The sequence below is a fragment of the Schistocerca serialis genome, chromosome 7 (assembly GCF_023864345.2).
Source record: "Schistocerca serialis cubense isolate TAMUIC-IGC-003099 chromosome 7, iqSchSeri2.2, whole genome shotgun sequence".
NCBI lineage: Eukaryota > Metazoa > Arthropoda > Insecta > Orthoptera > Acrididae > Schistocerca > Schistocerca serialis.
In genome coordinates, this window is record NC_064644.1 from 206,797,514 (window position 1) to 206,941,692 (window position 144,179).

The following is a 144,179-nucleotide window of genomic DNA, read 5'->3' on the forward strand; positions in this document are numbered from 1 at the left end:
CAACGACGAGGAAACGATAATTGTACAGTAACCTTGTATGAAGGTATCTCTGATTAATGGCTAACAGTATTACTGGATTAATACAGTTCAATATTTCTTCATCACAAACATTTATATCCCTTCCATTCCATGATTTTCTCGATACTTCTCATATTAATAATTTGTAGATATTAAGACAAAAGCTATAGAGGATATATTTGGTTTCCAAAGAGAGAAATGCGCTTCAGCAGTTAACAAATACTGAGCATAAGTGAGTGAAATTTTGCAGCCAAAAGCGAAACGCGTGCAGAAGTGGCTGTGTGTGACAGATGAGATCTTTGTCGAAGATAGAGACTTATATCTAGGGGTGTGTCTACAGAGAATCAAATATTTAAGCACGAGTGGGGGAGGAGTATATGGAGTGCTGTCTTTCTGATAAGGCTCACATTCTCAACAGACCACTTAACGGTTGATTTCAAAGACCGCCATTGAGAGGTGGTCGAGCGTTGTTTCGATCGTTCGAATATTCTCGTAGATCCTCAACTACGCACACGTTGCCAGTCTTCGGCGGATCAAGAAGTGAGGAGTCTATGGAAGGTGACTGTGGCTGCATCAAGACGGCTCAGCAAAAGTCAACATTATTGATGTAACGAGCTGGGGCTGACACAGGCTTGTGCCCTCGTCCAGTGGACAAAGCGTGACGTCAACCCATAGCGATTTGACAGCCAGTGCAGTGGAGAATGCCGTGCCTCGAGAAGACGCACAAAGCTGAGGTGGCGTGTTGACATTGTGGTGCGCTAGTGGCCAGACGATAACAGCCCAGCATTTTTGCAGGGCGAAGCCACTGTGGTTAACGCAGTTCGTTATTGGAAGTAGCCCATCATGTTCACAGGGCACGGTGCTATCGAACTTTGGACTCCAGGCGATGTAACTGGTGGCAAAAATGATGGTTTAGAATATTTGTTGTTTTGTTCTTTTGCTTTTTGCTTTATTAATATTGCTACATGAATACTTTTAGCACCTAGAAGAACGGCGTTAGCGAACTACCTAGAAGGAGCGCTAACGTTCAGTTTGACGTGTGACGTTAATCTTTATTTTTTTCAGTTTAACTCGTTAAATTAATTCAGTACGGTGTCTTTAAATGTCACTAGTATATTGTTCTCACGCTACTGATGTGTTATGCTTAAATTTTCCTATAGAAACTATAGTTAATTAAAGGAAAAAGGGACTGAGGGATACACCGTAAATACAATATTCATAAAAACTAAAAATATTACTAAAATTACAAATCCAGATAAACATATAATTACAAAATGTCGCTTTTATTCTAAGACTTGATCTGAATCAAAACCCCAAGCAACCCGTAAACACGTTTCTCTTAGGAAACGAAAAGAAAAAATCCTCGTAAACTGCTATGTCACTTTCGAGAAAATAACCTTGCCTTTCTCTGTGACATGTTTTCAGTCAAAGCCACCATGTTTATCGAAAGGTATTGTACACCAGTACTGAACAGTTTCCACACATCGATCAAACATGAATTTCTTGCACTCGACATGCACATTTTAAGCTTTATTTGAATATCTGCATCCTGGAAAGTCTTCCGCACTGGTATCCTATACACTGAAGCGCCAAAGAAACTGGTATAGACATTCTTATTCAAATCCAGGTATACGTAAACAAAATACGGCGCTGATGTCGGCAACAAGTGTCTGGCGCAGTTATCAGATCGGTTACCGCTGCTTGTTACAGTAGGCGCATCTCCGAGGTAGCGATAAAGTGAGGATTTTTCCGTATCACTATTTCGCGAGTGTACCGTGAATATCAGGAATCCGGAATAACATCAAATTTCCGACATCGCTGCGGCCGGAAGAAGACCAGAAAGAACGGGCCCGACGACTACTGATGAGAATCGTTCAATGTGACTGAAGTGCACCCCTTCGGCAAACTGCTGCACATTTCAGTGCTGGGACGTCAAAAAGTGTTAGCGTGCGAACCATTCAATGAAACATAATCGATATGGGCTTTCGGAGCCGAGTGCCCAATTGTATACCATTGATGACTGCACGACACAAACCTTTATCCCTCGCCTGTGCCCGTCACCACCGACTGTTGATGACTGGAAGCATGTTGCCTGGTCGAACGAGTCTCGTTTTAAATTGTGTCGAGCGGATGGACGTGTACGGGTATGGACACAACCTCATGAATCTATGGACCCTGCATGTCAGAAGGAGACTGTTCAAACTGGTGGAGGCGCTGTAATGGTGTGGGGCGTGTGCAGTTGGAGTGATATGGGACCCCTGATATGTCTAGATACGAGTGTGACAGGTGACACGTACGTAAGCATCCTGTGTGATCATATTCATCCATTAATGTCCATTGTCCTTTCAGACCGACTTGGGCAATTCCAGCAGGACAATGCGACACCCCACACGTCCAGAGTTGCTACAGAGAGGCTCCAGCAACACTCTTAAGAGTTTAAATACTTCCGCTGGGCACCAAACTCCCCAGACTTGAACATTATTGAGCACATCTAGGATGCGTTGCCAAGTGCTGTTCAGAAGAGATCTTCACCTCCTCGTGCTCTTAACGATTTATGGACAGCCGTGCAGGATTCATGGTGTCAGTTTCCTCCAATACTATTTCAGACATTAGTCGAGTCCATGCCACATCGTGTTGCGGCACTTCTGGGTGGTCGCGGGGGCCCAACACGATATTAGGCAGGTGTATCAGTTTCTTTGGCCCTTCAGTGTATATTCCAGTAGTCACAGCGAATCTATGAATAGGCCCTTTCCTCAATTATACTTACAAAAGAAGATTTCTCCTGATAATGTGGGAAGAAACATTCGCCAGGTAATTTTTCTCCTGTTGTTCCCTGTAAAGGATCCGTACTCCGATTTCGGCAAGGTCTAGCAAGTTGAAAAAGTGAGCATAGGTCATCTACGATAGCCATACTGGACAGCGTACGGACGAGAGATCTGGTCCAGAATATTAGTTCCAGATTTTATGGAAATGCAGTAACTCAGCTGAATGAAAACACCATTGCACCGTAATAATGAGACAGTAAACTTCCGCACAGCTCAACATATTGACAGATCACAGCAACTACAGCATGTCGACCGTTTCACTAAATAAAGTAAAATGTAAAGAAAAAGAGGGAACGAGATTACAACGATGAAATAAAGTAAGCTAAGAGGCATGAGACCTAAAAAATATCACTCTGGTCAAAATGACCGGCTGCCGTCCTTTAAGGTAAAAATTCTTATAATCAGTTCAGCTTTTGTAACTGCTGTTTGTCTTTTACAGAAATTATAAGCCTTACAAGTATATTAAAAGTAACGAAATACAAGCCCTCTAATTTAAATCTTAAGCTGTTTGATAATTATTACACTACACTTACAAGTTAGATTTACCTTTCCAGTCTTTCTAGTGTTAATTTATTATGCAAAAGTGTTAATGTAGGCTTGATATTCTTTGCAATGCTTTTGTGAAGCGCGCTGTGTGAAACCAAATGTAACATGCAACACTGTTGGATGAACTGTGATATCGATAGTTGGCAGTCGGTGGTGTACGCGCATGTGTTGTATAATCGTGCTAGACCGAAGCACACGATAATGTATGACCGCTTTCTTACTGTTCGGTCACTGTACAAACCAAATTTCGCCGTGGATGTCATGAAATCAAATGTTAGACTTTGATTACTGTAAACGTCATTGAGTGATTATCGTAAGAGATAAGGGCACCGTACGAGGCTTCTGTTCCATAAACTGCACGTTAACAGACTCCAGGGACTGATATTGGAGAAGATACAAACATATGGAAATGAAGAGTGCTGGAAAGAACTCGCAGGACTAGACCCAACACATCCTAGCATGTGGAAGCTATACAGACACTTCATCAGGAAGACAAACTACATTCCTACTCTACAAGGCCCAGACGGCCTGTATACTTTGCGAAGGAGAAGGCACAGCTTACGGCCGCAACACTTGCAGCATCTTTCATGCCAAATCTGTTTACATCAGATCCAATATTCACACTTGAAATGGACCAGAAGGTTACACGACTTTTAGCCCAACCCTAGCAGAACGAGATCAGACATACTAGTACAAATAAAATCACATTTGCTATGAAGCAGACTAGAATGCTAGGAAGGCCCCTGGTCCAGATGGCATCCAAAACCTTGTTCTTTAGGAGTTCTCGGATTGAGCTGTAGAATACCTTACATACATAACGAATGCTATCACGCAACATCAACGCTTCTCTGAAGTTTGGAAGGCAGCCAAAGTTCTCATGTTTAGGAAGCCATGGAAAGAACACTCCCTCCCACAAAATTAGCGCCCCATCAGTCTGCTGTGCTCGCTCATCAAGATTGTCGAGGAGGTAATACTGAAATGCATCACTAGGCACTGCATCGGCAAAGACACACTAGGACTGGAGCAATTCGGCTTAATCAACCTCCAGTCAACAACACAGCAACTCCTCCGCGTAATTGAATATATAACACACGGTCACCACATGGGCAAGCCACGGGGGCTGTGTTCCTGGACATCGAGAAAGCTTTAGATCGTCTCTCGCACAACGGCCTCATACGCGTACTAAGCGATGCTGGTTTCCCCAATGGGCTTGTACGTCTCTTACACTCATATCTCACCAAGAGATGTTCCGACACTGAAGTACAGGACAAACAGTCATGAGTACCACAGGGAAGCATACTGGGTCCCATCTTGTTCAACCTCTACATAAATGATCTCCCAGCAAGACAAAACACGACGTTAGCCATCTACGTGTATGACACAGGCATCCCTGGGCCAGATTGGAAACCATAGAAAGTAAATTCACGATTACAGACAACACTCAGAACTGTCGAGCCTTGGTTCGAACGATGTCGTATTAAACATCGGCAAGTAGGAAGCAGTTCTGTTCACACGCAGACCGAATCTACTGAGCACACATCAACACTGTAGACAAGTAACACTACATGCACACCCAGTATTTTTCCGAGAGAAAGTTAGATACCTCGGTGTCCTGAGTGGACCGGAAACATACATGGGGAGACGACAAAGACTATGTTACCAAGAGAGCGCACGCGAAGCTAAAACAACCCTTTCCTATGCTCAACAGGAAAAGCACACTAAATAGGAGAATACTGATGTCCATAAACATGACACTGGTCAGACCTCTGATGATGTACGCAGCTCCCGTCTGGGGACACGCAGCTCCTACACGCCTGCGCCGCCTGCAGGTCAACTGAACAAAGTGCTACATATCATTAGCAACGCTCCCCGTTACACTCGCACCGCGGATCTTCACAATGAATACTGCCTTGATACCTTCAAGGAAGTATTCAACAAACTCACCACACGACTATACAGGCACTCGAGATTCTCTAACAGTCTTTTCATTCTTAAACTGGGAAACTATCTTTATGACAATAGGTGGAAGCAAAACCACCTACGGCGAGCTAACACACAGAAGCGATAACGTCGGCAAGCCCTTACACATCAATAATATTGACTGGACATGCAAGCTGCTATCACAGACAACCAACGGGTAACAGCAGGGAAACCGATAAACTCTCACACCAATGCACAAAGAAGCTGCCGACATTACCCTGCACTATGTATCTGGTATATGATCTATCGGACACTAACCGATTGCGAACTCAGGTGTTACACGTATGCTGATGCTGGCCGAGAGAACAACGCCGCTGTCGGTCTGTAGCCGCCGAGTGACAACGCTTAGCAACGTCAACTGTACCCACCTTTACGATACCCACTAATAACTTACCTAAACCTTGCGTGATCTGTCTGTCGCTGCTATCAAGCATTCCGCTACTGCTGTTACTGCCTGACCAGATTATCGCAGAGGGTTTTTTTCCTTGGCTCTTGCCATGGCACTTTTCTCTCTGCCCTTCAAACCCCAACCCATCGTTCAAATTTCGACCCAATCTATATTTTAGGTTAATTTCCATGTTTCGAGCCAGTTAGAAAGAGCTTCCAAGGTTGCAGAAAATTACAGATCCCCCTCACAGATGAGCGGGTATTAATGGTGAACCAGACCATAACCAGATGTATGCAAACATCGCAGTACCACATCCCGCGAAGACCTCACGTGGTGAACGCCAACTCCTATGCAGAGATGGCAGTAGGCCTTCTGTGGTAGGCGTCATGCCGGTGGGAGAGTGGAGAGGCTCCACCCCAAATTAAATAATATACGAACAGCAAAATGCCGTGGTCATGTATTTCATGAACAAAATGACCACGGCAATTTGATTTATGCATCTTATTGGTGGCAGTCGTAAATAATGTGATAGGTATAACCTTCTGAAGAAGGGCATTAGGTGCCCGAATCCAGCAAAAAAATTAAATTTCCATTTTGCAGTTGGTTGCTTATTATTTCGTTATATGCAGCTGCAGTTACTGAGGATGGATAAAATACTCAAGACCTTTTACATAATGTGAAGCACAATCAAAGATGGTAAAATAGTCTGTATTAAACTGAGTAAAAGTCCAAAGCTGTAATAGCTGTTTATTGCGTTTTTCCCTGTATGATGATCCACTTCATATCGTAGAGTTATATCTTCGGGTCATATAAAACTAATACATAATATGCTATGACTTCAAAGGTGCAAGTGCCCATAAAAACATGTCACTCTTCGGTAACTTGTTTCAGTGTGTGGCTTGCGCTGTAACGTGCAGTTCTATCTGACGTGCCAGTTTACTATGTTGACGATTCCCAAGCATTGCCTCTCTTAATTGTTTATTTCCCCGCGGATACCGACGATGGTTTCCATCTTATCAGACGTGGTTTGTAATGTGCTATCCTAGCTCGTCTTTTGATACAGTTTTAGAGATGTTTTACTGATCATGCATGGTTCGGATCGGATGTCTATCTGCCGGTTCATCCGTTGTTTTACCGACGAATGACATGCTTTTATGCGCACTTTCACGTTGGAAGTCGTGGCACATGAAGTTTTATATGACCTGAAGATCTATTTCCATGGTTAAGCTCTCTGCTGAAACACTGCGTATGATGTGTATACTTCAGGCATGTAGCTAGGGCACGGCGGTAAAGGACGCCTTCCTCGGTGGTGTTCCCACGCAAACGCTGTTCCGTGGAAAAAGCGGAAAAGGAAGAAGGGCAAAACAAAGGGAGTAAAGTAAGGGTGGGGTAAAAGTGGTTAGAAGAAGAAGAGGAAGAACAAGAACGGAAAAAATTGGAAGGCATTAAAATGGGAATGGGGTGAAGATGTACGAAATGAAATCATCAAGTGATTGGTTGTTGTGTTTGTCATGGGTGTGAGTTGATCAGCTATGAGGCCATGAATAAGGAATCATGTTTTCCTTGGCAACAATGCGGCTTTGGGCTGTGTGTGGTCCCGTGTTGTGAACTGTATCGTTAAATAAGAAATTACTGAGAATGACTACATTTTACTTATTGACTAGTCGAATACATTGGAACTGTGAATTCTGATTCAAAAGTCTTCAAAAATGCTGTCAGCATTTCCAAGCTGAAACGTACAATCGGATAATCTCAGTTAATTTTCTGAATAATTAGGATATTCTTAAGTGAACGAGCAGATGGGGACTGTAGTGAATGTGAAAGGTTCAATAGTGCAATGTACCCACGCAGTAGGCCTTCGACTAAAGATATTCGACGCACACTTTGTCTCCAGTACCTTACAGTTAATGGAAACAGGAAACCAAGGAGGCTGGCAAACGCATTTCTTGCTTCATTCAGGATTCGATCTGCTGAACGTGAAACAGGTGTCGTTCACATTCATCTATGGACAGAAATAAATAAGTGGATCCATATCGTTCAAAGAAATTTAGGTTTTAACTCAGTGACCCTCCCGTCAATCAGCCAATGGATTCTGAAGCGCTGGGTGGACGAGGTTCACTCTCCTAGCCTATGTTCTTCTCTCGACGTGTAGCAGCATTGGTACCCATGGATTAGGAAAGTGTGGAAACTACTGATTGAGTGATAAATACATTACAAAAACATATTTATTAAAAATTTCGCAGCTCAGCAAATTAAAATTGTGTGTTCTACGAGCAGTATGTGCCCACCCACTGGTGAGGCTAAAGCAGGTAACTCCCACAAAGCTTTGAAACTGTTTGAAGCGTGTGACGGAGATTTTGCCCACATTGAAAAAACGTAGGGACTGTGAGAATGCCGGAGTGTCAAGTATCTACGGGACTAATAGAACTTACTAAGAACGCTACAACTAACACTTCAGTTTTGGTTACTGCGCTCCAGTTTGACAGCACGAGGACCCTTTTTTTTCTTAAAAAAAAAGGCTGCGGTACACATTTTAACTCAACGACAGTGAATCTTCCCAAATGTAGTTGGATTCAAGTGAAAAAAGTACCTGATGTCGTCAAGACGAGAAAAGTGTTTATCCACCTTTATGACTGGAGCACCTACAAGATTTTAAGGAAAAGAATTATCAGTGACCTAATAAAGAACTTTGTTTTACCGTCACAACAATCTGAAAACAACTTGTCAGTTAAAAATAAAAAGGATCTGCAACAGATGCTGCCATATTTGAAAGTAGTGAACAGAACACTTTTCGAACAGTTAAATGTTAAATTTGCCTTCTGTACTTTAAAATTAAAGGAAGGATTAAAAATAATTTAGTCACAGGATAGTGTATCAGTAAAATGTTTATTATTTAGAAAACGGATAAATGCTTACGTAGTTTTGCCGATAATTGTATAATACTTAGAATAAAATATTTATTTTCAATGATAAAAGGAACGGAGATTGAAAAAAAATTGCAATAGTTGTGAGAGTCCTGTTGTAGACAATAACCTAAAAACATTGTTGAGATTTCTTCATTAATATCATTGTCAAAACAAAAAACTGAATTATTCGGAATCAGTTTCTTGACACTTAGCCTGTTACTGATTTACACTGTACAATTGCCTTTTATCATCAGACAGTTCATAAGAACAAATTAATAAGCTGAAACATAATTATTGAAACTAGCACTAATCTATTATTAAACTTCTCTTAAAACAATTATTGCCCCAACAGCAAAGAAGTTGACTGAATTAAAAATCAGTTGAACAAATTAAACAGTTATTGACAAGACCATCAAGTAAGCTTTCAGAATTGAAATTACACCACATAGAGAAGAATAGTCAAAAGTTCAAATCTTTGTGGAACGTGACTGTACAGCTGAGAATTCTACTGAGATCTCAATTTTAAAGAAAAACTCCACCATAAATGTAGGTAATTGTATCACAAAACAGATTTTTAACCATCAGTATCTTACACCAGCAATGAGCATAATCGTATATTGAGCAAATTATGCCTACTTCATCTCACTGCCAGATCCACGTTAGAAATTATTAATATCAACCAAAATTATTAGAAACAACTCCTTCCGTTTTTCAATACTAGCTCAGTTTCCAGGTACCGTTCGTTACATGCAAATACTCGTCTGATCGGTTTTCTCTCTCATACAGTATATAAAATAGCTCATAGTAGATCTTAAACAACGCTGTGCTAGGAAAGGCACTGTAATATTCGACTAATGTATGCACCCAGGGAAGTTTGCAATTTTACTAAGGTTACCAGCATACACTGGGGGGGGGGGAAAAAAAAAAAGCTTCTGCAATGCAAGTGTGCAAGTGTACATGATAATCTCAGATGGAGCACCAAATCTAGCAATTCCTTGAAGAACAATTACCGTATTAGACAGCAAGAAGCCACAAGCAGGGACAGACCGATAATTACCCAATACTTGAAAACCCTCACTCTCCAACACCGTTAAGGTAGATACTGCCTACACGTCTTATTCGTTCACATACTTCCATGCTCGGCACGCTCCTGAGCAATATATAAACTAAGTAAACGAATTATCTGTGCTGACCGCGTGTACATCGAGACGTGCACTTTTCTCTTACCCGCCATCACTCTAACGAGCGACTCTCGGCCTTCCGTCGCCGCTCTGGCACAGATAAAGCCTCAAGTCACTCAGTAGGGTCACCTCAGTATCGAAAGAGGTTATAACCAAATTAACTTTAGTGCCGAATGCGGCATATTGGATTAAGCTTGTTTTACTAGAGAATGAATGCTGGACAACCGTCTGTCACATAAAAAATATCCACGCTACAATTGTGAAGCGCTATTATTAAAAAGATACAGAATCTACTCGCTGTCGGACATAGTCAGTGATTACTTAACAAACCGCTCAACGAAAACAGTAGAAGGTATGGTGTTAAAAAATGTTAGTAAGAACATAGGCGAAGAAGCAGATCAATCAGTAGTGCAATCATATCGTTGGGACGAACCTAAATTTGACTGATTAATTGGATTGGATTCTGCTTTTAAGATTTACATGTTCAAATCGGTATGGAAGAGTGAATGAGTGTTCTGGCTTCACATGTGTACATCAGTTAAAAATGAAAATTACAAAATGATACCAAGGAAACCGGTACAGTCTCGAGAAAAGTGAAAGAGAGAAATACGAACAATGAGGAGCAATAGCGGAGCACGACGACGCGTTACCTCTAGCCTGAAGGCCGTAGCATCCCACTATGTCATGCAGATGGCACAAAACCGATGTCTTACTGTGGTATCAACGATGCCACGGCATAGTTTCAAATGTTGGCGCTACCACGAGACACCGACGACAGCGCCCTCTAGCTGGAGCTATGCGGCTCCACGAGCATCGCTCCTGCCTCGCGCATTTCATCAGGTGCTGACAGCCAGGAAACTTCGCTTCAGTTTGCTCTCCATACGACGGGTCGAAGACTTCGCATCTGTACAAAGTTATGTATTCTTTCTCGCACCAGTAAACCACTTTTGCTCACTGCAGTATCGACGTATTTTTCCTGCTCCTTCTCCTACCCACGCGCCGCCTTCCAGGCGGGATACAAAACTTACGATCGCGAGAATCACGTACAGCGAATAGTAAACTTCGTTCTGACTTACCAAAGGCTCTCACTATGCAAGTGCATGAGGCCTTAGAGTCAGACTTTCGCCTCTGTAGCACCTACAATGAGGTCCACGGCGATGGATACCAACCACGCGGACTCCGTTGACGGCACGACGACACCAAAAGAAGCGGGGCTGAGTTACTCTTCCGCGTACTATTTCAAGACTCGGTCGCACTAAGATAACACCAGTGTGTCTTGAGGGAGGTCAGAGGAATGTTTCCATATCTGTTAGGTTGTTATTGTGTGGTGGTCGGTCACAACTGCCACCTACCTCCTATCCTGGAGTCCTTCTTCAAAATAATTGAAAGATGTATTTAGTTTGTTTCCTTCCTTGATTTTTTAAATTCATGCATTACTGACGTCTCAAAAATGTTGCTTTGCTATCTAATCGAGCATGAGCTGATACTTAGGGAAAGAATATAATGGAACGTCTTTGTATTGTTTCCTTTAAGATCGGAAACCTTTATCTCTCCATTGCGACACCCCGTATAATTTCTATACGACGTAGTTGTATGGGTGAGTGTTTTCAAAAATATCGGTGGAGGCCAGAGAAATTTCCTTCTCTCAGAGCATAGGAATATCAACCTCAATGGATCCATTCCATAGATGTCACGTAAAATAGCATCGTCAAACTAGAAGCTTTACCGCTTTTTTTCTCCTATATGTTTCTTTGGCACTTCATTGTATAACACAGGGCAATTCAAAGTGACATAATTGAGTACAATACAATCATTATACAAATCGTCGTAGGTCAGGATTATTATTTTTCCATATATTTGACAATACGTCAGTAATGTAAAAGGGTCTGCATACTAAAATGACTTAGTCACGTTAGGATACACTACAAAGAGTTTTGGTGTAAAAAGCAGTAGGACAAACACTTGACAATGTCACACAAGAGCATACGGCTGATCGTATGATATAAATGAAAGTGATTCTATAAGGTGGAGTCTAATGAAAACAAGGCAGACTATATAATGAGCATGACATGGACGTTGGTAATGCAGGTGCGTGTGTGTGTGTGTGTGTGTGTGTATGTGCTCTGTATCAGAAAAGGATAGCACGAAATCTCGCTGCTGTGCTCCATTTGTCTGTTAGACGTGCTCGATGTTAGATCAGCGCATGGGAGGTGGTAAGGGGGGAGGGGACTATGGGGTCTAGAGCCCCTCCCCCCAATGGAGTATCATATTACACTGGATAAAATGATTTCAGTAATCAGCGAATATATTACTTCAACAGATTCAATCATTCTTTTATAATTATGTAGCAATATAGGTTTCAATATATTTCAAACACATTTTAACAAAAGAATAAGAGCTGCAAATAGCTTACTATTTAAACCTATCATTTAACTTAAAATGGGCGCCCAATTATTTATTAATATACACAGGATGTATATTAATGTACTAGTACCACTTACAATAATCAAGAAAGATAAATATGCCGACTATACCTACCAACACCTAAATTGCTGACCCCAGATAAAATCTGCGAAATTGCCGGACATCTGGGTCAAATCGTATTATTTTCCAGGATACGCACATTCTGTAGACACGTTTCTAAAAAATGGCTCTGAGCACTATGGGGCTTAACTTCTGAGGTCGTCAGTCCCCTAGAACTTAGAACTACTTAAACCTAACTAACCTAAGGACACCACACACATCCATGCCCGAGGCAGGATTCGAACCTGTGACCGTAGCGGTCGCGTGGTTCCAGACGGTAGCGCCTAGAACCGCTTGGCCACTCTGGCCGGCAGACACGTTTTTACCCTGAACTCTAAAACAGTTACCAAAAACTACTTTAAGAAACTCCAAATTTTACTAGTTTGTCGGTGGGGGACCCCAACTCTCCTTTTGTTAAGCGATATGCCATTCCCCCCAACCTCCCCCCCTCCCCCCCCCCGACTTTAGCCCTCCCCCCCCTTGACGGACTTCTAGAACCGCCGCTGGATTAGTGAGTCGTGTGTTCGTTCTAGTTCATTATGGAGGCCAAGAAAGAGGAACAGCGAGGGTTAGTGCCGTTTCTGACTGCAGAAGGAGTGTCAGAAAGTGACATTCATGTCCGAATGTATGTTGTGAATGGCGAACATAGTGTCACGTGCACGGGTGTTTGCGCGTAATGAGCGATTTTGAGAAAGCCCGGTGTCACGCATAGCAATCGATGAGCACAAAACTATCTTGTCATTAAACTTTCCGTTACTGCTCCAGTGGATGCTGCCGTCAGAAGTGAGCTACGGCTTACGGTGGAATAAATTCGCCTCATGATGGGCATGTCACCGTACCACTCACGCCATCATCACAGAGTATCTGATGTTTAGGAAAATCTGTGCCCAATGAGTCCCCCACAGCTTAACGGAGGAGCAGAGGTTGAACAGAATGTCGACATCAGTGCAGCACCCACAACAGTATCACGATATGACCGGTATTGTCGCGAAAGATGAAATATGTCATATTTTGGGCCGGAGAGCAGGCAAGCGTGAGAGTCAACAACGGAAGAAAATATCCAAAGCCGAGCACGCTGGCTAATGGAAGGTCATAAAATCCTTCTCCGTGCATGCAAGGATCTGCTGACCAATTGCTTTCCGGAACACAGCCCCACATTTAACGCGCAAAGGTATGTGGAGTGGACGTTTAGCAAACATTTAAGCTCGACAGTAAGTCCACACGCCCAGGAACGTTGACGGACGGCATCATTTTGTTGCACAGAAACGTCCGCTTACATATTGCCTAGATCGTTTCGATAACTATGCGGAAATTGGCAACTGAAAACATTCTTCCTTGAAGGCACTGACCGTCTTGTTTCATTATAGGATAAATGTTTACTGCTAAAAAGAAAATCGCAACACCAAGAAAGAGTTGTGGAACGGAAAAGAAAGTGGGTAGGCGTGTTTCTACATCTCAAAGATGATGTATATTCAAATTTCGCCCAAGGTGCGTAAGAGTCGCGGTACTAGCGCCATCATAACGATTACAGATCGCTTTTAGTTTAAATATACTCGTTATCATGAGAAAGAAACTGGCGTTCCACGGATCGGAGCGTGGAATGTCAGATCCCTTAATCGGGCAGGTAGGTTAGAAAATTTAAAAAGAGATATGGATAGGGTGAGGTTAGATATAGTGGGAATTAGTGAAGTTCGGTGGCAGGAGGATCAAGACTTTTGGTCAGGTGAATACAGGGTTATACATACAAAATAAAAAAGGGGTAACGTAGGAGTAGGATTAATAATGAATAAAAAAAATAGGAGTGCGGGTAAGCTACTACAAACAGCATAGTGAACGCATTACTGTGGTCAAGATAGACACGAAGCCCATGCCTACTACAGTAGTACAAGTTTATATGCCAACTAGCTCTGCAGATTACGAAGAAATTGATAAAATGTATGAAGAGATAAAAGAAATTATTCAGGTAGTTAAGGGAGACGAAAATTTAGTAGTCATGGGTGACTGGAATTTGAGAGTAGGAAAAGGGAGAGAAGGAAACATAGTGGGTGAATATGGATTGGGGGAGAGAAAGGAAAGAGGTAGCCGTCCGGTAGAATTTTGCACAGAGCATAACTTCATCATAGCTAACACTTCGTTCAGGAATCATAAAAGAAGGTTGTATACAAGGAAGAATCTTGGAGATACTAAAAGGTATCAGATAGATTATATAATAGTAAGACTGAGATTTAGGAACCAGGTTTTAAATTGTAAGACATTTCCAGGGCAAGATGTGGACTCTGACCACAGTCTATTGGTTATGAACTGTAGATTAAAACTGAAGAAACTGCAAAAAGGTGGGAATTTAAGGAGATGGGATCTGGATAGACTGACCAAACCAGAGGTTGTACAGAGTTTCAGGGAGAGCATAAGGGAACAATTGACGAGAATGGGGGAAAGAAATACAGTAGAAGAAGAATGGGTAGCTCTGAGGGTTGAAGTAGTGAAGGCAGCAGAGGATCAAGTAGGTAAAAAGACGAGGGCTAGTAGAAATCATTGGGTAACAGAAGAAATATTGAATTTAATTGATGAAAGGAAAAAATATAAAAATGCAATAAATGAAGCAGGCAAAAAGGAATACAAACATCTCAAAAATGAGATCGACAGAAAGTGTAAAATGGCTAATCAGGAAGGCTAGAGGACAAATGTAAGGATGTAGAGACTTATCTCACTAGCGGTAAGATAGATAGTGCCTACAGGAAAATTAAAGAGACCTTTGGAGAAAAGAGAGCCACTTGTATGAATATCAAGAGCTCAGATGGAAACCCAGTTCTAAGCAAAGAAGGGAAAGCAGAAAGGTGGAAGGAGTATATAGAGGGACTATACAAGGGCGATGTACTTGAGGACAATATTATGGAAATGGAAAAGGATGTAGATGACGATGAAATGGGAGATACGATACTGCGTGAAGAGTTTGACAGAGCACTGAAAGACCTGAGTCGAAACAAGGCCCCAGGAGTAGACAACATTCCATTAGAACTACTGACGGCCTTGCGAGAGCCTGTCCTGCCAAAACTCTACCATCTGGTGAGCAAGATGTATGAGACAAAGGAAATACCCTCAGTCTTCAAGAAGAATATAATAATTCCATCCCAAAGAAAGCAGGTGTTGACATATGTGAAAATTACCGAACTATCAGTTTAATAAGTCACAGCTGCAAAATACTAACGCGAATTCTTTACAGACGAATAGAAAAACTGGTAGAAGCCGACCTCGCCGAAGATCAGTTTGTATTCCGCAGAAATGTTGGAACACGTGAGGCAATACTGACCTAACGACTTATCTTACAAAATAGATTAAGGAAAGGTAAACCTACATTTCTGGCATTTGTAGACTTAGAGAAAGCTTTTGACAATGTTGACTGGAATACTCTCTTTCAAGTACTAAAGGTGGCAGGGGTAAAATACAGAGAGCGAAAAGCTATTTACAATTTGTACAGAAAGCAGATGGCACTTATAAGAGTCGAGGGGCATGAAAGGGAAGCAGCGGTTGGGAAGGGAGTGAGACAGGGTTGTAGCCTGTCCCCGATGTTATTCAATCTGTATATTGAGCAAGCAGTAAAGGCAACAGAAGAAAAATTTGGAGTAGGTATTAAAGTCCATGGAGAAGAAATAAAAGCGTTGAGGTTCGCCGATGACATTGTAATTCTGTCAGAGACAGCAAAGGACTTGGAAGAGATGTTGAACGGAATGGACAGTGTCTTGAAAGGAGGATATAAGATGAACATCAACAAAAGCAAAACGAGGATAAAGGAATGTAGTCGAATTAAGTCGGGTGATGCTGAGGGAACTAGATTAGGAAATGAGACACTTAAAGTAGTAAACGAGTTTTGCTATTTGGGGAGCAAAATAACTGATGATGGTCGAAGTAGAGAGGATATAAAAAGTAGACTGCGAATGGCAAGGAAAGCGTTTCTGAAGAAGATAAATTTGTTAACATCGAGTATAGATTTAAGCGTGAGGAAGTCGTTTCTGAAAGTATTTGTATGGAGTGTAGCCATGTATGGAAATGAAACGTGGACGATAAATAGTTTGGACAAGAAGAGAATAGAAACTTTCTAAATGTGGTGCTACAGAAGAATGCTGAAAATTAGATGGGTAGATCACATAACTAAGCAGGAGGTATTGAATAGAATTGGGGAGGAGTTTGTGGCACAACTTGACAAGAAGAAGGGACCGGTTGGTAGGACATGTTCTGAGGCATCAAGGGATCACAAATTTAGCATTGGAGGGCAGCGTGGAGGGTAAAAGTCGTAGAGGAAGACCAAGAGATGAATACAATAAGCAGATTCAGAAGGATGTAGGTTGCAGTAAGTACTGGTAAATGAAGAAGCTTGCACAGGATAGAGTAGCATGGAGAGCTGCATCAAACCAGTCTCAGGACTGACGACAACAACAACAACTGTAACTATAGTAGCGTTAGTTACCTTTTGAGACTGGACTTGATGAGTTGATGTTAGTCAACAATGCCACTGTACATTATTGCTGGTAGTGGTGGTCACGGGAATGTACCGTCGCAAAAAAATCGGGCTTCGGACGGCCACTGGCACTATCGAGATGGAAGACCATCGTGTTCGGCATGTGGCTCTGGCGCAGTATCGACATGTTGCCTTGATCTGGTCGATCACAAGATCTGTCTCCAATGGAACACATACGGGACATCATCGGACAACAACTTCAGCATCGTTCACAACCTACATTAACTGCCCCTGTATCGACCGAACAAGTGCTACAGGCACGGCACTCCATCCCACAAACTGAGATCTGTCATCTGTACAGTACAATGCTTGCACATCTGCGTTCTTGCAATCAACATTCCAGCAGTTACATTGGTTCTTAACGTACAGGTATTTCACATTTGCAACGACTTACCTTGCGCTTAGATTAAGCTGTGATCTTGCAATGTCAGTGTCTTGAATATGTTACCTGTATAAATGTATTCCTAAAATTTCATTATTCTACGTTAAATATGTTTCAGTGTTGAATTTTTTTCCATCAGTATATTACCAATTGTAGCTATTACACTTGAAATAATAAACCGTTTATTTAATTTATTTCCGTCCGTGTCGATTTCGTTTAATCGCCTGTAATGGAAAAAGTGTCATGATGATCTCTCCATTGGCACAAGATTCCGGAATAGTTCCCCATTCGAAACTCCGGAGCGGACTACTAAGGGGAAGGTGATTATGAGAAAAAGACTGAATAATCAACGAAAGGATAACGTTCTACGAGTCGCTGCGTGGAGTGTCAGGAGCTTGAAGGTGGTATGGAAACTAGAAAATAAGAAAAGGGAAATGCAAGGGCTCAATATAGATATCGTAGGTATCAATGAAGTGAGACGGAAAGGAGCCAAGGATTTCTTGTCACAGGAGTATAGGATAATATCAACAGGATCAGAAAATTGTATAACGGGAGTCGGATTCGTTATGAATAGGAAGGTAGGACACAGAGTGTGTCACTGTGAACAGTTCAGTGATAGGGTTAATCTTATCAGTATCGACAGCGAACCAACTGCGACAACGGTACATCAGGTATGTATGTGGACGTCGCAAGCTGAAGATAAAGACATAGAGAAAGTATACGACGATATTGAAAGAGTAAGGGAGATGAGAATCTAATAGACATGGGGGACTGGAGAATGCACTTGTAGGATAAGGATTAGAAGAAAAGGTTATATGAGAGTATGGGCTTGGGACAAGGAATGAGAGAGGAGGAAGACTAACTGAGATCTGTAATAAATTTCAGCTAGTAATAACGAAAAGTCTGTTCAAGAATCGCAAGACGAGGAGATATACTTCGAAAAGGTCGGGTGATACAGGAAGTTATCAGTTAGATTACATCATGGTCAGACAGAGATTCCGAAATCAGATACTGGAATGTACCCAGGAGCAGATATATACTGAGGTCACAATATAGTAGTGATGAAGAATAGGATGAAGTTTCAGACATATTCTAAGAAGATTCAATACTCAAAGAAATGGGGTACGGAAATACTACGGAATGACGAGATACGCTTGAAGTTTTTTAAGGCTATAGATAATGCAATAAGGAACAGCTCAGTAGGCAGTAAAGATGAAGAGGAATGGACGTCTCTAAAAACGGTCATCAAAGATGTTGGATAGAAAAACATAGGTACAAAGGAGGCAACTGCCAAGAAATCCTGGGTAACAGAAGAAATACTTCAGTTGATTGATGAAAGGAGGAAGTACAAACATGTTCCGGGAAAATCAGGAATACAGAAATACAAGTCGCTGAGGAATAAAATAAATAGGAAGTGCAAGGAAGCTAAGACGAAATGGCTGCAGGAAAAATGTGAAGACATCGAAAAAGATATGATTGTCGGAAGGACAGGCTCAGCACACAGGAAAGTCAAAACAACCTTTGGTGACATTAAAAGCAACGGTGGTAACATTAAGATTGCAATGGAATTCCACTGTTAAATGCAGAGGAGAGAGCAGATAGGTAGAAAGAATACACTGAAAGCCTCTATGAGGGTGAAGATTTGTCTGATGTAATAGAAGAAGGAACAGGAGTCGATTTAGAAGAGATAGGGGATCCAGTATTAGAATCGGAATTTAAAAGAGCTTTGGAGGACTTACGGTCTAATAAGGCAGAAGGGATAGATAACATTCCATCAGAATTTCTAAAATCATTGGGAGAAGTGGCAACAAAATGACTATTCACGTTGGTGTGTAGAATATATGAGTCTGGCGAAATACCTTCTGACTTTCGGAAAAGCATCATCCACACAATTCCGAAGACAGCAAGAGCTGACAAGTGCGAGAATTATCGCCCAATCAGCTTAACAGCTCACGCATCGAAGCTGCTTACGAGAATAGTACACAGAAGAATGGAAAAGCAAATTGAGAATGCGCTAGGTGACGATCAGTTTGGCTTTAGGAAAAGTAAAGGGACGAGAGAGGCAATTCTGACGTTACGGCTAATAATGGAAGCAAGGCTAAAGAAAAATCAAGACACTTTCATAGGATTTGTCGACCTGGAAAAAGCGTTCGACAATATAAAATGGTGCAAGCTGTTCGAGATTCTGAAAAAAGTAGGGGTGAGCTATAGGGAGAGACGGGTCATATACAATATATACAACAACCAAGAGGGAATAATAAGAGTGGACGATCAAGAACGAAGTGCTCGTATTAAGAAGGGTGTAAGACAAGGCTGTAGCCTTTCGCCCCTACTCTTCAATCTGTACATCGAGGAAGCAATGATGGAAATAAAAGAAAGGTTCAGGAGTGGAATTACAATACAAGGTGAAAGGATATCAATGATACGATTCGCTGATGACATTGCTATCCTGAGTGAAAGTGAAGAACAATTAAATGATCTGCTGAACGGAATGAACAGTCTAATGAGTACACAGTATGGTTTGAGAGTAAATCGGAGAAAGACGAAGGTAATGAGAAGTAGTAGAAATGAGAACAGCGAGAAACTTAACATCAGGATTGATGGTCACGCAATGAAGTTAAGGCATTCTGCTACCTAGGCAGTAAAATAACCAATGACGGACGGAGCAAGGAGGACATCAAAAGCAGACTCGCTATGGCAACAAAGGCATTTCTGGCCAAGAGAAGTCTACTAATATCAAATACCGGCCTTAATTTGAGGAAGAAATTTCTGAGGATGTACGTCTGAAGTACAGCATTGTATGGTAGTGAAACAAGGACTGTGGGAAAACCGGAACAGAAGAGAATCGAAGCATTTGAGATGTGGTGCTATAGACGAATGTTGGAAATTAGTTGGCCTGATAAGGTAAGGAATGAGGAGGTTCTACGCAGAATCGGAGAGGAAAAGCATATGTGGAAAACACTGATAAGGAGAAGGGACAGGATGATAGGACATCTGCTAAGACATGAGGGAATGACTTCCATGGTACTAGAGGGAGCTATAGAGGGCAAAAACTGTAGAGGAAGACAGAGATTGGAATAAGTCAAGCAAATAATTGAGGACGTAAGTTGCAAGTGCTACTCTGAGATGAAGAGGTTAGCACAGGAAAGGAATTCGTGGCGGGACGCATCAAACCAGTCAGTTGACTGAAGACCAAAAAAAAAAGTGGACTCCTGACCTGTCGAGCGGAACCCGAAACCCCACCCTATGGCGCAAGTCGAGAAATCTGCAGCCCACATGGTCGCAGAACCGTCTCAGCCTCTGATTCAGACCCTCCATTCGGCTCTGTACCAAAGGTCCGCAGTCAGTCCTGTCGACGATGCTGCAGATGGTGAGCTTTGCTTTCATCCCGCTAGCGAGACTGGCAGTCTTCACCAAATCAGATAGCCGCCGGAAGCCAGAGAGGATTTCCTCCGATCCATAGCGACACACATCGTCGGTGCCGACATGAGCGACCACCTGCAGATGGGTGCACCCTGTACCCTTCATGGCATCTGGAAGGACCCTTTCCACATCTGGAATGACTCCCCCTGGTATGCACACGGAGTGCTCATTGGTTTTCTTCCCCTCTCTTGCTGCCATATCCCTAAGGGGCCCCATTACGTGCCTGACGTTGGAGCTCCCAACTACCAGTAAGCCCACCCTCTGCGACCGCCCGGATCTTGCAGACTGAGGGGCAACCTCTGGAACAGGACAAGCAGCCATGTCAGGCCGAAGATCAGTATCAGCCTGAGACAGAGCCTGAAACCGGTTCGTCAGACAAACTGGAGAGGCCTTCCGTTCAGCCCTCTGGAATATCTTTCGCCCCTGCCACACCTTGAGACGACCTCCCACTCTACCACAGGTGAGGGATCAGCCTCAATGCGGGCAGTATCCCGGGCAACCACAGTCGTAGTCCGATTGGGGGATGCGTGGGACGAGCTGGCTGTCCCCGACAAACCCCCATCCAGACCCCCACAGTGATGCCAATTGGCAACAGCTTCAAGCTGTGTGACCAAAGCCATCACTGCCTGAAGCTGGGCGCGAAGGGATGCCAACTCATCCTGCATCCGAACACAGCAGTTGCAGTCCCTATCCATGCTGAAACTGATATGCAAAGAACGTCTGAACTGATCTACAGAGAGCGCAAACAAATCGACACAATATTTAAACGGTTATTAAAATACAAGATTGCCTAGTAAATGCAGTAATGCTGCTACTTGCGCACTGCTGACACACTGCTCGGTGGCGGAATGAGACTAGGCGATTTTACACTATTCAGGTACTAAAACGCGATGCTACAACTCTCAAATACTATAATACGCCCGAAATTTATGAATTAAACAATGCAAGTACTAAAAACACGCAAAGAAATTAAGAATTAAACTATGTAACAAATGAGTGAGCTAGGAGTATACGAGTTGCTGCTGCAGCCGCTTATCCAACGGCGGCAGTGACGGACGGAGTAAGGGGGGGGGGGGGGGTAATGACATCAAAAGCGGACTACTAATGTCAAAAAGGGCATTACTGATCAGGAGAAGTCTACTAGTATCAAACATAGGCAGTTATTTGAGGAAGAAACTTATGAGAATGTACGTCTGGAGCACAGTACTGTATGGTAGTGAAACATGGACAGTGAGAAAACCGGAACAGAAGAGAATCGGAGCATTTGAGATGTTGTGCTACATAGGAACGTTGAAAACTAGGTGGACTGATAAAGTAAGGAATGGGAAACTTCTGCGCAGAATCGTAGAGGAAAGGAATATGTGGAAAACAGTGATAAGCAGAAGGGGCAGGATAATAGGACATATGTTAAGACATGAGGGAATGACTTCCGTGGTACAAAAGGGAGCCGTAGAGCGCAAAAACTGCAAAGGAAGACAGAGATTTGAATACAGCAAATTATTGAGGACGTAGGTTGCAAGTGCTACTCTGAGGTGAAGAGTTGGCACAAGAGAATAATTCGTGGTGGGCGTCACATAATCTGCAAAAATTGAACCCAACAATTTCACAGTCACACAGTTTCTCTGTGTTCTTTCAAAACATATGTTCTCGTCGTTTTAGAAGTTGCGTTCCGTTTTCGAAGTTTTGAATCTTGAATCCCCTTCTTGTAACGTAGTTCACATCCGTTTATTTCTTGTTTTCATTTGTGTGACACATTTATGTGGTATCTCGCTTGCTGTCACTATCCCTCATTTCTACTTGTGACAATAATGTATTCTTACCACAAGACTTATATTCTACAACGAATGTATAGTACGACAACTACCAAGACTAGAAAAAGAACAAACATTTCAATGACAGGATGGACAGTTCATAAAACTGAAGAAATACACAAATAAATAAATGGCGTAGAATCCGACCTGCCCGCTTCGCAGTTGAATACAGTGACCACCCTAAAATGGCTCTGAGCACTATGGGACTCAACTGCTGAGGTCATCAGTGCCCTAGAACTTAGAACTACTTAAACCTAACTAACCTAAGGACATCATACACATCCATGCCCGAGGCAGGATTCGAACCTGCAACCGTAGCGGTCGCGCGGTTCCAGACTGTAGCGCCTAGAACCGTTCGGCACCTCGATCGGCAGTGTCCACTTTAGCACGACCCCACAGCTATAACGCTTTTTTCAGTGTTGCATGTGTAAAGCTTGTACCATTCTCAGCGCCTATTAACCTTGAGAAAAATTTGATATTCATTGCCAGTTTCTTTTTCGGACGACAGCTTTAGTATTTTCGTAGTTTCTTCGCTGTCTTCAGTGTACAGCCGGAGAAGCTACGAAGCACTTCACATGTTTATTTGTAACGTGTTACGAGGTATACGGAAAGCTCAAATACAGTGTCAAGTATGAGCGACTATAAGTGGTAACCGAGTACGTATTAATTCGATGTTAGCCACCTGAGGGCTGCCGAATTTGCGTTATATCGTTCCCTCCGAAGTGCTGCGCGGGCGTGTTTACTAAATAAGCACGGAACGCTGAACGACGTGTGCCCGGTAGGGCTGAAATGCTCTGCAGGGCGGGCAACCCAGCGACTGTTTGTGTGTCCCCGGCGCAGTTTATGGAGGCAAATACGAATGTTTACATGAGTTTATCGGCAACAGTGTTTTCCGCTCCGGCAAGCGTATTGGCCACTGGAGCATTCTGTTTAGACCTCTCCCACGCCGTTTCGCTGCTGCAGTTTTTTTCATTGTCGTTGGCCGCTTTGTGGACGTGCAAGAATTTGAGAGCCATACTTCTTAGGCAGAGAACGTGATGATGGTTTCAGCTACATTTCACGTTCTGTTGCAGAAACGTCACACGCAAGAGATGTGAAGTGCTTCGTAGCCTTTTAGAGTTCCTTCGCAGTTTATGTACTTCATAGCACGCTTTGACACTTGCCTAATAACGCTACTACTACATTTTCAGAACAGGATTATTACGCGAAAAACATCTACGTTGCTTGCATAAATGCTACAAATCCTAAATTTGATCAGTGTGTGGATTACATTTGACAAATAAGGAAAATCTGATTTGTTCTGTTAACTGTTCTCCTCTGTAAATGTGTAATATTCGTATTGGCCGTGGCCTGCATTTACCAAAAACGAAAAAAGACATTAATCTGAAACAGAGTTATCATTGGGAAATGTCAGTGTTGTGTCGATGTTGGCATGATTACCATTAATTTAAAATGTTTGCGTCATCCTTCAATTCGTGGGAACAGAATCGTGTCTGAAGCATGAATGCAGTAGTGAGCTCACGTCACTACCAAGCTGGAGAGACTACATGAAGGTCTATCTGCCTAGAAAACAAAGACGATCTCTGGTAGAGTTGCCATGTTAGCGAGGGTCATTTATAATTGTTAGCAGTGCCTAGTTTGTGAATTTCAAGTGATTCATTCAGTATGCTTCAGATTGAACGTAGAAAGTGTCAGTTAGTTTCAATACAGAATAATTTCATTTCTTCTTGATAGCAAAACTGTTTAACAACTTTCTCTGACCTAGCAAGACGGCTGTGTCGTCAGGCGTCACAGCTTTGCTTCGCGGAGTAGTCGTCAGGTTGCTATCGAGTTCACAGCATGAAAGTCCGTTTTCAGCATGATCACTGGTGACGATTTATCTTTGCGCCGTGATGTTGGAGGTCTTTGGCCTACTTCTGCTACCGGAGATTGAACTACCAATGCAAATGCAGTAGTATCTCTAAACCTTGTTTCAGTGTTACTATTCCTGTTATAAACAATTTCTTGTAACAGTAAACAATATAGCAACGAAAAATTACTTTAAGAAGTAATAAAAATTAAATTCAATACTTTATCCTTACAAATAACTGCGGAGCTAATAAAACAAAGGCGTAGGTTGTATAACTGAACATTAACCTTTGTAAAAAATCGGGAGATCGTACAAAAAGTTTAAGAGCGGAGTAGTTAGCAGCCTGCAGTCGAACACTATGCATTGGGGTTCTTGATCCCTGTTTGGAATCACTGTACTTATATATGGCAATGACTAACTTCTGGTAACACCCCTCCTAGTTATTTAAATAATTTCGCGGTTCTTAAAGAACCTTGAAGAATGATTACGGAGTACCGAACACATCAATGTAATGCACTGTACAAGTTACTTCGTGAAACATAGCTACATACCTAAGAAAATGTGTCTCAGCAATTCCGCCTTCAGCAACCGATAAGAAAACTTGCTTTCACACTTGAAAGTCTGAGTGCAAAGAACGAATCATTTACTACTATTAATGTAAGAAAATTACATAAAACCCGAATTGCATTATCATTTGCATTATTTGCAACTATTAATAGGTAAAAGAGAGTGCCCTGAAACATTTATGTACAAGATAGCATTATAAATTGGCGTAAATCAATATTAAATGTTTCAGGAAAGTTGAAAAGAGAAACTGTGAACTGCAATTAAATCATCTATACTGACTACAAATTCAACAAGCAAGAACATTAGCCACTTGGTTTTCAAGATACACTTCGATTATCGGTCAACAATTTTAGTAATCATTGAAATACATATCTACGTACTCGACAGCCATAAAAATAGATAATACCTTAACTTGTAGGAGGAAGTGATACAATTGAAAAAGGACTGAAAAAAACAAAGCATGCCCCTGTAACTAGCTTCAAGCTCACGAGAAGAAGAAAGACTCTGAACTTTTGTAGCAATCATGCCTAACGAACTGTTCGTCTTCGCAAATCGTCACCAGTTTACCACACGGTATTAACGAAAATTAACAGTGCAATACAAGTAAAACAAACGTAAGCTGACTGCATCACCCTGCCTCTTTGCAATAAACTGAACGTTTTCGCCGAAACTTCGACTCTTGCTACTACAACAGTGCGTCGTCTAGGTCACACACGACTTCGGAAAACAAGTTGTCATTCGGACTCTTGGCAAGCATGGCCCAACTAACCGCCAGTTATCTGACTGGTGTGTAAGCCGCCAGAGGCAACATGTTTCCGTTGCATTTTCTCAAAGAGACATAATTCAAAGAAACTACACACGATATTGATACTGGTTGCACACTGCCTTTGCGGAATGTTAGCAAAGACTAATTCGCGAGTTGGAGGAAGCAAACCTACTGAGGGACTGAAAGAGTCGTTCAACACGCAACTTGCATCCTATGGAAAGTTGTTCAAGCCTTAGGTGGACAAATGAAGTACGAAAGGATAGATACTAGAAAGAACTGATTAGAAAAGAAACACTCACGGAAGTCCAGAAGAAGAGGGCAGAGGAAGAAAGGCACATCTGCTATTGCGACCCTCAATACCTCATTTAAAAAAAAAATCCTTATGAATACAATACAACAGTAACTATACAAAATAACCCACCACCTTAACTAATTAATGGGTCTTTATATAATAGAGAAACAAAAGCAGTTTATACTTAATTAACTGGCACAAAGCTGTGGACAAAGTTAATCTAATCTATTAATCTACTCTAATGCTTATCTACTCTGCAGCGTTATAGTTGTGCCACATGATCTACAAACCTACTTTTGTGGCCTGCTCACCGAGCTAACCAAAGTGAACGTGCCCCTGGCTCTGGGCTGGCCGAATTACTTAAAACCGCTCAGTCCCTACTCTTGTTAGTGTTGTTAGTATTCTAAGTTCTACCCTCTACTACTAATACCTACTACCTAAATTGGAAGTGCAGATTTCTGTTATTGAAAATTTGATACACCTGCCTGCCTAATTCTGTAGCGCGACGGATCCCGGCGGTAATGGCGACAGGCCACTTCCGCTCCCGGCGGTATTGGGTTGGTGCACCTCAGTCATTGCCTATTATTGTGTTATCAACCATTTTGATTTCTAATAAAATCCCTCGTGATCTTTTGTGATATCTCGTTTGCCAAATTGTTTAAGACATTGTAGGTATCTGCACGTCGTATTAAGGCATATGTGTCGCTTTACGGTAGTTGGATTCTCAATTCATGTACCACATCATCGTATAACGGGCAGTCATAGATGATGTGTTCAGGTGTACCGTCTTGAGCGCCACAGTCACACACTGGTGTTGCCCGTTCACCAAAACGACATAGGTATGTTGGATATGGTCCATATACTGTGAGAAAGTTCAGCAGACCCCTGCTTGGCTCAAAATAACTCGTTTCTAATCTCTCCTTGATATTGGGCAGCAGTTGGAATACCCTTCTCCCCGTTTCCTCATTTTCCCACAATTCTTGCCGTAACTCCTTCCCCCTTCTTCTAACATCGAGCCGGCCGCTGTGGAAGAGCGGTTCTAGGCACTTCAGCCCGGAACCGTGCCACTGCTACGGTCGCAGGTTCGAATCCTGCCTCGGGCATGGATGTGTGTGAAGTCCTTAGGTTAGAAAGATTTAAGTAGTTCTAGGGGGCTGATGACCTCAGATGTTAAGTCCCATAGTGTTCGGAGCCATTTGAACCATATAACAGCGAACTTATCCCCTACTTGTACCCCCATGACCCAGTACCACGCTGCCTGCTCCCGTATCTTTAATGGACATAGCCCCATTAACACCAGTAAGCCCCCCCCCCCCCCCCGGGAGTCGTTCGATATGACCCAGCAGAACATAATAGCATATTCCGCTGTACAGTTCTCACTGTCATGGCCGGCATCACCCTTGTGGGCCTGTGTGCCCAGATCTACTATTTACATCAGAATATTGTTATGGTAGAGTTTGATTAAACTGGGTGGCAGATGGAATCTCTTGTGACCTATGTTAATAAGATTGTTTAAAACTTGTAGGGTTCGTTGTATCGTAGTTTCTATGTCTGATTTGTAATGCCATTCCTCATCAGTTACGACTCCTAGATATCTTGACTCACGTCGCTGGAGAAGTGGTGTTCCTTCTATTCTAATCACTGGATTTCCGATAAGACTGCCTTTCAACAAGAGGAATGTGGATTCGTGTGGTGCGACCTTCAGTTTCGCTTCTTGACACCATTCAACAAGTGAGTTGTTGTTTGTTCCACTTTTGGTTCAAGGTCCTCACGGCTACGGCCGCCAACCAACAGGAGGAGTTTGTCAGTATAGGCTGTCACGTCTATCATGTCCTCGCTGAGTTGTAATTGCTCTAGTAAATGGTTCTATGTTTACATCCCAGAAGAGTGGTCCCAGAACAGATCCCTGGGGGCAACCCTTCGTGATAGCTTTACATATTTTCCCGCAGGGCGATGATAACCAGACCTCCTTGTCCTCACAATAGCTCCTTATACAGCCATAGAGGGGCCTGGGAGCGAGGGCCACCACAGGTTATCAAAGGCACCACTGATGACCACCATGATGCCTACCACATACTTGTGTGGGGCTGAGCTGCAGACCTCAGCCGCCAGGGCAGTTGCGTCAAGCGTCGAGCGTCCCAGCCAGAAGCCGAACAACCTGTCGCTTATCCTCCTCAGTATCCTGTGTGCTGTCAGTTCAAATGGTTCAAATGGCTCTGAGCACTATGGGACTTAACTTCTGAGGTCATCAGTCCCCTAGAATTTAGAACTACTTGAACCTAACTAACCTAAGGACATCACACACATCCATGCCTGAGGCAGGATTCGAACATGCGACCACAAATAAAAATCTAGTGCACTAAGGTCCCGAGAACGTGGAGACCATAATGTTGATCCTTGACGATCATTCATTTTCCTCGAAACGCTTCATTCAAATAGTTATGCACACTCATTCCAAAATGCGACAGTGCACCATCAAGCTGAAACCGTAGCTGTCACTGAACACCGAGTGGAAAGTTTTCCAAAGCGTAAGGCAAAGTATTGCTAATAAACGAACGTTACAGGTGCATTGAATTTGTCTGGCAATAGGTAAGAGACCAAAAGCATTCCTCCCACGATTGGAGCCCACAGGTTTATGCCAGCCCTCCTTGAAAGCCATGTTCACGGGTGATATGTAGGTTGTTGTGGAGGTTGCAAATACCTTCACGAGTGAAGCTAGATTCGTCAGTCTATATCACAAAATTTATTTTTTCGTTATATTCAACGTGGTGCAAAAGCCATCCACAAAACTGCACTGTCCGGTCTTCTGGCCTTGGTGTTGAGTTAATGTGTAATGATAGGGATGCAGTTGTTCGGCGGGCAACACTTCAGTGACCAGTTTTTGAGATATCTGGAACTGCCTTGCAGAAACACTTCACTGAGACGATTGGTGAATAATTTCAAGAATCGCAACCTGTGTGGAGTACCTCTGGTCATTGGACGACCTCTGTCCATTAGTTGCGGACGAAAATTACCGGTTCCCAGAAGGAATTGCTCCACGCGACGAAAACCATTCCCACCGGAATGGCGCCTTTGAGGGTACAGTGCAACATACGCAGAAGCAGCAGCGTCAGCTTGGTTAACGCCCATGCAACCAGCACCAAAAGCATGTCGACGTAGTTATTGTTTGTGTGCTACCCTACATGAAGCTGACAGGACCAGTTATGGCTGTGCACTGTGCGCTTGCGAACACATGAGTGCATCTTAATGGTTCAAATGGCTCTGAGCACTATGGGACTTAACTTCTGAGGTCATCAGTCTCCTAGAACTTAGAACTACTTAAATCTAACTAACATAAAGACATCACACGCATCCATGCCCGAGGCAGGATTCGAACCTGCGACCGTAGCGATCGCGCGGTTACAGACTAAAGCGCCTGGAACCCTTCGGCCACACCGGCCGGCTGCTGTCAGTCTGTCAGCCAATAGCTTCTCTAACAATTTCCCCAAGATGTCTTGGAGACATATAGGCCTGTAGGGTCCCGTAGTGTCATTGTTTTACCTCTTCTTTATGATGATCACATTTGCCCTTTTCCAAATTTTTGGGAATTTACCAATCCTGAGGGATTCATTAAACAATCCCGTGAGAGGTGCTATTAATTGAGCGGCGAGGAACTGTACAACCTCCACTATTATACCGTCTGGTCCTGGAGCCTTTCCGCTTTTGAGTGATTTTATGTGTGCAGCTACTTCTTCCTCTGAAAAGGGGTACACCATGGTCTCATTGCTGTACCCTTCCTGATCTTCCCTGCGGATTTGCTGTTGAAGTTCATTTTCCCCGTTTTCCTCGTCATCTGGTAACAGAGTTCTCGGGAGGACTTCAGTGGCTAGTTGATTCAATACGTATCTCTCCTAGCTCTTCATCCTTACCTCCTTCAATTCCTTTTGGAAGATTTCTTAGACTTCTCTGTATTGCAGCAACCAAAACTGTTTTTCTTGCCAGACGGCACTTCGCTGGTAGTACTTCCTCGCCCGTCTCACAGACTGGAGCATACGTTCAAGGTTGGCAGTCCATGGTGATGGGGAGGCGCAACAGCTATTCTCCTGGTTGGCACAGCAGCTTTCACCGCTCTAACTACTGACCCCACCAGTTCTTCAGCGTATCTGTCAATTTCTAAGTCTTCCTCAGGCAATGGAGGAACGTCACATTCCCGAGCTAGGCATTCCCAGTCCGTGTTATTGAAATTATATTGGATCTTCCACTCAGTAGCTCATCTGACGCTATGTCAAGGGAATAACTGACGAAAGCAAAGGATTTCTCGACCTTCTTATCTGGCCTAGGTGGAAGGAAGGAGGCACAGACTGCAGCCTGTGACACGGATAAACATGTTACTGCACCGCTCGTTATTCAATCTATTATGGCATCTGTCGCACTCTAGTGGCCACTCTATTATATTTCTTTCACTAGTATCATCAAATGTCTGTGTAATTTGCTGTATCTGCAGAAAGATATAGATAGTTTTGTAAGCGTGTTCCCTCTTCTCGCGTTTCTTATCTCACAGAAATGGTTCTCATGTGAAATTTGTGGTAAGGTTGTATGGGACCAGACTACAGAGGTCAACGGTCCCTAAGCCTATACACTACTCAATCCAACTTTAACTTACGCTATGGACAGCACAAACACTCATGCCCTCCAACGGGGGAGCCGCACGGACCGTGCTAAGGCGTTTCAGATCGTGACGCTACCCCCCACGGCAATGGTTCTCAGTGTTTACATAAATCTAGTCCATGACCACGTCTTTTAGTCCCTTAAATATTTATCTCAGTTTAGTTTATGATGGAGGAATCTTTTTGACGCTGTTATAATATACTAGCTTCTGATATACGAACACGGACGTGACTATACAAAATACTTGACCCCATCCACGAACTTCGTATTTCACGTTAGATCACAACACTTTGCGGCACCACGTATGTGTGGGATCTCATAATATTTCGTCGTTAATTGTGCAGTCTCTGATGGTGATATCTGTAATGTCACATTTTTAAAAATTCTTTTGTTGTTGCCTCTTTTTCCTGTTCCAACTGGACCCGAAGATTATCTCCAGTGCAGATTGAAAATGGTAGTCAGTAATAATAGAAGTGATACAGACAATGTTTGAATATTTGTTAAAATAAAAATCGTGCTACGTGAAACACGTACCTCTTAATGGCGGATGTTTTAGGTACGAGGAGTTTAAGAGAATGTGTGGGGCAGTTGCATGAATTCTAAATGATACGATAGAGACCAAAATGAAGTTTTGAACATTAACGGTAATTTTCTACTTTTTGTGAAAAAGGCTTCCATGATTCACGAAACAATGCTGTTATGCAACAGGATACACCAGAAATAAAGTTCCTCGGATCTGTAAAATGTTTTCGTGGATGAAACAATCAGGGCAGAAAAGAGTAAGAAATCTGTTAGTCATGTGGAAGAAAAGCCATTGGCAATACAACGTCTGCATTTATCTTACACGAGGAACCAACTGCAGCTTTACATTGTAAGCATTTGAGGAGAAGATGAGTAGGTATTTATAGTATAGGATGGTGAAATTATCCAAGGCTATATCGTTGTCTAAACCTGGGAAGTCAGAATGTGAAGACGAAGCGCTACTACAAGTTATCTACATAGGGTTTAAAATAAAAAGAAATTCTCAGAATATGGATAGTATGACATTTGTAGAAGAACCCGATGGAAACAGTAAGATTATAAGACGAAAAACGTACTGATCACATTAAATAGGGCGAAAGGCAAGGTTGGGGTCTTTTCGCCCTACTGTTCAATACGTAAATCGAAGAAACAATGACGAAATTAAATGTAAGATTCTGGTTGTTGTTTGTTGGTTTGGGCGATTGAAGGGACTAGACTGCTACGGTCATCGGTCCCTTGCTCTAAGACTTGAAAACACTGACACAGAGTAAAAACGAAAAATGGAAAAGATGACAGACTACACAGGACAAGAGAAACTGAGACAAAGACCACACAAAACGAATTAGACAAAAAAAAAGGAAAAGCCAACCACCGAGAAACATATTAAAAACTCAGGCAAAAACTGTAGGCCAGAAGCCAGACTGAGTACTAAATAAAAATAGACACTTAGGGCAAATGATAAAAGCCCCCTGCCCGAGTAAAACGCAAAACTAAGCCTGTCATGGCAGTGTCATCATGTAAAAGGGCAGGGAGCGTATAAGGCAGCGCAAATGTCTGCCTGACCACAGATAAAAGGGGGCAGGCCAACAAAATGTGGGCCACTGTCAAAGCCGCCTCGCAGCGACAGAGAGGAGGGTCCCCCCGGCGCAGTAAGTAACTGTGCGTCAGCTGGGAGTGGCCAATGCGGAGCCGACAAAGGACAACTGAGTCTCTGCGATTGGCTCGCATGGATGACCACCACACAGTCGTCGTCTCCTTGATGGCACGGAGTTTGTTAGGGGTGGTCAGACCGCGTCATTCAGCGTCCCATAGCGCGAAATCTTTGCGGCGTAAAACTGCTCGCAAATCTGTCTCTGGGAGGCCAATGTCCAGGTTTGGTTCACTGGAGGCCTGTTTGGCCAGGCGGTCAACATGTTCATTGCCTGGGATACCAACATGACCGGGGATCCACACAAAGACCACAGAGTGGCCGCAACGGGCAAGAGTATGCAGGGAGTCCTGGATAGCCATCACCAGACGAGAACGAGGGAAACACTGGTCGATAGCTCGTAAACCGCTCAGGGAATCGCAACAGGTAACGAAGGACTCACCTTAGCATGATCGGATATACTCTAGGGCACGAAAGATGGCGACCAGCTCAGCAGTAAAAACGCTGCAGCCAGCCAGCCATCGTTGTTCGTAGTGGTCCCCTAGAGTTAGAGCATAACCGACTTGACCAGCAACAATTGAACCGTCAGTGTATACAACGCCAGAGACCTGATACGTGGCTAGCATGGAATAAAAGCGGCGGCGGAAGGCCTCTGGAGGGGCCTGTACCAAGTCGAGCCAAAGGCAAGGGGGAGGAACACACCATGGGGTGTATGCAAAGGGGCCCGGAAAGGAGGTGGAACAGGGAAAACCCCAAGCCCGGAGATAAGCTCTTTGACGCGGACCGCGATCGTACAACCTGACCGGAGCCGACGTTCTGGCAGATGGACGACCGATTGCGGGAACAAAGACGATAATTTGGATGCCCGGGCAAGCCAAAAACATGGGCAGCTTAAGCGGCCAGTAAATGTTGGCGCCACAACCACAGTGGAAGGACACCTGCCTCCACAAGTATGCTGTCCACAGGGCTAGTTCGGAAGGCACCAGTGGCAAGTCATATCCCATTGTGTAGTATTGGGTCCAGCACCCCCAACGCAGATGGGGATGCTGAGCCATAAGCCAGACTCCCATAATCCAGACGGGACTGGATTAACACCTGGTAGAGCTGTAAGAGGATAGATCGGTCGGCTCCCCAACTGGTGTGGCTCAAGCATCACAGAGCATTTAGATGCCGCCAACACGTCTGTTTAAGCTGCCGAATATGAGGCAGCCAAGTCAACCGGGCATCAAAAACAACCCCCAAAAACCTATGTGTCTCCACCACAGCAAGAAGTTCGCTGGCAAGATAAAGCCGCAGCTCAGGGTGGACTGTTCGGCGCTGGCAGAAATGAATAACGCAGGTCTTAGCAGCCAAAAACTGGAAACCATGCGCTACAACCCAAGACTGCGCCTTGTGGAAAGCGCCCTGAAGCTGACGTTCAGCGGCTGCAATGCCAATATAGCTGTAGTAAAGGCAGAAGTCGTCAGCATACAAGGACGCTGAGACAGACGTTCCCAACGCCACAGCGAGCCCGTTAATTGCCATTAAAAACAAGCAGACACTTAAAACAAATGCCCCCGGCACCCCGTTCTCCTGAACTCGGGAGGAGCTATGTGAGGATGCGACTTGCATGCGGAAGGTTCGATGGGACAGAAAATTTCGGATGAAAATCGGCAGTGGACCACGAAGACTCCATCCATGAAGTGTAGAAAGGATGTGATGACGCCATGTCGTATCGTATGCCTTCTGCATGTCGAAAAAGACAGCGACCAGGTGCTGACGGTGGGAAAAGGCAGTGCGGATGGCCGACTCCAGGCTCACCAGATTGTCGGCGGCGGAGCGGCCTTTACGGAACCCACCCTGAGACGGAGCCAGAAGGCCCCAAGACTCCAGTACCCAATTCAACCGCCGGCTCACCATCCGTTCAAGCAACTTGCAAAGAACGTTGGTGAGGCTAATGGGACGGTAGCTGTCCACCTCCAAAGGGTTCTTGCCAGGTTTCAAAACGGGGATAACAGTACCTTCCCGCCATTGCGATGGAAACTCACCCTCGACCCAAATACGGTTGTAAAAGTCGAGGAGGCGTCGCTGGCAGTCCACTGAAAGGTGTTTCAGCATCTGACAGTGGATTAGATCTGGGCCAGGAGCGGTATCAGGACAAGCGGTGAGGGCACTGTGAAATTCCCACTCACTGAGTGGAACATTGTAGGATTCAGGATGGTGGGTGTGAAAAGAAAGGCTCCTACGTTCCATCCGCTCTTTAATGGAGCAGAAGGCCAGTGGGTAATTCGAAGAAGCGGAACTCAGAGCAAAATGCTCTGCCAAGCGGTTCGCAATTACGTCAGAGTCAGTACAATCTGCTCCATTCAGTGAGAGCGCAGGGATGCTGACAGGGGTTCGATAGCCAAAGAGGCGTCGAATCTTGGCCCAGACTTGTGATGGAGTGACATGGAGACCAATGGTGGACATATACCGCTCCCAGCACTCCTGCTTGCGTTGGCAGATAAGGCTGCAGGCTCGTGCACGCAGACGTTTGAAGGCTATGAGGTGTTCTATGGAGGGATGTCGCTTGTGACGCTGGAGCGACTGCCGGCGATCTTTAATTGCTTCAGCGATGTCAGGCGACCACCAAGGCACAGTCCTCCGCCGAGAGGACCCAGAAGAACGTGGAATGGCAGATTCTGCGGCAGTTACGATGCCAGTGGTGACCGAGTGAACCACCGCATCAATGTCGTCATTCGAGAGAGAGGCTCAATAGCGGCAGTGGAGGAGAACAAGTCCCAGTCAGCCTTATTCATAGCCCACCTGCAAGGGAGCCCAGAAGACGGATGCTGTGGCAGTGACAGAAAGATTGGAAAGTGGTTACTACCACACAGGTCGTCATGCACTCTCCATTGGACAGATGGTAAGAGGCTAGGGCTGCAGATAGAAAGGTCAATGGCGAAGTACGTGCCATGCGCCACACTGAAATGTGTGAAGGCTACATCATTTAAAACGGAAAGATCGAGCTGTGCCAATAAATGCTCAACGGTGGCCTCTCGACCTGTTGCCACTGACCGACCCCACAGAGGGTTATGGGCGTTGAAGTCGCCCAGTAACAAGAAAGGTGGCGGAAATTGCGCTATCAGCGCAGCCAGGACCTGCTGCGCAACATCATCATCTGGTGGAAGGTAAAGACTGCAGGTGGTAACAGCCTGTGGCGTCCACACCCGAACAGCGACAGCCTCTAAAGGTGTTTGTAGAGGGACAGACTCTCTGCGAAGAGAGTGAAGGACATAGATGGAGACGCCACCAGACACACTTTCATAAGCTGCCTGGTTCTTATAACAACCCTGTTAGCCACGGAGGGCGGGGGTTCGCATTGCTGGGAACCAAGTTTCCTGAAGAGCAATGCAGAAGAAAGGGTGAAGGCTGATAAGTTGTCGGAGCTCAGCTAGATGGTGGATGAAACTGCTGCAGTTCCACTGGAGGACGATATTATCCATGGCTCAGAAAGGTGTGAAAGGACTAGAGAGGCAGATTACGCCGCAGGGTCACCTGCTGCCTCTGATGGAGCACCTGAGCAATTGCCATCCATTGCGTCTGAGGGACCGGCGAGATCGAGGTCCTCAGCGGACACAAGAATCTCCACCTCATCCTCAGACGCAGAGCTTGTAGGTAGCGGTGGAGTAGGTGCCACCACAGGTGCCTTGGATTTACAGGTCTTCAATGTCGCTTTCTCTCGCTGTTCCTTAGGTTGCCGTTGCTGGGAGGGCTTATTGGAGTCAGTCTCTGGCACTGAAGATGAGCACAAAGCTCGACGACCAGCGACCTGTGGCTTCTTCAGCCACTGGTGGGTGTCTGCTGTGCCGCTGGTAGGAACCTGGGAAGGGAGGGACCCAAGGGATCCCTTCCGAACGAGAGAAGCTGAAGAAGAAGACTGACGCTTCTCCGGCTTAGAAGTGGGGACTGGCATCCCCGATGGCTGGGGTGGTGTGGCTCCTGGAGTAGATGGACCAGGAGCAACAGGGAGTGAAGTGCCCCCCACAATCAAGGGGGCCGGTGGATGCTGACCGATCTTAGAGCCAACCATATGTGATGATGGGAGAACCGTTGTTGCAGCAGCGGCGTAAGTCGACGTCATTGGCACAGGATGGAGCCTCTCGTATTTCCGTTTAGCCTCGGTGTAGGTCAGGCGGTCCAGGGTCTTATATTCCATTATCTTCCTTTCTTTCTGGAATATCCTACAATCCGGTGAGCAGGGGGAATGGTGTTCTCTGCAGTTAACACAGATATGAGGCAGGGCACATGGAGTATTGGGATGAGAAGGACGCCCACAATCTCGACACGTGATGCCGGAAGTACAGGGGGATGACATGTGCCCGAACTTCCAGCATTTAGAACACCGCATCGGAGGAGGGATATATGGCTTCACATCACAACGGTAATCCATCACCTTAACCTTTCCGGGTAAGACATCACCCTCGAAAGCCAAGATGAAGGCACCGGTGGCTACCTGATTATCCCTCAGACCCCGATCGACGCGCCGGACGAAGTGAACACCTCGTCGTTATAGGTTGGCGCGTAGTTCATCGTCGGACTGCAGAAGAAGATTCCTGTGGAATATAATACCCTGGACCATGCTGAGACTCTTATGGGGCGTGGTGCTAAGTGAAACATCCCACAACTTGTCACAAGCGAGTGACTGGCCAGAGGATGCTGTTTTGATGAGCACAGAACCAGAGCGTATTTTGGACATGCCCTCCACCTCCCTGAACTTGTCCTCTAAATGCTCCACAAAAAACTGGGGCTTGGTCGACATAAGCGATTCCCCATCAACTCGCGTACACACGAGGTACCGGGGTGAATATTCTCCACTGCCTTCTTTAGCCATACGGTCCTCCCATGGAGTGGCCAGGGAGGAAAATGATCTTGGTTCGTACTTCTTACCATTGAGGTTAGACCTCGATCGCTTAGAGATTGCTGGTGGAGGCCTACCAGCGAGAGATGATGTACCACGTTTCATTGCGGGTCATCCGCCCTGATGCCACCCACTCCGACCAGTGGCTCTCCCCACAGGCGCCACCCAGCCACAGCAAAGACCACTTGGCAGGATGGCCTTTGCCGGGAGTCCCGATGCCCCAGAGGGATAGGCATCTATTCCTCGGCATACGTGGGGAGATAGCAGCTCAGGCGTCAGCAGTGCAATCCCTTTGTAGTCAGGGGGCTACCACTAAGAGGGTACACGACGAACCCACCACAACGGACTGGCTACTGTGCTGGTTGTCGGGTGTCGAATATCCGTTAATAAAGGGAGCAAAGATGGAAGTGCACAATGGAGGGAACCTAGGCTACCCGGACCACACTGCAGCCAATGTGGCCGGAAGCTCAGTGTAAGTACAACTCCATGGCAAAAACGAATGTGCCAGATGTTAGGGCAAGATGGGTATAGGATGCACCACGTAAGGCGTCCTTCCCCAAATGGTACGCACTATCGGAAAAGTTGGGAAATGGAGTGGTCAAACCACTTAGTGGACCATCACATTGAAGGCTGAAACAGGTGAGACTTCTTTTAGTCGCCTCTTACGACAGGCAGAAATACCGCGGGCCTATTCTTACCCCCGAACCCGCAGGGGGGTAAGTTTCTGGAATAGGATCCAACTACAAGGTGTAAAGATATGAGTGATAAGACCATCTGATGACAGTGGTGTAGTCCCTTAAAATTAGGAAAAATTACAGGACTTATTCAGTGAATGAACTGTCTAATGAGCATGGACTGAGAGAAAACCGAAGAAATGGTTCAAATGGCTCTGAGCACTATGGGACTCAACTGCTGAGGTCATTAGTCCCCTAGAACTTAGAACTAGTTAAACCTAACTAACCTAAGGACATCAAAAACATCCATGCCAGAGGCAGGATTCGAACCTGTGACCGTAGCGGTCTTGCGGTTCCAGACTGCAGCGCCTTTAACCGCACGGCCACTTCGGCCGGAAAACCGAAGAAATACGAAAGTTGTCGGAGACTCAGAAATGAGATTAGTAATTTACTTAACAATAAAGTATATCTACCTAGTAGACGTGTGTAGCAATTCTGTTCCTTCGGGAAGAAAATAGAGTTTGGCGTGTGAAGTAATGTGATTGTAGGAAGCAGACTAACAGAAGTAAAAGACGGCATTCGTCAAGAAACCTACTATTATGAAACATTGGGCCTAATTCGAGGAAGAAATTCCTCTGAAAGTGCGCCTGGAGCAGAGATTTGTATCGAAGTGAATGATAGACCTTGGAAAAAAGGAAAACAAGGGGAGTCGAAGCGTCTGACAGCAGTACAGTGGAAGAATGTTGTGGTGTCACCGCCAGACACCACACTTGCTAGGTGGTAGCCTTTAAATCGGCCGCGGTCGGTTAGTATACGTCGGACCCGCGTGTCGCCACTATCAGTGATTGCAGACCGAGCGCCGCCACACGGCGGATCTAGTCTAGAGAGTCTCCCTAGCACTCGCCCTAGTTGTACAGCCGACTTTGCTAGCGATGGTTCACTGTCTACATACGCTCTCATTTGCAGAGACGACAGTTTAGCATAGCCTTCAGCTACGTCATTTGCTACGACTTAGCAAGGCGCCATATTCAGTTACTATAATTACTACACTCCTGGAAATTGAAATAAGAACACCGTGAATTCATTGTCCCAGGAAGGGGAAACTTTATTGACACATTCCTGGGGTCAGATACATCACATGATCACACTGACAGAACCACAGGCACATAGACACAGGCAACAGAGCATGCACAATGTCGGCACTAGTACAGTGTATATCCACCTTTCGCAGCAATGCAGGCTGCTATTCTCCCATGGAGACGATCGTAGAGATGCTGGATGTAATCCTGTGGAACGGCTTGCCACGCCATTTCCACCTGGCGCCTCAGTTGGACCAGCGTTCGTGCTGGACGTGCAGACTGCGTAAGACGACGCTTCATCCAGTCCCAAACATGCTCAATGGGGGACAGATCCGGAGATCTTGCTGGCCAGGGTAGTTGACTTACACCTTCTAGAGCACGTTGGGTGGCACGGGATACATGCGGATGTGCATTGTCCTGTTGGAACAGCAAGTTCCCTTGCCGGTCTAGGAATGGTAGAACGATGGGTTCGATGACGGTTTGGATGTACCGTGCACTACTCAGTGTCCCCTCGACGATCACCAGTGGTGTACGGCCAGTGTAGGAGATCGCTCCCCACACCATGATGCCGGGTGTTGGCCCTGTGTGCCTCGGTCGTATGCAGTCCTGATTGTGGCGCTCATATGCACGGCGCCAAACACGCATACGACCATCATTGGCACCAAGGCAGAAGCGATTCTCATCGCTGAAGACGACACGTCTCCATTCGTCCCTCCATTCACGCCTGTCGCGACACCACTGGAGGCGGGCTGCACGATGTTGGGGCGTGAGCAGAAGACGGCCTAACGGTGTGCGGGACCGTAGCCCAGCTTCATGGAGACGGTTGCGAATGGTCCTCGCCGATACCCCAGGAGCAACAGTGTCCCTAATTTGCTGGGAAGTGGCGGTGCGGTCCCCTACGGCACTGCGTAGGATCCTACGGTCTTGGCGTGCATCCGTGCGTCGCTGCGGTCCGGTCCCAGGTCGACGGGCACGTGCACCTTCCGCCGACCACTGGCGACAACATCGATGTACTGTGGAGACCTCACGCCCCACGTGTTGAGCGATTCGGCGGTACGTCCACCCGGCCTCCCGCATGCCCACTATACGCCCTCGCTCAAAGTCAGTCAACTGCACATACGGTTCACGTCCACGCTGTCGCGGCATGCTACCAGTGTTAAAGACTGCGATGGAGCTCCGTATGCCACGGCAAACTGGCTGACACTGACGGCGGCGGTGCACAAATGCTGCGCAGCTAGCGCCATTCGACGGCCAACACCGCGGTTCCTGGTGTGTCCGCTGTGCCGTGCGTGTGATCACTGCTTGTACAGCCCTCTCGCAGTGTCCGGAGCAAGTATGGTGGGTCTGACACACCGGTGTCAATGTGTTCTTTTTTCCATTTCCAGAAGTGTATTTTCAAGAATGTATTCTGAACAGATAATATTGTGAATCATGTACCGTCAAGAGCGACGTTCATCATTAATGGGTTAAGGTTAAGTATCAAACTAATTATGTCCGCTTTCTGAATTCTCATTCCTTGTCGTGTTCCAGACCTCACGTCAGTATAGTTCTTCCCTTTTCACGACAGCCTGCGTGAGATAAAACGCGTGCATTTCGGCCTCCACTCGTAACAAAGTGTTGGCTCTTCTGCTAACATAAAAGATTTTATAACGTGGCATCACTGGTAAGAAATGAGCAAGTTCTCCGAAGATTCAGCGAGAAGAAAAATATCGTGTCGTCCGATGAACGAGGTCCCATATCAAAGTTGGTACCTCACGACGGAACCACAAATAAGGACAGTCGCTCTATGACGCAGGGGAGCGGGGGCGGGCTCTGCTACAGTCGTCTGCTGCTCATGGGGCACACATCAGAATAAATGGGATAGTGTGTGGCTATCCGTTTTTCGGCAGTTAACCTACTCACTTGAGGTACCAATCCAATGTCGCTTTTAAAAATCGTTTTTGCATTAATTAGTTAAAAATTCAAATCATATAGATGTGTCCCCACTGCAGCATAAGGACGGTCTTCGACGCTAGTAATGAGAAAGGGTTATGGTAGTACAAAAGGAAAAAAAAAGGTCGAGGTGTGAAAAATGAGTGTAGGATGAAAATGAGGTGCGTTATGGAATTTTCGTCAAGCCAAACCTGAGTTAAGTTATCAAATTTGACGATCATAGTCTGCCTCCAAATCAACACATCTATATTTTGTACAGATGTCGTTGATCCAGCGCAGATGTAAAGCCCACGACGTGAGTTCGTCGTCCTTGAAGCGAAGCTGTAAAAATAACTGGTGGAGTGGCTAATGCTCTGAGTTGTTTTAATTGGTCTGATAGGTTCCAAATCGGGGATGTCACTAGTTCTTCAGTTTCATTTCTGACACACAAAGCAGATAAAGCTATAACCTGCTAACAAGACATTTTGCATACGTTCGACTACAAACTCACACATTTCGCATTTCATGTTAGAATACGTCCTATCGGGACATTAAATCAGGGAAAAAACATGTCGAGAAAAGTTGAACACTGTTACCCAAGTCTTCTCTGCTTTGTGCGCGTTGTGTGTATACTATTATCTGGTGCGTATCCGAGATCTTAATTGTGCTACCCTACCGTTCAACCTCTTGCTCCAGATTAGACTAGACGGCTCGAATCACTTCGTTTCAGAACACACTATTGGTGGAAGCCGAAGGTACACAGAGATTCGTCTGAATAGCGTTATTCTAATATTGATGAAATCTGTTATGAAAATTAGATCTGAAATTGCTATTGACAATTAGTTTGGTATGGTGGAGAGTGAAATCTGAATTATCCTTTGTTAATCAAAAATCGACCAATTTAACAAATTTGGCGCTCTAACTCCAGCGTCGACTGCCATTTATCTCATCCCGACGCTATTTCTCAAGGAATTGGTACTAACTTTACCATCTGCTGTGCCCTCTCACATCATCTCTTACGTCGTGCCTCATTTGCTGTAATATCAACCGAACTATAGAGTGAATCTTGGGAAGAAATCTTGTGGCTCTAAATCCAGAAAAATCACGGGGTTGGAATAGACTGACTTCATTACAAGACACGTTAAAAATCGATGCATATAGGAGCGACAGTTTGTTTTAGTGTTGCACTGGCAACCCACAACCCAGATTGTGACTTTCAGTCGTACTTCCGTTGACCTACACCCTTACAGCATAAGAAGCAGGTAGACGGGAAGGTTAACCACAGTAGGGTCGAATCCACGTAGCGGATTAATGACCACGGGATAGTACACCTTCCGGACTGAGTGTGGTTTTTAGGTAAATGCTGAGCTGGTCCCCGTAATTCCGCCTCAGAGAGGATACACAAAGCGCTTCAATACGATAACACATAGACCAAAGTTTACACCATTTGCAGGAAGATGGCACACCCTGTCTCCTTCCCTAAGGTTACCTTGACGACTGTGGGAGCCCCTTCCTCAGATGCACCCCGTGTACACGGTGTCCAGGAGGAATGGTCAATATTCAGGGAAATTTCAAGCAAAAAACTTCGTGTCAGACGTATGCCTTATTGCAAATGGTTTACGAGGTATCACGTATCTCGATACTGGGACATACAATGAGCTGACGAAAGTCACTGGGTAGCGATATGCACATATACAGATAGAGGTAGTATCGTATACACAAGGTGTAAGAGGGCAGTGCATTGGCGGAGCTGTCATTTGTACTAAGGTATTCATGTGAAAAGGTTTCTGACGTGATCATGATTGCATGTCAGAAATCAACAGACATTGAAAGCGGAATGTTGGTTGGAGCTAGGCGCGGGGGACATTCCATTTCGGAAATCTTTAGGGAATTCGATATTGCGAAATTCACAGCGTCAAGAGTGTACCGAGAATGCCAGATTTCAGGCAGTTCGTCTCACCACGGACAACACAGTAGCCGACCGAGAACAGTGGTGTTTGCGTCGAGTCATTAGTGTTAACGGATAAGTAACACAGCATGAAATAACCGCAGAAATCAATGCTGGACGTACGACGAACGTAATCGTTAGGAAAGTGCGGCGAATTTTGGCGTTAAAGGGCTATGACAGCAGACGACCGACGCGAATGCCTTTGCTAACAGCACGACATCGCCTGCAACGCCTCTCTTGGGCTCGTTGAGATGAGTGTGTGTTTGTGTTGTCCTCATCATTTTTGCATCATTAATGAAAGTGGCGAGATTGGACGGAGCAAAGATTGGGAATTTGTACGGGCGCTGATAACCGTGCAGTTGAGAGCTCCACAATTCAATCATTATCATCTTGGGCTCGTGACCATATCGTTTCGGCCGTAGAGGACTGGAAAACAGTGGCTCGGCCAGATGAGTCCCGATTTCAGGTGTGGTTCGACCCATGGTCCCAAACTACCAACAAAGCAATGTGCAAGCTAGTGGCAGCTCCATAATTGTGTGGGCTGTGTTTACAGCGAATAGACTGTGTACTGTGGTCCAGCTGAACCGATGATATACTGGTAATGGCAGTGTTCGACTACTTGGAGACCACTGGCAGCTATTCATGGGCTTCATGTTGCCAAAAAACGATGTTACGTCAAAGGGCCACTGTTGTTTGCGACTGGTTTCAGGAGCATTCTGTACAACTGGAGCGAAAGATTTGGCCACCCAGATCGTCCGACATGGATCCTACCGAGTATTTATGGGACATAATCGACAGGTCACTCCGTGCACGAAATACTGCATCAGCAACAATTTGGCAATTACAGTTACCTAGAGAGTTGGCTCGTTTCAATTTTTCTGCAGGGGACTTCCAACGAACTATTGAGACCATGCCACGCCAGATTGCTCCATTACGCTGGGAAAAAGGAGGTCCGACACCTTATTAGAAGGCATCCCATGACTTTTGTCATCTTACAGTATAGGCTTTGCAAATTTTATTCCGCGCACTCAGCTGAAAAGTAACTTTCCCTCGCAGATGGGAACTATCTACGCTTTTCAGAGAGGACGTGTAGTTGGGTTCAAAGAAACAGTGTATGCTTTGCAACGTCCTGTACTGGCCACGACGTTCGTAGGGAGTACTTGTAAGGCGTTCAATTCCTCCGCCAGAATTTTTAACAACTGTGGCAGTCCCGCCTTAAAGTGAGTCCCGATGTTCAGCGAAGAGGTGTCCGGAGACGCTCAGACGGCGGTGGGTTACCAACCTGTGTCCCGCTATGGTGCCGGATAACCATCCTGGGCTTTCATTTCAGTAAGATAATGCCAGCCCTCAGAGTTTCTGATGCTGACCTCGTATTTGCCAAACCCTACCTTCTCCAGCTGCGTTGCCGCATCGCTCCCCATCTGAGACCGTTTGGAGCATTACCGGTAGGGCCCTTGAACTTGCCCGGGATTTTTGACGGCCTAATGCGGCAGTCGGACTGAATGTGGCACGATATCTCTCAGGAGGACATCCAACAACTCTATCAATCTATGCCGTGCGCCCCCGGTAGCTGAGTGGAGCCGGCACGGTAGCTCAGAGTGTTCGGTCAGAGGGTTTAGCTACCCTCTGTAATAAAAAAAAACTGAGTGAACGGATCAGCGAACAACCTGAACGGGTGTCGTCGGATGTCAGCCACGAACAAATTCAACGAACAGTATAGAACTAAATGAGATTAAAAAAAGTGTTCAGCGCGACAGAATGTCAATCGTAAGGGCCGGGGTTCGATTCCCGGCTGGGTCGGAGATTTTCTCCGCTCAGTGACTGGGTTTTGTGTTGTCCTAATCATCATCATTTCACCCCCATCGACGTGCAAGTCGCCGCAGTGGCGTCAAATCGAAAGACTTGCACCGGCGAACGGTCTACCCGACGGGAGGCCCTAGTCACACGACATCAATCAATGCCGATCCCAATAGCTGATTGCATAAGAGCCAGAGGTGGACCACCGCGTCACTGGCTTGCACAAATTGTGAAACTCTTCCTGTACGTATATCATCGTATTTTGTCTGAAATTATAATCATTTCATTGCCTGTGCATGTACATCACATCGGCTGATTTCCGTCACAATTCCTTTGCCGTGTGTTGTTCTTATTCGTTTTGCTTTAGTGTGTATAATAAAATTCCTACAAAAAACGACCTATTCATTTTTTTCCCGGATGCTGATTTTTTTTTAAAAAATCCTATGGGTCTTAACTGCTAAGGTCATCAGTCCCTAAGCTAGCACACTACGTAACCTAAAGTACCCTAAGGACAAACACACACACCCATGCCCGAGGGAGGAGTCGAACCTCCGCCGGGACCAGCCGCTCGGCTAATCCCGCGCGACGCTGATGGTTTGATTGAAGAGAGTGAGGCAATACTGAAAATCTTGTTCTAGGTGGATGGATGCACTGTAGCTCAGTTAGTCTTTACAGGCCATTTCGAGGTACTTTTCTGATACGATTCGTCACGACTTTCTCTACACTACTGCCGTATGCTGGGAACAATGACAAAGTAATGAATAAGACAGAAATTATACATACATACATATATATATATATATATATATATATATATATATATATATAATGTTCTTCCGTTCGTGTGGCAGCACAATCACACAGAATTTTTTGAAAGAAGTTTCCGACATTTGATTTAATTGTTCATGTATTGTACACAGTAATGATTTGGGCTTTGTAGCCATTCTCAAGTGCAAGTTGAAATTTTGATACATGTCTGATCTTTCTGTGACTTGTATTAAACATGAAAGTTCCTGGCAGATTAAAACTGGGTGCCGGACCGAGACTCGAACTCGGGACCTTTGCCTTTCGCAGGCAAGTGCAGAGTAAAAATCCCATTCTGGAAACATCCCCCAGGCTGTGGCTAAGCCATGTCTCCGCAATATCCTTCCTTTCAGGAGTGCTAGTCGTGCAAGGTTCGCATGAGAGCTTCTGTAAAGTTTGGAAGGTAGGAGAGGAGGTAATCGCAGAACTACGGCTGTTAGAATGAGGTGTGAGTCGTGGCCGGCCTCTGGTGGCCAAGCGGTTCTAGGCGCTTCAGTCTGGAACCGTGCGACCGCTACGGTCGCAGGTTCGAATCCTGCCTCGGGCATGGATGTGTGTGACGTCCTTAGGTTAGTTAGGTTTAAGTAGTTCTAAGTTCTTGGGGACTGATGATCTCAGACGTTAAGTCCCATAGTGGTCAGAGCCTTTTGAACCATTTTTTTGTGAGTCCTGCTTCGGTAGCTCAGATGGTAGAGCACTTTCCCGCGAAAGGTAAAGGTCCAGAGTTAGAATCTAGGTCCGGCACACAGTTTTAATCTGCCATGAAGTTTCATATCAGCGCACACACCGCAGCAGAGTGAAAATCTCATTCTGTATTAATTACTTTCTGTTTCAGAAACCGTTTGGAATAGCGCACTTGTCCATATGAAACTTTTTGCTTCAAATGATTTTTCTTGTGATTTCCCTGAATATTGACCAGTCCTCCCAGGACATCCTGTATATACCCTGTGCAGTCACATTAATGTGACCATCCGTCAGTACGCCGAATAATCACATTTTGCACAGCAGGTCGCTGCGAGATGTGCAGAAAGAGGGTCAATGAGATTTTGGAAAATATCGACAGGAATGTGGAGCCATCCCGACACAAGTGCCACGTCCACGTGTACCAGGTTTCTCGGCAAACTCATCTCAATGCTCTTCGAACCACGCATATACCCTGCGAGCTGTGTGAGACGTTGCATTGTTCCGCGGAAAGGCCAACTCCACGGTCACCAAGTATAGATGTATACATGTATTCATCTATTGTACCTTCCAGAATGACGATGTCGCCCAGGGTATGCCACGAAAACATTCCTCACCTTATAAAACTCACTCCTCCTTGACCCTTCCGACGCTTGTTGCAGAGTATTAGCTTTCAGATATCTCATGCCAAAGGCCGTCTGCCCGGCGGAGCATAAAACGTGATACATCTGCAAAAGACGACCTGAAGCCATTCAGCGGACGTCCAGCTGCAGTACCCGCGTACAAATTCCAGCCCGCGTTGCCCATTAACAAGTCAGTGTGTGAGCATGAATTGTGCACCTGCGGCGGAGGTCCACACGCATCAGTTTTCGCTGAACGGTCGTTGAGGGGACACTTGGTGCTGACCTCGGTTCATCAGTGGACCCCGTTGCTCAAAATGTGTTCGTTTGTTTGCCAGTTCACATCCCCGCAACAGTCGTACACCCCAGTCATCTTTTCCGCCTCCACCGAGATGATTTATATAACCTCGACTGCTAGTGCTGCCACGTGTAATGGCTGTCGGAGCATGTATTTTTATATATAGTACCTTTATATGACCTCACATCAGTCTGTTGGTTGTTTTTTCACTGCGTCGAACAGCGTTCCTAAAAATAAGTCTCGTAATTTACTACCACCTGGTTTCTGCACGGTCGTCTCTTCACTAAGTGGACTACAACGGTTACTATAGACTAATCATTTCACGCCCACCCATCAACATCGACCTGCAGCTCAGGGAAAAATAAGCTTTAATGGGTTGCTCTTGCCACATGTACTTGAAGTTACTAACGAAACAACAAACATACTACGCCTAAAAGCTAATTACTCAGCAAATGAGGTAAATACTGATGTAATGTTCTTCAGTACACCAGTCTCTGTCACTAAAAGGTAAATATACCCGTTATAACACACATAATATATAATTTTAAATAGTATAATCTTCATCATCAGTCTTCTGATTGGTTTGATGCGGCCCATCGCGAATTCGTCTCCTGTGCCAACCTCCTGGAGTAGCACTTGCAACCTTCGACCTCAATCATTTGTTGGATGTATTTTTATCCTTTACAGCTTCCTCTATTACCATGATAGTTATTCCTCAATGTCTCAACAGATGTCCTACAATCCTGTCCCTCATTCTTGCCAGCTTTCTCCATATATTCCATTCCTCGCCAATTCCGCGCAGGACCTCCTCATTCCTTACCTAATCAGTCCATCTAATTTTCAACATTCTTCTGTAGCACCAAGGCTCGTCTGTTCTCGTATGTACAGTTGTCCAACGGTTTATTTCTCACTACATACAACTGTGCTCCACATGTACACTTTCGGAAATTTCTTCCTCCTATTACGGCCTATGTTTGATACCAGGAGACTCCTCTTAGCCAGGAATGCTCTTTCTGCCAGTTCTAGTCTGTTTTTATGTCCTCCATGTTCTGTCCGACTTGAGCTACTTTGCTGCCTACGAAGCAGAATTCCTTAACTTCATCTACTTCGTGATCATCAATCTTGACGTTAAATTTTTCGCTGTTCTCATGTATCCTACTTCTCATTATCCTCGTCTTCCTTCGATTTACTCTCAATCCATATTCTGTACTCATTCGACAGTTCATTCCATTCAGCAGATCCAGCAATTCTTCCTCACTTTCACTGAGCATAATGATGTCATCGGAGAATCTTATTATTGATATCCTTTCACCTTCAATTTTAATTCCACTCTTGAACCTTGCATAAACATTAGGGGAGAAAGGCTTCATCCCTGTCTTACACCCATTTTAATCTGAGCACTTCGTTCTGGATCTTCCAATCTTATTGTTTCCGCTTGGCTTTTTTACATATTGTACATTACCCGTCTTTCCTTATAGCTTCCCCTATTTTCTTGAGAATTTCCAACATCTTGCACCATTTCACATAGTCGAGCACTTTTGAAGGTCTTGATTTTTTCTTGGGTCTTGCTTCCTTTACCAACAGCAACGTCAGAACTGCCAGTCTAGTGCCTTTGCCTTTCCTAAAGGCAATCTGATAGTCATCTAGCAGATAGTCTATTTTATTTTCCATTCTTCTGTGTATTTTTCTTGTCAGCAACTTGGATGCATCAGATGTTAAGCTGACGGTGCGAAAACACTCTCATTTTTCAGCTCTTACATTCCACGGATTTGTCTGGATGTTTTTCCGAAAGTCAGATGTTATATCGCTAGACTAATATATTCTACATACCAATGCGGTCGTTTTGTTACCACTTCTCCCAATGATTTTAGCAATCCTGATGGAAAGTTACCTATCCCTACAACCTTATTTGATCTCTCATTTCCAAACCTCTTTTAAATGTTCATTCTAATATTAGTTCCCGTATATATTCTATTCTTTCTTCTCCTATTACGTCATCAGATTCAGAATCTAATACTGGATCCCCTCTCACTTCTATATCGACTCCTGTTTCTTCTTCCGTCACGTCGTCAGGTAAGTCTTTCCCCTTATACTAGCATTCAGAGTACCCTTTTCACCTCTTCGTTCTCTCCTCTGCATTTAACAGTGCAATTCGCATAGCGTTCTTAGTGTTACAGCTCTTGTTTTTAATTTCACCAAAGGTTGTTTTGACTCTTCAGTATGCTGAGTCAGTCCCGCTGACAATCATTTCTTTTTCGATTTCTTCACTTTTTCATGCAGCCATTTCATGTTAGGTATCCTGCACTTCTTTCTTTCCCAAGTTACATATATTTTTCTCTTGCTGAATAACCATGAATATTTTTGTACTTCTTTCTTTCATCGATCAACTAAAGTATTTGTTTTGTTACCATGGTTTCTTCGCAGTTACCTTCTTTGTAACCACGTTTTCCTCCCAACTTCTCTGATTACACTTTTTTCAGATATTCATTCATCTTAAAGTGAACTGCCTAATGATGTATTCTTTGTAGGTGTATCTGGAGCGTTGGAGAACTAATATAGAAGAAAGTCTCTCGGTTACACAACTATACACAGACGTCGGACAATGACTTCCAAAGGTGCAGCTGGCAGGTAGAGCGCCCCGGCTGGAGCGTGATCCACTGGAGACGTGCGGTGCGGTGTGGTACAGTACATTACGATGCTGCCTTAATTCAGCGGCGGCCACGATCCGCGGCGCTGCCAGTGGACGAGACGCCGGGCCGCGGCATCGTGACGGCGCGCGCGGCTCTGATGTCACTAATTGCAGGGTCCGCGGGCAGTAACTCAGTGCAGGCCTCCCCCTCCACTGTCCTCCCCCCTCCAGGTGGGCCGCCGGAACCTCCCACGTGGAGGGCGGTGGCCGCCAGCTAATAACCACCGTCGCCGACGTACGCGGCCCGCAGGATCCACTCGTGCTGTACACCAACTTCTGACAAATGACCGGATTGTAGCCACTTTCGTGCGTATCTCGTAGATGTTACCCAGCGGCATCTGCGTCCGGTATTCGTACGGACGTCTTGTGCTTCATAAAACATTGGAAACGGCGACAGACTCGAGCACTGAAGCACTTCGCAACCACACGCGGCGTTACAAGGGTCCAAATACTCTGACGTAAGGAGTCCCTTCGCTTTGCTTACGTCATCTTTCCGTTTTTCGTGACCTTCAACGGCGTTGTTGTTGTATCGTTTTGGTGGGGTCCCTACTCGTCATCTCTTGGCAAAGTCACAGCCTTAATCTCTTGATCTCAGTAGATGACGTACACCTATTTCCTGGTTGCAAAGGGGATCTGAATACTGTATCTTCAAAGAAGACCTTACCATTCCTACCTGCTGTCCATTTCGCTTTTCCATCGTGCTACTCCTGTGGCTACAAACACTCTGAGACGACATCAACTCTAAACTGACACCAGCGTTTCCTATTACGATTTCATAATTTTCAAGTGCCTGACAGTGGCTGTTTGACCATCAAACTCCTATGATGACCAATTCACTGCCTGACAGAAAATATGAAGAAACCAGAAAGGGAAGTAAGAAACGAAGTGGAACTTACGAAATAGGTACGCTATGTGATGTTATTTCAATGATTACAAAATCGAGTCAAATTGACAAAGTACTTGGCAGTATGAGCCCACTTATCAGTATAAGGTCATCCAGGGTACTGCAGAAACACGATTCATCGCTGAAAACAGTGCAACACCATTCATTAGCAGCCCTTTTTGTTGTGATGTTAATGGAAACCTACGCAGTGTAAGGTTTCATCCTCTCTGATCTGTATGCATACTATGATTCGGTGGGGATGCCACTGGACTCGCATTCGGGGTGACGACGGTGCAAACCCTCGTCTGGTCATCCGTTTAGGTTTTCTGTGATGTCCCAAAGTCGATCAAGGTAAAAACCGGGCACGTCCGATTTCTTTCCCCATCCTTGACCCAATCCGAGTCTGTGCTCCGTCTATAACGACCCCGAAGCCGACGGGGACGTTAAACCGAATCTCCCCTCCATTCTTCGATTGGGATGGGTGTAATAATGCCATTGTATTCTCTCCTGAGGCAAGCTGGCTGACAACTGTCGTAACTCGTCCTTAGTATGTTAATGGCAATGGCACGTAGCTGACCTGTGAACTGAACCCACATGTGCTCTATCAGGAACAAATCTGGAGGTCTGGCTGGCCATGGGAGTACCTCAACATCTCTCACACAATTTTTATAAATTCATGGCAGTTGTGGATCCATTGTCAAGGAAATCAGCTGATAGAAAATTGTTTTGTCTTCTACCACTATTCAACTATTCCATTTTCCTCATTTTAATATTGAATTTTTGCTACGCCACATAGCCATCGACTATACACATTCGAGGTGCACCACGAGAAAGTGGGCCTATCTCTGTACTGCACAGGAACTCCAGGAAGCCTGTGCCTGTAAAAAAATAATAATAATAAAAAAAATCAGCTAAATTCCAGATTTTTTTCCTTGCGGTGGATTTCAGTGTTACTCTTTTGTCCTCATAAGAATACTGAAGTTTCAGGACAAGTCTCAATCATCTGCGCATTTTTCTACGTTGCGTGAAATAATTCAGGGTTAAGAGTACTGCCATAACTTAATAATTGTGACGGTGCTTACGAGATACAAAACGTTTTCAAGCGCATTTCGAAATATGTTTGGTAAATGCTATAAATGCAGGAATTCTCATCTTCAGAGATAATAGCAGATTCTTCAAAAATGTTCAAATGTGTGTGAAATCTTATGGGACTTAACTGCTAAGGTCATCAGTCCCTAAGCTTACATACTATTTAACCAAAATTATCCTACACACCAATGACCGAGGGAGGACTCGAACCTCCGCCGGGATCAGCCGCACTGTCCATGACTGCAGCGCCAAGGCGCCGAAGCCATGATAAATAAGCCGCAGCGACCGTTCCCAGCTCATCAGTCGCGGTCAAACACTCTTACTTAAATTATACTAAGTGCGCTGATGTATCATTTTACTATTCTACAGAAGCGAAGCGCCCAACGTCCAAGAACACACTTCGCAACATACACACTTTATAATAAAAACTTAAGAGTTAGTTCAAAGCCGTCCGATGTGGCCGAGAGGTTCTAGGCGTTTCAGTCTGGAACTGCGCGACCGCTACGGTCGCAGGTTCGAATCCTGCCTCGTTTATGGATGTGTGTGATGTTCTTCGTTTAGTTAGGTTTAAGAAGTTCTAAGTTCTAGGGTACTGATGATCTCAGGTGTTAATTCCCATAGTGCTCAGAGCCATTTGAACCAGTCAATTCAAAGGAACAATACGATAAAAACCATGACCATACTGTCAGGACATTGAGACCACACAACACAGGATATAGGGAAGTCTCAAGTCTCCAAAGTCTAAACTTTAAAGGAACACAACGTACCACGCGACAGACGATCAGTAATTTCCCCTTTTGGATTACATAAGTAGCAGCAACCAGATATGGACGATCCAGCATCGCCATAGCGAAGAATGGTGTCACAGCTGAGTAGCGACTCTCTCTTCAGCCTATTATGACGGGTCCATGTTCTAACACTCCGTAGAAACTAATGGAACTTTTACCACCAACGTTGCCATCGGAGGCAATCCTTACATTTCACAACGGTCTCACCGTACCACAACAAGACACGGATAACCAAACGCAGCTCCTCTAGAATGGTAGGAGCTACTCTGTAGCGGTCGTTTGCATCACTTTACTACGGTGAACACACTTCGGTAGTTCTCCTTAGCAGCAAGAAGGTTATCAAGCACAGCTGTCGTCGGAGCCAGCTCTTGCAGTAACTCACAATGGCCGTGACTCAAAGCAAGACAAGGAAATCAACACGTCTCATCCAGTTTCAGAACAACGCTTTTCGCAGTGGTTACCGGCACTGTAATACGATATAAAACAACCAACAAACTAAAGAACCAACGTAGCTGACTTAGCCAGTTGTAGTCAACCACAGTGGCAACAACCCCCATCTTCTTATCTTCGGTGTGGTCTGTCGGTGTTGTCTTCTAAAGCTAGCTAGAAATAGACATTACAACGACACTATTCACCACGTGACCGATTCCGGCCAGCAAAGTTGAAGAAAGACAACGGGAACGTTCAGAGGAGCGTAACCACAAATCTTGGCTACGAATTACTCTCTCCAGTATCCTAAGTTAACTAATAACCAAAACGACGAGAAGCAACGCAGAACTAAACCACCACCGTCGTGTTTCAACACTTTCGCAGAGCTTAACGCCAACGGACACTCTTACCGGCAGCCACTATGCTGGCCAATACAACTGTGCCTCGTCGCTGCGGTGCTCCTATCCCACGCTACAGCTGTACACACCCTCACCAAGAACTAAGGCCGGTATTACACTATCAAATTTCTTTGTCAAAGATTTGATCAAAGATGTGATCCAATATTCCGTCCAATATATTGGACAAAGATCTTTGACGTAGCGCTACGAGGGGTATTACACTGTCATCAAATTTTTCGTCAAAGTTCAAGATGGCTGACAACAACTTGTTATTAACCGCAGCAGTTCTACGTACTCCAATTGCATTGTGTGCACATGCGGAAAAGAAGTGGGGGGAGAAAATGGAACCATACATACGAGGTTGACAGTCTTAAAAGTCCTGGGATTACAACTTGATAATAAATTCAGTTGGGAGGAGCACACCACAGAACTGCAGAACGCCTTAACAAATCTGTATTTGCAATTCGAGTGTTAGCAGACATAGGCAACATAAAAATGAAAAAGCTTGCATACTTTCATTGTCATATGGGATAATATTTTGGGGTAAATCTTGAAGTCAAACAAAAGTTTCCAAGGTCCAAAAGCGTGTAATACGTATTATTTGTGGAGTAAATTCACGGACCTCCTGCAGAAACCTCTTCAAAGAACTGGGTACTTCAGATTCTTGCATTGGTACGGGGGAAAATAAGAAAGAAAATGAAACTGTTGGCGGGCCAGAAGTACAGTGAGACTGTCGTTTGGACGTACGAGATTTGCAGGTTCGCTTTTTTGTTTTGTATTTCATGCCTAGATACTTCCGTAGAGATATTGTTGCATGTGGATCATTATATGTAATGATTATTACAATACATGCAACGATATGTTTGTACAGTTATCTAGGCATGAGAAACAAACAAAAAAACTATAACTCTCGTAGGCCCAAATGACAGTCTCACTATACTTCCGGCTCGCAGGTTAACTACTGCCTCTCAGTATATTTACTTCTTAATAAAATTTGTCGTAAATAATATATCTCTTTTTCCAACAAACAACTCAGTTCATACATACAATACCAGGAACAAAAATGATCTGCACAAGGACTTGAAAGCACTTACTTCAGTTCAAAAAGGGGTCCACTACTCAGGAACACTCATCTTCAATAATTTGCTAGGAAACAGAAAAAATTTAGTTAGAAATAAAGATCAGTTTAAAAGGAGCCTGAAAGACTTACTACTGGCAAACTCCTTCTACTCCATTGGCGAAATTTTTAATAGAAACAAATGATGTATTTATTCATACTATTAGTATTTTTATTTCAGCTTAAAAAAAATCGACATGTTCCACATCCACGAGGATCTCCTCAGCACGGATCTATGGAACGAAAAACTAATCTAATCTGGGTGAAGCCGTGGGTTTTACGACGACACGATAAAAGCATTCAACAAAACTTGTTACGTGAGCTTACAGTGGAAGACGTCAAGTCGTACATCAATTACTTAAGAATGGATGAGCATACATTTCTGTATGTGCTCAATGAAGTGTATCCTCATATCACAAAGCACAATTTTCACTTAAGAACTGCTACATCTTCAGAAGACAGGCTCACTATAACACTCCGATTCCTTGCTACAGGAGAGGGTTATGTTATGTTAGGTTAGGTTAGGTCAGGTTAGGTCTCCAATCTTCTTAATCTATTTTTTATTCAGGGTGCCTCACGTTGTAAAGCACCTGATAAGCTTCAGACATCTCTATTAATTCTGTAGTTGTCGGCACACACCAATTGTATTTACCGGCAATGGTTATAAAAACACTACAGACGACAGAACGCTGCAGCGATGCTAGCGCTCCGCGTGGTAACATATCGCATTGCAGTGAACAGAAGACAAGCGATTTCTTTGATCAAATATACGGCCTCGGCCTAGATTTGATCAAATATTGGACGACATTTGTCAAAGATCCCTATTACACTATCAAATATCTTTGACAAAGATATTGGACAAAGATATTGGACAAAGAAATTTGATAGTGTAATACCGGCCTAAGCGCACGCCCTAGCTTGCACTACTCCACGCTGTCGCCTTTGACGCTCTTGCGCTACCGCACCATCGCCCGCGCAGCTAGGCGCAACCAGCGCTCCGTGGAATACAGGAACTCTGGTAGAACCACAAAGGCGCGAAATGGAAATTGCTGGAGGAGGAAACCAACCGGCACAAGCTACGTGTTGTAGAATTTTCTTTACATAGTCTAGTTCCTCTTTTATTGGAACAAGTCCACCATAAGCTTGTTGATACTGACATTCGCCTCCTTCTCTGACTTACTCTCCCGACGAGCGCTTCTGTTGATGCGACATGATCCCGTGTTACACCAAACGACACGTACACGTATAATGATCAATTATCTCCCATAAATATAATTTGAAAAAAGGGGAAATGACACTTTTTCTATCTCATCGATTCAACTGCACCCCTTTTCAAATTCCAGGTCTTTTGGTACGGAAACAATATATTTAGTTAAAAGAACTGGGTCTGCAAGATGTAGACAGTTTGAGGAACATTTAAGAAGAAAAATGACTACCTCTTCGCTTAAATTCTAAGTTACGAAGTATTTTTGTTGTCATAGTCACACACTTCAATGTCGTATGTGAAGGTAGTTTATGGTATTGAAACGTTCTCATTCTGAATGTTTATGATGAAATTACTTTTATGTGGGCACGGCAATTAAAACGGATTTAATTAAATTGCAGCCTTTTACCTGCTTTAGACTGACTAAACAGCGATAGGTTTGCTCTCACGTCGTCTACAATACCATACGAATTCTGAAATCTGATGTAATGAAAATGACGTAATGCTACCACCTCAGTTACTAGATATCAAGTGTAATGAAAACTATCTCGACAGACTGTTACAGTACCGTAAACATTGTGCACGTCTGACTTCTTCAAAATTTTAATATTTTTGTCACGTACACAGAAAAAAAACTGAACACGTGCGGCGCATTAACTCAGAGATATCTACACGATTTTATATATTTTGTGTGTCTGATACCTAAAAAAATTATAATACTACAACTGCAGGAAGTATATGTTTCGTGTAGTTGAAATGTCACTGAAATACTTTTTAGATCTACGTTATTAGTTAAAGACGTTCCAATCGACAGAAGCTATTTCGTTTTGCAATCCAATTATTTTACGTGAAAGGTAGCAGGTAACATGAGTCATACAAGACTAGTTAATAAACCTCTTCAGAGTTCCGTTCCTAACTTGGAAGGATGACGAAGATACCGTGAAATAATAAAGGAGGTAAATATGAATAAACTGGTGTGCATAACTTAAACACAAAAGTACCTTTCACATGATGTATCAGTTCCAAATAACATAGGATGATGAAACTTGGATCATACACATAAAAAACTGCTGCAGTGTGGCTGGCCGGAGTGGCCGAGCAGTTCTAGGCGCTACAGTCGGGAACCGGGCGACCGCTACGGTCGCAGGTTTGAATCCTGCCTCGGGCATGGATGTGTCTGATGTCCTTAGGTTAGTCAGGTTTAAGTACTTCTGAGTTCTAGGGGACTGATGACTTCAGAAGTTAAGTCCCATAGTGCTCAGAGCCATTTGAACCATTTTTTTGCTACAGTGTAGTACAGGTGGTAAGAGAAACAAAAACGGAGGGAGACGTATAGGAATGATACTTTAATCAAAGACAGTATTAAAATGACGTCACTGCCATGTATGACGATCCCTTGCACATTACAATACGCGGAACATGGTTCTTAATAGGGTGTGGGATAACAGCGTGCCCTGATACAGGCCACTACGTCGGCAAGGAGTTCTCGTAGTAGCGAGGTTGACAACTGACCGTTGGTGCATGTTGACTTGCTGCAGTACGTCACCTCAAAGCATTCCACACGTGCTCAATAGGATTTCAGTTGGGGGAACAGATAGATAAAACCATCTGAATATCCTCTCGTTCCAAGAGCTCTTCCATGAACGCTGTTCGATATGGAAGGGCATTATCATCCATAAAAATTAAGTGAGGGCGAATGCTTACCTGAAAAGGCTCATAGCGGGAGGGGGGGGGGGGGGTGAAGGAGTACAGGGTACAGTGTCCATCCGAAGTCAGTACACCGATGCAACATTCTGCTACCTCATACCGCAACACGTGGAGCACCAGAAAGATCATGTTTGACAATTTTCCTGGGTGGATTCGCAACCTCACAAACTAAGAGATGAGAGCACTTACTGCATCCAGGAACATTTTTCAACGCGATGGTTTTCTTTTTACAGGCTTTATTGTGCGGGGAGGCATACTGTTGCATGAGTGTACTGACTTCGAAATCTTTGAACGTGGTACATTCCTCGATCAACCTTATTGTGACACTGTATTCAGCGATGTATTCGGCTCTGACTTCTTTTCTATCGGTGACACTGCCTGACCGCATCGAACAGCATAGTTTGAGGATCTCTTGGTAGGAGAGGATATTCTGCGAATGGGCTGACCTGCTCGTATGACTTGAATTCCACCGAACACGTGGGATGCGTTGGCGAGATGTTTTCAACGGCGCTGGTGCAAGAATAGAACCGCCAACAACAAGAACTCCTTTCCAACTTTGTGGCCAACGTGGGAGCATGTTGCAGACCACTAACTGCCGCCCGCGGTGGTCCTACACCCTATTAAGAACACACCATGTTGACGACCACGTCCTGTCTTTTGCAATGTCCATGGGACAGTGTAACGGTTGCCCTTGAATGAAAGTGTCATTTCTATTCATCTCATTGCGTATTTCTTTCTGTTATCTTCTACACTACACTACACTAAACTCTAGCAGTTCTTTCTATACATAGTCTAAGTTTCATGGGATTATATTACATGGGTGTGATGTATCAGGTGAAAGTTATTTTTGTCCTTAAATTTTGCACACCTATGTATTTCAAGGAATTTTTTCATCCCCATTGGGCATGAAATTTCCAAAACGATAGCTGATTTAATTTCACTAGATGTTTGTATTCTGTTACGTCGTAGAAGATGACTTAGCTAAGAGAGGGCACTCAGATCAAATGCCGAACGAGTAGATACATAAGAGTGCCATTTTGCCTAAGATATGTAAGACGTCGTGGTCTCCTGACCTTCATTGCTTACATATTCCGCCCTCACAATCATATTCCGCACATCAAGACGCTTCATCCGAACCCAAACTCGATAAGACAAAGTCAATGTTGTATGAATTCATGTAAACGATATGCAATTGACAAGTGAGCGCACCGTGGTTGAAATACTCGAGGCTGGCGTGCACACATACATTCCAGACACGACGGTGACAGAGGCTTTTAGTTCGGGAGAGAGGCCACACAACGGGACGCCAGGCCCTTCAGAGGACGACCCAGCCCATGTCGGCCGATGACTGCCCGTAGCGGACAGCGTGGGCCCGAGTGGAAGGGGGAACAACCCCGTGTTCGGCTTAAAAGCAAATTCCGCTACGTTGTTTGGGAGCGGCGAGCATACGCATTCTTTACACACAGCACGCAGTTTCAGATTTTTTTACAGGGAAACAGCAAACGCCAAACGCCAAAGCTACAAGCTTCCGGATTGGTCGCCTTAAACGAAACGTCATTCTCCCGTTTTAGAAGAGCAATGCTGATTGGCAGACGATATTTCTGACGCCTTGAGCTGAAGGAATAATGGAAGAGACCGAAAGATATACCCCTTCACGTCTGGCGTGGAGAGGCGCCGTTCCGTTGTCGCTCTCGGAGCGAGAACACGTAACGAGAGCGTGCGCGCTCGTACGTGTACTCGAAAGAGCGAGGAACAAGTCTCTCCTCAGTACTTCACAGGGAGAGCACCTCTGTCGAGAGCGAATCGTAGGGCGACTCTACATTGAGTCCTTGCGATTAAGCGTTGTTTGCTGTGTTGGCCGACACACTTACTGTGCGGTGTGAACGGACAGAGTTGTAGTTAAACGCCTGACCGGTGTACCACGCCAATAGTTAGACTAGGGACGAATAGGAATCCTTGACTTCATCAAGGCATAGGGAGAGTTTGATTGGTGAAGGTTAATCCACATAAAACGAGAGTTATTGGTCAGCAGCGAGCGGCGCAGACAGCAGTCATCGCAGCTTACGGTATTGTGCACTACAGCTATTGCGAGGCCCATATTTCCTCCACAACAGTACACTTCACTACATTTCACACGCGACAGCCTCGACCGTACCTAACAACATTCTAAAGCATAATTATTCAAGTTGAGTAGGCGCGCCTCTCAGCCATTCTGCCAAGGCAACAAGCATCTTAAATTTTGTACAGAAATTTCATTAGCGAATCCTATCCATTAAAGGTAACTTCACATCCCGAAAAGAACCAGGATATAACTTTTTCAATTCATAACAAAAAGTGTCATTGTGATTTATCAGAATTTTTGCAAAATAAATAATAACTTTCGTTAGTTCCATGTTTTTCTTACACTAACTAGCACTACTCCAGTACCCAAGTATCCCACTAGTTACGTAAGAAATTTTGTGAATTTTTGTGTCATTTCCTTACAGCGGACGACTCCAGAAGGTATTTATTGATTAAAATTTTTTAGGCATTTCTCTTTAGAACGGTAGGAGCGTCTGTCTGACTTCTGTAGTGGTGTGGGGGTGGAAATTGCATCTTGCAGGAGCCACAGGGGAAAGGGTACATCTCATATTAATCCGTTGTGCAGAATAACAGAATAACAGATCAATCCCACACCTCAGAGATATAGAGGACAATGTGGCATAATTTCTAATGTTCATAAGTAGATTTTAACATTTGTAGCTGGCAAATCATAACACCAACTTTCTTTTTCTAAGATAAAGTATATACTTTCTTCTGTACCATTGGAAAGAGCCCATCAAGAAGTTTTATAACGTAAACATCCAGTAACAAGATAGTAGCCTTACAAAACACCATCCTGCTGTCAGGAGAAGTTAAAACGTGTGTCAGTTACGTTCTTGTGTATTATGATGACTCTCATGTTAAGTGCTCTACATATTCCGTCACCATGTTTATTGAGGCGGCCGTTTTGGCCGAACAGTCTGCCGCCGGCAGTGCTGCGAAGCGGTCACGCGCCAGAGCGCTGCGGGCGGGGCGCGCACGGTGTGTTTGTGTTTACTTCGGCCGCTGTAAGTGCCGTTTTCCCTTCCAGACCACCATGGCGCACAACTATCGGAAGACGACATTACGTTTCAACTTTTGTTCCGACTTCGCCCGACCCAAGGCCCTGGAGGTAGAACGATTTATTCGCGATGAAGTTAAAATACCACCAACGGATCTACTTGGTATCCACTTGTCCATAGTTAGCAGTACCGTCTACGTCAAAATGATCAACGATGCGGCGTGCGACAAGGTGCTTCAAGAGGCAAAACGTGGACTGCGCTTCTGTCATTCCGACGGCAACGTCGGACCCATTACCGTCGATCACGCAGGTCTCGGCACACGGACGATAAGGATCTTCGAACTGCCGTTCGAACTGCCTGCAGACGTCATCATCGAGGCGCTCCGTCCCTATGGCAACGTTCTGGAACATGTTGCCGAACGATGGGTACAATTTCAAACCTATCCCGTTTTAAACGGTGTTAGACAGGTCCGCATCGAGTTGCAGAAACACGTGCCTTCCTATCTACCTATCGGAGGCTGCCGTGCCATTATAATGTACGACGGCCAACCTCGGACCTGTTCCGGTTGCGGGAAAGAAGGTCACCTACGGTCTGAATGCATTCAACGACGTGTCGCGCAGCTGCCGTTGTCGCAAGCGTCCGTCACGCCCACGATGGCCGCCCTACCGGTCACTTACGCAGCGGCTCTTGTCACGTCTACAGTTTCGTCCAGTCTGTCGCCCGGTCCTTCCGATCGGCCCGTCCCACCGTCCCAGTCACCTATGGACGGTTCGGACGTCCCACCTGACAACCTCGCCGCCGAACAGGCTCCCGCACCGGACGCTGAGGAGAACAGTACTTCTTCACAACACCTGTTTGACAATTTCATTGTACCCACCGACACCTTCGAACCAGGTCGACGCTCCTCCTTGCCGTCGTCCGACACTGAGGAACACGTGCGCAAACAACGCTCACCACGTAGGCGCAAACGCCGTCGCCGTTCACCCACGGGCTCTCAAAGCGTCGCCACCCGCGACGACGAAGACGACACCCAACCAGCCGACATTTCCACACAGAGGTCGGCGGACAACTTTCACGATGAACAAGACGTTTCGCAGGACGGGACCACCATGGAGGTCGCCACGCACAATGTAACGATCGGTGCGCCGGTTGAGACGCCTGTCTCCCCGCCGACAACTCCAGATCTCTCTCATCACGACGCAATTCCCATGGACATTGTGAAACTACCCCTTTGAACAATTATACAAGACTGTGCTTAAACTGACACACAACATTTTGTTAGCGCAACGCAATCTGACTTTCAAAATTCCCTACAAAAGAATGGCCCTGACTAACATTAAACTATACCTTTCACAAATCACTTACCTCACAAAAATCTTCGCTGCTCAAGCTACTGCAATACAGCGAGCGCCACTACTGCCAGCTAAATAAAAGATTCAAACTATGGAAGGCACTAACTACTGATAGGGATAGTTAGCAAATGAAAGATATTAATAGAGAGCAAACAATGTATTTACCTTGATATCATCATATATAAATATAGCAGTTCATGACAAATTTCAAAACTCCGCCATCTCTCTCCCCACATCCACCACTGCTGGCGGCTCACCTCCAACTGCGCAACGCTACGCGGTGTTCACATCCAGCTGCCGCTGCCCAACACTACAATGGCGAGTATTACAACAATGCAAAGCAGCCACAGACTGCACACAGCACAGCCAGTGATTTTCATACAGAGGTGGCGTTACCAATAAAAAAACCTAAACAGCCTACTTACATAGCCCCCATGCTCCCCACAAGAAATTTTACAAATTGGATTGGGCAGTGGCCAATACAGATTTGAAAAAATTTTTCATAATTACAATAACAAAGATATCAATTGCACACACTTATTGATACAATGTTGGTCAAAAGCTAAACTTTCTCACAGTCCATAAAGACAGTCCTGACCATTTATCACAGTAAAATTGCAGTGTTTTTCTCAAAGGCTGAGCAGTAAAAGAAAATGCACACAGAAGTAGTGGATTTCCATGCAGTCTTGAAGAAGTAGTGTTGTCCTTCCAACGGAAAGACAGTGCTGACTCTCGACATGCAGACAGGTAATGGTCCACAACAGAGCAAACCCACAGCAGAGTCAGTCGAAATTTTGAAGAGTATTGGTAGGTAGGTCATCACAGAGCAGACCCACTGTAGTCCTGGTAGAAATAATGGTATTGGTGGGCCATCAAAGATGCAGACCCACTGTAGTCCTTGTAGAGACGGCTAGCAGCCATCCGTTGCGACTGTGCAGGTGCACAATCATCATCGAAGAGTCTTGCGGAGAATATAGCACGTCCATAAACCACCACTTGTGCACTCACAAAGTTTTTATCTAATTGTCCTTAGAACCAGCAATGCTGTTAACCAGTCCCTTGCTGAATTATTAACACACGTGCAACACTAACAGTCCCTACTTCTCACATATTGTCCATATACTATGACCAACAGAAACATGTGCAGTGAAATGGAACTTACAAGTTAATAATAAGATGAACTGGTGTCAATTACAATTTTATAACATGAGAATACAATTACAAAGGTACAAAATACATAATTAAAGAACATAACAATACAGATAACATTTGTAGTAAAACAGGCGTTACAAAAGAATAGAAATAGACATGTACGTCAGTGTTACAGGAACTATGACATGAGTACATACATAAAAGATCAGAATAATTTTTGAAACATCAACTTCACACATGAACATTAACACAAAACAGAGTAAATAATGTCTAAACATCTTTACAAAGTAAATAACACATTATTAATGCCAATTGTATTTGAGGATAACAGTATTCCTCATCATAGTGAATGTAACTTAGTATTAGAAGAGAAAAAAGTTCTATGAAACAGTACACAGAGACAGGAAGAAAACAAATACACAAGGGTACACAAACACATAGTGTGATAACACCAATAGGAAAGGACAGGGTTCGTTTTCAGTGTAACATGTGGTACTGCAGTCCAACCCAAAACTTCATATATCTTTCCTCTTATTTCATCCTTTGTTTCCACCAAAAAAATTTTATCTAAGCATGCTTTCTGTATTTATATGTTCACACACTTCTTACCTCAACATTTATTTCCAAGAAAATCCTTCCTAAACCTGTTTTCTGTACTTTTTTTCGTATAACTTCTGAATGCATTTCTTCCAATTCATCGCAACTCATTCTCTTAGAGGCTACCCCCTCTTAAGCTAACTTAAATCTACTGAGCTCAGATACTAAACTAAGGGACGAGGCAATGCAGCAGCACATAAAACAATTAATATAAACAGCAATGAAAAAAAATGGAAGATCGCAAAGCAAGCTACAGTAAATCTAAATTACCAAGCAATTCAACATTACAACTAATATGAGGCAATGCGCAGCAAACAAAAAAATAAATCTGGCTTAGCAGAGTAACACAAATTAAAGTTCAGTAGCACTATGCCTGGCAAACAGCAGCTTATATCTAAACATGACATAGCTCAAGCAGAAAAAATATTACAGTAAAAACAACAATGCAGATAAGGGAAATGTATATTCACATCTTAATGTCTATGTAATTAAAGTGGTGCACCACAACAACTTACTGTAAAAGAAATATTACCATGTACTTGAAAAGAAAATTATGTGTCCAGTTACTGTTACTAGTCCCTTCTTATTGTTCTTTCCTTTCCAAGTGCTCCTTTTTTTTAAAGAATGTGGATTACAAAATTATCATTGAATAGATCTGTTGACAGAAAGTGTTCACATTAGCAAATGCATCTAAGTTTATTTTATAAAACTAGTGCTGTAACACAGCTGAAAAACAGGTATCAAATGAAATAAGCAATTACGCAAACCAAAGCATAAAAATATCATTCAATAGTCATGTGACATTTCATAAGTTAGTAGAAATTCTCTCAACTCTCATAGAAAGACGCTTGTCGTAATCAGGTGTGCAGATGTAAAAATATTTCTCGTCATTTCATTAGGCATTTCAGTAAATATCATAAATTACGAGCTCCACAGTATGCTTTCAACAAGGAAATGTCAATAGCGAGGATAGTGGCCTCCCCCTTTTTTTTTTCTACCTGTGCTTCCGGAAAGGCACACCCTAATGGCTTGTTCTCCAGGTGTCTGACACAGCGGTGTGCCGACGACGCACGTGCAGGTGGTCACTTAACTTTCTTACGAAATATTTACGACAGCAGTTTCCGCTACAGCGACAGTCTCATATAAAAATTTCACAGGTCGAGAATTTACGTTGCAAATGTGTTGAAACAAAATCCTATGAATATAACAGTGTCCAAAAAAATTTTCGCCAGCATTGTGATACATTCACGCATTTACACACATTTCATAACTCTTAAAGTACGATTCTTGGTTTCCAACATCCTGTTTCACAAGTCAAGAGTCCCTAACTTCTATTCATTATTCATATACATATAAACACGTAATCACATTCCTCATATATGGTAGCATCATCTTATTGACATAAACATACCTCAACAGCATAATACACATCGTCGTCATAAAAATAACATCATAACACCTCAGTCAAATCTCAAAAACGTCGTAGCTTTCTGCAATAATTTCAAAACCTAAAAAAAATTCTCTGCTCATTTCAATAGTGTCATCTACCTCAAACGTACTTTAAAATCATGCTCCCTTACCAAATACATCATTCAAAGCTCTCATAGTATCACAATGATTCCGAAAAAATATGAACAGTTTACAAAGTACAGACAAAATACAGTTTCATAAGTGTGAAGTTACCCAACTGTGTATTGCGTAAACATGTGTCACTGATGTAGTAAAAAAATGTTTATCTCTCAGTTAAATGATCAGATAGCTGTGTAATTTGTGTGTTAGAGAAATATGGTACCAATGTGTAAAGTTGTATAAGCAAATACCATATTAGCTAGGGTTCCTTGTGGTTGCCACACACATGGTACACAAAGTAAGCGTGTACCCCCCTGAGGATTAATGTAATTATACCCTCAGGTGTTACAGATTACAGCAATGGAATGAAATGTATCACGGAAAACTTTCTTTGTAATTCAAAAATCTTTAAAAATAAATGTTTTAAGTACAAAATTAATCACTCAAATACGTGTACTGTAGCGCTAAATGTTCGTCTTGTTGCAACATAATCTGTGTGGAAGTGTCGTAGTTATCGTCCTCCGAAAGCTAAGTTCTGCAGAAGTCAATGTACTTACCTCATAATACACAAAAGTGAAATGCTTTGCGTATAAATGTCTTAGTTATTACGCTTATTGCCGTGATGAGGAAAGTACTGTGCTGCAACGTATTGTTGTGCTACGGAAAAGGCAGTCTCATTGTAGCTATACCACAAAAGTTACTACTAAAACCTGTTTTACTTTCCAGAATAAAACAGAAAACTGTGCAGATATAAAACAGAAACACTGCAAAAGCAACATTGTAAATTGTCACTCATTAGTAGCGTCGTGATAAAATCGTGTAGCTGTCACATAAACTAACCACTGTGCCATCTGGTATCTCACTGAAAGTACTTTAAATCCAGAATATATTTTCAAGTAAACCAAAATGTTGCATTAAAATCTCATTAGCAGTACTGGTAAATGTTCTAAGTATGTAAGCCTTATAGTCGTTCCATAATCGTGCAACTAACAAGCAAGAATGTACACACACAATAACACTGTGACGTCTGTTCACTATAACAATGCATTCGTCATTTCTGTTTCAATAAGTTCTCTTGGTTCTTGACTGGATATTTAACTTCAAACATTGTTGCATCTTAACAGATTCTAAGTCTGACAAGCATACTAGTAATGTAAAGTGAAAAGTTTTATGGCAATGACAAAGTTAAAAAGCAGATTATCTTTCACTAAACGGTCTTACATGTGAAATGTGGTGTAAACCTTTACTCTTCCTAGTACGCAGAGTTTCAACTTCAACGCAATTATCATGTGGTATACGTCGGATTCTGTAAGGTCCATTGTAAACTAGAAAGAATTTGTGACTCAAGTGTTTCTTCTTATGTGACAATGAATGAGCTTTAATGAGAACTTTCTGACCAATATATAATTTCTTTGCATTTGCTTTACCGTGTAGTTCTCTCCTTTTGTCTGCTGCAGATTTTATATTTTTAAGAGCCAAATCAATTATGTCTTTGTGTCGAAGTTTACTTGTATTCGGGAAAGGTACAAGCTCTCTGATTCTGTTCGGTGGTTCTTCATTCTTCAGTACAAGAGTAGGTGGTAAAGCAGTGGAATCATGAGGCATTTCATTCAGCACATTTTGAAATAATTGTAGATATCTGTCCCAATGCTGATGCTTTCTGTGACAATAAAGTCTGCAAAGCTTATTGATTTCTTTCATAATCCGTTCAGACGGGTTGCAATGTGGTGAGTACAATGAAATAAAAACAGGTTTGATTTTATGATTCTGAAGCGTGCGTGACCAAACAGCAGATCTAAATTGCGGTCCGTTATCTGAAATGACTTTAGCAACGTGGCCAACTTCACGTAAGAAATTTTTAACGAAGGCGTTGGAGACAGATCGTCCAGTGGCTTTACGTAACGGAGTGAAAGAAACAAAATTTGAAGTAACTTCAACAGCGACTAGAACGTACGAAAATCCATTGGATGTTCTGACAAGCGGTCCCAAGAGATCAACAGCAGAGAATTCTTTTAATTTAGAAGGAATAATAGGAAACAACGGAGCACGATGTGAGACAGTAGATGGTTTCGCCTTTTGACAAAGTTTACAAATAGACAAGACTCTTCGAATTCTTTTTTCCATATTGTTAAAATAACAAGTCGTTCGAAGAATATGATAACATTTTCGTGGACCAAAATGTGCGTAGCTGAAATGAATGTACCAAATGAGCGTATTAACAAAATCGTCAGGAATGCAAAGTACCCATAGCTTGTCATCAACAGTGCAGCGTTTGAACAGTATGTTGTTTTTTACCAGATAATAATGCCGAATCTGTGTGTGTGTCTTTTCATGCCATTTGCTCTTGATGTCTTTCCAAATCGGATCTTTATCTTGTTCATGAGCAATGTCCTTTAAAGATGTGGTGATGAAGTTTTCAAAGGCGACTTTCTGAATGTAAAGAATACTGAAATTTTTCTCGAGGTGGCCTTCTGTGGTACTTTTCTCAAGCCCAGCCGGTGCGCGTGACAGTGCGTCTGCAACAATGTTCTCCTTGCCGGGAATGTAGACTATTGTGAAGCGGAATTCTTGCAGAAACAATGCCCAACGTTTTAACCTGTCATGATTTAATTTTAAAGACATAAGAAATTGTAATGCACGATGATCACTGTATACTTTTACGTGCTTACCAGAAAGAAAGAAACGGAATTTGTTAAATGCCCAAACGATAGCTAAAGCTTCTAATTCAGTAATGGAATAATTTTTTTCAGATTTTGTTAGCACTCGGCTAGCAAAAGCAATGGTTTTCTGAATGGTAGTGTCATTTTCTATGGCTTCTTGAAATAAATGGGCACCAAGACCGACTTTAGAAGAATCCGTGCTAAGGCAGAAATCTTGTGACAGATCTGGATGAGCTAAGATTGGCGCGTGAAGTAACGCTTCTTTCAAAGAATTGAATTCCAATTGTGCTTGTTCGTCCCAGTTCCAAATAGTATTTTTTCCAGTGAGAGAACAAAGTTTTGGTGTAACAAGAATTTGCATATTCAGAAAACGACGGTAAAAATTTACGAGACCTAGAAAACTGCGGATTTGTCTTTTTGTGGATGGAACTGGAATGGCTCTGATTGCTTCTAACTTTTCAGGATCCGGCTGTATGCCTTCAGAAGAAATAATATGTCCCAAAAACTTCACCTTTGTCCTACCGAATTCAGACTTTTCCAAGTTAACTGTAATTCCAGATTCTGCAAAAATACGTAACAAATTGTTGAGGATGCGATTATGTAGTTCCCATGAAGCTTCTGCTATTAGAATATCGTCCTCATATAAGGTGATGTGACGTTTTAAGAACTCAGGTAATATGGAATTTAGCCCGCGAATGAATGCTGCTGAAGAAATGTTCAAACCAAAGGGAAGTTTCCGAAACTGATAACAAACGCCGAAACAAAGGAAAGCTGTGTATTTTCTACATTCTGGATGAAGTTCGATCTGATAAAAGCTGGATCTGAGATCAATGGAAGACAACACTTTTACACCATTAAAACTTTGAAGAAGTTCTTTCAACGTTTGCGGCCTGTCTGTTTCAGGAATAGTGATCGTATTGATTTGTCTCGAATCTAAGACAAGCCTGATCGATCCATTTTTCTTCTCAACAACATGTAATGGATTGTTGTATGAGCTTACTGCAGGCTCAATAATGTCCTCGTCAAGCATAGATTGTATTTCTGTTCTAACACGGTCCCTATATTGTGCTGGAATTACATATGGTCTAACACAAAATTTAGTATGCTCACGAACACAAAATTGGTATTGAAATCCCTTGATTGTTCCTGTTTGATGAGTAAAAACTGTGGAATGTTGTTGTAAAATCTCAAAAAGGTCCTGCCTATCAGTGTCATTACAATTCTCAATTGTTTGAATTTTATTCTGAATTAACTCATTAATTTCAAATATGCCGTCGATATCATCCCTGTCAGTTCTTGCAGAGTGATTGTTAGTGTCTAGTTCCGTAGAAAATTCCGAACTGTTGTCCAACAGAAGGTAAAGCCGATTGATTTCTTCGTCATGGTTTGAGAGCCAATCTTCAAATTTCAAAGCTATTGACTTACCTTCCTTCTCTAAACTTATTTCAGCATCGTGAAAGTTTAAGATTGCTTTGAATTCACTCAAAAAGTCTACTCCCAATATAATTTCCGTCGACAATAATGGAACAATAAGAAAGTTTGTAGAGAAGCTGTGGCTTTGACAAAAGAATTCTAAGTTGGTTTGTTGGCGTACATCTACACTTTTTCCAAAGATTGCACCTTGTAATTTAATCTTACGTAACGGAAGTGTGGGGCAATCGTTCGATTTGTTGCATTTGCTAAAGGCTGTTTCACTAATTACTGAGATGGGACTGCCAGAGTCAAGTACTGCCGTAAATTTTACGTCATTTACAGTAATGTGAATCACAGGATATGCAATGTTGTTAAGTTTTACGTCGTGTTCCTGGAGTAAGATGTCCCTAATGTCTTCCATTTTTACGTAATTACTAGCTACGGCAGCTACGTCATCAGTTTCATAAGTACGTTTTGTTGCTGCCAGTGGTGTGAGTCATTGCCTATTGTCTCTTTGTTGGCGCGCGTCGTTATTGGGATTTGGAGACCTAACTTCTACAAATTCACCGTGACGAGAGGGCCCTGCTCTGTTTGATTCCCGCCAGTTCTGATGCAATTCAGGTCTGTCGTTACGATCATATCGTCTGTCGTCATGTCGGTAGATTCCATAGTTTCTTTCTTGTCGGTCACATGGTGGAGAATTTCTCCCTGAATCGTAACTGCGCGCTGGTCCGTTGCGTCTAAAGTTATTCTGTCTCCCTTGATAGTATTTATTTTAGTTCCCATATTGTCTGTTTCTCTTATTGTGTCTGTGATAGTCATTACCACGGAGAGGTGATCTTTCCCTGTAGTTATTACTACTCTGCCAACGGTTGTCATACGGGTGGTGTCTGTTTTGGTCACGATTTGTGTTGTGAGAATAGCCTTGTCGTGTCATGTTATTACTTCTTTCATCGCGGAATTGCGACGGATGTGACCTGTAATTGTTGTATTCCTGTTTTCGCATCCGGCGACTGTCTGTGTCAATTTCTAATTCTTGTAGGAGTCCCTGAAATGCTTCAATGTCGTCTTTGCAACGTCCTGCCAAAATAATATGTCGTAAATGTTCAGGCAGTTTGATTAAGCAAATACGGATGAGTTCTGAGGGGCTGTATGGGTTTGTCAGGTACTGATTCTTGTGCAACATGTCTTCAAAATATTTCACAAGACTGGAGAATTTAGATTGTTCGAAATGTTTCATCATTATGATGCCATGTTTTACTCGGTCTTGTGTAGCTTGTGACCAATATGCTGAGAGGAACGCATGGTAAAATTCTCCTTCACTGTGACAATCGTGAATGACCGATCGCATTCTTACAGCTGGTTCATTCTCCAAGTAGCCACACATAAATTCTAACCTGCGCTCCAATGACCAGTTGGGAGGAAAACAATGAGAGAATTGATGGAGCCATGCTTGTGGATGAATGTCGTTGCCAGAATTTTTAAATGTTTTGAATTTACGTGTAGTAATGAACAGCTTATAGTCAAAATCATCATGTCGGCGAGTCGCATATCGGTCATTGTTAGGTCGTGTCGGCCGTTCCATCTCAAAATTCGGTGCACATTGCCAATTTCTTTCATAACTTCCGAAATGCCCTGTGTTATTATTTTGTGGCTGTTCCGTATTTCTGTGTCCCTCTTCCCGTATTGGGGCGCGAGTATCCTCTGAAATACGTAATTCTTGTATTAACTGTGTCAGCTGATCTTGTACTTCCCGGATTTCTCTTTGGTGTTGCGTATTTATCTGATTTTGTTTGAATTTCCTAATTTGTTTGCGGTCTTCTGTGTCATTCACATTATCATCTACCTTCGTAGATAGATTAGTGACCTGATCCGAAAGTTCGGCTACTTTCTCCGATAGTGTACTTATTTCCTCAGTGTGTTTTTCTGAACCAAGTTTCAGAGTGTCCATTTGTGTTGAAATCGTATCTACTGTGTCCTTTAAGTTTTCTTGAGTTTTTGCAAGTTGCGTAACCGAATCGGTAGATGCAACTGAGTCAATTTTAGCTTGCAAGGTGTAGTGATTTTCATGAACAATAGTTTGCAGTTCTTTTATGGCTGCTTCATGATTCTGTAATGCATTTTCATGACGCGAAAAAATAGGTTGGAAATGCTCACAAATTTGTGTTTTTACGTCATTACAGACTTTTTGACATTTCGATTCGATGTTATGTAACTCAGTAGTTAAATCTTCACGTGTTTGTTCAAGCGTGGTGTGAAGATTTTGTTCCATTGCGTCTAACTGTTGCTGTGTTTGTCTCTGGTGTTGTTCCATTGTGTCTAACTTTCGAAGCTTTTGCTGTGTTTGTCTCTAATTTTGTTCCATTGTGTCTAACTTTTTAAGATTTTGTTCCACTGTGTCTAACTTTTTAAGATTTTGTCCCATTTGTCTCTGATTTTGTTCCATTTGTTGCATTAATTGCAATAATAATGTATTAGTGTCTGGAATCTGTTTCTCTACGCTTTTCGGCAGTGCATTTGCACCGGCAACATTCACATTTTGACAAGCAGAAAATGTGTCTTGACTTATTTGAGAAAACGGTGATGACCCAAAACCTGAATCTACAGTATTTGCGAAATTGTGTCCTGTCATTTCGGATTCCTGAGGCGAGCTGTTGCTGAGCGATCGATCGATTATGCTTCCCTGTTCACTACCTGTTTCACTGTCTACGCCATTGTTTGCAGCCCGCTCCATTTCCCTATGCACAGTTACCAAATTACTACTTTGAACGTCTGTTAATTCCTTACACAGTGGTGCTGGCAAGCTACGCTCGTCGTCACTATTATTTCTCAGTTTACTTTGGAGCCTAGTGTTACATTTTCACAGGCCATTATTGTCACAATATTTCACACGACAACACAGAAAAGCACAATTTTAAGAGCAAAAATAAAAGAACACATTAACATAGAATTGAAAATAATATCTAGTTAATTGCAGCTGCGAAATACTTTTTGCAAATCTACATGCATGCCACAACTGTTTTACTGTACAACAATGAAAGACTGCAACTACAAAGGAGATTTTCTCTACAATTACGTGCTAGCAATAAACAATAGCTACACTAATTACACAAACTACAAGAAAAAAATCAGAAGATTCCAGTGAGGTATCCTGGCAGGGTCGCCATATGAAACTACCCCTTTGAACAATTATACAAGACTGTGCTTAAACTGACACACAATATTTTGTTAGCGCAACGCAATCTGACTTTCAAAATTCCCTACAAAAGAATGGCCCTGACTAACATTAAACTATACCTTTCACAAATCACTTACCTCACAAAAATCTTCGCTGCTCAAGCTACTGCAATACAGCGAGCGCCACTACTGCCAGCTAAATAAAAGATTCAAACTATGGAAGGCACTAACTACTGATAGGGATAGTTAGCAAATGAAAGATATTAATAGAGAGCAAACAATGTATTTACCTTGATATCATCATATATAAATATAGCAGTTCATGACAAATTTCAAAACTCCGCCATCTCTCTCCCCACATCCACCACTGCTGGCGGCTCACCTCCAACTGCGCAACGCTACGCACTGTTCACATCCAGCTGCTGCTGCCCAACACTACAATGGCGAGTATTACAACAATGCAAAGCAGCCACAGACTGCACACAGCACAGTCAGTGATTTTCATACAGAGGTGGCGTTACCAATAAAAAAACCTAAACAGCCTACTTACAATTGGACAGACCCCCTTGTCCGAATGAGTTGCCTCCGCCGGACAAGGCTGCCTGTTAACATCAAAAGCGAGCCACTGCAGCTGATGGGACGGGACTTCCTGTCGGTGCCCTCCTCTTACTTCCCTTGGTGATGGTAGATGCGCGTCCACCACCACTGAAACAAACGTACCGGTTTGCCACACTGAACATCAACATGATCGGCACTGCACCCAAGCTGCAACTCCTATGTGACATGCTTCGGGCCTCTGACGTCGACGTCGCCCTTCTTCAGGAAGTACGCGTTGCCACACTACCACCAGTCTACGGGTACGACTCATACACGTCCACATGTGATGAATCAGGGCGTGGAGTGGCTTTCTACATACGCGAAGGAATCTCACTCAAGGACACTACAATCCTTCCCTGTGGAAGAGGCATGGCTGTTACCATCTTCGACACGCGCGTCATCAATATCTACGCTCCGTCTGGCTCCACGAACCGTCGGCAGAGGTCCACTTTCTTCGGACATGACTGTTTTCTGGACGCTATGATCGCCTTATCATGGGAGGCGATTTCAACTGTGTCCTCCATCCGCAGGACCAAATGCCTGGTTATTCGCCATGCCCGGCGCTGCTCACCTTAATCGACAATTTTCATCTAGTGGACGTTTGGGAGAAAATCCATGGCAATACCCCCGGTTTTACCCATTATACAGCACATTCTGCGAGCAGACTGGACCGGTTTTATGTCTCTGCCCACCTTGGCAATGAGGCCGCCCAAGCTGAACGATGGCCCCTTGCATTTTCGGACCACTGCGCCGTCACTTGCTCCCTGGCTCTGCCACCTCAGTCAGTGTGGCGCAGCAGAGGTTACTGGAAACTTAATACCTCCCTCCTTAATGATCCACACTGCCGACAATGTATTGCCACTACATGGGCGTCTTGCGAAAGACGCCTTCCGCAGTACACATCTACGTTCCATTGGTGGCTCAAATGTGCCAAATCTTCAATCAGAAAGGCCTTCATACAATGTGGCAAGGAAGCAGCAGCATGGCATCGAGACAGTAAAAATTTTCACTACGCCGTCCTCCGTGAGCTGGATGCGCTCCCTCCATCACCAGACACCCATAGGGAACGACAACGTACTAAAGCTCGTCTCCTCTCTCTTCAACGTGCACGACTGCATGGTGTCGTGGTGCATTCCCGAGGACAAGACCTCCTCCATGACGAAACCCCATCCACAATCCATGCCGCATCCGACCATAGTCGTCGTCGTCGACTTTTCGTCCCCAACATCACGACCTCCGATGGTGTTCACCACACAACACAGGCGACAGTGGTGTCTGCCTGTGTTGAACATTATCGCCAATTTTAAGATGATGAACCGATGGCGACGCCCATTCCTGATGATCTCCGTCCTTCCCCTGATCGGACCCTCACCGTAGCGGAGTCAACGTCCATGATCTCTGCAATCACCGCAGAAGAGGTGGTAGATGCGATCAACAAAGGGGCCAAGAACAAATCGCCCGGACCAGATGGTCTCCCAGTGGAGTTTTACCGGGCGTTCACCACGTTACTGCTTCCTCGCTGGACGGAAATGATTCAGGAACTCTTTACTCCGTCCTTCCCAATTCCACCTGAATTCGTCACTGGCATTCTTCTACCTGTGCCTAAACCTAAGGGAGGGTCTCATGTCTCTGCATATCGCCCCCTTACACTACTGAATGCAGACTATAAAATCTATGCACGCCTCTTAGCAGCGCGCATACGCACCGTCTTACCTACGGTCCTTTCACCTGAGCAGACTGCACGTGGTTGTGGGGCCACCTTACAAACAGCCCTAGGAGAATGCCATGACCTCATTGCACTGGCGTCGGTTTGTCGCCTTCGTGCAGCACTGGTATCCGTCGATTTCACGAGTGCCATTGATCGCGTTCGACACCCATTCCTCCTCATGGTGGCGACACGTATGGGGTTCCCATTACTTTTTGTTGATGGCATTCGCCGGTTACTACTTCCCGCGGTCTCGATGGTACAAGTCAATGGGAGGCTTGTAGGACCGATTCCTATACTCCGCTCTGTGCGTCAAGGATGCCCTATGTCTACTTTACTATATGCCATTGCACTTGAGCCCCTCATCACTGGACTTACCTCTAGACTGCAGGGCCTCACTTTGCTTGACTACACCTTTCACTGTAGGGCTTATGCGGACGATCTCCTCTTTCTCACCTGCTCCTCCACGGAACTCAATGACGTCATCCAATGGATCCACCAGTATGGACGTCTTTCTGGTAGCATTCTTAATGTCCGTAAATCGACTATGATGCACATTGGGGGCGGCCTCCCGGCTATGGTGCCGACCCCACTCCCAGTCAGTGCCACCCTTCGTTACTTGGGTATCGAATTTACGAGCTCCACACACCGCACAGTGGCCCTGGCTTACCGGCGGCTTCTGCAGTCGATTCGGCACCATGTCCGCGGTCAAGTGCACCGTAACTTAAACCAACTCCAACGTGTGTCCTATGTCAACATGTATGTCGCCCCTAAACTGGTACACGTTGCCCAGATCCTCCCAATGCCGTTACCCCTTGGCCGCCGCATCCAATCGGCCTTTGGATATTTAGTGTCAGCAGGAGCACTTTTCAAAGTCCGCTACAACACTCTAACACTGCCTCCTGCAAAAGGTGGCCTCGGACTCGTCAACGTGTGGGCACGATCTTCTGCACTCTTTGTCCACACTCTGTTGCGGCACTGGCAGGGGCCGGTCCCGTCCTTAACACACAGTCTCTTAGATATCCTCCGACCAGCTTCTCTCGATCCACCGATCATTGTGGCACCTATTTCTCCATTATTGTACCACGTCGCCAATTGTTTCATAGAACTCAGCTACGTTCGGGCCGATCTTCCAGTCACCCGTCCTCCCCGTACAAAAGATTATTATCGTTTGTTTATGGTGTCCAACCCTTGCGACCCCATGGTGCTACAGCAGCCTGACATTAACTGGCGCACGGTTTGGGGGTGTGTGCATGCCCCATTTTTACCGTCGTCTGTGTCTGCACTATGGTACGATTTAGTCTATGGAAAATTCCCGACTAATAGTCGACTTTATCGCATAGGACTGGCCACCTCCCCACTCTGCCCTGACTGTCAGCTCGAAGACACCGACGAGCACCGTCTTACGTGCCCCCTGAAACAAAACGTATGGCTCCTCATCCAACGCATCGTGGACTTTTACCTCCGTGCCCCGCCAACGACGGTAACCCCGGATTTCCTGTTGTTGCCCCAGACATTTCACTACCCTCTTGCTAAGCACCATGCCCTAATCTGGTTTCGAGAACAGGCTTTAGAATACCTCTTTCAGAGTGGTCCGCATACAGTCCTTGACTTATGGTACAAAGTTGTGACCGCGCATAGCACCCTCACCCGAAAGCCATCTTACCGACAAACTTTTGCCTGTTTCTCCGCAGCGTCTTCCTTGACCCCCCTCACAGTTGGGGTGTACCATGCCTACCTGTCACATGATGCAACACCCTTATCCACGTTCTCTTGCATCGAGCAAAAAAAAAAAAAAAAAAAAAAAAAAAAAAAAAAAAATTAACAAAAAGAAAGGAAGAAGACAGAATATGTTATATTTTGTTGTATTTAATGTTTTTCTTTTTAATATTTTTTTTGTTTAACTAACAGTCATTTGTATATGGTTAAATAGTACCTTGAAGAACTCCTGCATAGTAAATATATATATAAAAAAAGTGGTTTTAGGCGCTTCAGTCCGAAACCGAGCTGCTGCTACGGTCGCAGGTTTGAATCCTGCCTCGGGCATGGATGTGTGTGATGTCCTTGGGTTAGTTAGGTTTAGGTACTTCTAAGTTTAGGGGACTAGTGCCCTCAGATGTTAAGTCTCATAGTGCTTAGAGCCATTTGAACCATTTTTGTTTATTGAAGTGAGGTGTTCAAAAGAGTGCCCAGTATCCTAAACACACATCTCAGTACGCCTTCTAAATGCCCCGTGGACTACGTGTCAAGCAGCGAGAAACTTCCTAGATGGGCTGTTAGAAGTCATCTTGGGTTCGATTATATGCTGTGTCCCTTGCACTACCGTATAGAAGGCAGGTCGGACTGCGCTAAAGACGAAAGCGATACAGTTTGCTATGGATATTGACGTGGAACATGACGTACTCATCCATCGAATGCCGACACGATGAAAATGAGGAAGCGCTGTAACATATGTATGAAAAGGCCGAGCGCAGAATTGGGGGAGATGTTGCGGTCTTGGTGCTCGGTTCATATTTGACCTAGAGACATTTGTACAGAAACCAGATGGCAGTTATAAGAGTCGAGGGGCATGAATGGGAAGCAGTGGTTGGGAAAGGAGTGAGACAGGGTTGTAGCCTCTCCCCGATGCTATTCAATCTGTATATTGAGCAAGCAGTAAAGGAAACAAAAGAAAAGTTCGGTGTAGATATTAAAATCCATGGAGAAGAAATAAAAACTTTGAGGTTCGCCGATGACATTGTAATTCTGTCAGAGACAGCAAAGGATTTGCAAGAGCAGTTGAACGGAATGGGCAGTGTCTTGAAGGGAGGGTATAAGATAAACATCAACAAAAGCAAAACGAGGATAATGGAATGTAGTCGAATTAAGTCGGGTGATACTGAGGGAATTAGATTAGGAAATGAGACACTTAAAGTAGTAAAGGAGTTTTGCTATTTGGGGATCAAAATAACTGATGATGGTCGAAGTAGAGAGGATATATAATGTACACTGGCAGTGGCAAGGAAAGCGTTTCTGAAGAAGAGAAATTTGTTAACATCGAGTATAGATTTAAGTGTCAGGGAGTCGTTTCTGAAAGTATTTGTATGGGGTGTAGCCATGTATGGAAGTGGAACGTGGACGTTAAATAGTTTGGACAAGAAGAGAATAGGAGATTTCGAAATGTGGTGCTACAGAAGAATGCTGAAGATTAGATGGGTAGATCATATAACTAATGAGGAGGTATTGAATAGAATTGTGGAGAAGAGGAGTTTGTGGCACAACTTGACTACAAGAAGGGATCGGTTGTTAGGACATATTCTGAGGCATCAAGGGATCACCAATTTAGTACTGGAGGGCAGCGTGGAGGGTAAAAATTGCAGAGGGAGACCAAGAGATGAATACACAAAACAGATTCAGAAGGATGTAGGCTGCAGTAGGTACTGCGAGATGAAGAAGTTTGCACAGGATGGAATAGCATGGCGAGCTGCATCAAACCAGTCTTAGGACTGAAGACCACAACAACAACAACAACAAAAAAGCTGTAAGATAAGATGATAGCGAGTTTCCTTCTTTTACATCTCTGACTCTGCCTAAGATGTATTTCCCTTTTTTGTGCTATGACAGGAGCTTTTGTCTTTCTGAAGTACGTTCTGTTTGAGCTTCAATACCCACGATCGTTATGTCGTCTTAGTCGTCGCTGATTTTGAGCGGTGTCGTGAGACGTGAACAGCCGACCTGCACCGGCGGACCTGCCCACTCGGTGGCGATAGATTCAGCGTAACGTGAAACCTGGCTGCCCCTTGACAGCTGGGAGCCGCCCAGCTCCTGGAGAGTTTTATCCTGCAGCCGGCTGTCGATCAATGTTTGCCCAGACGCCGTGCCGCGCAGAGCCGTCAGGCCTCTCTCAAGTTTCGCTGTCCCGTCCACTCGTGAGCCCGGCCGGCTAGAGTGCCTTTCGGAATTGGCCATTGAGTCGGAGTTATACAATACCCTCCGGACCTCGGCAACTTCCGCTGTTCTTCTTGTGCCACTCTGGCGATTCCGGGACGGTTTAAGAAATGCCGAATTTGCAGAACTAGAAGTACGCTGTTACTTCTTGAACCAATAAACTGAAATCGCCAGGGTCCCATCAAATAATTCGGGCTATCTAACTTCTTCAGGCTTCTTTGAGGATGACTTTGCTTTTTTGCTTGCTTTCTTGATCTTTAATTTACGTTTGAGCGCGATTATCAATGCCAATTTCCATAAATTCCCTTAAACCATTTACTGAAACTCAGCTTTGGTTTCATTTTGTTTCCAGTTTTGTAACTTTTATGTGAACTGTTTCTGACTTCAAAACCTTTCCAAATTAACATTAGGGCTGTCTGACACGTACTGAAACTATGAAATGAGGACACGACTTGTGGTTCAGTGTGCAAGAAAGAATTCTGGTAACATCCATGAAGATGAATGTACAAAAATCAAGGTAATCTAGAACGTATAAAGCCTTGCAGAAAAGTACTGCTCATAAAACTTCAATGACTGCCTCTATTTAAATCTAATAGTGGCCGCGTGGTTCCAGGCGTCATGTCACGGACTACTTGGCCACTCCCGCCGAAGGTTCGAGTCCTCCCTCAGGCATGGGTGTGTGTTGTTCTTAGCGACCGATGACCTTATCAGTTTCGTCCCTTAGGAATTCACAAACATTTGAACACATTTAAATATGAAAGCAACGGTAAACAAATCGCTAAACGCAGTTTTATATAGGAACCCCTACATTATGTTGAAAACCTCTGATACAGAGTAGTTCATATATTCAGAATTCTAAACATTATATCGCTTTCGTGACACAAAATAATCTAGAAAACCCCCTGGGACGTATAGTAACACGCTGACGCATAAATAAATACAATTAGACAAATACAAATTTGTCTGTGGTACACATACGGCTCCGTGAATAGTCCACTGCGGGATAGATTTTCATGTAAACTACAGAGAACAGATCAGTAAATGTCACACAAATATTTACTCCAAACCAGCAACAGCGATCTACATTAATGATATTGAGTGGTTACACTAAAATAATAAAAATACTCTTGACGTTTTCCGTGAAACCCATCAATGCATGTATGTAAAGGATTCAAAAGATTCGTAAACGGCACAAAATATGAAAATAAGTGGCTGAATGACAAATAAAATGAAACAATTGGAATTTTTTCGAGAAATTCGTCACAAAAGTAGTTTCATTAACCACTTAATTAGTATGTGTGACATACTCCAGTCACTTCTGCAATAATTATGTCTTATTGGCAAGCATCGTATCTGACGTAAGTGTAACAGTACCTGAGCATTATCTTTGACAGTTCCAGTCATTACTATAAACTGAGCTCTGCGTAAATGTAAACTATGATTTTAAGTTTGACTAGTCATCTACGTGCCAGAAATGAAATATACATCACAAACAAACCTAAAGTAAAATTTATTCCATTTAATACAGCACAAAGAACATTTTGGGTCTGGAACGGTTTCTGGAATTGAATGTAGGTGGAAAAAAATTGTGGTACTTTGCTATAATTTCCGGACCCACAGCATTTGAGGTTGTGGGCTATAATAAGTTATTCACAGTCCTTAGCAGATTTGTGGCTAATGTACAGAGACAACCGAACACCCCACGATGCCTGCAAAGCCCAAGAAGGAGCGTTAAAATGTCCAAGAGTAAATGTTTATTACAAAACAGATGTAAAGCAGTCTTACAGTGTGTCTTAACTCTTGCTCGTCTTTTATGTCGAAGAAGAAACCAAATGAAAGAAAGTTTCGGAAAAATATTAGAAAAAAGTGGGGAATAGGTAACAATGACGAAATATGCAGTCGACATAGATCTTATGCCCTAATGTGAAGACCTGGAGAAGAGACTTGAAAACATTCTCAACGCAGAATACGGAAAAGTATAAACTAATCTAAGACGGAGGTGATTAAGGGTACAAGAGAGGAAAATAACTCCAGGCGTAATACCAACATTTAGAACGATACTATACTGAGGCAGATGAATGAAAGAATGCACCAGTGTTGGAAGAGTCGTAAAAGAGTGGAGCTGGGGCACGGATTTTTATGGAAGTAAGACATGAACAATCGGATATCTGGAGAGGAAGAAACTGGAAACATTTGAAATGTGGCACTATTGAATACCGTGACAAATTATGTAGACGAATAAGGTACAAAATGTTGAACCATTTACAGAACGATTTTTATACAATACTCCTACCAGAAGAAGGAAGAGGTTGGTTACCATTGCAAACATTAACAACCGACTTGATTCTGGTGGGAGCAGTAGAAGGGAAAATATAGAGCGGCAGATAAAGACTACGAAATGCGAAACAGACTGTAGGGGATGTTGATTTCATACAGATAAATAGGTTTCCACAAGACAGGAACAGGTAGAGGATAGCATCACACTAGTAGAAAAATTAATTAAATAAAAGAAATATTGTACCAAAGGCTACAAATTTTTGTAAATGACATTAAATTATGTGGACCAAAATTAGGAAATTTTTGAGACTAGTTGCCCAGACACCAACCAGCAACCATAGCCAAGCACTTACGGCAAATGTAATCAGATGAAGGACTTCTTATGTTGGATTTCTGCAACTGAAATGCGTCGAGCCATACTTGATATTGAAACTAAAGCTCAGTAGTTTATAAAATTAGTTAAGCTGTCGTAGACTTCGACAAGTTCCATATAACACGGATAAAAGTAAAATAATTATGATTTTCTTATTCTCTACTATTGGTTATCACGCTAACATTTAGAACTCATAAAATAAACAAAACAATAGTAAATAATAGACATGAAATGCATTTGCGGTTTTGAATATCAATCACTTCCAGCTGTGTAACTGAAGGACGACACAGAAAATTTGCGTCGGAACGGGATTCGAAACTGGATTTCCCGTTTTACGCGAGCAGGTGCCACGATTGGTTAAATCGCCAAATCACCTTTCTTTTTTTAAGTGGAGTGGTTGACTTAAGGCTGATAGAGATATAATTTTAACACAAATTGTTTTTGTTGTGTAGAAGACGTTGCAGACAATTTAAGTAACGTAAAATCACATCAACTTGATATAAAATTTAAGCACACTTATTTCGTGTGTCCATCTTTCAACAGAAGGGTGTTCGGCTGTCCTAGCACGACGCACGGCCATACCCAAACTTCCATAGTCGTCCCCCATTGTCATACCAGCACTCGTACAGCCCGCTAATGTTATTGCCGTAAAGGGAAGATATTTTATTTGTAAGTCCCAGGCCCGGTATCAGCGATAAATACGAAATCTACAGTGCCTATCGGCAACGGCCTTGCCGCAGTGGATACACCGGTTCCCGTAAGATCACCGAACTTACGCGATGTCGGGCGTGATGGAAACTTGGATGGGTGACCATCCAGGCTGCCATGCGCTGTTGCCATTTTTCGAGGTGCACTCAGCCTCGTGATGCCAATTGAGGAGCTACTCGACCGAATAGTAGCGGCTTCGGTCAAGAATACCATCATAACGACCCGGAGAGCGGTGTGCTGACCCCCCGCCCCTCCTATCCGCACCTCCACTGAGGATGACACGGCGGTCGGATGGTCCCGGCAGGCCACTCGTGGCCTGAAGACGGAGTGCTTTAGTACAGTGCCTGTGTCGTGAAGAAATATGCAAGTACGAAGGAATATTGCGTAGTACTTCTTCACAACAGAGGCACTGCAGAGTTTGTAAAGTTACCAGCAGTTCACCTAGACCCACCTCCCACCATTACCGCCACCATTCTTATTTATAGAAGCCACACACACACACACACACACACACACACACACACACACACACATATCCACACACAAAATATTGTGACAAAGTAATCTCTCCTCCAAGCGCTACTCTGCCTCTTCTTTTTCCAGTAGCTTTTCTGCTATGCAGGACAAACAAATAAAAATGACACGCGTACTGCCATCACAGCTAAAACAAAACCGGAGAAAAGAGTAGGAGTTCGGACATACTACAGGCAGTAAATTCGCCTTGGAAAATACCCTTGTAAAATATGAACTGCCAATTTAGAAACTTGTGCTTACATACTCTTGACAGGAGTTACTCAACTATTTAGAGCGTGAAAACACAGTTCCATCATGCAAATAAGCAAAGAAAGCACCATACTAAATCCATAAGAGGGAGCAGAACATGTCGAAAATTTCGAGTAAAAGATGTATCGAAAGCTTGACGGAGGCTTGCACCAAGTACTGCAACACAAATTTCAGTATATTCGAACGAAATTTCCTTCCATCCATTCCTCTCTCTCTCTCTCTCTCTCAATGTATCTATCGATCTATCTGTCTCTATCTCTCACATACGCACACACACACACACACACACACACACACACACACACACACACACACTTTTACATATCTGATGGCCCTCTGAAGAGTCGCCAGTGCGCTTTCTCTCATGCGTTGGAAGATGTTTCCTATTTCTATTTTTCAATGTGAAACCGAAATAAATAAACCAAATAAACCAAAATAAATACTTCACGAAGTGGGCTCCACGTGACGTCAGCTGTTAACGGGAAATGTCGGTTTGTACCTAACGACAAACAATAATCGTTCTGCATAAAACTATATTTGGCCATTCAATAGAGCCAAACCTCCTCTATAGAAAAGCCTTGCTGCGTTATCTGAAGTGCAAGCACTGCCTGTCATTTTCTGTTGTCATTCCGCTGCTGAAAGCAAGAGAGGAGCATATTCATCACAATCGATAATTCCCTTGACGCCACCGTCGCAGCGTGGCATCTCTGAGCGTGGGAGTATCTGTAGTGGCTGTTGCAGGTTAAACATTTATCTCGTAAGTTCACGAGGCGGTTTGTGCGTCGTTGGTTAAGGTTGCACAGCTTGGAGGTGGTGGTAAATCGCGTGAGTGCTCATATTTATCGTTGCCTACTGCGGAACGGAAGTGGTCTACCATGCTGGAACAGTAATAATATCGCTTTTAATATTTATCGTATAAAATCATTGTGGTTCAGCTTCCATGTGTCTATTTACCCCGTCTGCTACGTAGAAGCAGTGATACTACACAGTCGCTACTGAAGTAACAAATTTATTCCTCGTGTGTCCTGTCACAGTCACTACTATAGCAGTAGACTTATCTGATAAGAGTGGGATGGAAGACTGTCTAAAAGTCCCGAGCTAGTCTTCTAGGTCCCAATGGGAGCGATACCTAGGGGGCTATAGTATACTACTAGACTAATCAATATGGGTTCTTCGAGCTTGGTAATAGGATTTTCACGACCTTGTTAGCGTTTATATTTAAGCGTCAGCCACTTCTGGTTTCTCATCCCGTGAGTCAAGCAAACCTATGACCATCTGCACTGACCCTTATTTGAACATGTTCAGTTTTCCTTGCTAGACCTATTTTATGTGGGTACCACTCACTTGAGAAATACAGAGTGCATCAAAAAGAATCATCCGATTAAAAAAATCGTAACTGTTATATTATTTGAGATATCTACGTGAACAACGTACTGTTGGAAAGAGCAAACTCTCGGGTTTTACATGGTTCGCGCTAGGCAGCAGCAGGTGCGCCCACTTCAGTTCTAGTAAAAATGGTTCTACGTTTTGCGTAGTGTGACTTAATAATAACTGTTCAGTGTGACTTTCGTACTACGTATGTAGTGGTTCCTCTTACAGCACAATTCCGATAAACAGATTGTTTGGGTAAAGGCAATTCGTCCGGTCGTTTCCGAGTGTCTGACACAGATGTCGAACGCATCCGTCACAAGGAGTCCGTAGAAATCCGTTCGCCGTGCAGTTCGACAGCTCTGCATGTCCCCGATGTCCGTCTGGCGTGTGATACGTCGACGTTTACGCATGAAACCATACGAAATTCAGCTACTGCAATCTCTTCGTGTTTTAAGGTGACAAACAACAACGTGTGGAGATCTGTAATTTCGTTCCTGGCAAGACGGAGGACGACAGTTTTCTCCCACACTTAGTGTTTAGTGACGAGACAACATTTCATTTACATGGAAAGGTGAGCCGTCATAATACGAGAGTATGAAGAACGGAAAAACCACATGAATTTGTACAACATTAGAGAGATTCTCCTAAATTTAATGTGTTTTCTGCAGTTTCACAGGAAAAGGTGTGTGGTCCATTTTTCTTTGCCAAAAACACTGTTGCAGGAAGCCCATACATGCTTGAGAACATTCTTTTCCCACGGTTGGAGACCGATTCGAAAGACTTCATCTACCAACAGGACGGGGCACTGCCACACTGGCATCTGGAAGTGTCGGAATTTTTAAGTCAAAGGATTACTGAATGATGGATCGGTCGCACTGGACCAAATGATTGAGCCTCACATTACTGGCCTCCAAGGTCACCTGACCTGACTCTGTGTGATTTTTTATTGTGGCGGTCCGTAAAAGACTGTTTAGGTTCCTCCGTTACCAACAACAATGAATGAACAGAGACATCGGATAACAGCAGCTGTGGAATCTGTAACTCAAGACATGTTAGCTGCAGTGTGGGAACAATTTGAATAACGCCTTGACGTACGGCCTGTATCTCAAGGGGGGCATATTGAACACCTTTCAAAAAGTATAAAAAAAGCTTTTTGAGTTTCCTGTTCCTCAAAAAACTAAATTAATTGTGTATGTTTATTTGTTTCAGAAATATACATGAGCCAAATCGAATGATTCTATTTGATACACCCTGTATTTATGGGTGGGTACGGTGTTTTGCCGTTCATCACAGCAATGCGACTTTTGAAACTTCAGGCAGATTAAAAGTATACAGCAGACCGCGGCTGGAACCTGGTACCTTTGCTTCCGTGGGCAAGTGCTCAGTCGACTGAACTATCGAAGTATACTCTCTACGCACCCTTGCAGCTTTCCTTCGACCAGTACCTGTATCCTACCTCCCAAAATTGACAGTTCTCCTGAACATCTAGAGGAAAATCTACTTAGCCATAGCTTAGAGGATTGTTTCCAGAATGCACTTTCACTCTGCAATTGAGTGATCTCTGATTTGAAACTTCCTGGCAGATCAAAGTTCTGTGATTCAACAGAGGCCTTTTCCTTCCGCATGCAAGTGCTCTATCGACGGAGCTATCTAAACACGACCCATGACCCCCTCTCACAGTTCTACATCCGCCTTTCCTCTTAGAGTATCAGCCCCACAAGTCCCGAATAGAACATCCGTGAAGAATGAAAGGTAGGAAAAGAGGTAATGTCGAAAGTGCACAAATTGAAGAAACGAGCAAGAGAGACAAGAACATGATGAACAAAATTATTAATCTAGCCCATGTGATAGTAAACTATCAACGCAAAGAATAATAACGTATATCACTATCCCAACTTCTGCAGTGGGATAGCATGCTTTGTGCTTGTGCGCACAGACATCTGCTAATAACACAGCCACAGGTAATTAAATGGAGTACTTTGGTTGACGGGGCAGAAGCGACGGCATGTTGTCCAGACAGCGAGACGTACCTGTGGTTATCCCCTAGCATAAAACATGTACTGGGAATAAGGAACTCGAATCTCTAACAGACGTGACATGCGTCGTGACGAGTCATGTTGCTTACGCCATCTGCTGTCAACGAAATGGGCGAAGACAAACCTTGGCTGTGGTGAAGAAGGCTGACAGAACGCATCTGAGATCCCCGCTGAATCGCGATGTTGGTGTTACCGATTGGCAGCAAATGGATGAAGCGACACGGAAAACTCTATCAGGGGGATTACTGCTTTGCGACTGTATATGGCTGGTCCTCGACAATACAAGAAACGCATGGGTAGCGCGTCGCACTATTAATCTACCCTCGTCTGCTGGACTATGGTTAGGCCAACAGTTACGACAGACTAAAGGCTAAGAGGACATGCACGGCGACCTTAAGAACACCAGAATGGGGGCGCAGTCGTGGGTCACAGATCGCCACCCAAGCAACTAGAACCGGAATGAGGTGCGCCGGCTGTCTTGTAATAGGCGAGTTATCCTTTGCAAACAGAGACCCGGCAGTATACGGAAGAAGTAGACTGCATCAAGACGCCCTTCACTCTCCTACGGAACCGGTAGTGTGTGTCTATGGCCTACGGAGTGATGGAGAGCTTTGTCGAATGCGGACGAAAAAACTCTAATTAATATTTGTAAATAGTTATATTGTGAAATAGTGACAGACAAGAGGGAAACAAGGTGTAGGAAAATGCAGTGATTACTTGTTGGCTGTGATAATCCAGTTTGTATTATTAGCTGCCGATGTAATGGTGAAGATATTGCTAAGGATAATACTAACATGAGTAATAACGAATACAGCCTGCGTTTAAATTACAGTTAACAGTTTACAAAGTAATAAATAAATAAATAAATACATCCAGTTCCTGAACTAGGGTTCGTACTACTTCGAAGATGACCACAGCACGTGGTAATAGAACTTGTCTTCTGGTGTTCGTGTTCTGCTCCGCTGCACATATTAAAACTTTGTCTCGGGAAGTTACCTTAATCAACAGTCTGCGTCTCAGCACGTCTACAGACCTCACTCTAAACTTTCACTGTCACTATAATTTTATAACATACCAAGCAGAATTTTTATTAATCTTATTAATATTAATATTAAGCCTGAGCACCCTTTAGTGAACTATACTGGTAATAAGGTGGGTTTATCTATATCTGCAGAGAAACAACAAAATAGTTCTATGTGGATAATTTTAGGTTCTTTGATCTTAGTGCATAAATGCAGACGGCAAAAAAGAAAAGAAAAGAAACTTGGTTAATTCAATCCTATCATTTTTTACAAAACAAATAGTCAGAACACTGATAATCAACTGAGAGTGTTGAGACTGTGTAACAACATTAAGCTAACGACAAATAAGACCCAAAACAGAGCTAAGAACGAATAGCAACCAACTGACACTCTACCGACTACTGCTGAACAGCTCTCGGCACTGCTCTCGCTCACGAAGCCGCCAAAATATAGAAGCTATTTCAACAGTCACCTCATGTCGCTGCTCGTGGTCTTGCGGTAGCGTTCTCGCTTCCCGCGCGCGGGGTCCCGAGTTCGATTCCCGGCGGGACCAGGGATTTTCTCTGCCTCGTGATGACTGTGTGTTGTGTGTGTCTTTCATCATCATTTCATCCACATCGACACGCAAGTCGTCGAAGTGGCGTCAACTCGAAAGACTTGCACCAGGCGAACGGTCTACCCGACGGGAGGCGCTAGCCACACGGCATTTCCATTTCCAACAATCACCTCATGTCATTCTCTTTCAGTTTCTTCTGTTTTAGCAATTAAATTAATTGTATAGGAAAATCTTTTCAGTAAATAATACGTGATAAATAGTCCACAACTTTTATGAAATTCAGTAGTTACAAATACTTTTACAAAACTTGATTCTTTGATACGAACATCTAGTGTTTCTCATTTAATTAATTTTTTTACCTGCTTCAGTATTTATGTCTAAATTGATGATTTCATGTATACGTTCATTACCAGCCACTTGCAATTATTTTAATGTTGTCTTACCTCAATTAACATATTTTTATATCACAGAAGGAGTCTTAATATGATGTAAAATATTGAAGTACTTGTCACCTGTGTGTAAATTACGCTGAAACTAAAATTCCAAATGAGGACCAAACACAAAACGCAGACTGTTAATAAAAAATCTTAATCGTATATTACGGCCAGGACTCAGAAATGACTTGCTATAGATACAAAATATACGGGTGTATCGGATCGTTCACTGATCGACTAGCTCAAAAGATAGACTATGAAATAAAAGGGTATTACATTACAGTTTCCATGTATGGTTTATGAACATTACTTCCAGAGGATGTAAACAGAGAATGTGGGAGAAGGACCACTGAGGGTGGGGGGAGTCTATGCAGAACTGCCACAATGGCTGTATACGAAATGAGATGAGTACCCGATATGAGATGAACTATTTCTCGTCCGATCTATGCTGAAATAGAGCTCAGAAGATTTTGTTTCTAGTAACTTTAGTAACTGCAACAATTTGGAATTACGACTATGTAGTGGAAACGTATCCGAAATCTGCTCAACCATAGTACCCACTTGACGGCCGCTTCTTTCCCCCCTGTGACAAAACGTGACTGTAGCACAGAGTTCACCACGGAGAGGAAAGTCGCCAGTCGTGAGTCAGCAGTGAGCCCTGCCGGCCCATTACGTGGTCGCATCGCGTTGTGCGCGAAAACGGAACCTTCCGCAAAAGTGGTGAAGCTATTTTCCAGTCCAATCACCCCGATTTTACGCTCGGCTGCTTCTCGCGTTTGTCTGCGCCATCCCTTCGAATCATCGGATATCGTGTGCTCTGCACACGTCTCGAGCCGTCTAGCATTGGACTGTGCAGGATTTCTTTCGCTTCTGTCTTCGGTCGACACTATGAATGGGCACAGCACCAAATACATCACGTATGTTTTATTTATGATATAATTACCGTTTTTATCAAACCCTTAAGTAGGAACGTATTGTCATTGTAGATAGCACTAGCACGAAAAGCTCTGGAGTATCTTCAAGTGTAGGCAAAACTAGTTCTTATCTATGTGCAGGAATTGCCCATCAACTCTTCTATGGAAATACATGCACTGTAAGTGGTACAATTTAGGGATGAGACTGGTATTCCTGAGACGTAATGATTTTGCGACTGGAGCTGTCTGGAGAATCCTTCGCATGAGACACCGATGCCAGATGAAAGTGTACTTCATGAAAGAATTTAAATCGTTCTTGTTGTGGTGGTCTTCGGTCTGAAGCCTAGTTTGATGCAGCTCTCCGTTGCTATTGTGTCCTAAGAAAGCCTCTTCATCTCCGAATAACTACTGCAACTTACGTCCTTTTGAATCTGCTTACGGTATTCATATCTCTGTCTTCTCTACAACATTTTACAATTTTTAGCTCCCCCCCCCCCCCAACACACACACACTTTCCCTCCAGTACTAGACGTGATCTCTTGATATCTCAGAATGTGTCCTATCAACCGATCCCTTCTTCTAGTCGTTCCTTTTCTCCCCAAAGCTATTGAGTACCTCCTAATTAGTTACGTGGGGTACCCATCCACTCGTCAAAATTCTTTTTTATCACCACATTTCAGAAGCTTCAATTCTCTTCTTGTCTAAATTGTTTATCATCCATATTTCCCTTCCATACATGGATGGCTACACTTCGTATAAGTACTTCCAGAAAAAGACTTCCAGACACTTAAATTTATATTCTATGTTAACAAACTTCTCTTATTCAGAAACACTTTTCTAGCCATCTCCAGTCTACTTCAGCCATCATTAGTTACTTTGCCGCCCAAATTGTAAAACATACCTACTACTTTAACTACCTCGTTTCCTAATCTAATTCCCTCAGCTTCACCTGATTTGATTCGACTACATTCCATTATCTTTGTTTTTCCTTTTGTTGATGTTCATCTTATATCCTTCTTTCACAATACTATCCACTCCGTTCAGCTTCTCTTCCAAGTCCTTTGTTCGTATTAAGAGAATTACAATGTCATCGGCAAACTTCAATGTTTTTATTTCGCCTCCTGGGGCTTAAATTCCTACTTCTGATTATTTTTGGTTTCCCTTACTACTTGGTACACGCACAGACTGAATGGTGTTGGGCTACTACCCTGTCTCACTCCTTTTCCAACGACTAGTTCTCTTTCACGCCCCTCGACTCTTATAACTTTCGTCAGGTTTCTGTACAATTTATGTGCAATCGTTCGCTCCCTACTACCTTCAGAAGTTCAAGCGGAATGGTCTGCACTTTTCCACTCCATGACTGTCAGACAAAGACTGCTACTCGATTATGTTTCGGTAAATAAAGTTTCTGCTTAACTAGTGCAATTCTTTTACAGACATAGCAAAATGTTTTCCATTCCTTAGTTTCTTTTTCTTACACATTTTACTGTTTGTGTTGTTTAACTTTTCGGAGAATGAATCACAAAGATAATATTATCTGTAATAACTAGTCTGCTCAGATAGAAAAATGACAGTACTCATGGAAACTGTTCCCTAAGCTACAAATATAAGGCCTTATTTTTTTACATTTGCAGAACATTAGCGCACACATCATAATACGTGAAACTGAATTACCTACTGAAATTAAAAAATATTCATACAAGAATTATGCTGTGACTTTATGTTTCGGAAGTGTGTTTCTTAAATGTAAGCTCTGACAATAATCAACTGTGTCAGCACAACCACTAAACTACTACCCAGTTAAACAGAAACCATCAGTTCATTCCATGTTATAATATTATGGTAAATATTCCCAAATGTGTTATAAATCACAAGACGTTCAGCATAAGATCTTTTGGTCTAAGAAGTAAGATACACCATGTAATCAAAAGTATCCGGACACCCCCAAAAACATACGTTTTTCATATTAGGTGCATAGTGCTTCCACCTACTGCCAGGTACTACATATCAACGACCTCAGCAAAAATTAGATATAGTGAGAGAGCAGAATAGGGTGCTCCGCGGAACGCACGGACTTCGAAAGTGATCAGGTGATTGGGTGTCACTTGTGTCATACGTCTGTACGCGAGATTTCCACATTTATAAACATCCCTAGGTCCATTGTTTCCGATGTGATAGTGATGTGGAAACGTGAAGGGGCACGTAGAGAACAAACGCGTACAGGTCGACCTCGTCTGTTGACTGACAGAGACCTCCGACAGTTGAAGAGGGTCCTAATGTGAAATAGGCAGACATCTATCCGAACCGTCACACAGGAATTTCATACTGCATCAGGATCCACTGCAAGTACTATGATAGTTACGAGGGAGGTGAGAAAATTTGGATTTCATGGTGGAGCGGCTGCTCATAAGTCACACATCACACCGGTAAATGCCAAACGACGCCTCACTTGGTGTAAGGAGCCTAAACATTGGAGGATTGAACAGTCGAAAAACGTTGTGTGGAGTGACGAATCGTGGTACACAATATGGCAATCCGATGGCACGGTGTGGGTATGGTGAATGCCCGGTGAACATCGTCTGCCAGAGTCTGTAGTGCCAACAGTAAAATTCGCTGTAGTGGCTGTAGTGTTATGGTGTGGTCGTGTTTTTCATGGAGGGGGCTTCCACCCCTTGTTGTTTTGCGAGGCACTATCGCAGCACAGGCCTACATTGATGTTTTAAGCACCTTCTTGCTTTCCACTGTTGAAGATCAATTCGGGAATGGCAACTGCATCATTTAACCCGATCGAATACCTGTTCATAATGCACAGTCTGTGTCGGAGTGGTTACACGAAAATAACATCCCTGTAATGGACTGGCCTACACAGAGTCCTGATCTGAATCTTATAGAATACGTTTGGGATGATTCGGTACTGCGACTTCGTGCCAGGCCTCACCGACCAACATCGATACCTCTCCTCAGTGCAGCACTCCGTGAGGAATGGGGTGCCATTCCCCAAGAAACCTTCACGCACTTGGTTGAACGTATGCCTGCGAAGCTGTCATCAAGGCTAACGGTGGGCCAACAGCATTACCAATGGAGGGCGCCAAGAACTTTTAAGTCATTTTCAGCCAGGTGTCGGTATACTTTTGATCACATAGAGTATTTGATTATTCTTTTTTAACGTGGCTGCCTTAGACATTATGCGTCTCACCGCAAATATTGTATATATTTTGTTTTTGTTAATCCTGCTTCAGAGTCAAAGGTTATTAAGACAACTTAGGGAGGTAATTTGACTGGAGCGTGTTTTCAGCTTCGTCGTCTTTCCCGTAAGTGCTTTTCACCATTTTATTTAACCGATCATACGCCTCTCTAATTTTTATGTGTGATTCTTTCAGCTACATAATCCACGACTTTTCCATGGGGTTTGTAAAGCCTGTCAACCTACAGAAAATATTGTAAAGCAGCCTTTTGCTCCGAGTTAGTATTTTGATGCACCTGACGTTTGAGATACAGTGAGGAGTTATAGAAAAAAAACGCTTCTAGAAGCGAATGCGAACAAAGTAATATCTTCTGGAAAGTTAAAGAGGGAACGCTGTGTTTCTTATATTTTCGAAGCAACGCTCGGTCGCCGTTTGAAGACAACTGACGCTGTAAGAATCGGACACTTTACGTATTTGTGCATGCGTGTGCTCACGATCGTCTCTTCTCTGTCTCTGTGTGTGTGTGTGTGTGTGTGTGTGTGTGTGTGTTCGAGTCATTTACGTAAGCCCAGCAGACGTTGATAACATAAAATTTTAAACTATGAAACATTTTTAGGAAATGTTTATTAAAGGTGGTAGACTGCGAGATGTTTTCATTTAAGTGCAGTTAGACGATTTCCAGAACTACTTACCAGCCATGGACAAAATGCTATTGGTATGACGAGGCTACAGAGCAGAAGACGAGCGTTTCCGTGCGCACAGGGATGTCAGATTTCACGTGCATTCAACAGGAAGACCAGGGTGGCTGCATAGGATGGAAAACTTCACCAGAAAGATTGAAATCGCTGAGTGGCTTTTGTTGACACAAAGCTCTAATTTGTACTTATTTCAAGACTATAATCCTTTCCTTACATACCGTTCGATAAAAAATTCACTGTAGTGTTAAACTAATTAATGTCATGTCATTATGATATACGAGAATAGAAACGCACTCGGATCTTATCAAGTCTGTCATCTTGGCCCATTGACAAGTTGTGGGGCAAGATGACAGTTTCGTATTGCTCCTCAAACAGGCAAAATAACTCTGGCGGTGAGGACCGTAAGGGCCCAAGACACACCTTCGTTGGTTTTGAGATTACAGTATGTATTCATGTTTGATCTTACGGTGAACCAGCTTTATCGATGTTGTACACTTACACTGTACATACGAGCATTTACGAAATGCTGTCTCACCGCCTGCCGCTGTGGCCGAGCGGTTCTAGGCGCTTCAGTCCAAAACTGTGAGCCTGCTACGGTCCCAGGTTCGAATCCTGCCTCGGTCATGGATGTGTGTGATGTCCTTAGGTTAGTTAGGTTTAAGTAGTTCTAAGTCTAGGGGACTGAGGACCTCAGATATTAATTCCCATAGTGCTTAGAGCCATTTGAACCATTTTTGAGCTGTTTCACCGATTTATCTGGTATTCGCGTCCATATATAGCTACACTGATGTCTATTTCCTTATAAAAGCTGGAAGCGATTGAAGGAATGCCTCGCCATGTCCTCACGTTCCATACTTTCAGCATTCCAGTTTGTAAAATGGACGCTAAGGATTTCGGAACCTTTAAGTGTGTTAACGACTTCACTACGAAACAAAGTGTTGATGTTAGTGGTAACAATGTACATTTCAGAAACTTTACAATGGTGAAATGTTCCACAGCTTGTCATGAACTATCGTTTAAAGTAACAGGAGTGGTGGGAGGCAACCATTTTCTTCAAGTCAAATCGAAAGAGACCACCATTTGTTATTTCGCAACAGTTTGCAGATGTCTTGCAGTGTCTAGTGCCCAAATACGTAGGTGGAAGTCTGAAATCAATCTTGAATCACAAAGACTTAACGAAACTTCTTGATGAATACTGAAACACATAGATGAGCCAAGTCACCTCCTTTCCCTTTTACAAATTGGTCGCTCCGTCCGCATGAGTGTACAGTGCGCTGTTAATCTACGGGACATGCTGGTGGTGTCGCAGTCAGTGAAGCGAGATGTTGCGGCGGGTATTAACGAGCTGACACCGGTAGTGCTTGGTCTGTCACGTCCTCTTATCTTATGTAAGAAAATGGAACACCTACAGCCGTCCCTGTTATGTCATTTATTGTATGCCTACCAGTTTCAGTACTTAAGTGCATCGTCTTCAGGCCCCAGCTCATGCTTGGTGCGTTAACACTATCCGTATACACGAACCATCAATGGCCAACATCTATGACAGATTTTTGGCAGACTATCTGTAAGCCCGTTGTCGTCTCTCTAACCATGAACTATCAATTTGGTATGTGATAGTTGATGGCTGGAGAGGCAACATAGCGTTTACAGGTAGTCTACGAAAACCAGTCATGGTTCATGCGTACGGAGGGTGTTAACCCCTTTAGCATCAGCTAAGACCTGAAGATGGTGCACTGAAGCACCGAAACTGGTAACCATATAATGAACGACACCGTAAGGACTGCCGTGGGTGTTTCATTTTCTTACATAAGTGAACGGCCGACGTCTCCCAGGCGTCCAGTCACAAGGATGGACGTACACAAAGTCCTTCTCTCTTGGCGCAAGGGGTGTCACGTGGCTCAAGTTTATGGCGAGGCATACTGACTTTGAGCGTTTAGCAGTTTGTTTATATGAATGAACATCGGCTCCTGGGACCAGGCACTTTCTTAGTGTAGAGCTCACTCAAGTCTTCCTGAACTGGTTAATTTGCAGTGTGGTAATCTGGTTGTGCGTAGTAGCTGAGTCATGGAGTTAAGTCCCTTTGTTGCTTGTTCACCTAGTGTGAAAAAGCTTCGAGAAACACACTTCTCATCTGAAACGGTAGATGGAACATTAGCAGGTGAGCATGATTCTTCTGGCCGTATAAGAGTCTCACTCCCTCGCCTGTCTCTCGTTCCTGGTGCCTTTGTAAATCGGAGAGGAGCCGAGTCGAGTTGAAGATTTCTGGCTGCTAACGTTTCTTAGCCCATGCTCGGCAGTGCTTCTGGAATTATTTTTTGTATCCTGTCATTTTGTTTTGAGAGACCCCCAGCTTTATCCAACTCCCTGAGCCCTGTAACTGACGCAGTGTTGAGCGTGCATTGGTGGCCCGGATTTAGACGCACCTCTAGTCTGTTCCAGGTTTAACGTCACTGTGGAACGCAGCCTTATGGGACTCTTGGACAATAGTGTTTCGCAGCTGTGCGTCTACCCCGAGGAGGTCGCCGCTTGCTTTGTCATTGTAATCTACTAACACTTTCATGTAACTGCTGTTTTCTTCGTTCTAAAGACTTAAGCGCCAGTGGAGGTCACCGCTCGCTAACTTACGTAACTGTATTCTAGTAAGTGGCCAGTTATTCTATGCAGGTTTGGTATCCCCTGTTGTAATAGGTATTTTTAATTATTTGGGGGAAGCTGCTCCTGTTGTAAACTATTAATTCTTTTGGTTTAGTAATTTATTTAATATGGCAGTCCCACCCCCTCCCCTTTCTTTTGAAGTCTGGGGATGCAACGTCACTGGCTTTTGCACGTCGCAGTTTATGTCGTAGGCGCTGTGCCTATGTGAAAAAGATCGTTTTTAGTTATTCGTTACTTTGTAACATCGCAACCCGTCGTCTAGGGTAGCGTCACTGATTAATAATCAAAAAAACGTCCTAGGTCCCAGGTCGAAACCCGCCAACGCTTGATTGAATTTTCATTAATAATCAATATTGGCGGCTGAAGTGTTCCTGCACAAGAGGTCACTCTCATTCTGCAAGGTCCTTGTAAAAGATGGCGGAGGAATGGACAGAGGTTCGAGGCACTCTCTTGTGCTGGGTGTGGGCAACTGTCCCTCAAAGCGGATGAAACAGCTATGATCAACGGCATGAGGATGCAGAACTCAATGGAAAGCCAGCATTAAACACAATTAACGTGTATCCACAGGACATGAGGTCTGTAAATGAAAAAGTGTCATGATCTTTCCATTGGCAAAAGGTTCCAGAGAGGTCCTCCATTCGGGTTTCCAGGAGGAGCTGCCAAAGGGGGAACAAAGATTGAATAACCAACGAAAAGGTAATGTTCTACGAGTCGGGCCGTCGAATATCAGAAACTTGAACGTGGTGAGGAAGCTAGCTAATCTGAAAAGCGAAATGCAAAGGCTCAATCTACATATAGTAAGTAATTACTATTAAAAACAGTCTTGAATTACTTTTAAATGCATTATGGGAACAGCAGTGATCAATGTCTTATAAATAATTACTATTAAGAACAGTCTTGATCACGATTTATTTAACAAGGTGACCGGTTTCGACCACTACTGTGGTCATCTTCAGACCATTGAGTAGGAACCTCTTTCTGTTGGAGAATATAGTAAGGGCATGCGAACGAAATGGAACGAAGACAAGGACTTTTTGTCAGTTGAGTATAGAGTAATATCAACAGCAGCAGAAAATGGTAATACTGGAGTAGGATTCGTTATGAATAGAAAGGTAGGGCAGAGTGTGTTACTGTGAACAGTTAAGCGAGGGTTGTTCTTGTCAGAATCGACAGCAAACCAACACCAACAACGATAGTTCAGGCATATATGCCGACGTCGCAAGCTGGATGAAGAGATAGAGAAACTGTATGAGGGTATTGAAAGGGTAATACAACATGTAAAGGGATATGAAAATCTAATAGTCATGGAAGACTGGAATGCAGTTGTAGGGGAAGGAGTAGAAGAAAAGTTTACGGGAGAATATGGGCTTGGGACAAGGAATGAGAGAGGCGAAAGACTAACTGAGTTCTATAGCCAGTTTCATCTAGTAATAGTCAATATTCTGTCCAAGAATCGCGAGACGAGGAGGTATACATGGAAAAAGCCGGGTTATACGGAAAGATTTCAGTTAGCTTACATCATGGTCAGACTGAGATTCCGAAATCAGATGCAAGATTGTAAGGTGCGCACAGGAGCAGACACAGACTCAAATCACAATGTAGTATTGATTAAGAGTAGGCTGAAGTTTAAGAGATTAGTGATGAAGGATGAATACGCAAAGAAGTGGTATACGGTAGTACTAAGGAATGACGAGATACGCTTTAAATTATGTAAGGCTACAGATACAGTAATAATGATTAGCTCAGTAGGCATTACAGTTGAAGAGGAACGGACACCTCTAAAAAGCACAATCACAGAGGTTGGAGAGGAAAACGTATGTTCCAAGAAGGTAAATGCGAAGAAACCGTGGATAGCCGAGAAAATACTTCAACTGAGTGATGGAAGAAACAAGTTACAAAAATATTCCGGGAAACTCAGGAATACAGAAATACTAGTAACTGAGGAATGAAATGAATAGGAAGTGCAGGGAAACTAGACGAAATGGCTGCATGAAATATGTGAAAAAACCGAAAAAGAAATGATTGTCGAATGGACTGACCCAGCATATGGGAAAGTCAAAATAACCTATGGTGAACTAAAAGCAAGGGTGGTATCAATAAGAGTGTAACGAGAATTCCGCCATTAAATGCAGAGGAAAGATAGAGTGGAAAGAGAACACTGAAGGCCGCTACGAGGGGGAAGATTTGTCTGATGTGTTAGAAGAAGAAACAGAAGTCGATTTATAAGAGATAGGGATCCAATATTAGAATCAGAATTTAAGAGAACTTCGAAAGAATTAAGATAAAATAGGCAGAAGTGATAGATAACATTCCGTCAGATTTTCAAAAATTGTTGGGAGAAGTGGCGACAAAACGACTATTCCGGTTGGTTTGTAGGATGTATGAGTCTTGCGACATACTATCTGACTTTCGGAAAAATATCATTCACACAGTTCCGAAGACTGCAAGAGCTGAGGAGTGGGAGAATTAACACACAATCAGCTCAAGAACATATGCATCCAAGTTGCTGACAAGAATAATATAAAGAAGAACGGAAAAGAAAATAAAGGAGGTGTTAGGTGACGATCAGTATTGCTTTAGGAAAGATAATGACACCAGGAAGGCCATTTGACGTTTCGGATTAAAACAGAAGCAAGAATAAAGAAAAATTAAGACACATTCATAGGATTTATCGATCTGGAAAAAGAGTTCGACAATGTAAAATTGTGCAATATGTTAGAAATTCTCAGAAAAGTATGAGGAAGCCACAGGGAGACGTAGGTAATATACAACATGTACAAGAGTCAAGAGGGAATAATAAGACTGGACGACCAAGAACGAAGTGCTCGGATTTAGAAGGGTGTAACATAGGGGTGTAGTCTTTCGCTCGAACTGTTCAATCCGTACTTCGAAGAAACAGTGACGGAATAAAAGAAAGTTTGAAGAGCTGATGACATTGCTATCCTGAGTGAAAGTGAAGAAGAATTAAATGATCTGAATGGAATGAACAGTCTAGTGAGTACAGAATATGGATTGAGAATGAATTGTCTTTGCTGTTACCAGTCAAATCTTATAAGAAGAAAAGCATATAATTTGTATTACGTGGCATAAATATTGTGATTAAGGGATTTATCTCTGCCGAAAATTCTGGTCGCGCGTTGTTAACTCTGACCGGTCTTGCGCGGGTTGGAGTTCCGAGATACTGAATGTTTGTTCCAAAAAAATTTGGAAAAGGAAAGGCCTCAGCGCCAAATATTAAATTTGTTATTCCACTCATTGAATGCTGGTGTTAACTACGGCGTCGGAATTTGTTTCTCGATAGACATACAGAGGCAGTGACAAGTCCTGACATTTCGTATTTGTTATGTTCTTTTTAATTCTAATGTTCAGGCCATCGCGTCTTCGTTTCATGATTGTTTAAATGTTGAGTCAGCCCAGTGGGGCAATCTGTAACGGTTTTGTGAAGCGTTATGGAAATTTGTATTTGAATTAATTGTGTTCGTTACTGTACTCTCTAGCTGTAACCGTTCTTAAAATATATTCGGTCTGTGGTTTAAATAACAATAAAATTTGGTCACAATTTCACTTTAGTGGTTTCGACTTTTGTAGACTTGTCTTCAAGGGGTTATAATTTGATCAAAGATTCTCTTTCATTTTATAGCTATTGCTAGTATCCAAACTGCTGTTGCCTTTGCTTAAAGAAAAAGGTGGTAATGTAACTGGTTACTTTTTTTCTGGATTCTTGTTTAACGTAATTGTTTCTGATCTCAGAAATTGTATATATACTTACTTGCTTTTGGCCTAACCTCACCGCCTGCAAAAAACATTTCAGTCAGGAAATCAAGTGGTTTCACACAGTGATCATACCTTTTGTCAATAAAAGATTACACACGGTCAGTCCACAGGTAGAATCGGCTAATAACGGGAAGTTGATTTGGGCAAGATAGAATGAGAGAACCTTTCACACATAGAGAAAGATTACAGAAACTCTGTCTTCCTCGAACATAAGTTGAAATATCTGAAAGGAGTAACGAGCCTCCAATTTACACAATCTTTGGGCCATTGTCGGCATATCCGTGTTTACTGTCTTAGTGGTGGTTGAAATTCTTATAATGATTAGTGTACACCTCGATTGTATACCATGTAAATTACAAATTTGTGAAGCTATGAAGTTGTTAATCAGTTATATGACATTCTGATAATGGTTAGTGCACACCTCAATTTTATACCACATAAATTATAAAGTTGTGAATTTTGTTTTAATGAATTAAAGCTGGGAAATGTTTTCCTCGCATGTACTAATAGAATGACCTTGTAAGCCTGTATTTGTATTAAATCTAGCTGTATAAATCGTTATTCGAATATGCTTACAACTTAGGCACTGAGAACCATAAAGGCTCACAGCAAGACAATAGCTTTTGAGATAAATAGATGCCTGTGAAAATCAAATTTGTAGGAGGACCACGGCTTGTTTTTTAATCAAGTGTCAACATCCTATATTTCCCATAAAGAATAATGTGACCACTATGCTTCACGAAATTTTAATTAATATTTCGGATTATTATTAATAATGATAATCCATAAAATTTTCATGTGCAGTTTAGTGACAAAAATGTCTTTTTGTCTGTTGCGTAGTTCGTAATTAATGTGAAACCAGAATGAGCACATAAAAAACAGACACTAAATGTACCACAAACACAATTTTGATCCATCCCAATTTACCGTCGTTGTTTTCACCACTTTCGTTGTCCACATTCTCTGGCTGGAGAGACTTTATTACCATTTATATATACATATAGACGGGATAGGGCGAAATTGTGTATGTGGTACATTTATTCTTTATGTACTCATTCTGGTTTCACATTAGTTACGAACTACACAACAGAAAAAAGACATTTTTATCACTAGTCTGTACATGAACTATTCAGCTGTACACAATATGCAAACTTACGAATTTCATACGAATTTCATGCCTCTCCATGAAGTCTGGAAATCCAGCGTCAGTCTCCTACTTTGCGACTGACTGTCATTCGTCGACTCTCGACAAATGCTAAAGGCAGAAAGCTGTCGATGTCCGACAAACTCCACGCTCTCCACAGTATGTCATTCCAATGATCAGTTCATGGTAATCTGAACTGTATTGATAAGACTCAAAACCTAAATGAGCAGCTTTCCCATCATCTGCAAAGAAACTGAATTATTTCTCTGTGTCACAAACATTAACGTGCCGCTTCCCGCGACAAGCTTTGAAAAATAGTGCGCCAGAAACAAAATGTGACCATCTAAACTAACATTTTTAGTGGTATTTCTATGAATAAACAGTTTTAGAATTTCTGTTACTTCATATTGCTTCACTGCGACCGATACGTCTCAACCGCATTTCACGAAGGCAACAACAAGGCTTTATAATTTATTAATCACTAGTATTCTAGTTTCTCCACAAAAAGAGCAAACATATCCATAAATTCACAAAAAAGTTGCTAAGACTATTTACAGTTTCCAATTTCGAGTAAGACTTAGTTCTTCCACGTGTAACTTTCTAATAATGTACCATCTGTCTTAATGTCAGAGGCAGCTTTGAAAGATAACTTTCAAAATGCAAAGCAGTCATGAAATTACGTATCACAACACAGTACACTGTCTGAAGGAAAAATCTCTTATACGTTGGGTGGTGGGGGCGGGGTTTGGGGGGGGGGGGTGGAGATGAGTCGTGGGAGGGTGACTGTCTTTTCTCCCTCCAGTTCGAGAACCGGCTCATTGATGAATGTTGTCACACACCGTCAAAGTAGAAACGTATGATGTAGGATATTATAATAAGTACTTTCTTATGTAAATCGGAACTCCCTTTTGAAAGGAATTATCTAAATCTTATTTTCTGAAATTTGTAATTTGTAGCCAAATTTCATCTCCTGCATCTAACGAATGACGAATTATATCCCATTTCTATATACCCTTTCTGAACGTTCACAAACAAATTAACGTCCCTGAATAGCTAATTACGTCGAAATTTTCTCCCTTTACTTAAAATAAGATTTTTCTACCTCTATAATGCATCACAGACAAACATATTAAAAGTAGGAATTATTGTCCACGTTTTGATAGAGCAATTGCCCGCGAAAGGCAAAGGTCCCGAGTTCGAGTCTCGGTCGGGCACACAGTTTTAATCTGTCAGGAAGTTTCATATTTATTTGTTGTGCAGAAAAACTTGGAGTAGTGCATGTTAGTATTAGTTTAAGATATATTTTTGTCTTGGTTTTCCGTAAGATATTCGATAGAAACTTTCATTTGGTCATCTGCGTTTCTGAATCTAAAATATTATTTTTGCATATTTGTTCTTTTTCAGTAAGTATTGCTCTCCATCGACTAACGTTTCCGGTTATCTTCAGTCTTGATGTTCTATATCTTGAGTGGCAACCATAAAAGCAAATCCAAGGCACTGCATTAATTCTATACTGATATCTTTCTGAATTCATCCTTACACAATTGAAACGTGGTACTTAGGGAAAGGCAGGATTCAATGTGGTGCAAATAGGGTTGACAAAAGGGAACAATTATCAGATTTGACTGTTAAGACACAAAGTCTAATAAAAAAATTTCTTAAGCAAGTTGCACTAATGGCTAAAGGCCTTATTGACCAGAAATTCCACTTATTTGTCGGCTGAAGGCCACAATAATAATAACTCAAAAAAAAAAAAAAATTTGACGGCAGAAGGCCTGGATAGCAAATTCTTAAGAACAAATTAAACTTCTCCAAGAGATACTAAAATATTACAAAAAGGACAATCATCAAATTTTCACTATTAAGAGACAGAAGTCCTTAAGGTAAATTGCATTCACGTCTGAAGGCCTTATTGACAACTAGCACAGTCTGGCCAAATCAAGAGAGAAGTGGGCCTCAGACAGTGCTCAAAGGATCGACCTGGGAAAGTGGCTCAACTTCGTAAACGATGAGACAGGCCACCAGTTGTATTCAGTTTACCAGATTGCAACTGAAACTAGCGACACTCTTGCAATGTCTACCTAATGTCTGATAACTAACACAACGATGGAATAACCCAGGCAAGGCGGAGCCGGTTGACAGCACTGCGTTTTCGGAATCTGGTGTTTAGAACATCCAGAAGCAGAAGGACCCACTACGACCAAAGTAGTCCAAAAGAAACAAGTATCCGAAACACAATCAAGAAGGCTATCAAACTACACGCTTTACCGGACAGCAGCGGCAAGGCGAGGAAAGGTACACTGCCGCGAAAATACGCTAACCTCCAGGGCAGGTAACTGGGGCGTTAGCAGCCTCTAGGCAGCAAAATACCGCTGGTTGAAATTCATCAATAAACACAAGGAATTCAATGATTAATAGTAAAAAGTGGAGGACAGCTAATTATTTTCGTCAACTCCAAACACTCCACTCGTTGCTCTTTGTCTTAACGACCCTGCGAACAGCAACGCTCGAACTAACGGCGTGATCTCACAATAGTGGAGGTTTCACTACTGGGTTAATGTTCACTCATCTCAAACGTCGTGGGTCCGGTGCAGAACGAGGTTGTCGCCTTCGCTACTACAGCCCCTCGACCTGGCGTGCCACCAGTGGTCTCAGCACGTCCCCGCATTGCCGGAACTCACTGCTGCTCCGTTCCAACAGAACTCCCCGACACACCCTATCCGGAAAACACTTGACGCCCTTCCAAAGATAGTACTAGTGTACTAGATATCGATAATCGCTGCTGCTGCCACTCGTGGATAGACAATGCTAGCAAACGTAGTGACGCCAGTAAACAAGAGAAGAAAACAAGACGCCACTATCCCTATTACACAATGCCAACCTACCAACAGCACCAACGTGAGCCGCAACACGACTCAACAATTAAAGCATACAAGAAAATTACAATTACTCTCCCAATCTCGATGGCACGTGAAAATTTACTGTTCCATGTCGATTTCACATTCGCAAACTTCATTTAACATAGTTTTTCTACTTCTTTGCAATTTAGTTCATATTATACACCAACATTTGCCAACCACAGAAACAGATCTCTTTTATACTGTATGTAGCTCAGCTCTTTCACCTTGTATTTCTGCCAGCTGTTTGTGTTCCTTTATAATTTTCTGGCTCATGAATTTCATATTATACAGCGTTCTCTTTTAAGTGATGCAAATAACACTATTTCCTTCGTTGTACCGACGTGGGTCTTCTGCCGTTGATGGTATTAGCCATGCTCCTGTGTTTCCTTTTTACATCTGTAGATGACTTAATTGCACCGAAACCGGTAATTGCAGTAAAACAAAAACGTTATTTGGAGTGTTTTCTTTGTAAAACATAACACAGTCATAGCCATCTCCTGTGGAACAATTCCGCCGTTTTTTATTGACATTTTCATTATTTATTTCATGAAACAGTAATATTTGAAACAGTAACCTGTCGAAACACCCCTCATCTTCAACATTTCAAGCTTTTATTAAAGAGGTTGCTCTTTCGGTCGCTATGACAATCTATTATTGATGTATTTATTGATATCTATGCCACGGTATAGTTTGTACATTATTCAGTTTGTTGAACGAGAGCAAGCCCCGTATTCTAAACGATCAAACATTAAATTATTCTGATGTTTTTACACTTTCCAACTGCATCTCGTACTCGTATAAATCATGTAGCTTCAAATGCTATGTATCGAAGACTAGAAGATTCGTGAGAATACAGCCAGTAAACGACATACCGAAGAAAGAAGTGCTCAGAGGTGCACTCTATACTGCTTCTTCTACGTATTGTGGGCAGACATATTACAACCTCTCACATATGTCATGTTACTTAAGGAGTTAAGTAACATGAAATAGAAAATTCGGAGTTAATACTAAGATTTTTGTCGAGAGACATATAGCAGCAGAAGGTTTGTCGTTTGTTTCTAGATAAATAAAGAGATAACATTATGTCGCGAGGTTTGTGTGCCTGTAAATAGACAGGCCTATATACAGACAGATCATGTTTCAATTTACATCTATAGGCTTATTCGCAAGCCATTGTATGGTGCGTGGCGGAGGGTACGCTGTACCACTACTAGTCGTTTTCTTTCGTATTCCACTCGCAAATAGAGCTATATGCCTCCTCATGAGCACTAATTTCACGTATCTTCTCTTCGTAGTCCTTATGCGAAATTTATGTTCGCGGCGGCAAAATCCTCCAGCGGTTAGCTTCAAATCTTGGTTCTCAATAGTGTTCCTCGAAAAGAACGTTGTCTTCCTTCTAGAAATTCCCATTTGAGCTGAGTGTAATCCGACAGCAGCAAAGAAATTACTCATCGGGCAAAGTGACTCTCATGATCACTTTAATTAAGTAGCATATCAGTTCCATATCACTGATGAGCCGCCGGTTGTTTGAAAATTATGCCTATTCATAAGAAGGATACAGATTCGCAGGAGAGCTTCTGTAAAGTTTGGAAGGTAGGAGACGAGGTACTGGCAGAAGTAAAGCTGTGAGTACCGGACGTGAGTCGTGCTTCGGTAGCTCAGTTGGTAGAGCACTTGCCCGCGAAAGGCGAAGGTCCCGAGTTCGAGTCTCGGTCGGGCACACAGTTTTAATCTGCCAGGAAGTTTCATATCAGCGCACACTCCGCTGCAGAGTGAAAATCTCATTCAGGATACAGATTTACATCGGCAATTGATATTTCCAGAGGCACAGTCTTCAGGATGAGGTACTTCCGATAAATTGCTCATTGTAAAATGTCACCAGGGTGGTGTTGGAATCGTAATATCTGATTGTAATTACACTGATAAAAATGTGATTGATTTCCTTAAACGACTCTACCTGTCGTCTACATCTACATCTACATCCATACTCCACAAACCACCTGACGGTGTGGCGGAGGGTACCTTGAGTACCTCTGTCGGTTCTCCCTTCTATTCCAGTCTCGTATTGTTCGTGGAAAGAAAGACTGTCGGTATGTCTCTGTGTGGGCTCTAATCTCTCTGATTTTATCCTCATGGTCTCTTCGCGAGATATACGTAGGAGGGAGCAATATACTGCTTGACTCCTCGGTGAAGGTATGTTCTCGAAACTTCAACAAAAGCCCGTACCGAGCTACTGAGCGTCTCTCCTGCAGAGTCTTCCACTGGAGTTTATCTATCATCTCCGTAACGCTTTCGCGATTAATAAATGATCCTGTAACGAAGCGCGCTGCTCTCTGTTGGATCTTCTCTATCTCTTCTATCAATCCTATCTGGTACGGATCCAACACTGTTGAGCAGTATTCAAGCAGTGGGCGAACAAGAGTACTGTAACCTACTTCCTTTGTTTTCAGATTGCATTTCCTTAGGATTCTTCCAAATAATCTCAGTCTGGCATCCGCTTTACCAACGATCAACTTTATATGATCATTCCATTTTAAATCATTCCTAATACCTATTCCCAGATAATTCACGGAATTAACTGCTTCCAGTTGCTGACCTGCTATATTGTAGCTAAATGATAAAGGATCTATCTTTCTATGTATTCGCAGCACATTACACTTGTCTACATTGAGATTCAATTGCCATTTCGAGAACCGTGCGTCAATTCCTTGCAGATCCTCCTGCATTTCTATACAATTTTCCATTGTTACAACCTATCGATATACCACAACACCATCCGCAAAAAGCCTCAGTGAACTTCCGATGTTATCTGTGTACTGTGAATAGCAACGGTCCCACGACACTGCCCTGCGTCACGCCTGAAATCACTCTTACTTCGGAAGACTTCTCTCCATTGAGAATGACATTCTGCTTACTGTTATCTAGGAACTCTTCAATCCAATCACACAATTGGTCTGATAGTCCATATGTTCTTACTTTGTTCACTAAACGACTGTGGGGAACTGTATCGAACGCCTTGCGGAAGTCAAGAAACATGGCATCTACCACGGAACCCGTGCCTATGGCCCTCTGAGTCTCGTGGACGAATAGCGCGAGCGGAGTGTAATCCGTCAGCAGTAAAAAATTACTCATCGTTCAAAGTGACTCTCATGATCAGTTTAATTATAATAGCATATCGATTCCATATCAATGATGTGCCGCCGGTTGCTCTGTGTCGTGGCAGAGATATCCGTGAGGTGGCAGAGGTAGCCGGGGATGGGAACGAATGGACACAACTGCCTTAAGGCTGCCGCGAACTGCGGGTAGAAAGAAAAATCCGGACGGCCGTGTATTCGGCTCTTGATCGCTGACATGGGGACAACCATGTCGCCTCTAGGTGGGCAATCAGCGAACTAATATTGAGTATGTGTTGGTCAGCTTTCGTGATCGCATGCGTTGCGGGTATTCTCCGATTTTTACGTGGATATTTGAGAAGATCAGTGAAATGAAATGATCGTGTGGCTTTGACGGCTGGGAGGCCCCATCTGGAAAAGTCAGGCCGCTGAGTTGAAAGTCTTATTTCAGGTGTCGTCACATTGGGCTACTTGCGCGTCGGTGATAATGAAATGATGATGAGGACAACACAATATCCAGTCCACAAGCACAGAAAATCTCCAAACCGGGCAGGAATCAAACCCTAGTCTGCTGCGGGTTAACAACTCTGCTAAGCAGCGGGACAAAAGATTCAGTACCGCTCAGTGTCAAGCGCTGGTGCTGGAGGTATTGATAACATCCGAATTCCTACCAGTCTAGTCGTCCCAAGATGCCCTCCATGGCTGAGGTATGCACTCTGGTAGACACACGTGTCAACGACGTTAGCTATGGTCATGGCAGTAGTTTTCTCTGGCCTCTGAGTGTTGGCACTGGAGGTGTGCGAGGGGACGAGCCAGCTGCATGTGAACATAACTGGGCTGTATGTACAAGTGTTTTCAGCTATCGCAGGTATCTGCCTGTGACAACCATTAGAATTGTTGTTTAGTGTTTTTCAATGCATTGCAGAGCACTCTGTCTTGCAGTGGTATTTGTTGTTGTTACTATCCTATCACGGGATAGACCCTTCCCTCCTCCTTCTTCGTCCTGGTGCAGCAGAGAGAATAAACTTAGGAATTCTGTAGTGCTTTATAATATACACTTGGCAGACCTTTATTGGTCAGGAATTCTACAACCATGACGGTATAAATTCACGTCAGTATTTGAAATTACAATCATTTTATACAGCATCGCTTCCAATCAAGACGTCAGATTCCAAATTGGTCAATTTATTGTTTCCAGTGTTGGTACTGCGAGAACACACATCAATCTAACCCCTCCACAGACTGTTTAAGGACAGTATGCAACTGAACTGAAATTAGAAATTTTCAGCTACAGCAAATGTAAAGTGTGCCAGTATCGAGCAATGGGAGGCAAGGAAAAAAAATCAAGAAGGATTTGAAACTAGGTGGTTGCAGGATGTAATTCTGTCAAATATACCAGCCCAAATATCGACCAGTATGATGCAAGAAGAACCATCAGTAACAGAGGGTATCGATTTAATTAATTAGTCAATCAATCTGATAGAGCAAGGGAATATTTCCAAGATATCCCACTCATCACAGCATGTTCGGAAGAGCTGCGGATTTATTAGGTATCTGCTGCTTATTTTGGGACTAGGAGGAAGATTAGCATGACACACAACAGACGCTACCTAATTTTTCTCAGATGTCTTTGTTGGATGGGAACGGAAGAGTGAGAACAATAGGGTGCACTGACTGCCAGTGCCAGGTGTGTAGTTGGCCGGGGTGTAGCTGGCCGGGGTCGCCGAGAGCTTCTAGGCGCTACAGTCTGGAACCGCGCGACCGCTATGGTCGCAGGTTCGAATACTGCCTCGGGCATGGATATTTGTGATGCCCTTAGGTTAGTTAGGTTTAAGTAGTTCTAAGTTCTAGGGGACTAATGACCTAAGAAGTTAAGTCCCATAATGCTCAGAGCCATTTGAACCTTTTTGAACCAGGTGTGTACGACATCCCACATCATGCATTACTTGGCTGCGTTGAGATTTGCAGGCAACCGACGCCTGCTATCCAGCGCTTGGCACTTAGCAGGTGCCAGTAGGCCTATGCATGTGGTGTGTTTTGGCGTACGTGCGAAAATGCGATCGACGCCATTCGAGTAGAGCTGGCGGACCAACTCCTCTAAATTCTCGATCTCGCAAGCGATGCGTGTTTCTTCTTCCAGGAAAAACTGCCATCGGAAGCTTTATGTGAGACATGCGTGATTCTCAAACTTTGTTGTAAAACGTCTGTCCTACTGGATATGTTTAGAGTGATCTGCAAGGATTAGGAGCGGGTCTATCAGTCAAAACTCAGTATCAATTTTTTCAGAAGGGTGTGCGAAAGCGGAGGAGTGATCTGCAAGGATTAGGAGCGGGTCTATCAGTCAAAACTCAGTATCAATTTTTTCAGAAGGGTGTGCGAAAGCGGAGGAGCGGGGAATTGACGCAGTAAAGATTCTGACCTAAATGTGTGAGAAAAAACCTATGGCATCATAAGAGTGGACAATGTATTTCCCACCAATGTCTGATACGTTTAGTGAATTAGTCATTTATTTGATATCACAAGATGTGCATGGCTTCTGAGAGGGAAGGGGAGAGGTGAGGCCCTATGTCCTTCCACACTAATACCTCAGCGACTTTTCTCTCCAATTTTTTCTGCAATGCCTGGGGAGGGAGGGTGTGATAGGTGGCACATCCTCTGGTGGAGACGTGCGCTTGCTCAGTTGATCCCTGCACATCAACAAGACAGCATCTCGTATCTGCAGCAATGTAATTACGTAATGAGGGCATGTACTTACTCGACAGGATAATACTTGCATCTTCCACACCAACAGCTCTGTACGGACTGAGTGATTTTCCTACCAGTTTCTTTCTGGGTGGACAGGGGAGGTGGTTCAAATGGCTCTCAGCACTATGGGACTTAACATCTGAGGTCATCAGTCCCCTAGAACTTAGAACTAATTAAACCTAACTAACCTAAGGACATCACACTCATCCATGCCCGAGGCAGGATTCGAACCTGCGACCGTAGCGGTCGCGCGGTTCCAGACTGAAGCGCCTAGAGCTGCATGGCCACTGTGGCTGGCGACAGGGGAGGTGGAACAGCTGTGGGAGGCAGAGGGAATAATTAATTGATAAGTTTATTTAATTTGTCAATTAATTTGATAGCAAAAGTATTCTTGTATTGGGGAGGGGAAGGGGAAAATTTGGGGATTACTGAGAGAGGGGAGGGGAAGGGGGACAGCTGGCTGTTTCTCAGAAGGATGGATTATCCCCAAGGGGTCATAAATAGACCTGAAGGTATCGTAAATGAATTAGGGTAACAATGGGTACGGGGGTGGTGTCATAAATCAGTCAAGTTTGCCCCTGAATCTATCCAACCAGTACTAACAAACCGCCCCAGAACCCACTTTGCCCTACTACTATCCAGTTTAAAATGTTCATTGCAGCAGTTCCTTCTGGATTTGAATGCGAATGCTGTTGAGAAGGTGTAACACAAGTCTTTGGTCCCTGTCAATTAAGATATTTTTACAACCATGCTACTACACCACGTCAGAATACTATGAATGGTACTTCATTCCTTGTAGACAACAGCCGACAGTCCACGACGATGCAGTCAGCATGGATGCCTACAGTGACGCCACTGGGGAAAGAGCAGGGCCAACGAGATATATGGGCCCTGTTGCGTGAGCTACCACATGTAATACTACAAGTCTTATGAGTGCCAGCAGCTGTGTCCAGCAAGACGTCAATAAAGCACGATGGCAACCCCTGCCCCATTAAATGCTGGATTACGACGTTAAGAAGCTGTCTTCTTTCGTAATATATTCCCCTGCATACAATCTGACAGTATGTGTCAGAGGGAGACGAAGCCTCACTCGAAGTTTTTATGCTAGCTTCAGGACAAATTTTATTGGTAATTGTACTCCGGATTGAGTTTATGAAACTTCGCAGTATCGTTTTTCTGACCTAGAGAAAAGGAGAGGTTCAAAGTGTGGCTTATATTGCCTCACTGTTAATCTGGAGCTGTGTAATGTTATGTGAAACAAGGCTGCACCAAGTTAGCAAAACCTGGCCTTTAACTGCGCTGTAGCGTAACGATTAATTCCCTATGTTCTTAAAAAGTCAGTGTAACTTGATTAAACAGAAATTTAAGCCTTTAATTAGTTTTGAAAGTCCCATATGATTTGCTGCAATATTAAAGTCTTTGTTAAACGAGTGATAACCTCTTGTACGTAGCTTACAGAAGATCGATAGTTGGTCACTATGTCGAGCAAAAGTGAACTAAAGCACTATTTGATAACTAAGCTCCTCAGTCGTTTATCACAAATTACATTTTAAAAAATCTGTCTTATTGCCTATTGCCTTTCTGAAGTTTTAGAAATCACTTATATTAAGGCTGTTTCCCGAAACCAAATTCATGCAAAAATTCAATCTGGTTAAACTTCGTGAACGGCGTATATGAAACTTTTCAGAAAACTGTTTAACTGTGAGAAATGTCTTCACCAATTTCAGTAGGCATCTGTTTCATGACAGATAACAATTATAGCCTTTCAACTTGATGTTACTGCAGACACTGCAGGAGGGTCAGTGTTCAGAAAAGTTACTCTTCACTATTGTTGTCAAATAAAGTCTTTGAGAACACCTGAATTTTAACGATGAACTGAGTGTTTTATTTTTCACAATGGTACATACAATCATAAGTATTAACATCTGTAAAGTTTGGAAGTCCAACTAGAAGTACATTGTACAACATTTTTGCGATGCAATAATTTAACATGAAATTCATAGACTTTTAACATTGTTGGAGCGACGTTCTCGTCGATAACGAGCGTCGGCTCTATCAGAGGGAGTACCCAGCACAGCAGACGCTGATTCAAGGGCCACACTGCTGGAACATACTGTCGGAAACTTCCTCGAACACACGTAACAACCAAAGAAACACATTTTAGTATACAGTTTTTTACATAAACAGATAACAAAAATTATTCACATAAAAAGGCTTTGCCTGAGTTCACTTAAGCATAGGAGTAGGGACAGTGTGCATCCAAACGGCAAGGCAAAGATCATTAGTATGTTCCTTCCAATTAACATACTGATTTCTTGTGGGCCCTGCATGGAGCCTAGTGTTCGCGATTTATAGCGGACAAGACGACTAGTGTGACATCATAGGTGTTACGGGGTCCGTAATTCTCGTTGGCCCGGGGTAGAGAGACAGAGAGGGCCCAAACCGGCCGTGGTCGCTAGCTGCGTATTCGTGTGTAGACAGTGCTATGATTTGTTTTAAGATAACAACCTTTTCACTCAGTACTGAATTTCCTGTGCAAGAAATAAGAGCAGGCGCACCTGAACTGCTGAATACTGTAACAACATTGTGTATACAACTCTAGATACTACTAACAATCTTTCCCCAGAAAATGTTATTGTTCAACGCATGTGGGTGTCACGGTACAAACAAGGTAAACAAATGCTCGTTGTGCAAAAGCGTGGTCAGAATATATCCTTCCTGAGGGGTATATATAGAAATAGCAAAATGAGGGTCAGGTGTGCCTATGTAGGACACACAGACTGAATGATATCCTCGCGCACAAAAATCTAAATTGGGAGATAAAGCTCAGAATTCTATAATAGAAACAAGTTAATTTCTTATTTATGTTGAAGCAGCATTAACCAACACTTTCAAAGTTAAATCTTTTTTGTTGTTGTCTCATAAGCGAAAATTATGTAAGTTTCGCAAATGCTATTGATGTTAAGTACATCCTTATGATGTACCTGTACAAGTAGGGCGTCACAGACACACGCACCTCATGAATATGAGATCTGTGCGCTAAAATTAATTAACCTTTTTTTCTTTTATTATCAGTTTTCTCACTGGTATGATGAGGCCCGCCACGAATTCCTCTTCTGCGCTAACCTTTTCATTTCAGCGTAGCACTGTCAGATTGGTGTCCCGCTGTTGTCCGGAGACAGGCGGAGACGTATCTAGAGATTCGGCAGGCAGCAGTGGAACACCAACCACCTCGGGATTTTTGACGCTCTACCGAGCCAATTCGACAGAATTTGCTCTCACAGGAAGGCTATACATATATATGGATACGTTTTAAACTGAGACAACTAGGTAGCTCCCGAACGACGCATCATACGAAAAAATTTCCTAGATGGAAAGTTAATATTGGCAAAGGGTACACATGTCTGTGCTACGACTGGTCATCTCCTAACGACGCCTCGTGTGCGGTCGGAGTCAGGTTTGTATTTTCAAACTGCAGCCATCCATCTGATTTCAAATGCGGATTCCACTCCAAAAAATACGTACGGTCTACCAAACCATTGTTCCCCATTCGTGGTAGATGGCACTCTAATCGACAAATATCTAGTGTACCTGTTTTTACAATTAACAACCGACGTATTTGATACTATATTTCATTCACAATGCAAAGGTAAACCCTTGCGTTCTAACGACTGACATTTATGTTCGAAATTTACTTTTGAATTGCAAATTTCACTGTACAGTATAACACTGTTAGCCGTTTCAATGTTAAACTACATTTGACATGATCAGGGAACAACGACGCGTTTGTAATAATTTTCTGCTCCCACCGGGATACTACAACGGTAGCCGCGTAGCGCGCGAGCGAAACAGTGTACCGCGATTGGATGGAAACACACAGCGAAATCAGCCACCTGACGGGTGGGAATGTTCGAGGGTGGCCACTAGAATTAAGCATTCCTGCAGAGAATAGAAAACTACGTTACCACACAAGTAGCTTATTTACCAGACATGTCAGTGCGTAACTATACTGTTTGTACCGTATGATCACATTTGCAGCACTCAAGTAACGTTTGAAAATCATTGTCAGCCGTTAGAACACGATGTTTTACAATTACGTCATCAATGAAATGTAGAATCAAATGCATCGGTTCTTAACTGCAGAAAAAGGCATGCTTGATATTTGTAGATTACAGAGCCACCTACTAAGAATGGGAAATAATGGTTTGAGTAAACCGTACATGGAATCCGAATATGCAGTAACAATGGGGGTTTCCAATATGAGAATAAAAAGCTGACCCCACCCCAGGAGGAGGCGTGGTCAGGAGTCTGCCAGTTGTAGCGCAGACATGTGTAGCCTTTACTAATACACTCCTGGAAATGGAAAAAAGAACACATTGACACCGGTGTGTCAGACCCTCCATACTTGCTCCGGACACTGCGAGAGGGCTGTACAAGCAATGATCACACGCACGGCACAGCGGACACACCAGGAACCGCGGTGTTGGCCGTCGAATGGCGCTAGCTGCGCAGCATTTGTGCACCGCCGCCGTCAGTGTCAGCCAGTTTGCCGTGGCATACGGAGCTCCATCGCAGTCTTTAACACTGGTAGCATGCCGCGACAGCGTGGACGTGAACCGTATGTGCAGTTGACGGACTTTGAGCGAGGGCGTATAGTGGGCATGCGGGAGGCCGGGTGGACGTACCGCCGAATTGCTCAACACGTGGGGCGTGAGGTCTCCACAGTACATCGATGTTGTCGCCAGTGGTCGGCGGAAGGTGCACGTGCCCGTCGACCTGGGACCGGACCGCAGCGACGCACGGATGCACGCCAAGACCGTAGGATCCTACGCAGTGCCGTAGGGGACCGCACCGCCACTTCCCAGCAAATTAGGGACACTGTTGCTCCTGGGGTATCGGCGAGGACCATTCGCAACCGTCTCCATGAAGCTGGGCTACGGTCCCGCACACCGTTAGGCCGTCTTCCGCTCACGCCCCAACATCGTGCAGCCCGCCTCCAGTGGTGTGGCGACAGGCGTGAATGGAGGGACGAATGGAGACGTGTCGTCTTCAGCGATGAGAGTCGCTTCTGCCTTGGTGCCAATTATGGTCGTATGCGTGTTTGGCGCCGTGCAGGTGAGCGCCACAATCAGGACTGCATACGACCGAGGCACACAGGGCCAACACCCGGCATCATGGTGTGGGGAGCGATCTCCTACACTGGTCGTACACCACTGGTGATCGTCGAGGGGACACTGAATAGTGCACGGTACATCCAAACCGTCATCGAACCCATCGTTCTACCATTCCTAGACCGACAAGGGAACTTGCTGTTCCAACAGGACAATGCACGTCCGCATGTATCCCGTGCCACCCAACGTGCTCTAGAAGGTGTAAGTCAACTACCCTGGCCAGCAAGATCTCCGGATCTGTCCCCCATTGAGCATGTTTGGGACTGGATGAAGCGTCGTCTCACGCGGTCTGCACGTCCAGCACGAACGCTGGTCCAACTGAGGCGCCAGGTGGAAATGGCATGGCAAGCCGTTCCACAGGACTACATCCAGCATCTCTACGATCGTCTCCATGGGAGAATAGCAGCCTGCATTGCTGCGAAAGATGGATATACACTGTACTAGTGCCGACATTGTGCATGCTATGTTGCCTATGACTATGTGCCTGTGGTTCTGTCAGTGTGATCATGTGATGTATCTGACCCCAGGAATGTGTCAATGAAGTTTCCCCTTCCTGGGACAATGAATTCACGGTGTTCTTATTTCAATTTCCAGGAGTGTATTAACCTATCACCTAGAATATTCTTTTCGTGCCATGAGTCGTTTACAAAATATTTAGTTGTCTCAAGCTAAAACAAACACTTGTATACTGGTATATAGTCCAGACTAAACCCGACACTCCGCTTCCATTCCATGCGTCGGTGCTGTTCTACGTACAAGAATTCAGGTAATAATTTGTGAATCTCTAAAATCCTGAAGAACCTAGTTGGATAGTTCAAGGTTTAAGGCGAATGCTGATGTTTTGAGATTTCGATGTAGAGTTTAGAACAAACGGTTTTCCCGTTTGTGCCTGTGAAGAGTATACAAAGGAATACAGTAAGATTTGTCTAACATGTCTTGCGGATGGAGCCGGCCGCGGTGGCCGAGCGGTTCTAGGCGCTTCAGTCCGGAACCACGCGACTGCTACGGTCGCAGGTCGAATCCTGCCTCGCGCATGGATGTGTGTGATGTCCTTAGGTTAGTTAGGTTTAAGTAGTTCTAAGTTCCAGGAGACTAATGATCTCAGATGTCAAGTCCAATAGTGCTCAGAGCCATTTGAACCATTTTTTTGCGGGTGGTCCCACTGTCAGCTCAAACGCATTAACATTTGTTTTTTCTGTACGCTAATTCATGTTGCCACAAGCAATTTCGCATCCTTGTAGTAAAATATCATCCCGTAACAAGTTCAAACGTAAAATATATGTTTGCAGCGTACCTCTGTATTACAAAGGTTTGTTAAGGTATCGTAAAGCAAAAGTACTTCATTTATAACCTGTTTCTGGTTATGTACCTCATCTTACTGCTAGGTACTTTTACATCCGTTTTTCGGTGGCAACTTTATTGTGTACGGAACTTTCACACTGACTACTCGTAAAATTCTCTGACGAAGTTTTCTGAAGAAGCGGTGGAAGCGAATGAACAATACCATATAAATCGAGAACAAATATATTAAATTCCGTTTAGAGAAGTGTTCCTAGTACTTACTGGTTGAAAAGAAATAGCGGAGCACCGAGCAAAAAATTACCAGTTGCTGCAATCCAATCAAATTTCAATTTCGAGGCGGACAAATGGAGAACGAAAATGGATTACGCTGTGTTCCCCGACGGATTCTGTTCGCCGATAAAAAGCCATTAGCCTCAGTGGTTAAGAAGCCACAATCTAAAAGAAATAAAAGCAATTAATCAGACGAAATTACATTGTAATTGCTTTGAGGAACTTCTTTCTTCCTCGGCCGCTCCTTCTCGTAGGATGTCGTTCGTTTTCTAGGGAAAACCGTCTAACATGGGATTTCAGAGTTAGCTCGTTTTATCGAATTGCTAAAAATGAGGTAACTCATTAAGAAAAAAAAGCAAAGCTTATTCATTGATAATAGAATGTGTGTCACGTTCGTTCTCCTCTGTTGGTGGCATTACTGTAATAAATATGACTCTCAAGAAAGTAAATCCTGTAACAATTGTGAAGTGACTCAGAACTCAGAAACCTGCCTGAAAAGAGTGCACCATATGGTCAAAAGTATCGCGACACCCGAATGTAAGGTGGAAATGACCACCAGATGTCACGAGAGACGGACCCACCAATATAAAAGGAGGCAGTGGGTGTTGTGTTGTCAGCAGAGGTACAGCAACTGAAGGACGGATCAGTTAGGGGAACTGAGCGACTCCAAACGGGCACTAGTCGCTGGATGGCACCAAAGTAATAAAACCATACAGCTTGGGCCTTCTAACGCTGGCCAAGTCGATGTTTGGTTGTGTGTTTACGCAATGAAAATGTGTAGGAACAACCACAGCTCAACAAAGACCAGATAGTCCTCATAGTCCTCTTTTACTAACATACAGATGTCGTCGAACATTGCTTGTAAAATAATACTGAAGAGCCAAAGAAACTGGTAAACCTGACAAATACTGTTTAGGGCCCATGGGAGCACGCAGAAGTGCCACAAATCGAGTAATGTCTGAAGTAGAGCTGGAGGGAACTGACACCATGAATCTTTCAGCACTGTCCATAAATCTGCAAGAGTACAAGGGGATCTCTTCTGAACAGCACGTTATGAGGCATCCCAGATATGCTCAATAATGTTCATGTCTGGGGAGTCTGGTGGCCAGCAGAAGTGTTTAAACTCAGAAGAATGTTCCTGGAGCAACTCTGTAGCAATTGTGGACGTATGACGTGTTCCACTGTCGTGCTGGATTTGCCCAAGTCCGAAGTAATGCACAATGGACATGAACGGATGCTGGTGATCAGACAGGGTGCTTTCGTACCTGTCATCTGTCAGAGTCGTATCTGGACGCATCAGGGGTCCCATATCACTCCAACTGTACGCGCCCCACACCATTACAGAGCCTCCCCAGCTTCAACAGTCCCCTGCTGACATGCACGGACGATGGATTCATGAGGTTGTCTCCATATCAGTAAACGTCCAACCGCTTGGTACAATTTGAAACGAGAGTCTTCCGACCAGGTAATATATTTCCAGGCATCAACAGTCCCAATGTCGGTGTTGACGGGCCCAGGCGAGGAGTAAAGCTTCCTGTCGTGCTGTTCAGTCATCAAGGTTACAAGAGTGGGCCTTCGGCTCCGAAATCCCATTCGACTATGTTTCGTTGAATGGTTCGCACGCTGACACTTGTTGATGACTCAACACTGAAATCTCCAGCAGTCTGCTGTTACAGTTTTGTCACTTTGAACGATTTTCTTCAGTTGTCGTTGGTCTCGTTTTTGCAGGATCTTTTTCCGGCCACAGCGATTTCAGAGATTTGATATTTTACCGGTTTCCTAATGTTCACGGTGCACTTGTGACATGATCGTACGGGAAAATCCCCACTTCACCGCTACCTCGGAGATGCTGTGTCTCATCGCTCGTGCGCCGACTATAGCAACACATTCAAACTCACTCAAATCTTGATAACCACCGATTGTAGCAACAGTAACGATCTAACAACTGCACCAGACACTTGTTGTCATTAATAGGGGCTGCTGACCTCAGCGCCATATTCAGCCTGATTATATACCTCTGTATTTGAAAACTCATGCCTGTACCAGTTTCTTTGGCACCTCACGGTATAAAAAAAATGCATAAATAGGGAAAGGAATCATTCCTGTGAGCTCCAAAGGGCTACCAGCAGACCAGATAGTATACTGAATGTGCATACAGAGTTTGGGGTACAATTGTCGAGCAGCACCTCATAAGCCACAAGTATTTGTAGTCATCCTAACCGATGCTCAAAGTGCCAGCCGTTGTGGCCGTGCGGTTCTAGGCGCTTCAGTCTGGAACCGCGTGACCGCTACGGTCGCAGGTTCGAATCCTGCCTCGGGCAAGAATGTTTGTGATGTCCTTAGATTAGTTAGGTTTAAGTAGTTCTAAGTTCTATGGGACTGATGATCACAGATGTTAAGTCCCATAGTGTTCAGAGCCTTTGATGCTCAAAGTGTTGTGAAGAGGGACGCCAAGGGAAAGTAAATTACTGAAAAAGAGTTATTTGGAATTGTAGATGACTCTATAACCTGCATGTCTGGGTTTGGCGAATGCCTGGAGAACAATGATCATTTGTATTTACACGACAATGCTCTCTTCCACAAACCGGGATACGTGAACAATGGTTTGTGGACAGTAATAGCTTTGAAATGGAGTGGTCTACCCACAGTCCTAACCAGAACAAAATGAAATATCTGTTCAGTAATGAGAGATATGGAGTAATACCACGAATGGAGAAAGTGATCGTTATGTAATTTTTACAAAAATCAATCCATGCATAGATTCCATTTACATAAAACAATTAAAATAAGATGGCTAGCTAGTTTCGGTTATAGCTACCAACCATCTTCATATCATGTATATACAATGCAGGTTGAAAATGTGCCATCCTCCCCCCGCCTCTCTCCTCACCAACCAGTAAAGAAAGTTCTGCAATGGAACAATCCTCCAACTAAATATTGAGAAATGTGAATGATTCAAAGTTTCGTGTGTTTATTTTGTCGCGTCAAGAAGACACATTCTGACAGTTATGGGACAGTCCTCCGACTTAACATTAAGGAAAGCGAATGAGTCAATTTCGCTTAAGTATTTCTCTCGTGTCAAAAAGGCAGCGATGGACCTGTAATTGGCATTATCACATTTTATAAGAAACCCATCGTAATATGAATAAATAAGAGATATCATCGATGGTTCTCCTGGCTGAAAGGAAGAATAAACTGTTAACTTTCACTACACCATGTCTTGGGTTGTTTGTTGACATTGTTCAGTAACACTCGACCTCAGAATTAAAATCCTTACACTAAAATAATGTAGGAGTTAAGTTAATCGGACTTTGATATTGACGAACGCAGGAAATATTATTTCATATAATGTTTGTCATCTGATCTTAACAAATGAAACAAAGCTAAATAATAAATACTTAATTCATTAGTTCGCGAGTGAGAGTACAAGGATTTTAAATGTTCCATCCGCAACGATCCGATAGAGAAAGATAAGTGAATGGCGAAAAAGTAATTGAAAGTAAAACATTAGCTTAAAAAACAAGGTAACGTAGAAAATAGGTAGCCCTAAGGTTAGTTACATTACAAGGCAAGTTCAGCGGAAAACATGCTTTTACGCAACGGCACAAGAACTGAGAAGGGTTCAACACAACTTTCTCAATTCTTTCTTTTTCTCTTTCATACAGTTACAAGTTACTAACTGATGTCATTTTTACTGATACAGCGGGTTTGTTCAATTTGCCCCTCGTAAGCATTTGGTTCAAAATGGTTCAAATGGCTCTGAGCACTATGGGACTTAACTGCTGAGGTCATTAGTCCCCTAGAACTTAGAACTAGTTAAACCTAACTAACCTAAGGACATCACACACATCCATGCCCGAGGCAGGATTCGAACCTGCGACCGTAGCGGTCTTGCGGTTCCAGACTGCAGCGCCTTTAACCGCACGACCACTTCCGCCGGCCGTAAGCATTTGGTGTACAGGCGGTTTCAATCTTGGTGCTGCTGTTGAATTTTTTTTTTTCACGTTACTTCCTACACGATCACATGATGATTTCCTAATGTTATATCCAGTTCGTGGTCAACCTACGTTTTATACGGATCATTTGAAGATAGTTGTTACTTACAACGGTCGCAGGTTCGAATCCTGCCTCGGGCATGGATGTGTGTGATGTCCTTAGGTTAATTAGGTTTAAGTAGTTCTAAGTTCTAGGGGACTTATGACCACAGATGTTGAGTCCCATAGTGCTCAGAGCCATTTGAACCATTTTCTGTTACTTACAATCAAAACTAGGGATTCACTTTATTTTAATTCTTTTATGTAAATGCGGTCTAGGCATTAAAAGATTTATGTGAAAATTTTTTAAATTTTCACAAACGTCTCTTTAATGAGTCAGATCGTCGACTTTTCTTCAGAAACCGAAGTCCTACATCACTACCTTTCCTGATTTCGGCTCTTGGGGAAGAATGAGCTGCCATTTTCCCACAGAAATACACAAACCTTATTAAAAGTGTCCCAAGCAGAGATCAGAGTTCAAGCCGTCATAAAGGAGAAGGGTGGACACATTTCATATTGATGTCCACTAACAGATGTGCAGATTCTTTTTATCAGATAGGGATATCGCAGAAAAGGTTGTACCTATCGACATATATATGTATGTATGTTCCACAACTCCTGTTAAGCCACTCGGCCGATTTCAACCAAGTGTCCTATACGTATCACTTATAGTGTGGAAAGATTCGATGTGGCGGTAAGAGCCATTTAATTATCAGAGGTATGAGGGTAGGGGTGAAAAATGAATGTGCCCCAATGTGTGAACACCCAGATGATATTCATACAGCATTTGAGAATTAGAACACTTATAAACTTACAGCAAACTTTACACATCTAACTAGATACCTACAGTCCCATCCCCACCCCGCCGCAAAAGCCGAACGATTGCTTACTTTGTTTTCGCTGTTCAGGGAGTAAATTGTCGCATCAAGCATGACGTTTTAATTTATGACTTCGTTACTACTAACTGTATTTGCCACACATTTTGCAGTCAATATTCCCATGCACCACTGAATGTGCTGAAAATGTATATCATCGTACGTTCCACAGTTCAGCAGACATGACTTTCTAAACGCTCTGAGGCGTAAGAAATTGTCATATCATATATGACGTTTAAATTTGTTACTTCTTTGCTGCTTACTTTATTCGAAACACAAATATCATATAGCTCTGAGCACTATGGGACTTAACATCTGAGTTCATCAGTCCCCTAGAGCTTACAACTACTTAAACCTAACTAACCTAAGGACATCACACACATCCATGCCCGAGGCAGGATTCGAACCTGCGACCGTAGCAGTCGTGCGGTTCTGGACTGAAGGGTCTAGAACTGCTCGGCTACCGCGGCCGGCTATTCAAAACACATTTCGCATACAGTATCCACATATGCCGCTAAATATACCTCCCAAATTTAAACATTGTACGCCACAGAATGTGTGTTGAGGAGAAGGCAGAGGGGGTAAGGACAAGATATGCGGGGTAATAGGAGATGGAGTCAGAGGGGGCAGAAGATGGTCAGAGAGATGAGGCGTAGCAGATGGATAGAGAGAGTGGCGAGGAACAGATGGGCAAGGAGAGGAGAGAGTAGCATATGGAGGGGAGAGCGGCAGGTTGAGATGGGCAGTGAGTGGGGAGGGGAAGAATATAGGCTACGCCTCTTACTCAGCTAATTCGCGTGCGTGTGCGTGAGTGTGTGTGTGTGCGTGCGTGTGTGTGTGTGTGTGTATGCGTGCTTGCATGGGTGTAGAGGTAAGTAGGAGATGGGAGAACTTGCACACGTGCAATAAGTTGTATGCACCATCTCGTGTCTGTGATACTCTTTTTTTTTCTTTTTTTCTTTTTTAGTAAAACATTCTGGATGCTACTGATGATGGTATCAGGGTACGACGAAACAATACATGTATTGATATGCCTGGAATGCCAGAATGAGTTCCGTTTGCCGTTGACTAGTATGTAATTGAGCGTTTGGAAACGACACTCTTAAATCTTAACACCAAAAGGTGGGAACATAGTTGCTCATTTAACTGTGTACGACGTTAATATTCGCAACAATCTTGCACTTCCTATATGCTATAATAGCGTGCGGATAAGTGGGCAGCTACGTGATGCATTCTAAGCAGCCGGCCTGAGTGGCCGAGAGGTTCTACGCGCTAAAGTCTGGAACCGCGCGACCGCTACGGTTGCAGGTTCGAATCCTGCCTCGGGCATGGATGTGTGTGATGTCCTTAGGTTAGTTAGGTTTACGTTGTTCTAAGTTCTAGAGGAGTGATGGGCTCAGAAGTTAAGTGCCATAGTGCTCAGAGCCATTTGAACCATTCTAAGCAGAGAAAGATGGAAAATACCTTGTGGTGTCGCCAGCGTGATCTCCGTCTGTCCCACAGCTCATACGCCAGCTGTTGCCCACGTTGGTAACTGGCAACGCTATAGCGGGTACCACGACAGGTCACTACTATTAATTCTGAGTGTCCCTAGGTACATTTAAATACTTGGGAGATTATCGCTGCCACTTATTAACGTAGTAGTCTACTTGTCCATGTTGCTTTATGTCACCCATTTTGAACCTTTCAGTGGTTATACACCATCGCCATAAATGAAGTAACTTGAAAACCAAAATCACACCAAAGCTCATGCTAAGACATACGTAGCAGAACGAAACCATTAGCTGAAGCGTCACGTACTGCACTTCAGTCGCCACCCACCTTCATACATTAGGAATCCTATAGAGACTTACACTGTGTGATCAAACGTATCCGCACACCAGGCTGAAAATGACATAAAAGTTCGTGGCACCCTCCATCGGTAATGCTGGAATGCAATATGGTGTTGGCCTACCCTTAGCCTTGATGACAGCTTCCACTCTCGCAGACATACGTTCAATCAAGTGGTGGAAGGTTTCTTGGGGAATGGTAGCCCATTCTTCAACGAGTGCTGCCCTGAGGAGAGGTATCAGTGTCAGTCGGTGACACCTTGCACACTTATAACACACTTAAAGCAACAAACTGTTCAGAACCTGCAAAGCAGGTCTTCTTGAGCGACTGTATTATTTTCAAATTCATTTCTGAAAAATCTCTGGGGTACAACCAAATCCTGTGATTTACATTTGATAACTGTCAATACTTTTTTTTAGAGACGTTTTATATGCATGGATTTTTGCTAGAAGTACATGAAAAAATGTGTTAATATGTGTCTTTATTTTTGAAGTCAACTGTGTGCATGTTGTTCATCCTTGCAAGATATGTCATGCACATGATACTGCTGTTTGGAAAGTCAAGTTCTGCATCTCTGACAGCTGCAAATATTGCTAGTAGATATATTTCTCAGTTCTTCAGGTAGACTAGCTCTAAGGATTGGGTGCCACTCCCCTTCTCCAATACCATGAGTCTTTCAATACATATTGGACTTCAACCATCAACCACATGCATCAAGTTCTGTAAATTTTATAGCTGAAATGTCCCTGCTTTATGAATTGTAAAAAGTAATAAAAAACACTAATTGCATAGAGAGTGGTAGTAGTAGTAGTAGTAGTAGTAATGCGTATTAGACTGACATTTTCGTTATAATTTGATGATACACGCAGAAGGGACATCAGCAGCAACACCACCAATGACTTATTACTCCTAGTAGTGGTCTCATACATAGACATATTGTCCTGCTGAGGCGGCAGCTGCCGACTTGCCCAAGTACGTTCCCACAAAGGAAAGCGTTTAGCTAGCAAATCAGTAAGTTTTTCAAAGCATTTCACAGTTAACTAACTCAACAAGTCAGGACTAGTTGAGGCTAGCGAAATGCACAGTCAGCAATTTCAGACTTACTGATGTCTTACTCCATCACCTCTGTGCAATCGACATCATGGAGCAGTTACATAATTTATATTACACTGTTAATAACGTTCAGTTTGTTTCCAAAACACATCATAAATTACAAGAAATGACTGCTGCTTTTGAAGTTCTTCTCCAGTAGGTAGTATTTCATTATCATGTGAATTACTGCCTATCACTTTCATAGCTAGCAAGAAAACTGGTCACTCCACCAATTAATTCAGATCATTCCAGTGGGTGTAGTTGGTATCTGCTAGCGATTTGTAGGAAAGTGTCTTTCAACAGAGAATTCCATCTTCCTCATCATAATCATTCCTCATCACTGTAATCATCTTCATCGTTATCATCATGCTCCTCATTGCAATCAAGCACTTCTTTTTCTCCAGTATCGCTACCTTTCATAGGTAAAATGTTTCCTTTGACTTACATGTCCTTGTCCTTGTCTTGATCTGTCTTCTTGTTCTTCTTTCGGATGAGCTCTCCTTCTTGAACCAGTCTCTGAGAAATGGGTTTGATGGGAAGTTGAAGCGCATACTTCATGAACTGCATATTCTTCTCTGACAAAAATATTTTTTGTATGCAACGTTAAGGACAGCTGGTTCTGAAACAGCCTTCTCTCCCATACCGAAATGTATGTTACTGTATCTCAACAACGACCCAACAAATTTATCTAACGCAGGCTTAACGATATGTGTATATCTGTAACCTCTGTTGGATCTCACTTGTTACCCTTTTACTATTACCTATCTACCATTACCCATTTACTGTTATCTGTTTACCACTATCTATTATCCACTACTGTTATGTACTACCCATTAACCAGTTACTGTTATCTGTTATTCATTACCCATTGTCCATTCACCGTGGTCTATAACTCATTGCCCATTTACAGTTTACAGTCACCTATTAAATGTTTCCCATCAACCACTTACCATTACCCATTACCTCGTTACCCAATTATCTTTTTACCACGTAGCCATTTATCATTACCTGTTTACCTTTAACTGTTCACCATTACTTATTTACCAGTTTACCCAGTGACGACAAGCAATGGACATACAGAGCAGCAGTTGACTTTATTTTAAAATTTGAAGTTCTGTGGAGTAGTAGCTGAAGAAAACTTCATCTTGAGATACTATGTATTTCTAATCCGTTAACTTATTTGTGTAAATGAACATGGGTTTTTAACTTTTATGAAAAATATGTTTTATACACATTCTATGTAAGAAATATAAAAAACTGCATTCTATATTTGCTGAGACAATTAAAATTCATTAAAGAATGTAGTCATTCCTAGAAATGAGAAACTTTTACCATCTACTGTTCTCTGACAATATCTCAAATAAATTGAGATAAAAAACTCAGCGACTTAGTCCATGTACCCTTGACTATTCTATGCTGAACTCTAATTAAACTTCTTTGACATTGATTCTATACCTAGTGTTTCGAATGTTTGTAAAGTTTGGTGTGTATAATGAAATCTCACTTTCTACAGAGATTTCCCTCAGAAGCTGTGTTTGATTTCACGTATCTAATATTTGCAAGGTCAATACAAGACATCTGCATCCAAAATCCTTAATAGTATCCTCGTTCAATGCTGATGAATCAAAGCTAATGCAGGACCGAAGATGCCATTTGACGAGAATTTTTAGTCAGCTTTTTCATAGTAAGTTCACCGTACGAAATATGCATTACATTAGGATGACTGTGTGAGACGAGGTTTTAAGTGAGAAAAACATTGTTTACTTTGCCAAGTTCCGTCGACAGGTGTGTTTTAAGCTATAAGTTAGATCAGCAGTAGTGCGCATGTGTGTTTTACACTGTGGCATGCACATCATGTTATGCCAACCCAGGGTCAAATGCACTGTATGTCAGCAAGACAAGACCTATCAGAATACTCAAAAAGTTCTTTAAGGAGGTTTGATATTGACAATGCATGCCTCTCTGTATACCTTGTGACACTTGACAAGGATCATAGAACGATTTAAATGTGGCAGGTAATTAATTTGAGGCCCCGTTGTGCCTGACACCATTTACGGTAAACAAAAAGCTTAGAGCGTTCAGATACTTTTGAGCATCCAGCAAAGTACATTGAAATACTGCAAGTCACTACCTTAACATTATTTTTTTGTGTGTACCTACGTAATTTTTTGGTGTATGCTTACGAAAAATTTTTGATCAGTAACCGACTTCAACATGGCACCCAGTTCGGTTGAAGACGGTATCTCCAAACGTGTTCTTCGTTTGATTTCCCAAAATCATAGAAATCGGTACAAAAATTTCAGATGGGGTGGTAGTGAGGCTGACCAGTCTTGTGCACTGTCATGTACACTTTGAGATCAACTGGCTCTAATTGTTTCTGGCGAGCTTCTTGAATTTGCATGCGCAACAGCCTGATCGGCTAAGTTGGATTTTAATTAACTCAAAAACAGCGCAAAGTATCTAATTTATTTCCTAACAGCTATTTCCTAGCACAACCTATCGTGCAATATGCTCACAAGCTTCTCAGGCTGCCTCTGTTCACCCTATTAAACGAATGCACTGCGCTATTCAGCTCTGTTTAGGGGCCCTTATCAAAAACAAATTTCATAAGCACAAAACACACACACACAGATATATATATATATATATATATATATATATATATATATATATATATATATATCCAGTGAAGGCATGAATCCAGGCGTGATGACCTCGATTGAAACAGCTCACTTACTTCTATAACTGGTCCTAAAGCGTGTATCAAAACAGGATGTGGTTGCACATCAGTATGGGGTTTGTTAAAACTTGTTCAGAAAATCCGTCCACCACAAACTAAGTTAGATTATGTAATTATGAATTTTCTCTCTGTAAGTGAGCGTAGGCAGTGTAATTGACAATCATACGTTGACAACCGTTACAGTAAATATGTGAAAAATGATTGGTATGAAAACGAAAAGGACATTTCAAGCACCCTATGTTAGAAATGAATAAGTATCTCATGTTACATCGGACCCATTTCCAGGTGAAAATTACGATAATTCCATCAGATATCATTAGAGTGCTTGCTATCGATTAGAGCGACCAGTTTATGGGATATACAGTATATTTCACGCTGCCGAATATTTTATTTATTTCTTTTTATATTACCACAAGTTTCAATCATAAACTGCAGGATAAAACCGTGAAACTCTTAGAAGACATATACGGAAGTCAATATAACTTCGCAAACATATACACTATCGGTATGTATGTACATGATTAGCTGGTCGCGGTGGCCGAGCGGTTCTAGGCGCTTCAGTCCGGAACCACACGACTGCTACGGTCGCAGGTTCGAAGCCTGCCTCGGGTATGGATGTGTGTGATGTACTTAAGTTAGTTAGGTTTAAGTAGTTCTCAGTTCTAGGGGACTGATAACCTCAGATGTTAAGTCTCATAGTGCTCAGAGCCATTTCAACCATGTTTGAACATAATTACAGTAGCATTTCTGTGGAACAGATAAAACTGTTACCAGAGTACATTAGTGTTGTTCTCATTCAGTGTTATTACCAGGTCTGGTAACGTATATAACGGGGCCTGAACAGCGTCAGAACTTGAATGATCAATGTGAGCGACACGGAGATGTCGCAGACAGCGTTACCTTCACTTGACAGAGTTTGAAAGGAGTCTAATTGCGGGTCTCCAGTTTGGCCGATTGGTTGAAATGTGCCATATCCAGTTTTGTGTGGCACACTGATGTGACTGTGGCCCGTTGTTGGACTGCATGGAAACGCGAGAGCAAGGTATACTCGTCGGACGGTTCCAGTCGAACACATCTGACCGCCACAAGGGAGGATCACCGCATTGCGCAGCAAGCACATCGTAACTTCTTCACATATGCTCTTTCCATTCAAGCAATGGACTCACTCCATCATTTTGTGCTATCCTGCACCACTGGTCAGAGACTATCAGCAGCCCGGATATCAACACGTCAGCACAGATGGCTGCGTTTGGAGTGATACCGTGACAGGGAAGCCGGTAAATGGAGTCACACTGTGTTTGATGAATCGGCGGTTCTGCACTACGCCGAATGAACATCGTTCGTGAGCATGGTGGCGGCCTCGGGAGAGGTCCCATTCTGCCAAAGTTTCAGAGAGGCACGGCATTGCTGTTCCTGGTGCCAAGGCATCGGGTATGAACTCAGCTCATGGATGGCAGTGGGTGATGAAACACTGACGGCACAATTGTACCCTCAGTTATTACTCCTGAGCCGAAAGTATCGCGGTGTCATTTTTCAACCGAAAATGCACCTCCAGACGTGATACATGTCTCTACGGGGTGGTGCTGAGCTGCTGTGGCCAGCTACCCCAGATTTATCCCCGACAGAAGGTCTGTGGGATTAGTTCAGAGTCATTTCCATCCCAATGTCAATATTCGGCATATCGAGGACCAGTTACAACAGCTGGCAACCAGTTTGCCTCAGGAAACTTCTTGATAACTTTCCCATCTGAATCAGTGCGTCGGACCGTCTGAGCCATTGCAACATCATGTGGCTAAGCTGGCTCATACTATTAAGTTCTTTGTAAATCTCACTCGGTATTGCTCTCATTAACGTAACATAACATACCATGAGAGACGTAATAGTGAATCCAGCAGTGGCTCACTTAATAAAAAAGACAAGATCTAGTAGTAATCAGTGGGTAACACGGGAAATACTGAGTTTAAATGATGAAATAAGAAACGTAAAAATATAGCAAATGAAGCAGGTGAAATGAAATACAAAAATCTATAAAATAAGACTGGCAGGAAGTGCAAAGTGGCTAGGCAGAAATGACTAGGGGACAAATGTAAGGATACTGATGCAAATAAAACTAGCGGAAAAATCGACAGGATAATTAAAGAGGCCTTTGGAGAAAAGGCGAACAAGTGAATGTATTTTAAGATCTCAGAAGGGAATCTAGAACTTAGCAAAGAAGGGACAGCTGAAACGTGCAAGGAGAATACTTAGGGAATATACAAGGGAAAGGAACTTAAAGGCAATGTTGTAGAAAGGGAAGAGGACTTTGATGAGATGGGAGATACGATACTGCGAAAACAATGTGACAAAGCACTGAAAGACATAAATCGAAATAAGGCCCCCTCAGATATTCAGTCAAATTTACTATTATCCTTGGGAGTGCCAGCCATGACGAAACTATTCCATCTAGCCTGTAAAAGACAGGCGAAATATCCTCAGACATCAAGCAGACTGTATTAATTCCCATTGTAAAGAAAGTGGACGCAGACAGGTACGTATATTACCGAACTATCTGTTTAATAAATAACGCTTGCAAAATACTGACACGAATTATTTACAGAAGAATGGAGAAACTGTAGAAGTCGACCACAGGGAATCTAAATTTGAATTCCAGAAAAATGTTGGCCCTCGCAAGGCACAACTAATATACAATTTACCTTAGAAGATAAGTTAAAAGGGAACATAAGTTTACACGGATTTTAGATTTGAGGAAAGATTTTGAAATTCAGGAAGTAGTTAGGGTACAGTACAAGGAGCCGAAGGCTATTCACAACTTGTCCAGAAACCGACGGCAGTGATAAGAGTTTCGGGAAACGAAATGGAAGTGCTGCTTCAGAAGGGAGTGAGGTAGGGTTGTGCATGCAAACAAGTTGGAAGAGCACCTGAACCGAATGAACAGTGCTTTGAAAGAAGGAATAAGGCGAACGTCAACAAAAGTAATACATAGGTATAGGAATACAGTCGAATGAAATCAGTCGATGCTGGTTGAATTACATTAGTAGCAGTTGATGAGTTTTGCTGTCTGGGCAGTTCAATAACTGATGATGGCCGTTGTAGAAAGAATATAAAATGTAGACTAGCAATGGCAAGAAAAGCGTTTCAGCGAAGAAGAGATATCTGTTAAGCGAATACAGACTTCAGTGCCTGGAAGATTTTTCTGAGGTATTTGTCCAAAGTGTAGCCTTTTATGGTACTGAAACGTGGACGATAAGCAGTTCTGATGAAGTGGGAATAGGAAGGTTTGAAATGTTGTGCTACAGAAGAATATTGAGGATTAGATGTGTAGGTCACGTAACTAATGAGTAGGTACTGAATAGAATTATGGAGACTGAAAAAAAAGGTACCGATTGCGAGGCCACATTTTAAGACATCAAGGGACCATCAATTTATATCTAGAGGAAGTGTGTGTGTGTGTGTGTGTGTGTGTGTGTGTGTGTGTGTGTGTGTGTGTGTGTAGGGGGGGGGGGGGGGCGCAGGGTAATAATTGTAGAGCGAAACCAAGAGATGAATACAGTAAGCTGATTCAGAAGGATGTAGTTGTTTGTAGTGGTTATTCGGAAACGAAGAGGTTTGGACAGGATAGAGTTACAGGGAGACCTGTATCAGACCCGTCTTAGGCCTGAAGACAACAACAACCCTCTCAACTCGTAAAATTTCATTACGGTTGCTTCTCCTGTGTGCTTCACCATTTTTGTCAGGTAGTGTGGTGTGCCATAGTAGCAAATAGTCAAATTAATATGGTTTGTATTGAAGGAAACATATTCTGCTTTACTGTAAGTAATCTTATTTGAATTTTAGAGATTCGTGTAATTTTCATCCATGGGTTGAATGCTATGAAACTACGTGAATCGTTTTTGTATGCTGACGGAGTCATAAATTCTTGTTGTGACTTGCTGCTCTACTGAAATAAAGCAGAACCGTCGTCTTAACGAAATATATTAGTACTCTGCAGTTTAAACTTCCTTTCATTATGTCATTAGGTTTGAGAAACACCAGTTCACGCCCGGAGATTTACTACAGTTTCCAAAAGATGTCAGCTTCGGTTTGGAACAAATGCTGTTCGACAGTACCACGATTCTCTTGTGACAGGGAATGGCGCTTGTTCGTATAAAGGGAGCCATTACTTACCAAGGACGACGAGCTGACTGTTTGGAAATTAGATCCTCTGCTCAAGGCAATATTTCTTCTGCCATGGTGTGCGAAAGACAGCGGCCGCCAACGAAGAAGCATGGGCTGCGGTTGACTGCAGAAATACCAGAGAAAGTCGACCGGAGGATTTGTGGGGCAGGACACCAGGCAACGATGTGCTCTCCGCTGAAATCCGCGACGAACTTACTTGATGCAGATACAGTCTACGTTACTCTTTGCGGAAAGGTCGCAGGGCCGCAAAACAAAAGGAACACGAAAAATTATGGAAGGGAACGCATAGCATGATAAAAGTGAAATAATTTAAATAAAAATTACGAATGGCAAGCAGCTACTAACGTGTGAAGCAAACCAGCATCAGAAGAACAGAGTGTACGTGGTACACGAATAAGGTGGAGAGGGCGTAGTTAGTGGCAGGAGGAGTGGAGACAGCTACTCATTACAGCTGAATTCATTGCAGTAGTTAACATCTCCCTGACATGATACAGAATGAAACGCACACGTGGGTGAGACAGATTACGCCGATTACTAGCTCTGATTTGCTTTCTTGCGCCAGACAACGCCACGTACGTATATTTATCCTCATCACGTAAATGTACAGTTAAAGATGGAGGATGATTCGCAACACTGTCAGGAAGCTTTCTTCTTAGCAAAGGAAAAATCACTGTCAATATTTCCACAAATTGCTCAAGCCTTAGTCTCATGTTTTACACTCGGGATGTGGCATGTTGGATGCAGAAACATCACATGGTCTTCCGCAAATACTGATTCTCCAAATTTTAACAACAACGTCTTGTGAGATCGAAGCTGTCTTTCTTCAAACTATTAACATTTAAGTTAACCTTTCGTGCAGCTCATTATCACCTGTTGCAACACTAACAGAGTGTCTGTGAATTCATTCGATATCTCTTATAGTTTGTGCTTGGTAAGAACTCCAAAACCAGAGCCGTACGCTATAACTGTGATGTCTTGCAGGCACACTGAATTTTATCAGATATCGTTCAAAAAATCTAGGACTCATATTCGCCTTCCATGCTACTGAATGAATGCCTTTATCGTACGACGTTGATCTTCTTTGTATTACCGCTAAGTTATTAACGCTGTTTTGTACTACAAAACTTTATTACTTTGAATTTATCCACACTTAAAGAGAACTGCTGCTCACCACACCAAGTGGGAATTTTTGTCAAGTCAGTTTTCGTTTCTTTACAATCGTCAAACAACTAAACCTACAGACAAAAGCATCGCCTGTAAACACGCTGATAGTGTTGCTGTCCACATGTAAATTAAGAAAGTTAGTGGTTCTATTATAAGATGCAGTAAATTGAAAAAGAGACCGATGGAGAGAAGTAAGTAAACTTTATTTCAAAAGTTATCGCCATAACTGTTAATACATTTATCTCACTGTAAGACAAGACGGTCGAAGCCTTCTTGCAAAAATATTTGCTACTGCCTACGGAACCATGGTCGTACCCAGGCGCGTGCTTCTTCGCCCGAAGCATGTCGAGCACGACGAATATCTTTCTTCAGGGCTCCAAAAATATGGAAATCGGATAGGGAGAGATCGGAACTATATTACGGATGTGTAAGGGCTTCCTGGCGAAACTTCCGCCACGTACTCGAAATACTCTTGGCGAGCTGTGGGCGGGCTCACACTGAAGGCACTGACCGTTTTCCCTCACAGTGATATAAATGTATTAATAATTATGGCGATTACGTTTGAAAGCATAAGCATTTTACTTACTTTTTTACATTTGCCTCATTTTCTTTTGACTGCAATTTATACATTATTTCTTTTCTGTTGTACATTGCCTGTTCACGATCGAATACGAAGGAGAAAGCGTTTGAGAAACAACAGAATGGCCCATACCTACGCTACAACCTGTGAAAAATGCAACTGCTGGTAATATACAAATGGCTGCAGTACCGTAGCAAGGATCAGGTATGAAACAGCCCCCAGGAATCGGGTTTACATTGAATCGAATTATTCAGTAAGTTATGAAGTTACTCTGAGCTAATATGTTATGCCTAGGAATTTTGTTTTGCCTTTACTGAATATATATTATTTTTATATTATTGTATTCGTAAAAGCGATCGGGTTTACTAAGAATAAGGGTCGTAACACACAAATTAATTTGCACTTTTAGTTTTGAATTCACGACTTTTTTTTAAAATACAGGTACAAGATGTAAGTGAATGCTGGTTCTTTCCATTCTTAAAAGAATACTGACACGAAAATGTGTATTGTTTTAAACTGACGGTACCTTACACGGCTATCGAGAGCCTAAACACCTCTGTACCTGTCACATCTGTAACAACGGAATCCTGAAGATAATATTGAAACTCTTGTTAGCTTTGTGCAGTGAAATCAGTTTTCTTTTGGCAATCAACTTAAATATTAAAAACTTTTTTAGGTGCATCAAATTTCAATATATTATTTTCTTCTTCAGTAGTTGAGCTGAAAACTTCAATCAATGTAAGTTTTCGTATTTGGACGCCGGCCGCTGTGGCCGAGCGTTTCTAGGCGTTTCAGTCCGGAACCGCGCTGCTACTACGGTCGCACGTTCGAATCCTACCTCGGGCATGGATGTGTGTGATGTCCTTAGGTTAGTTAGGTTTAAGTAGTTTCAAGTCCTAGGGGACTGATGACCTCAGATGTTAAGTCCTATATTGCTTAGAGCCATTGAACCATTTTTTGCGGCTTAGTTCCATTTGCGCATCACTGTCAAAGAAAAACTCATTTCTCGGAGGTCGATTATCCTAGCTTGCAGATAGTTTCCATTCTTACTTCGATGAGGCGTATGAACACGAGATATTTCATTGCTCCATTATTCTGTGGCTCTTCGCTGAGTGAATATGGTCCACTCACAAATGTGTGTACGATAGGACGAGGAACCCGGACTACTTCGCGAGGTCGCATACTTCTACCCACCCTCCTTGTTTGGAGGAATTCCAGCAGTTCTTTCGGAGCGTGTCGGTTTCTGGAAGTGTTTGTCTATAGTGCATGGCAGGCTGGGCGGTTTCACCTGTAGTTTCCATGTCACAATCATGTGCTACAATTAGAGAGGTATGCAAAGCAAAACTACTTCAGCCAGAATGGATCATACTGTACCTTCTTAAGTAAACTGTTTAAGAAATGCTGAAGGGAGAATGAGCATTCCCCGATATGGACACTGAAATATCTTGACCTGCACTTTACTTTATCCGATGCAGACATACGCGTCGCCACGCGTCATACTCGCGTGGTATAGAGCGCCCTGTCACGGTTTGCCCGGCGCACCCCGTCGGAGGGTCGAGTCCTCCATCGGGCATGGATATGTGTGTTGTCCTTAGCGTAAGTTAGTTTAAGTTAGACTGAGTAGAGTGGAAGTCTAGGGACCGATGACCTCAGCAGTTTAGTCCCATAGAAGCTTATCAGAAATTTCCAAAATCTTTCGATACGCGTCACATCGATTTCATTTTCATATAATACAAGTTTGAAATGGCCTGGGAGTCGGGACAGGTTCCATCAGACTGGACAAAAGCAGTAATCACACCAATCTTTAAACATGGAAACAGAAAAGATTGTAACAACTACAGAGATATCTCTTTAATCAGCGTTGTTGGTAAATTCTTGTCAGGTATTGTTGAAAGGAAAGTGCAAGTATTAGTTGAGGACCAATTGGATGAAAAGCAGTGTGGGTTTAGGCCTCTTAGAGGTTCTCAGGACCAGTTCTTTAGCTTACGGCAAATAATGGAGAAATGTTATGAGTGGAACAGGGAATTGTATCTATGCTTTATAGATCTAGAAAAGGCATATGACCGGCTTCCTAGGAGGAAGTTATTGTCTGTTCTACGAGATTATGGAATAGGAGGCAAACTTTTGCAAGCAATTAAAGGTCTTTACATAGATAGTCAGGCAGCAGTTAGAGTTGACGGTAAATTGAGTTCATGGTTCAGAGTAGTTTCAGGGGTAAGACAAGGTTGCAACCTGTCTCCACTGTTGTTCATATTATTTATGGATCATATGTTGAAAACACTAGACTGGCTGGGTGAGATTAAGATATGTGAACACAAAACAAGCAGTCTTGCATATGCGGATGACTTAGTTGTGATGGCAGATTCGATTGAAAGTTTGCAAAGTAATATTTCAGAGGTAGATCAGAAATGTAAGGACTATGGTATGAAGATTAACATCTCCAAAACGAAAGTAATGTCAGTGGGAAAGAAATATAAACGGATTGAGTGACAAATAGGAGGAACAAAGTTAGAACAGGTGGACGGTTTCAAGTACTTAGGATGCATATTCTCACAGGATGGTAACATAGTGAAAGAACTGGAAGCGAGGTGTAGCAAAGCTAATGCAGTGAGCGCTCAGCTACGATCTACTCTCTTCTGCAAGAAGGAAGTCAGTACCAAGACTAAGTTATCTGTGCACCGTTCAATCTTTCGACCAACTTTGTTGTATGGGAGCGAAAGCTGGGTGGATTCAGATTACCTTATCAATAAGGTTGAAGTTACGGATTTGAAAGTAGCTAGGATGATTACAGGTACTAGTACATGGGAACAATGTCAGGAGGGTGTACACAATGAGGAAATCGAAGAAAAACTGGGAATGAACTGTATAGATGTAGCAGTCAGGGCGAACAGGCTTAGATGGTGGGGTCATGTTACACGCATGGGAGAAGCAAGGTTACCCAAGAGACTCATGGGTTCAGCAGTAGAGGGTAGGAGGAGTCGTGGCAGACCAAGGAGAAGGTACCTGGATTCGGTTAAGAATGATTTTGAAGTAATAGGTTTAACATCAGAAGAGGCACCAATGTTAGCACTGAATAGGGGATCATGGAGGAATTTTATAAGGGGGCTATGCTCCAGACTGAAAGCTGAAAGGCATAATCAGTCTTAAATGAAGATGATGATGATGATGATGACAAGACTGCTTGTTGAGAGTTATAACTCATTGTTTTAGGACCCTTGGTGAAAAAAAATCGTTCTTGATAACAACAGTTAAAGGGCAAACTGCTCCCACTCAGGATGCTAGTAGCGAATGAGTCTCTGCTTACGATGCTAATTTGCAACTATAACTGTGAGCAAAACGTACGTACAAATCCTCAAAAATTACATGTAGATAACTAATTAATATTTTAGTTGATGTGCGACAACTTTTTGTATAAGCGATGTAATCGCTTTTGACGTTGTACGCTTCCAGTTTTACACAAACGCATTAATGGATAGGCTTTGTAATTTATTGAGAAGTGCAGTTTGTGTTTTAATATTCCTGGTACTGAATCGACTAAGATTTTTGCTCAGGAAGTAAGAAAAAGTGTAAAATTTGAATTATGTTTTGAAACAGTAACGACACTCAAAGATGCAACTGACATCGAGTCTTTCTGTTAAAGAGACGTGTAGCTACCAAATTAAATCTATGTATCGGAGCGCAGAAAAACCACACCTACTTCTCCTGAAATTGGTAACAAGAAGATGTATAAAACGGTGTTCAAGTGTCCTTAGTTACTAAGATCATCGCCTGGTGAACAATTTAGCAAAAATAATTTTTGACACACTCATATGGACGATATTAATTATGAGAATAGGTAGTTCGTGGACATGTTTTAGAAACAGACTGGAGAAATAATAGCATAATTTTGTTTTAATTCAGCACAACAGTTTGGCAACTGCAATATTTTTGCAACGTAAGGGAATGCTCTGTGTACAATCTGGTTGCGTGTTCAACTGGTAGCTGCAGCAGAACAACATTGTGTGTGTGTGTGTGTGTGTGTGTGTGTGTGTGTGTGTGTGTGTGTGTCTAGGTTGGTGTCTTTTTGTACGTTTGCTCGATTGTTTTTGCGAAGTTCTGTGTTGTTTACATTCAGAACAGAGTGTATAAAGCGCCTAGGCTTGTTTACGTTGCGCGCAGGGGTTTACGCGTTTACTTGTTTTCATACCGAGAACACGCTGTACGTAGCGTTTGTTGATCTTTGCTATGGCTGCTTACATTTCACATCGGCATTTGGCAGCCATCGCAAACCTCACAAAGAACGTGGTTGCTTTACTACGTCTTGAACAGTCAGTAAATATCCCATCGCCATGATAAAGTTAGCAACTCCAGCTTACTAGCAAAGTTGCGCCGAAGTTCTCGACAGGCTTTAACCAGATGAATCAGAGTATAAATAATTTTACACATTAGATAAAAAAGTACTATAAAAGTACCGTTGTCCGTTATCACTAGGCTATTAGATTACACTTTCCGGGAACAACAGCTTCAGTGGGAGCCACTTCCTGAACTGAAATACATTCGAAAATATTATTTAAATATTAAACTATTAAATAGAGTTAATACGAATAATAAAATGTAATCAAGGTTAAGGGCAGATTTGTCAACAGCATCTTATATTCGTGTGGAGCGGTTAATAAAATCATCAGTGTTGACTGACGGCACAAACTATGTTCGTAAGTTTTCAAATTCTTCTCATATCTGAGCTTTGCATATATTCTGTGAATTTTTCTTCCCATTGCATATCATAGCACCAGAGAAATGTGAACAACGTCTTCTTCGGGCACAGATGGTTCACATCCCTTTGGTATCGTCTGAACCATGATCTCTGGTACTCAATTCATGAGCAAATAATTGTACTTCGCGTGAAACTTTGTTCGAGCGTACATTTGCATGTCCGTGAGGGACCGTGTTTCAGAAAACGCCTACTTGGGAACGATAGATAAGAGGATGAGAATTCTGTACCTTGATGATTGCGTAGCATGGAACCTGGCCGGGGTTTCAACCAGTTTTAGAATCATGTAAAGGAGTGCACACTGGAGGTCTTTATAAAAGCATTTTCCGGCATTATCCACTGTTTTCGTTGTTGTGAGATATGAGATCACGTTTTTGTTGCAACATTTGTAAATATTCTGAGGTCTATACATTTAATGGGTGCATAGTATTTTACAGTTATTTGGAAGATATCGCTGGTTCTTCTCTTACCGATTTTTATGCTGAATAGAATACAGCGTATTTTTCAACTAGTTACATGACGTATGGCCGGTTAAACTGTACTTTGCCAAACGCACGTCATCTAGTACCTTCAAGTAGAAGAACGTCTTCTGTCATGGAACATGTGGTATTTTCAAAGGACCTGAGTTTTGTCTTAACACTTTTACTTTTATTGAAAATGGAAATTCGTCTTGATTTTCAATAGGTTTTGTTTTAAAATCTGTTCACCTTGTAACTGGTTTTGATAAAATTTCTGTTTAATTTTATTTTATTTACTGATTATTGGTGTGTAGTAAACTAATTCTGTAACAGGCAGACTATTGAACACGGGTTGGAAAGATATTCTCGACTGCAACAGTTTCATACTACATGGTTCCTAGGTATAGGATCATGTTGTACCTTTTTCGTGTTTGGAAAAACAACACCTTTACGGAGTCATCATCATCATCATCATTATATACATGAAAGATGGCCTTTTTTGTCTGTTCTGTGTCCTTCAAAATTCTTCATTGCTCTTCCTAAAGATCTTTTGCCTCTTGATTTATGTTTTGTGGATTTAATGATTCGAGCATCTGGCATAGGTCTACTTGTTCTTTCCATCTTCACTGATATTGTTGTATTATGTCAAGTACCGGGTGATCAAAAAGTCAGTATAAATTTGAAAACTTAATAAACCACGGAATAATGTAGATAGAGAGGTAAAAATCGACACATATGCTTGGAATGACATGGGATTTTATTAGAACCAAAAAAAAAAACAAAGTTCCCAAAATTTCCGACAGATGGCGCTGGACAGCAAAACGTCAGTGACTGCGCATGACAATCGTGTATAAAAGGAGCTGTAATGAGAGAGAGAATCAGATGAGCCAGCAGCCGCAGCATGTAGACGTTACTTGAAAGGGCGCTTTGAGTGAAGCTGTATTATCAGAATGGGGAATGTGCTAGTTCAGCGTTACGATCCTATCGCTATAGGGAGGGGATTCGAACGGGTAAAGATCCGTTGACAAATGCAGCTGTGGCGAGAATGACTTCGAAGTTCGAAGCCACGGGTTATTTAGACGATAGACCCCGTAGTGGCCGACCGAGCACAAGGCGTAATGCTGCTGAGACAGTTCAGGAAGAAATGGAGACTGTAGCGGGTTCGTCTATGCACGGGGAAGTCAGCGCTCGTGCAGTCGCACGTCGCACCGGCATTCCATACACTACTGTTTGGTTGCCACTGAGGCGTATCCTCCGATGCTATCCGTACAAAATCCTTCGGCACCAAGAACTGTTACCTGGCGATTTAGTGAAGCGGAGGCTATTTGCGGTGCGGGCGTTTCAAAATATGGCGGAAGAAGACGATTGGTTGAGTAACGTTTTGTGGACCGACGAAGCTCATTTCACGCTCCGAGGGTCTGTCAACGCCCGCGACTGCAGAATTTGGGCTACCGAAAGTCCTAGAACTGTGGTGGAAACTCCACTGCACGACGAGCAAGTCACGGTATGGGTTGGATTTACCACATCTACCGTTATCGGGCCTCTTTTCTTCGAGGAAATGCGTAATTCTGGTTTTGTAACTGCTACCGTGACGGGTGAGAGGTACGTCGATATGTTACAGCATCACATCATCCCCAGCCTGGCTGATAAATTCCTACTGGAACGTACGATGTTTATGCAGGATGGCGCTCCGCATCATATTGCTAGACGCCTGAAAGATCTCTTGCGCGCGTCGTTTGGTGATGATCGTTTGCTCAGCCGCCACTTCCGTCATGCTTGGCCTCCCAGGTCCCCAGACCTCAGTCCGTGCGATTATTGGCTTTGGGGTTACCTGAAGTCGCAAGTGTATCGTGATCGACCGACATCTGTAGGGATGCTGAAAGACAACAACCGACGCCAATGCCTCACCATAACTCCGGACATGCTTTACAGTGCTGTTCACAACATTATTCCTCGACTACAGCTATTGTTGAGGAATGGTGGTGGACGTATTGAGCATTTCCTGTAAAGAACATCATCTTTGCTTTGTCTAATTTTGTTGTGCTAATTATTGCTATTCTGATCAGATGAAGCACCATCTGTCTGACATTTTTTGAACTTTTGTATTTTTTTTTTTGGTTGTAATAAAACCCCATGTCATTCCAAGTATGTGTGTCAATTTGTACCTATCCACATTATTCCGTGATTTATTCAGTTTTCAAATTTATACTGACTTTTTGATCACCCGGCATGTTCTGCATACTCAGCTCCGCTCGGATGTGATCATTTCTCTTTTTATCCACCACAGTTTATGCAACCACATGCCTAAGGAAATTCATTTCACATGCTTCTATTCAATTTCCATTTCTCTTTTATAGCCACAACTTTATAGAACTTTTGTAATAAAATGGAACACCTACAGCCGCCCTTTCGGTGATATTTATTATATGGATGCCGGTTCCATTGCTTAAGTACGCAATTTTCAGGCCTTAACTGACGCTGAGGGGTTAACTCCAATCGTAACTCTGTTACATCGGTGGTCAACATCTATGAAATGGTTTTCGCAGACTACCTGTAATAACGATGTTGTGCCTCAAGCACCAACTACGAAAGTTGATTGGCGTTAACCCTTTCAGGTGGTAAATTAAGGCCTGATAATTGTGCATTGAAGCACCGAAACTGGTAGCCATATAATAAATAATATGGAAAGAACTGGTGTAAGTTTTCCGTTTTATTAGATTAGTGAACGGCCGAACTCTCTCAGACCTCTAATCCGAAGGATCGACATGCAAAAACTAATAGAGCTTTAGTAGAGTATTTCTGTGGACTTTCTTTTCCAGTGTTTTGCTTGAAGTTTGACAGAAATAGTTAAGTAGATCTGAATTATTTAGCATTTCATTGTTTATCCTGTATGTGATGTTGCACCCTAAATATTTCAGTGTATTAGCTTGATCTGTGATCTGTTTGTCAATTTTAATCTTAACTTGCATGGACTGGTGTCCTGAAAATGCCATTGATTTTGTCCTTGTGATAGAAGTGTTCAGCAGTCGTTCTTTGGCTATTTTAGTTAAATTAGAGACGGCTTCTTGTTAGTCATTTCCATTCTGACTTGGTCGTCAGCTAAAAGTAGTGTACTAACATCCACAGCGATTATTTTAAAATGTTTAATTGTCTGTAACCATGTGCTGTTTATATCGTCGATATGCATATTGAAAAGAGTGGGTGAGACAGGACATCCTAGTGAATTCCTTGGTTTATTTCGGCCATATTATGTGTGTTGCCAGCTCTGTTCATTTATATTTTGTTGTTCCTATATAAACCCAGTACAGTTCTAATAAGATGAGATGGATTCCCTCTGTTTCTTAAAACTCATCACAATTTGTTTCGACTCACTTTTTTTTCTTGTCAATGAAGGCAAAAAAGTGGGTAAACTGAATTCACTATATTTTTCTATTAGATGTGTCACGGTGATGACACAGCTGGAGCATGATCTGCCTTTTCGAAAACCATGTTTACGGAGTAGATCTTGTAAATTCAGAAAAAGATTGCAGCACACAAAAAGTGAATACTATCTTCTAAAACTGTAAGAAGAAAATGTACTGAACTTCTACTACAGGGATAATTAGAGGCAACAGAGTGAAAACTGCTACAAGCTACAACACTCTCGCCTACTAATTGTTTATAAACGTATTCTGACAAAACTGCATTCACGGCTCATGTGGAACCACCAAACGAACTATCTAAGTTCAAGACTTCGCATTATACACTCTTGGCAGTCTCGTTACTTTCTGAAAGAGATACGTGTGACATATCTATTACTGCACGCTTATAGACAGTGATAGGTTCACAGGCTGTACAGCGTAGTTTCAACAGAATATTAACAACACTAGAAACATAAAATTTTATCGATAGTTATTTTATCTATTATATCAAAGGTTTTTGTTAGTACTGAGCTGATATAAGTTAAATTAAACAATATGTAGCTATGAAATAAGGTATCATAAAAATTCCCAAAAAATTTTCACTTTTCAGGGTTAAGCTTACAAGTTTTGATAAATCATTTCTTGCACACTGAATTATTTTAGTTTTGACGCACTTGGAAGGATAGGTGTCTTTTAGTGACGAGAAATCAGAGTCCCCCTCCATTGACGCGGAAAAATGATGTACGCTACCGTTGTACCATCTATTAAAGTAAACTTAGATACTGCTTTGTGGGAAACTGCGCTTTAAATGCTAAGATACCCAAAAGGGAGCAACGAGCAGTCTCTCAGGAAGTCATGGCTGTCGTAGGTGAACAAATAAACACATACATGCACTACTACAAGAGCTGTCACTTATATACCTGATTAGGGCCTTCAGGTCGTCTCTTACATCGGACTAGGGTTTCACACAACACAGACCAATTTTTACATCGTCAGTTACCTCAAAAATAACATTAATTTTAATCATCAATGGTGAAATAACGCAGCCAACCGGTTGCCAATAATTGTTTAATGCATTTACCTAGGTACCGACACCCCTGCGGATGTCTTCATCAGAACAAAAATTTAAAAGCCGTACAAAATAATACTTAGAAAGATAAATGTGACAGAAACATTAACCAACATGAAAAATGTCAGACCCACAAAGGTCAGTTACATTGCGAGAAGGCAACTGTGAAAGCTTAGAGCAGACATTCTCAAGTAAAAATTAAAAATTAAATGCCTTCCAGCCGTCGGTACGTATCCCTTGCAAGGAATAACATAAAACGGAGAGGCCCAGTGGCTTATATTGCTGCCACGATAACAAGACACAAGTGGCGCCTCTTATCGGTCTCGGAGAGTGACATACGGCCATTTGAGACATTACAACAGAAATTAACGAATTAAACAATAGTTAATTACTAAAAAATCAAAGGATGACATATTAATGTACTTTAGAAAATACAATGTAATGAAGTAAATCAAGTACAACTAAGAGCCATTTATTAGGCTTTACTGAAATGCTCATCACGTAAAGTACAGGGTATTGTAGAATGCTTTCACATACAGCTGCACAGTCCAAAAAGATCTACATGAAGGACAGTTTAGTAGTCCACATCTGTGCGAGATTTGAAGTAAAAGATGTTTCGAAACTAGAGGCAGGAAAATGTAGTAAAAATAAAGGAATCAAAAACCCGCGAGCAGTGGATTAAAGCCATTGAAAAAAATTCTTGTTACGTAATTGTAGCTGTCGTTGAGGATGAGGTCATCGTTCTTAGAAGTATGCTTGAAAATCTCCAGCTCTTCAAGTACGTCGAGCCTATAGCCTTTCTTTTCCCTATGTAAAATGTTAATTCCTTTACCACATTTCGGCTTGTGATCGGAAATTAACAGATGATCAGCAAAAGTGGAATTATGTACATTAGTACCTCTTTTACCCAATAAATGTTCTTTATACCTGACATTAAAAGATCTTCCAGTTTGTCCTACATAATAAACATGACATGTATCACAAGTGATTTTATAATCTCAAACTGTGAATAGGAGCATAAGTGGACTTGAGATTGTGAATAATATGTTTCTGCAAGTTATTTCTACTAGAAAAAGAAACTTTAGATCCATATTTTTTTTAAATAGTAGATGACGAAATCTATAAGGAATAGGGCCTAAAAAGGTATCGAAAAACGTTTTTTGCACTCGTTACCGTCAGGAAGAGGATTGATATCTAATGTTCTCACTCTTTTGTCAGCTTCAACTTTGAAGATGTTTTTAAGTAGCGAGTGATCATAACCGGTATTAACTGTAATAGTTTTCAGTAAATTAATTTCGTGATGAAGCTTGTCTGGTGACAAATTGCACTATAAATTGCTGAACGGAAAAGAAATGCTTTTTTATGGGAATGAGAATGTACTGAACAAGCGCGCACAGTCTGACGTGCATTAGTCTTTCGAAAAGTACCGAATGGCAGTACCAAGTTCTAAGCAATGTAGCTGGCGATCATTATATTTTAATTCACAGGTGAAGATTACTAAAAATTCCAAGCAGATGCTCAGTACCTTCCCAGGAAATATTGTACTGTATATGACCAAAATGTAGTATACCTACCGAGAAGACGGTATTACCGTGCAGAGTTATACGGATTTCAAGTTATAAAATTTTAAACGGGGCTCAACTACCGTAACATAAGATACGCTGGTAACGCCACGACTAGCGGTGGACCAGGTAGCACGGTGATGCAAGACAGACGGGCAACACAGTCGGCAACTCTGCTTTAGCTGGAGTTCGTGTCGACCGACGACATTCCGTTACATGACCATGTTGTTTTAGTAAGTCCTGTCTCAGATCAACCAGCGCAGTACCAGCCAGACGTGGTGCCGCAGAGCTGAACTCCACTCACGAACATCATGCTGCGTCACACCAACCACTACTGACGGGATGGCTGATAAACTACCAGCAGCAGTGCAGTACCAGGGGCTGTACTCTCTGAGTGTGGGACGGAAGGCGACGACCAGTGTTCCTGGCGGACAACCCTCCAGTACCCCTAAGCGCCTAATGGTGCGGGGCCTACCAGGTTGGCAGTACTGGGTTCAACGCCTG